Consider the following 144,179-nt stretch of genomic DNA (forward strand, 5'->3'; position numbering starts at 1 on the left):
GTAAAAAGTAGATGTAACAGACGCAGATGTACACATTGTGACAGTATTACTGAAAGTGATACATTTACGAGTACAAATACAGGGAAAACTTTTAAAATATTTTTCGGTGGAAACTGTACGTCTAGTGACGTTATTTATTTAATCACATGTAAAGGTGTAAAGTACAATATGTCGGTCAAACGCATCAACTTGTGTCGAAACGGATGAACAGTCATAAATTTGATATCAGAAGTATATGTGACCCAAGTTTTTCATCAAATGTTGCTCTTCATTTCAATTCTACTGAACATTCTATGGAAGACTTTTATGCCGGTTGACTTAGTGCGTGATAACATGGATAGACTGCTAAGGAGACATATTGGATTCATAAATTAGATACGTTATAGCCGCACGGTATGAATGCAAAATCACTGTTTAAATTCTCAAAGTAACTTTATTAGAACTGAAATGTCTCGTGTTATGTGTATGATGTTGAAGTTAAGTTTTGCACTTTTATATACTCCCTGTTTTATATAGTTACGTAACCTTTCTGTATAATCTTAACACTACCAAACTTATTCAGCTTTAATTTTTAACATGTTTGTATTCTCAATTTATTGTAAATATAAATATTTTTATGACAACATTTTACGAAAACAACAAATAAGAAAGTAATAAATTTGTTGAGACAGAATAGCTACTGTGAATCCATGGAAAATTTATATAATGGTCTTATGAAGCCATTATCTCTAGTCTTATTTTAGAATTTAATTTCAAAACAGATAATCGGCTACATAAAACAAACACTACAAGAAGTGTCTTTTTTTAAAGAGATACATGGCCGTGTTAGTCAACGCCCACTTTAAGCTAGGAAACGTGCATGCACACAGCACTTTTACAAACGATTGGGTATTTATAAAAGCATTTTAAAGTAAAATTTCATGTTTTTTTTTTTGTAGAACATACATCATAATCTTAGTAGGAAACCTTGAAAAAAACTAAGACTAAAAAGTAGGGCCCGAAAAGTGGGGACGAAATGACCAATTTTGAAATCGTCAAGGGATACAAAATGCCCAAAATGGGGACTGGGGGACGAGTTGACTGTATATCGTTTACGTGAGATCACATCGTATCAAAGTGGCAGAGTTGGCAGGTTTTGTAGTTCCACAGGAGTCTTGCAACGGATTATACTGTCTAGCAATACAGTTCAGAGAAAATATCTTTTTCATTCGAAAACCAGTGGGTGGAATTTGTTCATCCACCAATCAAAATGTTCAGCTTAAATTAGCTGTAGATATTTACAGGAAGTAAAGGTGAAATGACACAATTATAGTTACACTCTGCAGGGAAATGACATATCAACGTATCACGCCTTCCGGGAAAGGAGTATGTTCTCCGGGATAATTTTACAAAAGACTGTGTGTGTCAGAAATCATTCGTACTCAACCTTTGATTCTTGTTGGGAAGTTGGCACTTACTTGCAAAGAACAGGTTTGCACTACTACAGAGTACAGGAACACTGGTTTAGTTAACTATCTGCCGTTACATAACGAGGAGAGAAGACGTAGGGTGGTATGCTGTAAGGATTAAGTGAGCGAAATACCTCGCTGTAACAAAAACAATATAACTGTAAAGACAAATAGGTTTAATGGAAGGTTTTGGGCTCGGTGCAATGTTTACAAATATTTGTCTTGAATTTTACCCATTTTCCCTTTAAATATGACACTTCTCTGTATGATATAAAAGCTCTTTCATGTAGATATGCCAAAACTGATGGCTTTACTTCAACTACCCTTAAATTCTGGCCATTTTCATTATATTAAGCCCTTTTTCGGTCGGTAGAGTGAAAACACATTAAGACCATTGAGTTTGACTGTAAATATAATCATGTTTGTTGAAGCGGTTAGGTATTTTTAGTATAAGTTGAGAGAATTGAGAGAAAATATAATTAAATCTGGATCTAATGATACACAGAGCATTGCAAGATATGTCTTTAAATTTGCGATTTAGGGATTTAACGCCGTTGTTCACAGCAGTATTTCAGTTATGTAAAGGCGGACCCTAACCAGTGTCCCTGGATTCTGTCCTCCGCAAGTTACTGCCAACTTTCTCACATGAATCAGAGGTGCAGGGCGAACGATTTCAGAAACAATGTCAAATCGTCACGGAGAACATGCGCTTCGCATAAGGATCGATCTCAAGATCCTGCGATCCGTACATCTGCGTTCTTCTTATTGAGATAAATGGGCGAGCCAAGGATAGCGAAATTATAAGGATAAACATATCCATCAATGTTCTAGTGGCTTGTCTGATATATTCCCTTAGTTACTGTATTATCAATCATCATTCTTTTATATTTTCTTTACGTCCGCACACTAGGCGGTCTAATTGTCATAACTGTGCATTTTGGAACTTGGTTTATATATGCTTACTCAATTACAATGGGGTAAGGGTAGGTAATTTCAAATATCTATTAAAGTAGGTTTTGATAATTTTCTGACTGATACATATAATGTTAAGCTATAAATAAAATAAAAGTTCTCAAGATAGCTCTTTATATTATCTAGAAAATATAAATTAAAATGAAAAGAACAAAAAATATCAAAATTCACCACTTTTTAACAGTTTTTTTTCTCAATAAATCTCTTAGATGCACGGTAACCCCAACTTTTTTTCTTTCCATTTCGAAGCATTTTTGTGTGTCATTCATGCTGCAAAAATTTTGAAAATCTATACGTTTTTTCCATTGAAAATAAAGTGGGTGGGATGACATTTATGCTTATATAATACTGACATCACCATATACTCATATAATCCCTATAAGATTAAGTAGGATATGTTTTATAAAGTACCAACATTTTTTCAATTTTACAAAATTTCAGAAATGCATAAACAGTGGGTGAAGAAAATACCCTATAAAATTAAAACTAGTTCGGTGACCTATGTTTTTTCTGCTCTTGTTTGTCTTAGAAACTAATGTTCTTCAAGCTCACAGGGTATGAAAAAAATCTTAACGTTAGAAAAAATTCGCTCGTACATCCTTAACTAATATGTCGAGCAAAAACGAGTCATAGTAAATGTATTTATATCCCTTTTCGATGGTATATCTGCTTCGGCCTGCTTTCTTGTATTCTTGAGATGCATTTTACATACTTTTCATGAGCGTTCATTTGAAGTTTGCCACAACATGTATTTACGACGTTTCCATTATTTTATCATATTAGCATTCGCCCTATTATTTTCCATTGAAAATTATGACGTTTAATAAGTATGAACAGCAAAAGGGAATGAGCGAATGTTTCGTCATCGCTGCTTAGTAATAACCGACCAATGTTTTGACGACGTTCAGAACGTTCCTTAGATGACGTCGCAGTTGTTCCGTATGTTGAAATGCCACAAAACGTATGCAATTCATAATGTTATCTTGTTTACAAATGGAAAAGAAATATCATGTAAATATAAGAAATGAAACTTTTTTTTCGATGTTCATGCGAAATGAACGACAGAGTAGGATCGGCAAATTAAACATTAATTTTACCGATCCTATTCTGTCGTTCATTTCGCATGGACACCGGAAAAACACCATTTCATTTCTTAAGTATTATTTACTGCTGGAAAACAACCATATTCAATTAAATGACATAAATTTTCTACAGAAAATTGGCGTGATTATGGGCAGTCCCATGGCACCGTCGTACTCATCCTTGTTCATTGGAAAGATTGAAGAGGACTTTATAAAATCTTTAACTATAATTCCAGAGGTATGACTACGGTTTTCAGACTATATTTTCATGGTGTGGAATGACTCACTAGAAAATTTAAAGATTTATATTGATAAGATCAACAGCTTTCTTCCTTCCATTAAGTTAACATACGCCATTTCGCAGACTTCAGTTACTTTTCTGGATGTTATTGGTTGGTTGAAAGGGTAAATCATTTGAAATCGTCACAGACATTTATTTGAAGAACACAAATGTACACCAGTACTTAGAATATTCTTCATCACATCCGAAGTCATGTAAGCGCGATAATATAATCTGTAATAAGATCCATTGGAAGCAAAGAATGCAAACAAGAAGAATAATCGCAGACTCGATTTGATTGAGTCTGTTCATGAGAGGTGATGAAATGTGCAACACCTCTCCCGCCCCCTAGCACCGGCTTAAGCGGAACTCTATTACACACATGTTGAATGAACTCCATGATCCCAAAGGCCCAGAAAACAATTAACAAGGCTAAAAGATATAGACGTATCTTTTCTAATGATACAAACTTTTATAACATTTTACCTGAATTACGACAATATTTTATTAAGAGGAACTATCCCGCTATTATAGTTGACAATGCGTTCAACAAGGTTTCCACATTGTCACAAACAGATGCGCTAAACCAGAGTGGAAAGAAATGACAGTGTTGTGATACCGTTCACTGTGTGTTACAACCCATCATTGCCGAACATGGGCAGTATATTGCATAAATACTGGGACTTGTTAAAATTATCGAACACCAGCTGTGTCAAAAAGTTGCATTCGTACAAACCAGTTGTTGCGTTCAAACGTCCGCAGAACACAAAATACATATTAGTGAAATCTAAATTTCGGAACACAACAACATCAATTTCAGTTCTGTTATTATTAAAATGTAACAGGCGTAGATGCTCCCATTATTGTAAATTGTAGAGGATTCATTTATTACCAGTTCTGTTGCCGATGAGAAATATGACTTGCGTTGTGATACTGACTGTACATCTAAAAATGTTATTTATCTCATTATATGCAAAAAGTGTCAGAATTAATATATTGGCCAGACAAATCAAAATGTATCGAAACGTATGAATAGCCATCGCTCTGATATTAGAATCTTCTCGGATCAAAATTACTCTTCTCACATTGCAGCGCATTTCATTCAGTTTGTTAATGACGAATTTGGGCGTTTGTGTAAAGAAACTTTTTGGATATGTAAATTAAACAAGAGGGCCATGATGGCCCTAAATCGCTCACCTGTTATCATTGCACTTGAGGACAAGAAGGTCCTCAGAAAAAATATCTAAGTCCAAAGGACAGGAACAACAAAGGGAAGAAATTTTAACCAAAAAGAAAAAAAAAATCTTACAAGGTATAGATATGTCAAAATACACCTAAAAAATGGAGGTACCATCCATGTTGTACCACAGAAAACTGGTCTCGTGTTTTCCCTACGGCCAATAATAAAAAAGTTACTAAAAATAAGCTATTTATAGTAACGTAAAAGGGAAGTAATTAAAAAAAATAATATTGTAAGTGGACAAAAGAAGGATCTACCAAATAAATCTGTTGACATAAATGAAATTTCAGATCAGTATCTTCATTAGTTATGGAGATATAACAATTTTAATTTGAAATAAAGGGAGGCAATTTTACATAAAATCAGTCCATAGTTATCTACCCTGATTGTCTCAGTCCAACTAATAACAATAATGAAATTTCAAATAAGTCCTGTAAGTACTTACTGATATAAATCCATTTTGATTCCAATCAGGGGAGGTAATCAGATATAAAATAACTCTGGAACCTATGATTGGATCTGATTTGTCATGGAATCCAAGATTTATTGTTGTTGAAGATATTTTGGAAGTTTGTATCAAATAGAACCATAAATGAAGTCACTATATGCTGCAAAAGCCAAAATAGCCAATTTTGGACCTTTAAGGGGCCATAACTCTGGAACCCATGATGGAATCTGGCCAGTTGAAGAAAGGAAGCAAGATCTTGTGGTGATACAAGTTGTGTGCAAGTTTGGTTAAAATCAAATCATAAATGAAGCTGCTATTGTGCAGACAAGGTCAAAATAGCTAATTTTGGACCTTTCAGGGGCCATAACTCTGGAACCCATTAAGGGATACGGCCGGTTCAAGAAAGGAACCGAGATCTTATGGTGACACAAGTTTTGTGCAAGTTTGATTAAATTCAAATCATAAATGAAGCTGCTATTGTGCAGACAAGGTCAAAATAGCTAATTTTGGCCCTTTCAGGGGCCATAACTCTGGAATCCATAATGGAATCTGGCCAGTTCAAGAAAGGAACTGAGATCTTATGGTGATACAAGTTGTGTGCAAGTTTGGTTAAAATCAAATCATAAATGAAGCTGCTATTGTGCAGACAAGGTCAAAATAGCTAATTCTGGACCTTTCAGGGGCCATAACTCTGGAACCCATAACGGAATCTGGCCAGTTCAAGAAAGGAACCAAGATCTTATGGTGATACAAGTTGTGTGCAAGTTTGGTAAAAATCAAATCATAAATAAAGCTGCTATTGTGCAGACAAGGTCAAAATAGCTAATTTTGGCCCTTTCAGGGGCCATAACTCTTGAACCCATAACGGGATCTGGCCAGTTCAAGAAAGGAACCGTGATCTTATGGTGATACAAGTTGTGTGCAAGTTTGGTTAAAATAAAATCATAAATGAAACCACTATCGTGCAGACAAGAAATTGGTGACGCACGCACGCACGCACGGACACACGACGGACGACGGGTGACGACAAAAGCTCACCTTGTCACTATGTGACAGGTGAGCTAAAAACATGTAACCAAAGAGACTCAATGCAAAATTATTATACGACATGTCACATGTAGTTCTCTAATCATTCATTCTATTAGTATCGTTTGTTCCTATTCGTTTTTTTTCCTAATTTTCATAGGAACTTTTGTATCATATTGATCCGATGCTTCTTTACATTGTACGTCACGTTATTGCTGATTTATGTTTTAATTTTTTTTTTCTTAATCAAATGTACTTAATGCATATATCAGCCATAACGTTGCGTCTAATATTCTGCTTTCTATTTCCCGCAGTTTTCACATAAAGTAGGCCTGTTATATAGAGAATAATAGGTTAGGGCCATAAATGAGAAAGTTTATCTGGCGAGGTGGAGGAGGTTATCGGGTGAGCCGAAGGCGAACCTGATAACGTCCGGAGCCGAGCCAGATAAACTTTCTCCATCTTAGGCACTAACTTATTATTCTATTTATCTTGTCATTACTTCATTTTCCGATATTTGGCAATTTATTTTACAAAAATAATTGTGCGACAACCGTTTTAATGACGTCATATTCGTAATGACGTCACTTATATAATGACGTAATCACCAACACAGTAATATGGTTACAATTAAAAATCGCATTAATTAACTTCTTTGTTTTTGAATAAAAGCTCATTATTTGACCACTCATTTTCTTAGTTCGGACATTTCCAACACAATGGTGATGGTTCCAATGCAAAATTTCTTATGACAACAATATCGATCATACGGTCACATGATCAACTGACCGTATATCACTGGTCACGTGTCAACTGATGGTATATCAACAAAGATATACGGCACACTGATATCGGGTCGAAAATACTGCAAGTGACAGGATAAAACGTTATATCCGTTGTTTATTATTAAGAAGGCATATAGCCGAAACGTTGGGATATTAGTAAATTGTAAATTGACTGCGTGTTTGGTTATCAACTACATTATTGTATTATTTCAAAATGTAAATGTCTGAAAATATTTTCAACACTGAAAGCGATTGCAGTGAGAAATCAAAATTAGATACAAATCAGGCGTCTACTGCTGTTATGTCCTGGCAATTGAACTTATAAATACAAACAGAATGATATAAAGTATTGCTGATATATATTAATGTGTCAATCTACTACCTTCAAGCAAGTGCTAAACAACTTCTTTGTTTTATTTTTTTCTGCAACGACATTACTTTGCATGAATACTCTTTCAAATCAATCTATGCTGATAAGTTATGTAAAAATAATTTTATTTATTTTATGCTTTTCAATGAAAAACTGAAACTGAAATTTATCAGAAAAATAAAATAAGTGAAAAAAAAAACAGTGAAAATATCATTTTTATTTTTCTCTGGTACGGAACTACATTAAGTCTTGAATGCGAAAGAATATGAATGATGAATAATAGAAATTCCCATGCAAAATATACTTCAGTAAAGATATAGGTGCACATAAATATTTACAGGATCATAAAGATATAGCTTCTACGTTCCATCATTATAGATTCTAAACGAAGTCTGGAAACGTCATAGAACTATTTGACAGTAATACAGAATAGATATCGTGACGTCATTAAATGATGACGTCGTGATGTGATGCACGTGGCGCTGCGCGGGTAAAATGGATACAATTTGTTTAAAACCATTGAAAATACATAAAAAAAAATGTTGGTTTCAATGTAAATATCCTCTATATATTTGCTAAATCATGGTAACCACAAAAGTTTTGCCGTCTTATTATCTTACCGGCTTGTCATTTTTACATCGATAATTGGAATGCATGGTCCCGCACTGTCCCTTTATTTGTATGCCTTTTTCTGTGTAATTTAGACGCAGTATTCACTGTCATAGGTGTTCAGTATTTAGGGAGAGGGTCTCCATATTCAATGACATTTAAAAATTCTCAGAATAATCTTTACAGTCATGAGAAATGTCGGTTCTTTTAATTTTTTTATATCTCATCTCCATTAGCAATTAATGCTACGCTGAGCTAAGCTTTTTACTTATTAGTTCCGGAACAAAATGTTCCAATTCGATATATTGTTGTTTGCTCAAGAAAGATTTCTGTAGCATAATATTCAGGAAATCAACTTCCGTGTCTTTACGAGTTTAGGCGACTGCAAGCACGTGTTAGATTTGGCTGCGACTATGTTGTTGTTTTTTTTTTGTATGTTATAAACAAAGTCTTAGTGCTCATGATAGTATGCAAAATTCATGCAGCACAGAATATATGTGAATAAATTATTTTTAGACTACAGGTAATACTAGATCTATATAACTGAAGGCTTTCTCGGATAACAATAAGCTGACTGGAAACTGGAAATACATAAAAGATTTAGATCTACTTTCCAGATTTTATTTAAATGCTAAGCATTGATGATTTTAACACTGTTAAAATGATAGTTTTCCAAATCTCAGTGTAGCTGTTCGTTAAAGTACCATACAATAGGGTTAGCATTGATACCCTAGAATACATCTGCGGATGTCTCTAAATTGCTTTTTGTGCTTTTAGCATGTGTAAATGTTGAGTTCTGCTCAACCCGGGGCTAGATGGCGTGGACGGTAGCATGCATTCCCACTACCGTCCATGAACAGGCTCAATCAAACCGAGCCTGCAACATTTTCGTTTTTGTCGTGTTGAGCGACCTGTGAAATTTCTACTTTTCTCTACTTATATGGGATGTAGTATCCGTGTCAAGGCGAATTTACCAGAGCTGGATAATAGAGATGTGCAATCTATCAGTTTGGCGTTGACGTGTCAGACAAAAATCTCTTTTAGAATATTAATGACCCTTGTTTTTCATGGCGTTTTTTAGGTTTAGAGCTTATTTATAAATATAAGTGGGGTAATACTACTGGATATGTGTGACAGCTCTCAGAACATTTATTTTATATAGAACATATCCAAAATTTATTTACTACCGTTTCTCCTTATATGACTCTTGGTTGATTTTTGTGATACCTACATTAACACGAATATCTAATCGTATACATGATATTGAGCGTCTAGGTCATCTGCCAGACTTGCCATTCCTAAAGATATATTTGGAACGTACATTCCTAACCTGACATTTTCGAAAGCTGTTAAAGAAAGTAAAATATACTTAGTTTAACTTGAAAAAGTGGTGGTGACTTTTCGTATCGAAAATATAACGTATTAATCAAAGAAGCACACAAGCAGCAGACGCTTGCTATTTTATTAATAAGATCAAGCAAGTATCACTTTCTTCTTTCATTCTGTGGAAACTATTAAAGGCTTAGGAAAAACCGAATAAAGTTATTGATTTTTCTCAAGATTATCTTTTGAATTATTTTAATTTTTTTTAATTTTGTTTGTTTTAGAACACTTTCTACACTTAGGTAGTTTTTTACAGAGGAAAGCGTCACATTTATGTAAAAAAATAAATGCATTTATGTTCTTTTATGAAATAAATGCTCGTTATTTTTAGTAGGATTGTTGTATCTTATATCACGCCTATTCGGCTTCTATTGTTCCGTTATTTACCCATCAAATTTTATTCGTATTTATCATATAGTACACCTTGTTTATGCATTTCACGCACGATTAATTTCGTGTACTTTTATACGTCAATCGTAGACGGCACATTCTTTCTCTTGTCTTCTCTGTAGAGGAGACATTGCAGAAAAAATCTCTGAGATTTTTTGAATTTGAAAACAACGTGGTATATTTCATGAATTGCTGTATTGTGATTCACAAATTGTTAGCGCAGCGTTTATATTTGTTTCTCGTTTCAGATTTAAGGTAGTTCTGCACGTTAGGATCGAAATTTTTTCTACAATGTAGAATTTGATTAAACTCTGATTTTTCAAAACTTCGGAATATACTGAGAAAATTGAGCAAATGAAAAAGATAGGGTCGTGTGCTTGAGTTTTTGCTAGACTGATTTGAAAAATTTCGACCTCACGCAAGTTTTCATAATGGGAGTCTATGGGAAAAACGCAATTTTCAAAACATTTTCGCGAATAGAAATATTTCTACAATGTAGATTTTAATGAAACTTCTCACAGTCATAATTTAATATATGGCCTATAATATGGTGAAATAAAATGTATAGGTCCGTGTGCTTATTTTTGAGATATTTGGCTACGATTAAAGTGAACCGCCTATTTCAAGCTAATTTTAAGACATTATTTTGAATTATTTAACGTGTTATATGTTTTAATATCATATTTTAACTTTAGAAAGAAAGTAACAGTGCCATTTTAATACATTTATTCACAGGTTGCCCTTAATTCATAAACTGATTTTCGTTTCCGTACGCCGAATCCAGGCATTATTCTACGTTTTCCGGATAAGTGACGTTACGCCATCACTTCCGGTTTTTCAAACGTGCAGAACTACCTTAATAGTTTTTTTTTACAGGAAACATTGACATGCCAAGACCGGGTCGTGCCAGGGGACGTAATGAGAGGGTGGACCATGTTGAACGAGTCAACAGAAGGGACCGGCCGCCAGTTCGAGGTCAGGCTAGGAGAATGGAAGTTCAACAGGCTCTAGATAGAGATGAGCGACGAAACAGAAACGGACGACCTGTAAATAGAGAAGAGCGTCACCGAAATAGAATCCCCCATGTCGGTCAGGAAAACGGGAACAACCAGATTCAGGACGGAAATCAGCCCCAACAAAATGGAGACGCTGGTGCGCCTTTTCCACCACCAGACGCACCAATTATCACGTCTACGGAAGTACAGATGGACCAGACTTTAGGTGGTGGCCATGTGGAGCAGCAGCGGGCATTTCTCCCTTACCATGGTGAGTCACCTTTATCTGCGTTTAATTTAGAAACTCAAAGGGGGAATCCTGGGCAGAGCATGCCTGTAGGTCAAAATCCTAGCCGCGAAGCATTATTTTTATATTCACTACAGTCAAATGCAAACAGTCCGTTGTTGAGCACTATTAATGATTGTGTCAGTGCTCAGATTCCCTTGAATATAAAAGAAAAAAAAAAATAGGAAAGAAAATATATTAATCTCGCATTGCTACAAAAATCCTCACCTGAAATACTTGCTAGCCAAGGGGCACAACTCATCTTGTCTGGAGATGGTTTCATTGAAACTCGTCCTAAAAGCTTATCAGAAAAAGTAAAAACCATAGAACAATGGACGGATGCATTTGTTTTTTCCATTGATATTTATTTGGTACAGAAACCACAGGCGTGCTCTGAGCTGCTGTCTTACAAGGCCACTATCCGCCAAGCGGCGTCACGTAGGCATGATTTCGCTTGGCGCGTATACGACGAACAGTTTCGTATGCGTCAGGAGAATTTTTTACAACCATGGTCTAGGCTAAATTCGGATCTTTGACTGAAAGTAATGACGATGCCACTAAATCAGTCAAATAACAGTTTTCAAGCTCTGCAGGCGACAGCCCTTATCTACAAACTTGTAGCAAGTATAATGAAGGTCAGTGCCCGTTTGCCCAACGCTGTAGATACCAGCATGTTTGTTTTGCGTGCGGGGGTGGGCACCCCAGTGTATCATGCTATTCATTTCGTAAGAAACAATTGCGCAACTCCAATTTCCCAAACAAGCCTTCAAAACGATAAATTTTCACTGGGTAAATCTCCTATAAATGTTGTCACACTGCAAAATGAAGGGACATTGCAGACGAACTTTTCAATGGTTTTATGAACGGGTTTCCACTCCATTATCATGGCCCAAGAATTTCGTTTTCAGCTAGAAATTTAAAATCTGCTGACCAAAAAACAGATATTGTCTCTAAAAAGCTCAACAAAGAAATTGAAGCTGGAAGAATGGGCGGCCCCTTTCAAAGCCCTCCTTTTGAAAATTTTAGAATTTCGCCCGTTGATCTAGTGGAAAAAAAAGATAAAGATGACTTTCACTTAATACACCATTTAAGTTTTCCAAAACACGAATCTGTTAACGATTTTATCCCTGTGGAATTGTCATCTGTCCAACATACCCACTTTGACGAGGCCGTGTCTATGCTACAGGAGCTCGGTAAACACGCTCTGTTAGCAAAAACTGATATACAGTCAGCTTTCCGCTTACTACCGATAAGCCAAGAGGATTTTGAGCTTCTCGGTATTGAATTCAGGGGCCAATATTTCTTTGACAGATGTTTACCATTCGGGTCATCGATATCTTGTGCAACATTTGAAAAGTTTTCTTCATTTTTAGAGTGGTCAATTTTAAAACGCTCTGGTTCAAAAAATGTAAAAACATTATCTTGATGATTTTTTGTTCGGAGGGAAACCAAAGTCATTAGAATGCCAAAGTTTACTGGAACAATTTTTCGAGTTGTGTAAAGATTTAAACGTGCCTCTTGCCGAGAATAAAACGGTTTATCCTACAACAGTTCTCATATTTCTTGGACTTGTCCTAGATTCTGACGAAATGGTGATTCGCATCCCCCAAGAAAAGCTAAAAGAGTTAAAAGAAAAATTAAATGCTTTCAAAATCAAAAACTACTTTACGGCGCCTTCAGTCATTAATAGGTAGCCTTTCATTCGCGTGTAAATCAATTCCTGTAGGAAGACCGTTTTTACGTAGGCTTATTGACTTGACCGCTGGAGTTGTACCTGAAAATCACCATCATTTAAGGATATCACAAGACATAAAGGCTGATTTACTCATTTGACAGTCCTTCTTGTCACAGCATAATGGAGTTTCAATCATTCCTGACAAACTTTGGCAAGAAAACCAGGATATTCATCTGTTTACTGACAGTTCAGGCAAAGGCTATGGTATTTTCTTAAATGGCAGTTGGGCTGACGGTGTATGGCCAGAAAGTTGGGTTATTAATGGAATAACTAAAGATATAACAGTACTGGAACTATTTCACTAGCTTCGGTATGTTTGTGGCCTGCTGAACTAGCTAATAAGAAAATTTTATTCAGGTGCGATAATATGTCTGTATGTCACATCATAAACAAAATGACCAGTAAATCTAAACCAGTGATGACATTAGTAAGGAAGTTTGTTTTACAGTGCCTAAAGTATAACATTATGTTTAAATGTAAACATATCTCAGGTGTTCATAACGGCATTGCTGATGCCCTTTCAAGGTTTGATTTTCAGCGCTTCAGCCAATTAGCCCCAGATGCGGCCAGGATTCCGGTACAGGTACCTCCACATCTACTGAAAATTTATGGAAGTTAGCTAGGTCGCTGGCGTCAGAAGGCATCTCCAGTTATACAAAGTTAGCATATGATACAGCTTTACGTTCCTTTACGGAGTTTAGATGTTCATACGGTATATCTCAGTCATGGCCAGTTCCCAAGTGGGTAATTTCATTGTATGTCGCCTGGCTATACATGAAGCTGGTTATACATGAAGGGCTTATCCTTTAAAACGGCGTGCACTTACTTGTCCGGAATAACATATATTCATAAAATGCATGATTGGGACAATCTAACTAGGCTTTAGGCGAAACAAGTCCCTTTCTGATTCACGTTTACCTATAACCATAGAATCTCTTGATCGCATTTGCCAGTCTCTTCCATTTACTTGCCATTCTTGAAGAAATACTTTTTCAAGCTATGTTTCTTGTTGCCTTTTTCGGTTTATTTCGCGTAAGTGAGATTGCGTTTACAACAAAAACGCAATGCAATCGCCCAATAAAAACGTCCGATGTGTGTTTTGAAAAACTTGGTGGTAAAACACTTGTTCATTTACAGTTAATGAATTCAAAAAACAACCAAAACGGACCTCTACAAACGATTACGTTATCATCAATCGATAACAACAAATTATGTCCAGTTTTGGCGATTACTAGATACTTGTCAATAAAACCTACTTGCAATTATTTGTTTTGCCACGCAAATGGACTTCCGGTTACAAGATATCAGTTTGCGTCTGTATTAAAAAGTGTACTAATTATTTAAGTCTTCCTTCTAGCAGGTTGTTGTCACACAGCTTCAGGATTGGCGCTGCGACATACATTGATTCAAAAGGAGTGCCTTATGATATTATTATGAAAAAAGGCAGATGGGCATCAAATGCCTACTCAAATTACATTCGAAAATAATTTATACCGTTTTTCTCTGCTCTCTTATATCTGTTTTCAGTTATTTGGATCGTGGGCTCTTCAATCCCATTTTGGGCTAAAAAAAGGGGCACTTAGAAGATCATCTGTTAACATTGGTCTAGAGGATCGGCACTGTCGCGTGTTCTGGTTAACCCGGAGATGCATGACCTGAAATGAATTATTTCCCTTGATTCATGAACAGCTCAGAGCAAATTGTTACCACACTTTGTTTGTTTCTGTTCGTTTTTAATTTTCTTCTTTTTATAGCTTTACTTTGGGCAAATTTTACTAGAAGTCAAATATTGATTGGCCCTCAACACACTTCGTGCATTTCGGTATGACACATTGTAAGTCTCATTCACTTTTGTGACATATATATATTTCGTCAAACAGAACGTCATCATCATTATTTAAGAGAAGTTGTTGAGCATCTTGGCCTCGATTTCTTAGTAGTTGTTCCTGCCTAACTCTATGTACATGTATTCCCCCCTTACACCGTTTAGTGCAGGTTTAGCTTATTGAATAGTTCTTCTGCACCCTGGCGTTGGCTATTCGGTCTCTATGCACCTTGGCTGGAGACTTTTCCTATCATATTCCATTTCATTATTGTTATAAAAAAAAATCTGAAAAGTAGATCCCTCGGAAGCACCGAAAACAAGGCCAACAGTGAAAATTGCAGTAATGGAAAATGCAACACTGCCCACGCCCCCTAGCTGTCTTACATGTGCCATGATATTTCAATTCTTTTAGGACTTGCTATCTTATATAAATTTAAAAATAAAGTCACGGCCTTATTCCACTGAATAAGATTTTGTTATTTATGTTTAATAGCCAGAAGCGACGGTCATCAGTTACTTGTTCAATTAATTTCAAACTTATAAAGTTGTCAAATTTCTCTGGTTAAGTCTGGCTCTCATCTCTGGTAAGTGTTTGACCGTTGCTTCTTATATTCAATCCCTACTAATAAAATAAGTTTAAAACTTACATTTTATGCTGATTAAGGAATTTTGAATGTTGCTGAATTATCATTAATTATTGCATGTTGTCCAGATGTACACAATACCAATTCAAAATAGCTTAGTTATTAATTAATATTTAGTACATATCAAGTCATGTTTGTGCTTTTTGGAAGAACATATGAGCCGTGCCATGAGAAAACCAACATAGTGGCTTTGCGACCAGCATGGATCCAGACCAGCCTGCGCATCCGCGCAGTCTGGTCAGGATCCATGCTGTTCGCTTTTAAAGTCTATTGGAATTGGAGAAACTGTTAGCGAACAGCATGGATCCTGACCAGACTGCGCGGATGCGCAGGCTGGTCTGGATCCATGCTGGTCGCAAACCCACTATGTTGGTTTTCTCATGGCACGGCTCATATAATCTCATTGTTATCAATAGAAGAAATAAACAATAAACATTAAAACTATTTACAGACCAATCAAATCGAAAGTCTGTATCTTACAAAGATGAAACTGGCCCGAGTAAAAATCATGATTATACTTTTATTCTTTTATGCATCGCTGTATTCGTTAACGTATATGAGCCGTGCCATGAGAAAACCAACATAGTGGGTTTGCGACCAGCATGGATCCAGACCAGCCTGCGCATCCGCGCAGTCTGGTCAGGATCCATGCTGTTCGCTAACAGTTTCTCCAATTTCAATAGGCTTTAAAAGCGAACAGCATGGATCCTGACCAGACTGCGCGGATGCGCAGGCTGGTCTGGATCCATGCTGGTCGCAAACCCACTATGTTGGTTTTCTCATGGCACGGCTCATATTATGTTATCTTGTATTATTTTACCAATAAAATGTATCTTAATGTACAAAACCACTATAATGAAAATTACCTCCACTATACCGTCGTCAGGAAGTGGTTTCTAATATGTTAAAGAGCAGATTTAGATACAAATGAACCACTTACCATCCAAGATGGCCGTTTTCTCCGCACTGATTGACTGTTCTTGCTATGACCTTTGAAGTTGACCTCTGTAACCTCTGACAGCATCCCCACTATTTCGATCAAACATTCTGCGAGCTTTCAACTACCGCAGGTTTAATCAGATTATGCTATTACTTTTTTGATATCTCACAGTATACCATCATTAAATACACTCAACAGACCGTAGATAAACATTATTTATGAAACAGAACGATACCCCCAACGTTAAAGTGTGATTAAAACTGGAATTTGTGTAGTTTTCATTGTATAGTCGGATACTTTTCTTCTTCTTAAACAACACAAGAATATAGATCTGACCATTCGAATCATGAAAATAGAAAGGTATTAAGATATTTTTATCTCTGTAGTTTGTTAAACTTTGGTTATATGATTTGTTATATTATCTATCAACTATGACATGTCGATGTGTCTATTTGTTATGTTATATGTCAATATGTACATACTGTGGATTACATATTAAATTTGGACAAGAGGCAGGCTGTAACTATAAGTGCATAAAGGATTTAAATTGGCAAAAGGTTCCTTCTAGTGCATATGCTATGTTCTGTCATATCTTGCATTTTACAAAAGACTGACATAAAGAAGAATACACACTGGCATTGTGGCTATTTGTAATGAAGGCTGAACACCACTGCATCCAACTGTTCTTTATACCATATAAAATCCACGTACTTTATAACGGTGTTTCATGGCCATCATTCCTATACATTGGCCAGTAGATTAATGAGAAGCAAAAGTAGCCTCCCTTGAATATACACGATCCGGCGACCCGATAGCGTTTATCGATAAACAGTTTTACTAAACTAAGATTTGTTTAGGAAAATGTATTTTTACCGTTATTTAACGGAATTTTATAACCTCGTTTTTTGTCCTTTATTTCAATGTATATTTCATCGATAAAGTACAAAAACATATTGCTTCCATTTCTGTTTGAAGTTGATGACTATCTATGTTTCTATGTATTTCTAAATAGAAATGTGGAAACGATCGGTTATGTCAGGTTTTGAAGAGCTATAAAATACTTTTATAACTTTGTGAAATATTTTCCATTGTCTGAACGTTGTCCGGGTATTTTTATTTTAAAACTGAATAATGACAAATTGCTTCAATTTTAATTTGAAAATGAAGTAATTCGCAATCCTGAGCACGTTTTACACATACGTTTACTTGACGGCTACACGGCAAGGTGTATCAATGTGTTGCATCCGTTCGAGCGTTTTATTTACTTATTTATTTGTTTAAACCTCACTAGTGCCAATTACATATTTTGTTTGATATTATGACTAAAGGTAAAACTTTTTTGAATTGGCAAACTTTAAGTCGAACATTTCCTTACGTCTGTAATCGGATAAGTGGTCTTAAAATGTCCGAAATTAGAATTAATTCTATGTAATTGCTGTACAAACTGTGTACACTGCTGTACTTATCTTGTATTGTTCAGGTGTTCGAACATATTCTGAAACAAACTGCTTAACTTTCTCCTGGATTTCTTTTGTAATTTTCTGCATGAACCTACATCGAACCTATCTCAACTTCTACGCAAAAATGTATAATCAGTAAAAGTACATTAAAGATTTATTATTAATTTGCCAATAAATTATTTGATAAGTAAATATTTATATTATCGTTTAAGCTATAAGAGAATGTACTATATATATATGGTAGAACATCTCTAATTTATGTCTCAGTTGATCACTTTTATTACCGACGTATTTTGAGGTATTAGCATAACCTGAGGTGTTATCTCATCTCCATCAGGTGTATTCGTAAACTGTGCAATTAAGGGTCAATAAAACATCAGATATGTTGTAAACTGATTAATGCCAGCCTCTCGTTAAAACATACTTCTGCAACATTTAATCTTGTAAGATTGCAATAAACATGGTATGTTTAATCTATTGCATTACCAATTTAGCACTTATCTAAATGTTGTATACATATTACCTTATGAATATATCACCGATAAAATTTACTAACATGAAATATAGAAAAATAGTGAATAATTGTACTATTAAGTGCAAGACCGATCCCATCCACCAAGGAAGAAGCAAAAAACGACACTACCACGAGTGGCAAAGCCACGGGTGGCCGTGTCACGTCCACTCCCAACGCGACAAAACAAAATCCAGTCCCACCCTGAAAACATACAATCATTTCCTATACAACATGCAAAGGACTTTGAATAAATTGCTAGATCAAATTTAAATAGATCTGCAGTTGTAGAGATTAAATTATAATGATACTTTATGGTGCATTAACTATACAACATAATTATTGCTTCTGGCTTTTAAAATCACAAAACAGGTTTTCATCATGTCTTCATTAGATAGTACAAATAACATTTGTTTCTTCATTACAGAGGTTATTACTATTTAATTCACAAGCTTTGGTACAGAGGTCAGTCGGGATACTTCGATAGGCATTATAGTGAAATAAAACATGTATTTCATTTTCAACCCAATTCCTACAAAAAGGACAAAGACGCAGGTTTCATAGATATTCTCGTATCTACCCGTTTCTAGTTTTAGAGGTAAACATCACATCTAAACTTGGTAAATGCAGCTTTATATTTAGCTGGAATAAAAGCGCTAATATATCTTTCAGATACAAAGTCATGTTTAAACATTTGATAGGTTCTAAGCTTATTTCTTCCTCTGTCCGACGGATCAGTATCACAGTTAATAGCTTCTTTCCATGATATAATGAGCGTTTGCATTGAACAAGTTACAACCTTGTCACAAATATTTAGAAGTCGTAGTACAGTTTACCAGCATTTCTGACAATTTTGTATCATTAATATGTTTCTTAACTTCAAACTGCTATTTTTTACATCCAAAGTTACTCTTACTATTACAATATAAAAAAAATGTTATGGTAAATTCTACCATTATCCATTTATTAACTCTATGCCAATGTCGTTCAACAGTCTTTCATTGTTTGAGAACTGGAGGCTGCCAAGCAAGTTCTCCATATACAGCATTGTTAGGTGTATAACGACCGACTCCCAAAACAAATCGCATTGCTCGCAACTGTACATCATTGATGCATTGATAAGTTCGCGTTCCCCAAAATCGATGCACCATATGAGATCAATGGCCAGACAGAGATGTCATAAAGCTTAGTAAAACAGTATATGGCATACCGCTAGCAGGCTTATATTTAGCAATCAGTAAACCGAGTGCTCTACCAGCACTTTGTGCAACACATTTGGCTGTAACATTATAATCTAAAAATTAATCATTTAACCTGTAGCCTGAGATTGCCACACATAAAGTTGCAAGAGGTTCTTTAAACTGACTGAGGTCTAAAATGAACAATTTGACTTTTTGAAAAATTAACCACCGTGCTATTTAAATCACACTACGTACTCAAAGTATTCAACCTAAACTGACTCTGCTATCAATACTATATCATCTGCAATAAGATGCATATTTTGTCATTACCAACACAACAACAACAACAACTTTTATTAGCAATAACGACAATTACATGTCTTTGGCTAACGAAAAGTAAAATATAATACATGTAGATATGATTTGCACAACATGCGTAAACAAAAACAAATTACTCTCTCAACAAATATACTTCCTTCAGAAATTTACAAATATTATTCTGAGTTCTCTTTCCGTCAGAAGACATCAATTATCAACTTTTCTTAGATTTGGCCATGATACCTTTGGCAAGTATTTTGAGCGAATATTCATATATCTCGGACAAGTCATATGTACATGGTATCCCGATTCCACTGCATGTAAGTGACAATATGTACATAATCTTTGATTTCTAACTATACCACTATATCCACCAGTTTCAATAGCTAAGCAATGAGAAGACATTCTAAAACAAGTAAACAACTTTCTAAAATAATCGTTATCAATATTATTCAAATATGCCACAAAACTAAACGAAGTTTTAAATCTGGCGTAGTATTCTAGTTTCGGCAAACAAGTAACATTGTAATGCCATTCTTGTAAAAATTGGTCTCGTAGTCGGGGTTTTAACATAAAAAATAATTAACATTCAATTCAGTTTTGTCTCATAGATATCCATATCCTAACTGAGTTAATAGGATTTTAACATGTTTATCCCAAAAATTCACTCCTTGTAGAGTTTATATTGTTCCATTGAGTGTTGAAAATATCTGCCGGATTATTTATAAGTTTTACCCAATACTTCAAGACTTTCTACTTACATAAAATTGAAATAGGATATCTTCCTAACTTTCCAAGGACTGCCATATTTGGCGTTTGTTGTTTACCTTCTAGCTGCTTTTTGCAAAATTTCATATTCGATCAACAAAGTTTGTGTTATATACTTCCCACACTTCTTCACAGTATAACCAATCATTTTACCTTTATTTGCAGATTTTATAGAAACAGCTAAGTCATTTACAAAGAGATTTTAAATCAGAGGGGATAGAGAACAGCATAGTCTAAGACCACACTGTGCATTGAACATATCAGTATATAATCCATTTATTCTAATACATGAAAAAACATTACTATATAGTGATTTCAATGCTATTATCATTTTACCTCCATGTCAATATTTGAATGAATTGGACAGTTTATTCAAGTTCTATCAATAAAACCTTGAGCCTTTTTCAAAGTCTATAACAGCACACAACGCGGACCGTTTCTGTTTCTTTCTGGTTTCAACAATGTCTGTTAAAGAAGACAAATGGTCAACAGTGCTCCTCTCTTTTCGAAAACCATTCTGTTCGTCAACAATTATTTTGTTAATTTCTGCTTATTTAGAAATCCTTTCATTTAAATTGATCAGTAAAGTTCATTAATTGAACAAGACAGTTCAATGCCTTGTCTAAGGCAACACTGTACATAATATCAGTTTATAGTATAGAATACTATTACTATAAAAGAGGATCACGTGGATCTAAAGTACTAGACTTGGGGATAGGAGTAATAATAATCCTACCCAAATCTGATGGTACAACACCGGTATCGAAACATATATTATAAAGCATATGAATAAATGAAACACAACCATCATTATTCAGAACATCCTCTGGTATAGAATCAATACCACAGAATTTTCCTAATTTTGCTTTATTAACAGCATTAAATTAATCATTCTCAATTGTAGAATTATTACCTTGTGAATTCGAAATATTATGTGTCCCATTATTTCTTGATAAAAATAAATTACTAAATTCTTGTTTCCACTTTCTTAAAACTGTATCAATATTATCAGATAATAAACCATAATTATCTATTGGTACTGGTTTTCTCTTATTTTGAGCAATACCCATTTTACCTATGGATTTCCTGAACTCTTGTTGGTTATTTTCAAATGCATATAAAAGTTCTGCTTGGACAGAGACCCAGTACGTCCGTTTACTTCTTTGAACTGTACGATGAAAGGCCTGTTTGTTGTCACGAAAACAGATTTTAGCCGTTTAACAGATGCATTATTACATCGCAACCAGTCTCATTCTGTTTAGTCTAAGAAATCCACAGGTTAGATAGTGTTTAACTCCATTAAGGTTTTCCTTCCACTTTCCATTTTTAGTGTTAACCCCAGATAATATATTTACTGTTTTATGATCTAATTTATCACATACCGGTATTTCTGTTTTAATGATGGAACAAATATCAGAATAGGCTACGTCAGTATCATGTTGATGACGTATACTTTGTTCTAGTTTAACAAATGCATCATGAAGGGATGTAAGAACTGGGCCGGACTTCAAGAAGTTATCTGGAATACATTTAGGTTATATTTTTATATGAAGCACGAGGACCATGTACATATGAATCACTCCTAGTAACATTGTAAACAATAACATCAGACAATCAAACTTCCATGACAAAATGGAATGATCAGGCATAGACGATGGTATGCATCTGTTTCTATAAATTTGAGACACAATTTCTGTACTCTTTATTACTTTTAAATCTTTGAATAGATACAAAAGATGGACTATACAATAGTCTACCACGGAACATCCCTTTATATATACTGCGGTGTAATCATTTTTCAGAGACTGTCTACCATTAAGGAAACACATAGTGCTGTCAACTAAAAATCTATCAGTTTGTCACCAAATGTTAAAATTCCCAGAAATATACAGTGGACCTAAATTTTGACAAGAATACATATTACTAAGTAAAGTATCTTAGGACTCACAAACATCAACATTTCTAGAAGAATTAACTGGTGGTAGGTAGCAAACACATGTATAAAAGGAAATGCCATTTCATTCATGAACAAAGTCTAGCCATTATATACCATCATAAATCTCATCAAAGACATTTATAAATACCTATCACTAAAATCTTCCATTATAAGAAAACCAACGACCTTGTTCGTGCATTTACATGCACTATTTTCCTGTTATTTCCAAACCAGACATATCCTGGCAAAATTTGTACATTATTACCTATTAAATGTTTTTCGGCTATTCCTAAAATGTCAAAATCTAGATGTTTTATACAATCATATCTCAAAGAGAAATTGTCACGGTCTATTTTTGTACTAAAACCGTTCACATTCCAAAGGTCAATGAGAACCTAACTATGTCTGTTTCCTCTGCCACGACCTCTCCAAGCATTGCCACGCTGACCTTGACCTCTTCCTCTCTGACCTTGACCATTACGGGAACTAGTGTTATTGCTGAAAGCACGATTGTTATTATTATGAACAGATTGAGTATCATTGCCACGATTTGTACCATTAGTGTGGGTACCACTATATTTACCATTTATATTATGAAAACCACTGTTTACATTATTATTTTGGTTTCCATCATTTGTACCGTTATTACGGGTACCACTATTCCTAGATTTCTGTACTTGTTCTGTTGAGTTTTACAGACACGGTTTCCTCTGACTGCCAAGTGTTCATCCCTGTTTACTTGTTTTTGTCAACGAAAGTGACTATCAAAATCCCTGGAACTACGGATTCTTATCTATTTAGAATTCTCTTTGCAGATGATACTTTTACATCTTCGACTTTCACGTGATCCTTTATGATCGTGTTAATTTTTTCCACAAAATTTTCATTTACAGTTTCAGGCACTTTTCTGAAGGCTAAATTCAGAGATCTGTTGTCGATGTCTTCAATATGGATAACATAGTTTAAAGAATTTAGCTTCCCTGACATCTAGTTCACTACTAATGTCAGCTCATAGTGTATCAATCCTTTCATCGAGAATTTTATGCACTTTTTCATTTCTGAATTCACTCGTTTATCTATGTTTTGTGCCATTTTTTCAGAGATTTTTTCCCCATCAACTTACGCTCTTATTGAGTTTTAAGTAAATCAATGCGTCCAGTGAGGCTCTTAATTACCGGTTTAACTCTGTACAAAAGGGAATCAATTTTCGTGAGAATTGTATTTATACCATTGCCATTGGAGTTTATATCTTGCGTACCCTCTGATTTATTATCTTTCAAAGGTGTCTGACAATACATAGTCCGCCGTGCTTTAGCATATACACGTTCTGTTTCGTTAATATCCGTCATCTTACACGAGCTCATTTCCATGTTGTATGGAGAATGACGTTTCCGAGAGGTTGAAACATGTGTGTCAGGTCTTGTGATGGACTGTGATGCAGATATTATATTATCTTATCTTCCTTACACTGCAGAGCTTCCATCGTTTAGTTTAACAAATATTTCTAGCAATGCTACAAAGTTCTCTGCACAAGAATACGTTCACAGAAAATACAATGCAAATTGACTAGTTTACTTCTGCATGATGATACCTCAGAAATCGCCACTTATCGACCGTTGTAAACACCTTGGCCTCCTCATCCTAAACGTCCTGACCACTAAACGAGCACTTCTCATTTAGCGACTATTTCCTCTTTGTAAAACGTGCATTTACGTTACATTTGCGTTAAATAAGCTCAAAATAGTCTATCTGGAAGACCTCTATCTATTTTTCTTGGTCATTTACCATCTGCCGCCAAAAAACCCGCACGCTTATCGGTGCAACGTGAATAAATGACGGTAAAATGAAGATATTTCGGTTTATTTTATGTTTTTCGGTGGTTTATCGAAATATAACGGTGAATTATATCCGGATAATCTCACTGGCCACTCAGTGAAAATTATCAAATCTGATACCCGGATTAACGTCAAAAAGTTTACCGAGCGTACTGAAAGCCGGAAACAATATGACGATGACGTTGTTAAAATGACGTCATCTTTGCGATGCTTCCTGATAAAGTTTCCCGCAAATTTCGACATTTTATTGAAATAAACACAACAAAAGTAGAGTTTTAGACATAAAATAAACAGAAAAATTGTTGGTATCGATGTAATATCACGGTAATTTCACTCGTGAACACCAAAAGTTTTTATTTTCACTCGTGGCTGCGCCACTCGTGAAAATATCACTTTTGGTGCCCACTCGGTGAAATTATAACGTGATATTACACCGAAACCAACAATTATCCTCTATATCTAGCAAAGTCCACATATTTTTCCCTATTTAAATACAATTATTTGAGTTTGTTACAGTAGCTTAAAAATGTGTTATATTTTTCTGCTTTAATTTATTTGTTTTCCACTGTTTATTTCGACCGGATTAATGCCCGTTGGCAGATTTTCAGAGACTTATTTTTCCAGACAGAACTATAGAAAAAAACACAACGAAAAAATGGTGTTAACACTACAGTTTGTTAAATACAACCCGCTGAATTTACCACTTTTCGCTTCTTTCAATATTTCTTTTCTTACGCCACCATTTTTATCTAGCATGCGATATGAACATGCCGATTTCGACAGAATGGTACACACACATACTGAAACGCGGTAGAGTACACTACTGAGAAAAGGTACGAGGAAGGGAAGAAAGATAAGCATTATTCAAATTTGGACTACTTGTGACTACACCTGCGGAGGCTTACATTTGATGTGGTAGAGATCAGCCTATAAGAAATAAAATGTTTTTTTTCTTCAAGAATTGGCATCCATTCTCTAGACACACCTATTTCACAATAATGTACTTAGTTTCGTTGCAAAATGTTTAGAACATCTAAAGAAATGAACGTTTATTACAGGTCACTCCCATTCAATTTAGCCCTGTGCAAACAGTATCTCAAATTTTATTACATTATTCATGCAATATTGATTTAAGATCCATTTAATTGTTAACATGTTTGTTATTGTCAATCAAAACGTGCTAATTTAAAAAATAAGTAAGATATTTTTAATACAAAATGTTAGAAAAGGCACTTACTAGGTCCTACAATTGACCAAAATAGGGCCACCTGGTCAAAAATTGGGTCCAAATTCCAAAACTACAGCAAATTTAAGCCTTTTCAGTCATTTGTCATCATTTTACCCCTTTTAAAGTAGAAATATTGGCCTTTTCATTGATTTTCGAGGTTTAGTCAGTACCCATTTGGTGCCCCTTTAGACTGTTCTTTATTGCATATAAAATCCATATACTTTTATAACGGTATTTAGACATTTTCTAGAATATCAGATTTTCGGAGACTAATTTTCCCAGAAAGAACTATATCGCTACTATAGAAAAAATAAAAAGAAAAAGGGGTGTTAACTTTTATATAAGAAAACTACAGTTCATTAAATACAACTCGCTGAATTTACTCATTTTCACTTCGAATTCCTTTGACAGTACCCTCGTATCCATAACATGCATGAGAGTGAAAGTCAAAAGAAAACAGATTACCTCACATGTTGGTTTCAACAGCATTACTTGTGCAGGTATAAAATATATAAAAAATATCGCAAGGAAATTACACTTTTCTATACATGTAAAATGTAACTACCAAGGGATATATTGAATACGGGAAGCACTTAAAGTGAAAAAAAAATCAAATTGTAGAAAAACTCAGAAGTATTGATTTCTGTTATTCCTAGCGATTGAACTTTATATTCAAACGTTTGGTTTTTGTAACGGGATTTTCACTCTTTCTCATTGCTTCTTTATTGTTCTGCAAAATACATAACACTAATATGTATAGAAATAAACTTAATAAGTACAGGGAAATCGGGTATAATTAAGTTTATAGCAAAATCTTTCCAGAAAAGTTTTTATAGAAAAGCTTATATTGCGTTTTGTTTTGTTTTCTATATTTTTATGGTGTTATGGGGAAAACATTAGATGCACCAAGATGCTTTGAAAGAGGCAATATATAGTGCGGAATGATTTAAGGTAGTCAAAGTAATATGTTTTCTTCATTTGTCAGAAAGTGGGAAGACAAATTATTGTCATAACCAAATGTATCAAAAGGACTCGACCGTCTCGGTAGCCTAGTGGTAGAGCGTCCGCTTCGAGTGCGGGAGTTCGTGGGTTCTATCCACGGCCGCGTCATATCAAAGACGTAAAATGGTACTAGAAGCTTCCTAGCTTGGCGCTCAGCATTAAGAGGGTAGTGCTAGGACTGGTCAGCCCGGTGTCAGTATAATGTGACTGGGCGGGGTATCATGTTACGTGTCTACGGCGTAATATTCCAGTGAGGCAGCACTATAATATAAAGTTGGGCAATGTGCTCACTGCTAAAAGTAGACACCGTCGTTTATATAACTGAAAATTTGTTGAAAAGGACGTTAAACCCGAACACACATACACATCAAAAGGACTCGATAAATATCACTTTGATACCTTTTAGTAAGTTTTATTGTATTGTATGATTTGGTAAACTCTATCTCATTTCTAGGAGGCATTTATCTCAGAATGACAAAAAGCGATTTCATTGGCTGAAAGACCCGTTGTCACGGTGAACAGAGTTTTCTAGTATTAAAGAGTATTGGAAACTTACCGGGCATAGTGATAGGTTTTATGAATGGACAGATGCTTGTTAAGAAATATTGGATAGCAAGTGTTTGTAAGTAGCTTGTATTTAGCGTTTTATATGAATAAATTATTTGGAAATAATAATTTGTACATAAAATATACAGGCTTGATATACAGAAATGCTAAAGAAATTCAGGGGATAAAATGAAACTACTACAAACTGAATTTCTACAAATTGTTTTTACCATACAATCATGAAAATAAAACATTGTCTTATTGGAGTTACTACTTTTCGATTATCATTTAATACTAGTCGAGTCAAGCCAAGTATTGTATTAACGTCTTATCACATGTACAACATATTAAAAATCATTATTAAAATAGAACTATGAGTCTAACAACTGGGAGTAAGTGCAACTTCAGAATGTACTCTAAACGTTTTCAGTCAGTCAATGCAATATATGCATTAATTTCATATTATCGTTGCTACGTTTGATTTCACAGTTAATAGTACATTTCTCGATTAAAGTAAATCAATCCAAACTGAATATTTTATGTGTTACTTGTTTGAAATTCAATTTGAATTCAACCTGTTTTCTTTCATCAAAGCAGAAATCTTTACAGTTATATGCCGATAAAGTCTCACGTAAGAAAGTCTTGCCAGAGACATTTCCGAATATATTAGAATTCAAACAAATGCATCAAATGAATTAATCGAAATCTGTTTAAAGAACTTTTTAAATATGCAAAAGGTAAGTGTGTGTATTCGGTCGGAAAGTATTTCATTTTAGTTAAACGATTTTAATTTGAATATAATAAATTACAAGAAATGGTAACAGATATATGTAGCACATAGAATGTTATATATATTGAGATTTCATTAATGTACGGATACGCGTGCGTGAATATCTTTATTGACAAGTGTTGTTTCGATTAATTGAAAATAGCTGATCTTTTGTTGCTACTACCATTTTGGAATGATCCACGCATGCGTTTTGAAATATGTAATTTTCCATCAACCTTGGAAGCTGGAGATATATTTTTTATCACTGTCCATTGAATGTGTAAGATTTCTAATTCTAGCACATTTTCTAAAACGACAATAATTTTAGACTTAGAAATCTCTAAGTCGTTAATTTCTTCGTTGCTTCATGGTATCAAATTATAAATTTTTAGTGTCACATCTAAATGTTTGTTGTTAATTTCCCTGAGACTATGAAAATATTCAATAAACTCTCGAAAAGCTTGTAAGCACATGATCTTTCTATGTATATATCATTATTTTTGTATTTTATAAAATTAATCTGATTTTTTTCAATGATTATATAAGCTGCAAATTTCAATAAAAATAAATAAAAACTTGCAAAGTAAAATGAGCTGTCGTATGCACTTCTTAAATTTGAACCTATGGTTAAATATTGTTATATCAATAATATTGTAATGTTTTATTAATTCTGTTACCATTCGTTGTTGTTATAAATTTAAGTACGTCGGTATAAACGTTTCAATGACGTTTTCACGATAGAATAAATTAATTTTACTGCTTAACTTGTTTTTGCTTAATGTAATCCGACAAGAGACAACATTGTTTGGCATGAGAGATATTGTTCCTGATCTACAAATATCTTGCATACATATTGCTTTTCCGACGATATGTTAGCGTTTAGACTAACCCTTACCCGGCTAAATTTTATTATGAACTTGTCCATCTTTCAATTTGGACAGTACCATTAACTATTAAAAGGGGTGCTTACCAAAAAGATACTGACTGAATGGCGAACAGTGCAGACCATGATCAGACTCTTAAATAATTTTCAAAATATCGCTAACAACAACGCAGAAAAGATTCCTACTGGGTTAGTAACGCAGTAAAACTTCATGTGAAATAGAAAGCACAGTCAGTCACAGATTGTATCTCGCTTTATTATACACTTACTGGATAGCTTGTTGGTCAGTAGTCAAAACTATTGCCCGAAGTCCAAATGACGGACGGCAAATACATTTGTCTATTGACCGACAAGCCATTCAGTAAATTTTTTGTTACATCACATCAGAAATTAATATTCGCTGTTTCATTTTATTTATTTTTTTACTTAAGAACCAAAAATGTGTTGAATATAGACCGGGTCATGTAGCACAAACTGTGGACTGGCGGTACGGTGTCATGTAAAATCATATGAGCCGTGCCATGAGAAAATCAACATAGTGGGTTTGCGACCAGCATGGATCCAGACCAGCCTGCGCAGTCTGGTCAGGATTCATGCTGTTCGCTAACAGTTTCTCCAATTCCAATAGGGTTTAAAAGCGAACAGCATGGATCCTGACCAGACTGCGCGGATGCGCAGGCTGGTCTGGATCCATGCTGGTCGCAAAACCATTATGTTGGTTTTCGCATGGCGCGGCTCAATTATTGATTTATACTTGTTATTCTTCAAAAGTAGTGTAATCTCTAAATGTTTAATTTTGATGTTCCTGGTTGAAGGCACCCTTATTTCAGATTCCATTCCGCAAGACTAGCCTCTAGATTGATATAAAATATATTTTTGTAGTATAAATCTATTTCATATACAGTAAGGCAATTCTGTTCTTGAACTTTTCTTTTTGGATTAGTATTAAGATGTGGCTTGACAAATGATACATACTGACTAAATTATCTAAACGGACAAGAACGTACACACAGCCTATGGTAAAAATGATAAAGTCTCGGAGCCAGTCTACATTTGACATGCATGTTCTAAACTCAACTGAATGAAAACATTAAAGTACGTAAGTACATAAGTATCAATTTAGACTTAATTCTTAAAGTTGGAACATAGTCGTTGAAATAATACGTTACCACAAAAACACTATTGTTGCATAGGAATTTAGGATATTTAGCAATAACAATATTTAAAGCTTTCCCACCATCCATGGTAAAATATTTGTCTAATTAATTCTTACCAGAAAGACATGATTTGATTTTTGAATGAACTTTAATTAAAAAGTAATATATCTCATCCAGTGATTTGTCCAGATGCGTATTAATATTTCACTCGTGCTGTGCATTCGTGATATAATTCCTTCGCATCTAAACTCCAAACAATGATTTTATTCAAGAGCAAATCACTAAATGAGATGTACTATTTCGATTCTAATATTTTTAAGTAGACTCTATAACTGAGACGACGTCCATCAAATATAATTTTATATTTGCCTTTTTTTGTTGATTCCTTTTCCTTTGCCGTTTTACTCTACGACGTAATAATTGTGACGTCAGAACAGTGAATTGTTGTAAAATAACACACAAATTCCAGCTTTCTTTGTTAAATAGGAAAATGAATCAAGTGGTGTTAGAATCATTGATTACAATTATTCATAATTCATTCAAAAGTCTACTCGTCTGCGATGTGTGTTTTAAAATTTGTACCGAAAGTGCCTAAGAGAAAGGCCTTGTGTATTGTTCTTTTTTCTTTGGGACAAGGGTAGGCCCTAACGTGACTATTGTACAAAATACCCACAGCATTAATAAATCAGGCTATTCTTTGTTATGTGTTATCCGCTTTCTTGATAATATTTTTGCGACATTTTTTAATATCAGATTTTCAAAGACAAATTCCCATCATGATTTATACCTTTTCTTCAGATAATGTAAAAGGAAAGGTTTTAAATAAGTAAGTTACGCTTCATTATATACAACCCTTTTCCTTTCTGTAACAGTCACTTTTCGGGGCCTAAAATTCTAGCATGTGAAAGGAGCATGCAAATTTCGACAGAATGCTACAAATACGTTCTAAAACCCAACAGACTAAAGGGAAACACGATGCTATTGAAAATGGCTGGAAGAACGACCCAATTTATGATTTTATTTGAGGCCGCTCAGGATAGACATGCAACACAATCCTTGTTGTTACTGGAAACTGACTAGTTTCAGTTTATATGTTTTGAGAAATCCCCCGGACTTTGACCAGAGTACAAAGTACGGCTACATTTGCATGTACATCTCCGTGTCCGTTGTAAAGGTCTGATGCAAGGACATGCACCCGATTGTTAAATTGAATGAAACACAGTCGATATTCCGTAATTATTGTTTGAATATCTGTCTCACTATGTGGCTAGTTTTGTTTATTTTTGCGCTTTCTACTTTTAGACTAAGTTCTAGAAAGTTATTACATAAAAAGGTCGACGTCGATTCATAAGTCTAACGTTTCCAATTACTAACTTCAACAATTAGCATCGCTCAGACAGGTCATGATAAATTTTCAGTGTTCCGCCTCGTTACCTTGTCTTAGAAAATGAATCGAGGAAACGCTAATTAAGCGGTTAACAACTGACGCTGGTAGCTAAAGAAGTGTTAAACCTCACGCTTGTTATCGTCTTTCAAATAGGAAATGGAAAAGCCACATTTACCTGAAAATAATGACAGTTGTTCCTGTTGTGAACGTCATTAATGAAAGTGTTCTTACGCAGTTAGTTCATGTGTTTCTACGCAGTTATTGTCTTCCTAAATATTCTGACAGAAAACACGTTTAGGAAAAACGAATTCCGCTCAAATGTTAAATGGAAGGTGATGTTATATAGAAATATATATAAAGTATATTTGTAAAATGACTACAGCAATACATAAAGTGTAATAACATACAGCAAAACGTAAAGTATAACAATTTAATCACTAAAGCAAATATATAAAGAGTAATAACATATATATCAGTACGTAAAGTACAGTAACTTATAAATAGTAATATATAAAAGTATTGTGACTACTTAACAAGTATAGCCCGCCCGCGTAGCTAAATAGAGAGAGAGCGTTGATCTACGGATCGTGGGGTCGTGAGTTCGATTCCCGGGCGGGGCGTATGTTCTCCGTCAAGCTTTGATGAATGACATTGTGTCTGAAATCATTTGTCATCCACTTCTGATTCATGTGGGGAAGTTGTCAGTTACTTTCGGAGAACAGGTTTGTACCGGTACAGAATCCAGGAACACTGGTTACGTTAACTGCCCACCGTTACATAACTGAAATACTGTATAATCCGTAAACTGTAGTGACCTATAGCAATATGTTAAGTATAATAACATACAGCAAAACGTAAAATATAATAACGTATAAATTGAATAATACATAAATTCTAACATGGCTCGATTTGATTTCCAGTTAAATAAAGAAGGAAATCGAACTCTGTATATTCTGCGATAAACAACGATTGAAGCGCGAACCGGTAAGAGAGCATTATGACGTCATTTTGCCGCATGGCGTTTGATACATTACTCCTCGGGTAAATGAACTCCAGCAGAATATTTATTAAAAAATGTCAATGAGCATGTCAGAATGAAAACAATCAAGTCATTCTTGTGATTTATCGTCTAATTTACCACGGTTCATCGTTCAGATCCTTCAGTATTTAACCACTCGGGCTAACGCCCCCGTGGTTCAATTCCTACGCATCTGAACTCTGAACCGTGGTAAATTAGACGATAAACCATTCGAAGGCCTTGATTATTTGTTAAGTATAATGACATGTAGCATTACGTAAAGTGTAGTACCAACGCAGTTGTTTTTATCAAACTGTACGAAATCTTTAGAAACACTGAACAATATAAATGCTGCAAAATCATAAATTAACTGGCAATTTAAATAATAAGAACCTTCCCAAAATTAAATATAAGCTGTGTGAATCTCAGTTGTTTTTAACATGTCAGAAAAGTACAAATTATATAAATAAATGCCAAAAAAGTGTATGCAAATTATGAAAAGCCACTGCGCCATGATAATTGCCAAATGTTATATGACAAATATCTAACGCTAAATGCCAATTTCTTAATGCTAAATGCCATAATACGTAATGCTAAATGCTACATACTAAATGCTTTATGTCATACACAAATGTCAAAATGCTAGATGTCATATAATTAATGCGTATTGACAACTGATCATCAAAAACCGTTTAACTTGTGAGTTAATGAAATGTGTCTCTCAAACTAATAAAAATTACCTTTATTTATTGAATGCATGTAATATTTTAACAGTCTAATCTGAGGCAATAAAATGTTCTCCCGCTCCTTGGAATAAGGAAACGAACCTGTTTTTTCTAGAATGTTTTGAAAAACATTTTTAACAGAGACAAAGTTATCTAACGAAGGCAAATGATTATTTAAAGCATGCATTCACCCGCTGTGTATTCAGCTCTTCATTTGAATAAGTATTGAGCAATAAGCATTTGGCATTTATTGTTCCGCATATCGCAATTCAAAGTTAGCATTTATGATTGAACATTACCATTTGACAGTTAATAGTTGACAGTAAGTATTTGGCAATAGCATTTTGTATTATTTAGCATTTATCTTATTGCAGTTAGCTTGTCGCATCAGCCTTCTGTAAGAAAAAAGTAAAAGCCACTTTTACTATGTAGTGAAGTGAAGCACACAATACATGATATATTATGACGGTACATGCAATATCGTTTTATTTTTAGGTACTGCGGGTCTTCTACAACACTGATGTTATACAGAATAGTAGAGCTGGAATAGATTTACTCAGTAGGAAATCCAGTTTTCGTGGAACATATTTCACATTCAGACTCCGAACAGAATAAATTGAGATATTGTAGGGTTTTAAATGGTGAAAAAGAGGTAATACATACATGCAAAACTATTCGTTAAAATCTACATTCGGCATTCTGTGCTAGTTTATACGTGGAAGAATAGGCAACTAAGCAACCCCTCAATCATGGCAACAACAGTATCACCCACTGCTAAGATCAATGCAAGTGCTTCGATTAACAGAACTAATGTCAGTACAGCGGCTGGACAACTAGATCATTTCTACTTCTATCAGGTAAGATTTACGCAATTATACTATTAGATTACATCGTTAATTAACTCTCGGCTTTAACAAGTCTCAGGAAAAATACTTAAGTATTGTACGTATTCGCGTTTACCTTTTGTTACCATCACTAATTTGGTTCCTCATAATTGACGACCGCAGTGTTTGCGGTTAATTAATACAAACAAGTGTTGAAAATTGTGTACTGTTTTACCGAAGTATCTCGCCTATCGTTGCAGATAGAAAGAATGAATAAAACAATCCTGTCTGCATAAGTTCTTACTTTTCGAGTGAATAAGGGATCAAGAATGTTTCAAGCAGACATTTTGTCCGAGTTTGAGTTATTGATGCTGAAAAAGTATTATAATGTTTTTACCGTATTCCCAAAAGATTGCAAGAATGTTGCTTCGTTATTTAAATAGTCTGTGATAAACTTTCAGTTACAGTTATTTTCTTTTTAAATAGAGTTCCTGTTCTTGGGAGATAGATCTGTAAAGACGATTTTCTTAGAACTAATGAAACGGTCCGATGGATGTGATAACGTTATAACGAGAGGAATATCTCAATGTTTTCTCAAACATTTCACTCAAACACGTAACGATTATTGCTAAATAATGATGTCGGAGGGTTTAGCAGACAGTTGTACCGATTTATTTTAGATTAATTTGACAAGGAGTAAAACCAGGGAACTCCAGATAATCGGGATGTCACTTGTTCAGACAATAATTCAGAAATCGTACAGATGTATCTACTAGGTTCTGATTTTCTGAATTGAATAATTTTTGTATATTTATCACATAATATCTTAATGGACTACTTTTCTGTCGGCAGTATAGTCTTTCAGATTTAATGGACATTCACTGTCGATCAAATTAAAAAACTGAAAGGATGAAACTGCAGTTTCTATTTTAGATTTGTTTGCTTATATTTCTCGCCTGACTTTATTTACCATTTTTAGTTTTGAGAAAAATTATCGCAATATTTTTGCAAATCTGATGGGAAAAGGTCCTTTGATTTTGTAGATTCTGAATACGAACTATTTTTAATATGGCTTATCTTTCCATTTTGTCTGCATTTGCCTTTTTACTTTGGAGATTTGAATACTTTGATCGTGCCACTAGATTTTCGGTTCTCGGGTCCTTTTAAAAATGCTTGTTCACAACCTTTGCGCCGAGATGTTAGAATATTGAGTATTAGTATGTCAGATGATCTTATATAACAGGACATAACAGTGCTTTTCGAACAGCATTTTCTTGTTTAACTAATACAGTGCAATACATCGTAGATGACAGAGTTGAATACTTGAAAAGGGACCTTTATATTTCGTTGAACTGACCTTGTTCTGTCTATTCGACAGGGAAGGAAAAGTTGGAAATATCCATACATATAAGTTTGTTCCATACGTTTAAGTTTGTAGATAAAGTGTTTGAAGTCGCAATCATGTTAGAAACTACTGAAATAACAAACCATTTCTCACTAAAAACAAATAAAAATAGAAACAACAACAAAACAAACAAATAAATACACGTGTGCGTGTCTGTGTGTATGTATAGCTAAGCTGCATATGAAAAATAAATATACAGTGTTTATTTTTAGTTTGCTATATCTGAATTTCAACAGTTCTGATTTTCAATAAGTCATTTGCAGCAAATAATAGGGCTATACATCTATACCTTAAAAGTGCTTTGGCCAATTTTAGCGAAAAATGTACCATTTTGTATTCAATTTTATTATATTAATTGTATACAGGAAAACAACCTCGTGACTGCTGATAACCTGGCTTTTTTTTTTCCCTATTTCCTCCGGCATTAAAATATATTACTTTACTTTTCGCCTCCTGGCGGCAAGTGATTCTGCCTTTGCAACCAGTGCAGACCAAGACTAGCCTGCACGTCCTTGCAGGTTGATCATGGTCTGCACTGTTCGCTATTCAGTCTGTAAATTTTTTAAGTGAACATCCCTTCAATTAATAAATGGTACTGACCAAATTGAATGAAAGACCAGTCCATTTTATAAACTTAGCATGGTTAAGTTGTGTCGATGTGACTCTAAACCCGATACAGATAATAACAACAACAAAAAACGTAAGATTTCTTTTCAGAACAAAGCCTACTTTGCATATTCTAAATTTAAATTAGAAATTAGAGAACTGGGCTCTTGATGATGAAATATTTGTTAACTGAAGATCAACCTATTCGCTATTTAAAGCCTTTAATCTTGTTGGACATTCCAAAAGTCTAATATTTGAAGTCGATTTATAAAAGAAATTAAATGATTCTCATCACGCCTTTGTGAACTTGTTCAAAATTAATATTAAGTACCTTCATTAATTAATAAATTTAGATAGAAAGTGGACATGATTTGATGCAAAGTGTTTCAGAAAGTGCATGATAAAATCATGAAACACTGCCCCAGTGTGCACACCATGAAGAATGTCTCTCATACGGAAGTCACGCAATAGAAAGAATCTACAATATAGGCGGAAATTAACTGCAATTTATATTATCTGGCGAAATATAAACTTACTACTGGATTGATCTAAAACTTTGATATCTATTATATGCATGTGATGTTACAATTTTGACATGCCCTTTTAACTCGGACGCGGTTTAATAACCTTTCCATTATATGTCAAGTGCAAATACAATAAAAAAAAAATAAATAACAGTTATAAAACTTGATAAGAATATTCATGGCAAATCTTTTCAGTTATAAACATAATATTTATTTGAATTACCTCATTTTCTGCCAGGCTACAGCATATTTATATGATTATATACTTGATGATTAAACAGTGCAGTTACACAAGGTCAGAATTAGGAAAGAAAAGCATTGCGCATTGTAACGTAACATTTTGCAGATCCTTTAGACAAATAGGTGCTAATATTACAATCTTACATTCCTGGTGTATCCATATTTTTATGTAAACTACGCAGAAAAAAGGTAGACAGTGTTTATAAATGATCTGACGTGTGTTCTAGTACATCCTCTGAAAGACATAACAGTATAGTACTTTAATAGCAAGACTATCAGACAACGATGACATTACAAACGATGAACAGTGGAATTACATTTTCGGAGACAATTAGGTGCTAATATTACAATCTCACATTCCTGGTGTATCCATGATTTTATGTAAACTACGCAGAAAAAAAAGTAGACAGTGTTTATAAATGATCTAACGTGTGTTCTAGTACATCCTCTGAAAGACATAACTCGTGTACGTCTTAATTAAGTGAGTTCATTTCAATCCGATATTTAGATTTAGTTTAGAAAACTGTATAATCTTCCTCGTATTTCATCGACAATGCATGTCATACAATATGTTCTTTTTACAACTGAATATAGTCTCTTTGCCGTTGAATTAAAATTCATTGATTGCAGAATTAATGACTTCGTGCTAGATCAAATGGTGTACCAAACTTTTCACTAACTATGAAAATGCAGCTTATATTCATCTGTAATGAAACTGAGGTTGTTGTTATTTTGTTGTTGTTTTAATGTGTGACAATTCTAGCCTCTTAAATGAATGTTTTATGACACTGAATTGACATTTTACGGATGTTAAGTCAATATGTTGTACATTAATGTGACATTTTAAAACATACAGTTTAAGCGATCGTATTGTCAAAAATGGTTGTAACTAATTTTATTTGCAAAAGTTTGAAATTCAGTCGTAAAATATTGCATGTGATTTTTACTCGGCGATTTACATATCTCCTCCCCCCCCCCCCCCCCCCCGTATAAAGGGCATGCTGTAAGAAGACTAAAGCTTACATTACAAACAATGACATTTGAGCCGTGCCATGGGAAAACCGCGCAGTCTGGTCAGGATCCATGCTGTTCGCTTTAAAAGCCTATTGGAATTGGAGAAACTGTTAGCGAACAGCATGGATCCTGACCAGGCTGGTCTGGATCCATGCTGGTCGCACACCCACTATGTTGGTTTTCCCATGGCACGGCTCATTTGTTAGCTTCAGGGTACATGTATTCGCAAATATATCTGGCACCAGCAAGAGAAAAATATATAATTTTATTTTATTCTGTGTTTCAACGAAATTATACAATTTTAGTCTCCAGCAATGATATTTTTCACAGTGAAATTAACAGATATATTTCACTCGAAATATTCATTGAACAACATATAATGAAAATAACGTGTCGAAATGTTCATTATGAGGTTTATATTGAGTGTATTAAGCTGTTTTTAAGAAAGTGTATTCTTGTTATTGTTTTCTACGGTGGTATGTTTAGGACATGCAATTATCTTTTTTAGGATTAAATTATCTTGACAAAGATAAATAGTATGTAGGCTTCGCCCATATATTAAAGAATTTCCTTGTTTTCCCTTAATTCATGCATGCAACTTTTCTGCGCGAATTTATCAGTCGAACTGAAATTTGTTGCTTTTCTAACATGCAGTATGTATCATTGGTTATGTTCATTTGATTTTGAAGGAATGATGACCAATTATGTGCATTCCTCTCCCAAATGATGTGATAAACTTGTACATGTACTCGTGGGAAGTTTAAATAACAGCGGAAAAGGCGGGACCCTAATTAACAACTTGTCCGTATGTTTTACTGATGACCTAAATGCACACACAAAGGGCCTTAATATATATAAATAAGATGTCTTGTGCTCGAGATAAGATGTTGATCGCACAAGATAATATATTGATCGCTCAAGATAATATGTTGATCGCTCGAGATAAGATGTTGACCGCTCAAGATAATATGTTGATCGCTCAAGATAATATGTTGATCGCTCGAGATAAGATGTTGATCGCTCAAGATAATATGTTGATCGCTCGAGATAAGATGTTGATCGCTCAAGATAAGATGTCGTGCGCACGAAATAAGATGTTGATCGCTCAAGATAAGATGTTGATCGCTCGAGATAATATGTTGATCGCTCAAGATAATATGTTGATCGCTCGAGATAAGATGTTGATCGCTCAAGATAATATGTTGATCGCTCGAGATAATATGTTGCTCGCTCAAGATAATATGTTGATCGCTCAAAATAATATGTTGATCGCTCAAGATAATATGTTGATCGCTCAAGATGATATGTTGATCGCTCGAGATAAGATGTCGTGCGCACGAGATAAGATGTTGATCGCTCAAGATAATATGTTGATCGCTCAAGATAAGATGTTGATCGCTCGAGATAAGATGTTGATCGCTCAAAATAATATGTTGATCGCTCGAGATAAGATGTTGATCGCTCAAGATAAGATGTCGTACGCACGAGATAAGATGTTGATCGCTCAAGATAAGATGTCTAGCGCACGAGATAATTTAATCTTAAAAAAAATAACATATGTCCTAAACATACCACCGTAGTTTTCAGTGTTATGCTCAGACAAATAAAAATGTATCATCATTGAGTTGTATTTAGTCCTGATAGAGGAGAGCGTAGAGTTTTTCCCAGATAATCAGAAATTGCCAATATGCATCGCCTTTCATAAAAAAGATGGTATTTGTTTGCCAGTTGTAATCTTTGGTTTGTGTTTTGGCCAAGTAAAATTACGTCAGTTTGTTTTGCTGTGAATATTACAGATTATTCTGTTATGAAATTGTTATTACTGCTTTGATATTGACAGCATAATAACACAAATGAGTCTACTTTTACCATATAATTAATACTCGGCTCGAGTTCCTGTTGAATTTTTAATGAAGGAAAATTATTACCGTCTCAGTTATACTAATTACTAATGGTATGTAAATTATGTATACAGTAGGGTTAAAATAGGATACTGGTAAAACAGGGTATTATGAACGTTAATCAGATACTAGATAAGGTAAGCTTAAGGTGATTACGCCGTGGCTTGTCTATATGTGTTTTTATTCTGAGCCAAAATCCATATAATATTTACCTTTTCTTGATTGTGAACAAACACTGCGTCGTTATGATATCAATTTATTGTAAATTCTTCTGTCAACCTTATACACAATTGAGCCGCACCATGAGAAAAGCAACATAGTGCATTTGCGACCAGCATGGATCCAGACCAGCTTGCGCATCCGCGCAGTCTGGTCAGGATCCATGCTGTTCGCTTTCAAAGCCTATTGCAATTAGAGAAACCGTTAGCGAACAGCATGGATCCTGACCAGACTGCGCGGATGCGCAGGCAGTTCTGGATCCATGCTGGTCGCAAATGCACTATGTTGCTTTTCTCATGGTGGGGCTCATTTATAATACAAAGAATCGGTTTCAATCTTGCAGTAATAGGATTTTAAAGAAACACGATATGCAATATTGACACACATCATTTTCAAACCTTTTGTTTTAGCAGATCCTCTTCTTAATTTGCTGCGAATCTCTCAACACTTGAAATGTTTTGTTTATTTAGCATTTAATATTTATGACGTTATCAGAATCATCATCTTAAGTAATCGCCTCACTCTAGAAGGGCATACTCGTGATGTTATATGATATGAGCCGTGCCATGATAAAACCAACATAGTAGCTTTGCGACCAGCATGGATCCAGACCAGCCTGCGCTTCCGCGCAGTCTGGTCAGGATCCATGCTGTTCGCTAACAGTTTCTCTAATTGCAATAGGCTTTGAAAGCGAACAGCATGAATCCTGACAAGACTGTGCGGATGCACAGGCTGGTCTGGATCCATGCTGGTCGCAAAGCCACTATGTTGATTTTCTCATGGCACGGCTCATATAATATTGCAAAAAATGAAAGGAAAGATAATACCAATGCAATTGCTGAGAGTGGCAGTAATGAGCTTTGGAGACTCATAAATGCCGGAAATAATATCTGCAGGTACAAGTTTGCAATGAAAATTTATTGACTTAAGAGCAATTAATTCGTTCTGAAAGTCTCATTGAGCTTAGATGGCAGAATTTTTCATTTTAACGTGAAATGTCAAATATCCTACAAAATGTTAATTTCAAACACGGAAACTCATATACATGAGATGTGCTATTGCTGGCAATAGCAAAAACAAACTTAATTTTAGTTATTGTTCCGAAAGACAGAAAAAGAAATACTCTCAAAATAACTACAGAGTAATGCCATTATGTTCTGTACGGTTACAATTATTTTCAAAAATTTAATAATAGTCAGAAGAGAGCGATGGAAAACTCACAGTAAAGTCACCACTAGACCGTTTGCAACGGAAAGTAAGCTGTGTGATATGTGCTATTATGATGCACGGAAGTATCAATTATGCTGTTGAAAATAACTCTACTTCGTGGGTGCTTTCTTGACGCTAAACAAGCGTGTGATCAAGGCAGGGCTGATCCTACTTCAGTATGCTAAAAAATAGGTTTTACTTTATATAATATCAGTGAATAGTTGCAGCTCTGTTAAGATTAACGGTTTCCAATCCGGTGTATTCCCTATTTTACAGGAGACTTAACTAGGCCAGTACATTAGTAGTCTCTACCAATGATTTACTATATTTAAATAGCTTTCATCGTAGTCTTTAATGGAAAAAGAAAAGAATTCGGACATGCGTTTGAAAAATTGGAAGAATCTGTATTCGCGAATCTGATCAGTACATCCACCTTGGAGCAGCATGTCAACAAGTATTCAGAAATACGAAGGAACTGACATTGTACTCAGCCGCCTATATGTTTTGCCAATTATTGAGATAATTGACTTTTGTTATTTTATCACTTAAGTAAACTTCGTCCTAAATATCGTTTTCGCAACAATGGGGTATTGAACACCTGTCTAAATTTCATGTAGAGTGAGTATTCATCCTGTGGACATTTATCCAAATATAAAAGACGTACCGAACTGAATATAATTCGGCAATATCTATGCCCTGTAAATGTTTTGTCTCTCACAAATTTCGAACTTAATGTTTAAATTGTGGTCATATTACGGACATCGCTCGGTATTATTTTGAAGGTGTATTGATACCCGGAGGCATTTTCAATGAGGAAGAAGACGGTGCATATCCATATCGGCGGACTCTTTTGCGAAATCTGCTATATCGGCGGTTTCTTTGCGTCGGTGCCGGTGTAATGAAGTATTTCGACCCCCATAGAATAACGACCCCCGGTCATTATTCTATAGAAAATGTGACTCCTTTCCTGTAAAATATTGACTCCCCTTATAAAAAACTGACTCCCATTGAAAACTCTATAGGAATACGACCCCCGGTCATTATTCTATAGAAAAACTGACCCCTCCAAGTAAAATACTGACTCCCTGAAGATGACTTCCTTCGAATCTCATAGAATAACGACCCCGGTTATTATTCTATAGAAAAAGTGACTCCTTCCATGTAAAATACTCACTGCCGAAATTACTACATTCGAACTCTCATACAATATCGATTCCTGGACATTATTCTATTTAAAAAAGTTACTCTTTCCGTATAAGTGTAAAACACCGGCTCCTAAAAAGACTTTCGACGATAATATCTATTAAAAAGTGATCCCCCACCAAACCTAACGGACAATTTTACTAGATCTACAATTCTAATACACTCCATTGCCAATAGTTAACATTTTGATTGTACTACTACTACTGGTGCCGCTACTTCTATTGCTATTACTACATGTACTTCTTCTTCTACTACTACTACTACTACTACTACTACTAATTCTACTACTACTACTACAACTGCTACTACTGATACTACTATACCTGCTCCCACTAATACGTCTTGTACATCTACCTCTTCTTTTCCTGCTGCTGTTACTGCTGTCACTTATTCCTCCGCTGCTGCTGCTGCTGCTGCTACTGCAACTGCCGCTACCACTGCCTACTACTACTACTACTACTTTCTATTGTTGCCGCTACCGTACTTTACTGCCACTGCTAAGTATTGCAACTTCTATCTTCTATTAATACTAAGTTCTATGCTAGCAGTTTCTTGTGCAGTTTTCTTCTGAAGAATTACTTCATACCGAAGTTTGCAGGGATTATTGACACTGGTGTGTTTTGTGAACGTATTGTGAATTGTTATTTTCCTTAAAAAAATATATACACCAAGATAAAGCGTCTAGAAATAGAATCCCTTTTCCCGTTGCGGAATGCTCTGATTTCTGTGTCAAGTGATGGTATCTGGGGCTAATGGTCAAACGTTAGGACGGACGGACGGACAAGTGCAAATCTATATGCCCCCGTCCCCCGAGTGGGGGCATAAAATGCAGCAATTAGGCCTTAGATACACGAGTTATCACTAAATTTGACCAAATGACCGGGGTCGTTTTTTTTATGGGAGTCAATATTCTTCGTGAGGTTCAGTTTACTTCACGTGGGAGAGTCATAGTACTATGATCTGGAGGTCATAATACTATGACCGGGGGGGGGTCACTTTTTCTACAGAATAATGACCGGAGGGTCATTATTCTATGGTGGTCGAAATACTTCATTACACCGGCTTTTCTTTGCTATAAACAATGTCCAGGTCGGTAGAGGAGGCAAATAGTCGAGCTGCCATCCTTTATAATAGGTATGATGCTCAAAATTAAGTAGAGCACGGAACATTAGATTGTCTTTACACTGTATTGTAGCGTTTACTTCTTAATTATCAGCGATTTTGCTTGCAAACTCGATGAAATTAGTTGATGGTGTACTGACATGGGACACTAGCCCGGCTTTTTCCACAGTATTTAACGAGTTTTTGCATTGATATCATACATTTCAAACGCACTATTTGTATTCAGTTTTCAATATTCATCCAAAATATACTGACAAATAGGCCGAAATGTAAATGGGATTATTCAAAACCCATTACTTTCGGCTTTGTCGGGGCATTATGATATTAATTTATTGTAAATTCTGTCAACCTTATACACACTTGAGCTGCACCATGAGAAAAGCAACATAGTGCATTTGCGACCAGCATGGATCCAGACCAGCTTGCGCTTCCGCGCAGTCTGGCCAGGATCCATGCTGTTCGCTTTCAAAGCCTATTGCAATTAGAGAAACCGTTAGCGAACAGCATGGATCCTGACCAAACTGCGCGAATGCGCAGGCTGTTCTGGATCCATGCTGGTCGCAAATGCACTATGTTGGTTTTCTCATGGTGCGGCTCATTTATATAACAAAGAATCGTTTTCTGTCTTGCAGTAATAGGATTTTAAAGAAACACGATATGCAATATTGACACACATCCTTTTCAAACCTTTTGTTTTAGCAGATTCTCTTCTTAATTTGCAGTGAATCTCTCAACACTTGAAATGTTTTGTTTATTTAGCATTTAATATTTATTACGTTATCAGATTCATCATCTTAAGTAATCGCTTGACTCTAGAAGGGCATACTCATGATGTTATATGATATAATATTGCAAAGAAATGAAAGGAAAGATAATACCAATGCAGTTGCTTAGAGTGGCAGTAATGAGCTTTGGAAACTCATAAATGTCAGAAGTAATATCTGCAGGTACAAGTTTGAAATGAAAATTTATTGACTTAAGAGCAATTAATTCGTTTTGAAAGTCTCACTGAGCTTAAATGGCAGAAATTTTCATTTTAACGTGAAATGTCAAATATCCTACAAAATGTTAATTTCAAACACGGAAACACATATACATGAGATGTGCTATTGCTGGCAATAGCAAAAATAAACTAAATTTTAGTTATTGTTCCGAAAGACAGAAAAAGAAATACTCTCAAAATAACTACAGAGTAATGCCATTATGTTCTGTACGTTTACAATTATTATCAAAGATTTGATAATAGTCAGAAGAGGAACCTCACAATAAAGTCACCACTAGACCGTTTGCAACGGAAAGTAAGCTGTGTGACATGTGCTATTATGATGCACGAAAGTATCAATTATGCTGTTGAAAATAACTCTACTTCGTGAGTGCTTTCTTGACGCTAAACAAGCGTGTGATCAAGGCAGGGTCGATCCTACTTCAGTATGCTGAGAAATAGACTTCACTTTGTAAAATATCAGTGAACAGTTGCAGCTCTGTTAAGATTAACGGTTTCCAATCCTGTGTTTTCCCTATTTTACAGGAGATTAGTACATAAGTAGTTTCTACCAATGATTTGCTATATGAAATAAATTCCGTCGTAGTCTTTAATGAAAAGAAAAAAAAAATTTTACATGCGTTTGAAAAATTGGAAGAAGCTGTATTCGCGAATCTGATCAGTACATTCACCTTGGAGCAGCATGTCAACAAGTATTCAGAAATACGAAGGAACTGACATTGTATTCAGCCACTTATGTGTTTTGCCAATGATTGAGATAATTGACTTTTGTTATTTTAACACTTACGTAAACTTCTAGATATCGTTTTTGCAACAATGGGGTATTGAACACCTATCTAAACAAAAACGGGCACCCCCCACCCAGTTCAGTGGGACTTAGTACACCGGATATGGCTATGGCTATGGAATCAACAAATAGGGAGCTTATAACTTGTTTAAAAAGTATTGACAGTAAATTGTCAGCTGTGGATAAGCGACTCAAGTCACTGGAATCACTATAGGGTAAGGTTGATAAACTTGATCAGGAAATGAAAAAACTTTGGACTTCATGACAATCAAAAGAGGAGTGACGAGCGTTTGCAGAAGGTGGAGAGTATGGCGGAAAGCACAGAATTTAACCTCGGACTTGTGAATGATAAGGTTGTTACGTTGGAAAAAGAGAGGGTCGCTATGAGGGACGATCTAGCGTATTTACAGTCGCAGTCAATGCGCAATAACCTCATATTCGGAAATATTTTTGAGGCCCCGACAGAGACACCGGCTGAGACGGAGGAGACATTACGGGGATTTATGGAAGCAGAATTAAACATTGCCAAGGAGCTAGTCGAAAAGATACAATTTGAGCGAGTGCATCGTGTTGGTACAAAGAAGAGTCAAATGGACAGGAGAAATATTGTTGCTAAGTTTTCGCTGTTTAAGGAACGGGAAATGGTACGGAAACAGTGGAAAAATCTCCAAGGTACAAACTTTTTTATGCATGAACAATTTCCTAAGGAGGTTAATGATAAGCGAAGGAAACTGCTACCGCAGCTGAAGGAAGCAAAACGGGCGGGTAAGAAAGCGTGGCTGTCGTTTGACACATTATACATAGATGGGAAGCCAGTGAGGCCAGAGACATAGGGATTCGGCGAGGGTGAGCTTAAGGTCATATCTTGGAACATTAATGGGCTTACGAGTGCTAAGAAACATTCTCCAGACTTTGTTAAGCTAATTTCTGACAATGATATCATATTCTTATATGAAACATTGGCTGATAAAGACAGTGATTTGGAATTATCCGATAATACTGCACATAATTTTTATAGAAAATTTCAGAATCGTAATGCCAGGCGTTGTAGCGGGGGAATTGTAGTGTATTATAAAACTCATTTAACACCAGGAATTGAAATGGTTAGGACCCATCATGACACTATATTTTGGTTAAAACTTGATCGTAATTTTTTTCATTTTGAAAAAGATGTGTACATTTGTGGAGTTTATTTATGGGGTGAAGATTCACCTGCCTATACCATTGCTAATGTAGACCTATTTGATGTTTTACAAAATGATATACATGATTTTGAAGATTTAGGGTCTCTGTACCTAGTAAGTGATTGGAATAGTAGAGTAGGGAAGAAAAATGACTTTATAACTTGTGATTCGTATATCAGTCATATTGATGATGATGACTATGTTCCCGATACATACCTGTACCGGGCCTCACTTGATAATGTGTGTAACAATTTTGGAATTAAATTACTTGATCTCTGTCGGTCTAGTGGTTTCCTTATTTGTAACGGTCGCATTGGCCGTGATTTTAATTGTGGTATGTATACATATGCTAGCAAAAATGGTGCGTCCGTGATTGACCTACTGTTGGCGAGGGATAAAGATTTTTCTCTATTGTGTGATTTTTGTATAGATTCTTTCAGTGAATACAGTGACCATGCGTCTATTTTGTTCGCATTGAGATGTAATGTTTATGATATATTTTATCTGACCATTGTGCTGTATGTTTTAGCCTTATGTCACAAACCTCATTCAATCAGAATACTAGAAATGTAGGGGTTAGAGAATCGGTCAAATATAAATTTAGATGGGACAATAATAAGCGGGATGATTACCTAAAGTGTCTAAATACTGAGTCAGTCAAAGGTGAATTAATTTCATTGATATATAAACTTGATAACGCCAACAGCAGCAAACAAATAGATGATAACTTAAATGGTTTTGTAACTGTTTTAGATGACGTTTGTTCTCCTTATTTTAAACATACCATTAACAAGAATATTCTAGCTCACAGTGATCGACCGCTGAAAACCGAAAATATTTGGTTTGACGATGAGTGCAAACAGAAAAGAAATCATTTTTTTGAATGTTTGAATATGTACCGCAGTGACGATTGTGAAATTAACAGAGCCAATATGTGTAAAGCTAGATCGGAATTTAAACATACTATTAGAAATAAACGTTATGATTACAGGAAAGGGTATACAGACAAACTTTTAGAAGCTAGACAGGGAAATGCTAAATTATACTGGAAACTACTTAAAGATGTTTCAAATGTAAGTTACCTATAAAACTTGTCAGCCGTTGATTTTGCGAGATACTTTAAATCAATAAATGATCCTGAAGGCCATTTTTACCAGGCAGACGAAGACATTCTATTTTTCAATGAAAGGTTTTTAAATACAGAGACCCAAATAATGTTTAATGAGTTAGATAAAAGCATTGATCAGTTGGAATTAAACAAAGCTATAGGGCAATTAAAAAATAATTCCAGTGGTGGTCCTGATTTAATGTTAAACGAATTTTTTAAACAGGGTATACTATTTTTGCAACCGTATTTATTGAAATTGTTTAACAAATGCATTGAACTTGGTTACTTTCCAGAGTCATGGAGTGAAGGATATCTTATACCTATTTTTAAAAGTGGCGATAAATCTGACCCTAATAACTACCGTGGAATAACTCTATTAAGCTCGCTAGGCAAGATATTTTCTAGAATTTTGAATAATAGACTAAGTAGTTGGGCAGAAAATTACAATGTATACATTGAAGCGCAAGCAGGTTTTAGAGCTGGAATGGGAACAATTGACACTTTTTTTTATTCTGAATGGCCTCATTACTCACTGTATAAATAATGGAGAAAAACTTTATTGTGCCTTTGTAGATTTTAAAAAAGCCTTTGATTTTGTTGTAAGAGATATTCTTTGGTACAAGTTAATTAAATATGGAGTTAAAGGAAAGATTTTAAGTGTAATCAAATCTATGTATAACTGTGTGAAGTCAAAAGTCAAATTAATGAATACACTTAGTGATGATTTCTCATGTCATTTAGGTGTTAGACAAGGGGAATGCTTATCTCCCTTTTTATTTAGTATGTATCTAAATGAAATTGAAGAAACTTTCTTTCTCAAAGGTGTGGAGAGCTTTGAAATTGGTACTTTAAAACTGTGCGTCTTGTTGTTTGCCGACGACATTGTTTTGTTTTCAAAGTCAGCCGAAGGTCTTCAAAGGTCTCTAGATGTTTTAGCAGAATATTGTAATAGATGGAAACTTACTGTAAATATACAGAAAACTAAGGTGCTGATTTTTAGTAGAAACGGGAGACGTCCCGCTGGTCAAAATTTTTATTATAATGGGTCACAGTTGGAAATAGTAAACACATTTAAATATCTAGGTGTAGTTTTTACGTCTGGTGGAGCATTTAACGAAACCGACAAAACTTTATGTGGACAGGCACTAAAGGCAATTTTCCAAATGAATAAATATCTGTATAAGTTCACGGCCATCCCTCCAAAACATATTCTTGAGCTCTTTGATAAGCTAATTCTACCGATAGTAAATTACTCGTCTGAAGTTTGGGGTTTTAACAAGGGTATTAATGTTGAAAGAATATCTTTAAGCTTTTATAAAAAAGTGTTAGGGGTTAAAGTTTCTACACAGAACAATTTCGTTTATGGAGAGTTAGGTCGGCTCCCATTGTTTATACAAAGACAGATACATATTATTAAATTTTGGTTGAAATTATGTCACTGTGACGACTCTAGGTACACTAAAATCGTTTATAATCTACTTAAATTAGAATCTGAATCGCACCCAGATAAGCCCACATGGGTCACCAAAGTCAAATCCCTGTTATCAAGACTTGGCTTTTATCAAGTATGGCTGAACCAAGGCGTTGGAAACCCAAATATGTTTTTAGATTTATTTAAACAACGAGTACGCGATGTATATTACCAAGACTGGAACGCTAGCTTGCAAGAATCAAGTAGGGCACTATTTTATCGAAATATAGCTTCCTTTGAATTTCAATCATACCTTTCTTACGTTAATGTAGAAAAATATAGAATTGCTTTGTCTAAACTAAGAGTGTCATCACATCGATTAGAAGTAGAATGTGGCAGGTGGAAAAAGCCAGTGAGCACTCCGTATAATGAAAGAAAATGTCCTTGTTGTTATAAGCTAGAGGATAAATATCACTTTGTATGTGAATGTCCTTTATACAATGAATTACGTAAAGTATATATAGATAAGTACTATCGTGTCAGACCAAGTTTTTACAAATTTATTGAGCTTTTATCAACTGATAACGTAAACTCCATGAGAAAACTGGCAGCATATACCTTTAAAGCCTTTGAAAAGAGAAGAAATCTGTAATTCATGTCCGTTTTTGTTTTTGTTAAAATGAATCTTTCCAATATAGTCTATTACTGCCTAGAAGCAACAGTCTCTCCCGCTTATTTATTCACTTGTTTGCTTATATAAGCGTTTAAAAATTGTGTATACTGTTTTGTTTAGTTATAGGGATATATGTTAATAATTATCTGCATGTATATGAGATATTATATGTACATTGTATGTTCATGGGCCATAAATGGCTTACAACGAAATAAAGATATATATAATATATATGATGATGTGCCTGGGGTTAAAAGCGAGGTCAGGTATAAACGGAACGAAAATTATAAAGAAACTTTTCGTGCGGGGATTATTTCAAAATTACCAGATTTAAATAGATTGACAAATTGTATAGTTATTAAAAGCAGAGATTCAGTGAACAATATTTTGTCTGAATTTACAAACGTTGTAAGAGACGTCGCGGATCCATTATTCTCAAAGTCATTTAACTATAACAGTAATAATTCAGCATGTTTCACGGATAAACCTATTATTAATCATGCAGAATAGTTCGATAATGATTGTATAAAGGCTAGAAAAAGATATCTAGAGGCACTTAACGTATTTAATAGACTTAAATCTAGTTATAGTAGAGAACAGTTTTGTACATTTAAAAAAGTTTATAAAGATTTATGTAACAAAAACGTAAGTGTGCAGAAAATAAAAAACTGATTGAAATCGGTAACTTAAAACACGCAAATCCTAAACAGTTTTGGAAATATTTTAAACGTAAAAGCAATAATAAAAATAACATTTCTGTGGAGGAATTTAAACAATATTTCTCGCAGATAGCCAATGGTATTACTCAAATTGTAGACCCAGAAGCAGAAGAGTTCTGTAATGAACATGATTTTAATAGTTCGAATGCCGATTTCGATCAGTTAAATCAGCGTATAACTGTAAAAGAAATTATGGATTCTGTTTAATGTCTAAAAAGAGATATGGCCATGGGCAGTGATTGTATTATGAATGAGTATCTTATTGAAAGTATTGATATTTTATCTGCACATGTATGCGATATTTTTAATGCTATTTTAGATTCGGGTTATTTTCCCGATAAATGGACGGAAGGAGTTATCGTTCCTTTACATAAAAAAGGCGATCTTAATGATGTTAACAATTATCGAGGTATTACTTTAGTAAGTTGTTTTTCTAAGTTATTTACCACTGTTTTAAATAAACGGATAGTTGATTTTTGTGAAAACAATAATATCATATCGGATGCTCAGTTTGGGTTTAGAAAAGGTCGTTCTACGACTGATGCTTTGTTTGTATTACTTAATATTGTTCAACATTACTTAATTGAAAATAAAAGGTTATATTGTGTATATGTGGATATGAAAAAATGTTTTGATACTATATATAGAAGTGCCTTATGGATGAAGCTTTATAAAAACGGGATTCAGGATAAATTGTTAAGAGTAGTAAGGGATATGTATCACAAGGTTAAGTCATGTGTAAGGAATTGTAGTAATTACTCAGAGTATTTTGAATATGCTGTAGGTTTAAAACAAGGGGAGAAAATGTCTCCGATTTTATTATCTCTCTTTGTTGAAGATTTGGAGTTGTTTTTACAAGATAATGTTGATTCTGGATTAGTTATTGACGATATTGTATTAATTTTATTATTATTTGCTGATGCCATGGTAGTTTTAGGAAAATCACCGGAAGAATTACAAACCAATTTAAACCTACTATATAATTATTGCAGTAAATGGGGATTAGAGGTTAACATTGATAAAACTAAAATTATGGTATTTAGGAAAAGGGGAGGATTACTATAGAATGAACATTGGACTTATAATGTGAAAGAATAGAAGTTATAAATGATTTTAATTATCTAGGAACTGTTTTTAATTATATTGGTAGTTTTTCATTAAATCAAGAATATCTTACTGGAAAGGCGCTTAAAGCTATGAGTGTATTATTAATAAACTGTAAAAAGATTAAGATATCCCCTAAAAAATTATGTCAATTGTTTGATGCATTTGTTGGTTCGATTTTAAATTATTCTGCGGGAATTTGGGGTTATACGAAGTCAAAAGAAATAGAAAGAATCCATTTGAAGTTTTGTAAACAGTCATTGAATGTTAGAAGTAGTAAATGTTCTGTTGGAGTTTATGGAGAATTAGGGAGATACCCATTATATATAACTCGATATGTACGTATTATAAAGTACTGGTTTAAATTGTTAACTACAGATAACATTATCTTAAATCGTGTATATGCACAGTCGTTGGAATATTGTAACAAAGGCTATAGGAACTGGGTGACTAATGTTAAAGTACTATTATGTAACTATGGATTTTCTTATGTATGGGACAATCCCATATCGGTTGATAAAAACTTTGTATATATTTTCAAGCAACGGGTGATAGACTGTTTTATTCAAGGTTGGTTTGTAAATAAGGAATCTAGCAGTGTGTTAGATATGTATAAAAATTGTAAAAATACTTTTGATTACGCTATATATTTAGATATTCTACCAAGTTCATTGCGGTTTTATATCACTCGATTGAGAATCGCTGCACACTCACTTAGAATTCAGACAGGCAGATATTCCAGAAATAGAATACATAGAAACGAAAGATATTGTCAATGCTGTTACTCTGTAGATTTAGAAGATGAATTTCACTTTATTATCATATGCCCGTGCTATTTAGAATTACGCAAGAAATATATTGCAAAATACTATTATGTTAGACCAAGTATGTATAAATTCTTGGATTTAATTCAGTCTGAAAATAAAATGGTACTTTATAGATTAGCATTATATTGTAAAACACACTGTGTAAGAGAAATTCTATTTTGAATACTATTGCAAATTAGTTACATACTGTTCATCCTCAATTGTTCTTCTCTTTTGTTTATTGCTACTGACATATAACTTGTCAAATACATTAACTAGTCATTGATCATGTGATGGTTTGAATTTGTAAATATGCAATGTATGTACTGTCGACGATGTACTTTGTACAAGTCATAATAAACTATATGTTCTGTTCTGTTCTAAAAATCCACAAAGAGTAAGTATTCATCCTGTGGACATTTATCCAAAAATATAAAAGACGTACCGAACTGAATATAATTCGGCAATATCTATGCCCTGTAAATGTTTTTTTCTCTCACAAATTTCCAATTTAATGTCTAAAGTGTGGTCATATTACGGACAATCAAGTATATCGCTCGGTATTATTTTGAAGGTGTATTGATACCCGGAGGCATTTTCAATGAGGAAGAATATTCAGAATTTTAGAGAATCCAAAAGAAATCATTATGGTATGATATTTCATAGAAATTTGTAGGTGATATCTTAACCTTGCAAGTTTTGGATCATAAAATTGCTCACGCAGGACGTAAAATAAGAACAAATTTTATGTTTTAACACAGTGGTACTATAATATTTACAAGGATCGCTATCAACCTTTATGTCTTTTTAGCTCACCTGAGCAATGCTCAGGTGAGTTTTTCTGATCGCGCGATGTCCGGCGTCTGTCGTCTGTCTGTCTGTCGACTGTCGTCTGTCAACATTAGCTTGTGTATGCGATAGAGGCTGTATTTTTCAACTGATCTTCACGATATTTGGTCAGAATGATTACCTTGATGAATTCTAGGCCGAGTTTGAAAATGGGTCATCTGGAGTCAAAAACTAGGTCACTAGGTCAAATCAAAGAAAAACCTTGTGTATGCGATAGAGGCTGTATTTTTCAATTAATCTTCATGAATTTTGGTCAGAATGATTATCTTGATGAAATCTAGGCCGAGTTTGAAAATGGGTCATCTGGGGTCAAAAATTAGTCATAAAAATAGAAAAAAAATGAAAATAACAGAACAGAACAGAGCTTTGATTTTTCACCAAACTTTTTATGAGAACAATACGAATCAACATAAATTACATAATTTCCGACTGAAAGCTGAATGTCTTTGTAATATTGCAACATTCGACGACAGGAGAAAAACTACTTCAAAGAATAATTTTCTTATGAAATAGTGTAATTTGCAAGTTAGGCGCTCATTGAAAGCTGGTGAGAGGGGGGAGAGAATGTGTACATTTATTTAAACATAAGACACAGCATGGTTTCTACGATATGCAAAGAAAGGGTGAAATTAACAGACGCGCAATATCATGTCTATTTTAGAAATGAAATCCAAGCTTTTTAAAAAAAAGGCATGCTTCCAATGAGTTTGCACGGTACGTAGTATTATTTCTTTAGACATTGTCACGGTTTTGTTCGTGGAAAGTATGTAAAATAGACACCTTTACAGCTAAAGACTTTAGTTTACACGATAAATTTGATTTCATGATTGAATTGTATAGTATGTACAAACACATATCTGAATGGCATATTTGATTTATGTATAACATTGCTTATACAAGTAACTTAGACACTATAAATAAGTAGACAGGGTGGGTCGGAGCTAATTGTTTAAAAAAATGAGTTCGGATCTCTAATATACTCATACACCAATGCTGATAAGAAAAATCAGAAACTTGGTTCATAATTAAATAGATTCTTTCTTTCTTTGATTTCTATGAAGGCCAGTTAATAAAACATGCGTGTGCGTGTTTTAGTAACATGATTGTCTTTTAAGTTTGTTAAATTGCTCGGGGTTTTCTTTGCCGTTGCCTGTCAAATACAGTATGGCTTAGTTTATTACTTTATTTTATCAAGTTTTAAAGAGTAAACTTCTAGGCATGAAAGTTAAACATAAGTACCGATATCATACTTTTTTGCACAACAAAATCATTCAGGATTTATTCATTTGTGTTTGATTTACCCCTCAAGACATGGTTCCTATGATTCTGTCAACTTACATATGGTAAAAAATTAACTTTTAACAAACCGATAATAAAATGAAGTACCAGTAGGTAAATAATAGTGCAGATAATACAGTTTTGCTTGTATCAAAATGTCACAATAGAACCACTTTTGTAATACAGAACACCTGGTAGGATTAGTAAAGGTGTAATTATATTGATCTCTATTTCCTATGCCTAATCAATGCAATCATTCTGACCCAATTTCATGAAGATCAATTGAAAAATACAGCATCTATCGCATACACAAGGTTTTTCTTTGATTTGACCTAGTGACCCACTTTTTGACCCAAGATGACCCATTTTCAATCTCGGCCTATATTTCATTAAGGTTATTATTTTGACTTAATTTCAGGAAGATCAATCGAAAAATAAGCCTCTATCGCATATACAAGCTTTTCCTTTGATTTGTCCTAGTGACCTAGTTTTTGACCCCAGATGACCCATTTTCAAACTCGGCCTAGATTTTATCAAGGTTATCATTCTGACCAAAATTCATGAAGCATGGTCAGCTTTTAACGAGAATTTGCAAGAATTCTCTTCCTTAATTGTTGACTGTCTCAAAGCAATTCCCTTCAAATTGGATTGCCTCCCTTACATTAGCTAAAGTAGTGTCATTCATATTATTTGCCATGGATTTTGCATTGATCTAAAAAAATTATTTTAAATTATGTAATACACGGAAATAAAGCTCGCATGTTGCTCCATAGAAAGCAACAAGTAGCCAGTTTTTGATATAAATAATGTTGTTTTATAGATTTATATAGACATATTATTCTTGTAAAGATATAAAACCATTATGTTAGCTTATGATATTGCGAAATTCGTGTTGTCATGTAACAGAAAATGAAAACATTAAAGAATATATATTTTCTTTTCTTTTGAAACTTTGAATCCCGCTAACATTGAAATCCGACAATTATTTCATAAACGAGCTTTCCCCAAAAACATGTATAATTTAGTTTTCCTCGAAAAAAACGAAACTTGTGTGAAAATGTATTCCGATTTTGTCTGATTGTTCTTGTCCATATAATGTGTCTTAAACAGTTTTCATTTTCCACTCAATTATGTAATTGCAAGGGAAGTAAACTAATAGATCTCTACTTATAAGTAGTAGCCCAAGGCAAGAGTTGTCATTCTTTGTGGATCACAACTTTAAATTAAAAATTAAAAATTCTGTTATTGATATTAACAAAACTATCATAAACTTCACATTTGTGAAATCATTTTTGGTTATTTCAAGGACTTGGAAATCAATTTCTAGACTTTATTTAATTACTATCATTGAAAATTTTAGGGTCTATCTCTACATTGATAAAATATTGGTCAAGTTTGAATATGGGTCATCTGGGGTCAAAAATTAGGTCACTAGGTCAAATCAAAGAAATACTTTGTGTATGCAATAGGGGCTGTATTTTTCAATTAATCTTCATGAAATTAAGTCAGAATAATAGCATTGATGAAATCTAGGTCAAGTTTGAATATGGGTCATCTTGGGTTAAAAAGTAGGTCACTAGGTCAGATCAAAGAAAAAACTTGCGTACGCGATAGAGGCTGTATTTTTCAATTGATCTTCATGAATTTAGTCAAAATGATTGCCTTGATAAAATCTACATTGAGTTTGATTATGGGTCATCTGGGGTCAGAAAATAAGTCACTAGGTTAAATCAAAGAAAACCCTTGTGTATGCGATAGAGGCTGTATTTTTCAACTGATCTTCATGAAATTTTGTCAAAATGATAGCCTTGATGAAATCTGGGTCAGGTTTGAATATGGGTCAGCTGGGTTTTAAAACTAGATCACTAGGTCAAATAATGGAAAAACCTTGTGTATGCAATAGGGGCTGCATTTTACACTGGATTTCATAATATTTGGTCAGAATGATAGCCATGATGAAATCTAGGTCAAGTTCGAATATGGGTCATCTGGGATCAAAAACTAGGTCACTAGTTCAAATCAAAGAAAATACTTATTTATGCTCAAGATTTTTGCTCCAATTTTAATGATAATTGGTCAGAATATTTTTTTCCATGAAATCACTAGGTCAAACATGTTTACACTGTTATGGTGTGTTATGGTGTGTTTCTCAGGTGAGCAACCTAGGGCCATCTTGGCCCTCTTCTTAAGACAAACATACCAGACTGAATTTTGCATATGGTACACGCCATACGATATATAGAGCTCATTGCTGCATGCGTATTTTCAATCTCCTAGAATTTCTAAGTGGTGTCTTCTAAAACGTTTTCATTTTTACAGCGGCTAAGCCAGAAATGTATTGACAAAACATGCACGTGGATATAAAATATAATTGAATTATGAACAAATGCTTTTGTTTGAAGTAGTTTTCAGGTCTTACCAAAATTTAATCAATACGTACGTAACAGTGCATTTTATGAACCCGTTTGTACACGGTGTAGCTAAATGACTCTCACTATTTCAAGATTTTATTTTTGTTTTTACAAGCATGGATTAATCTGTTGCATAAATGAACGTACCTTTTTAGCCGCAAATTAGTTCCATCCTGATTGTGCATTTGTTGTTATTTCTCCCTTCTATGTAGAATTTGTGCAATTCCAATGCTATAGATTGTCTACATTTTGCGAACGGCGATTAGATTACCAAGCGTCTTCAATACCCTATAGACCAATTTCAGTACAGCTGGTCAGACAGATGTCATGTGAAAATTATCTTAATGTATTAATTTCTGCTCTTAACGCCTTTCTCATTTTTGATCTTTCGGAACACGACATTCTCTTTCAATGCATTTTAAGATTTACAGTAAATCTAAAAGAATCATTGTAAAATAGCTTTTAATTATTGGTCAAATGCAGAATTTGTTTCGTTAAAGAATAGAGATCGAAAATGTTTTTCATTGCACCAAAATGACTGATAGTTGCAAAAACAAAATGTCCACGAGTTCACACAAACACAATTTTATATTGTTCATGCTTAATTTATTCTTTTTAAATTTCAAATACATTAAGAAATTCTGCTGTTATTAGCAACAGAATCTAATTATCTAGTCGCACAATTTTAATAATACCCGCCAACTTTCAGAAAATGAATTTATTAAAAAATGTCAAATGATAGTGCTTTACCTCTATACCTAATAATACTTTTACCAATTTTAGCAAAAATGTACCCGTTTGTCTCAAGTTATTAGATATACTAACTTTGAAAATAATATCAGTTGTGTGGACACATTATTTATTGCATATAAGTCAACCGTCGTCGATATGGCTTCGAAACCTTATTCTCCACTCAAGGATTTCATCCAGCATGTCGACCTTTATTTGAAAACATGCTGGGTGAGTACAGGGCACATAATTATCATAAAAATAATCTTCCTCAAGCCTCAAACGATATAGCTTAAACTGTGTTAATGTTACTCAAAACCCAATAAAAACAACAACAACGAAAGTAAAACTTAGAAAACGTTTTATGACAAAATTTACTTTATATATCCCAAAACCTCAGAGTAATAAACAATATGAGAATAGGAAGAGCACGAGCATTAAACTCATAATGATGAACTATTTGTTAACTGAATTAACGTTTTTACTTTTTCAAGTCGTTAAAAAACGTTGTCACAGTGTGTAATTTATGTAGAATGTCTCTAAAACGCAGAAGAAATAAATAATTGTAAAACGTGTCAGTCATGCAGTACAAAATATACTATAAAATGCGTAGGTCACACAGAAGAAATAACCTGTAAAACAGGATGAATTAAATTGTATTTAATAAATTTTACTATTGTACTTTATTAATTCATATGGCAAAATATAGACTTATTATTTGATCGAGTTAATATTTTGATATTTATTATAGTTCATTGATATTTTAATATTTGCATGTCATATTACGTATATAATCTAAAATAATCAATGCAATTGCAAAACATAATTTGAAGAGAAAGACATTTCGCATTCGTGGACTAACATTTCGCAGATCTTTAAAAGAAGAAAGCCTATTATTTTTTTACCATGAGACTATCAAGCAATAATGGCATTACAAGCGTGAACAGTGGATTATTTTTCTATGACCAGTAGGGGCTAATATTACAATCTGATATTCCAGTAGTCTCCATATTTTCATCATGTTTAACCCTTACCCTGTGCAGTCTGGTCAAGATCCATGCTGTTAGCTAACAGTAACTCTAATTGCAATAGGCTTTGAAAACGAACGGCATGGATCCTGACCAGACTGCGCGGATGCGCAGGCTGGTCAGGATCCATGCTGTTCGCAAAGCCACTATGTTGGTTTTCTCAAGGCGCGGATCAAATGTTGGCACTTTTATTGGTACTTTTTCAAGTAGTTATGCTCAGACAAAAATGTATTACAATTGTGCTGAGGCTTAACCTTTAGTCTGCTGGCGGAAAGTGATTCTGCCTTTGCGACCAGTGCAGACCAAGATCAGCCGTGCAGGCTGATCATGGTCTGCACTGTTCGCTATTCAGTCAGTAAATTTGCAGTAAACACCCCTAGAATAATAAATGGTTTTGCCCAAATTGAGTGATGGGCCAGTCCATTTCAGAAATTTAACAGGCTAAGGGTTAAACACGCTAGCGACGAGATCGTAGAGATTTTTCCATATACGAGTAATCAGAAAGTGGCAATATGCGTCGCTTTTCAAAAATTTTTATTTGTTTGCCATTTGTAATCTTGTTTGTTTTTTTTTGTTTTTTTTGCCACGTAAAAATACGTCAATTAGTTTTGCTGTGAATCTTATTTACTATAAGTAGACACGAGAGAATATTGCGTTATGAAATAGTTATTATTGCTTTGATATTAATAAGATAATATCACACATGAGTTTACCTCAACCATATAACTAATTCTCATGACGCGCGTTCCTTTTGAATTTTTAATGACGAAAAATTATTATGGTCGCAATGCAGTTATACTTATCAATATGTATGCTTTATATACAGTAGGGTCAAGATAGGATACTAGTAGAACGTTAATTAGATACCAGATAAAGTACGGCGAGTTACGCAGTGGCTTGTCTAAATATGTGTATCTTCTCTTGAGACAAAACCCATACAATGCTTATTTCTTCTTGATTGTGAACAAATATTGCATTGTTTATATTTTCGTTGTAAATACTGACAATCCTATACACAATTATAAAGCTTCTGTCTAGTTTTTTTTTCGGAATTCTCTTGCAGTAATATAATTTTACAGAAACAAAATATGCGATACTGACGCATACCATATCAATTTTAAAAGTTCGTCTGTAATTCGATATTCTCTTCAAAATAAATTGAATTTATAGCTCTTTTCGAAACGTTTGGGATCTTTATAAAAGCTTATAAAACTTATAAAGGGCTTGCAGCAATTCATTTTTTTGGAAATGAATGTACTGGGGTAAAGCATTTAAATTTTCACCATTAACAGGAGATATCATGCAGGACACAATCACAATCTGCACTGTTCGCTATTCAGTCATTATCGTTTTGGTAAGCACCTCTTTTACACAATGGAATTGTCTAAATTGAAAGATGGACAAGTTCATTATAGAAATTTAGCAGGGTAAGGGTTAAAGAATGGCAAAATATGGCTCAGATAGAGTTTGTATTTGTACTTTGTTTAAAGATAAATATTGTATTCAATTTTAATGCATCTATTTCAAATAATTTTGATAAAAAATGAAATATAAACTTGATAAAACACCTTTTGAATAGTCAGCTGGGTTCTTTAACGTGTCAAGTGTGGAACACTGAAGCCTTCTTTCCTGGGAAGAACGAGTACAGCATTTCTGAAATTTTTAGTGCCTTTTCCGGAAGTCAAATCCGAACCACTGGAGTAACAGTCAAGTATGTTACCACTAGACATCCGTACCATACTGTAATGTTTTAATAATGAATTCCCTGCAGACTATTTATGAATATCAAAATAATGGTACAGAATTTCAAATAGGGATATTTTAATGGCCATTATAGTGCCACTGGTAACATTTCGCATAGAACTGTAATGGATTTCAATGTTCATTGTGAGCATTTTACTAAATTCCTTTTAGGTATTGGTACGTGTATGATCAAAGATTGACTTAAAATCATTACCTGCTAAAGATGACATGAATGTCTACCTAGAAATATGCCAGATTACTCTGCACTAAGCTAGACTACGGGCAATTCCAGCATGCAGTCTGTTACTTCTAGTAAGTCTGTAGCACATGGTGACTCCTACTACAATTAAACTTCCATTTATATTTAAGGAGTATTCAAGTTTTTTTCATAACTGAGCTATTTCAACTGTTGAATTCATTCTGTAAATTAAGATAAAAATAAGTCGGGTTTCTAGGACAGCGAGTTTCGCCGGGCTATTACTGGATCACTATGATCAAATGTGCTCTGAAACTTTAACCAGAAAATAATGTCAATGAAGTACCCTTCATTCAGTTCAAGTAGTCCTTAACGCTCTTACAAGTGACGAAGAATCCGCATTACAGTTATTTGTAATCTTGAAATTCCTGTTTTTTAACCAGGTTTTCGTTGAAAACCTGAGTTATTAGATTGGGGTAGATGTCGGTCGGGCGGGCGGGCGGCGGCGGCGGCGTCAAACTGGTGTTTCCGGTCAATAACTTTTGTTTCGGTAAAGATATTTGAATCAAACTTGGTATGTATGTAGCTTATATCAAGACAAAGGCTGGGATTGATTTTGGGGTTTCTGGGGTCAAGGTCAATGTCACTGTTACTTAAAATACAAAAAGGGTTTCCGGTCAATAACTTTTGTTTCGGTAAAGATATTTGAATAAAACTTGGTATGTATGTAGCTTATATCAAGACAAAGGCTGGGATTGATTTTGGGGTGTCTGAGGTCAAGGTCAAGGTCACTGTTACTTAAAATAGAAAAAGGGTTTCCAGTCAATAACTTAACTTAGGAATGAGCTATCATGATGAAACTTGGTGTATAGAAAACTTATATAAAGTTGTAGCTTGGGATTGATTTTGGGGTTTCTGGGATCAAGGTCAAGGTCATTGTTACTAAAAATAGTGTTAGGGTTAGGTTAGGGTTAGGGTTAGCATATCTTTTACATGCATGGAGGGATTTTGATGAAAGTTGGCACAATTGTTCACCATCATGAGACGGAGTGTCATGCGCAAGAACCAGGTCCCTAGGTCTAAGGTCAAGGTCACACTTAGAGGTCAAAGGATACAAGAATGAAAACTTTGTCCGGAGCATATCTTCTTCATGCATAAGAGGGATTTTGATGTAACTTGGCACAATTATACACCATCATGAGACGAAGTGTCTTGCGCAGTTCCCTTCTTTAGAATAACTTCCCTTTGTTGTTATTATAAATAGCTTATATTGTAACTTTTTCATTACTAGACGTAGGGAAAAATCGAGACCCCTTTTTGTAGTACAACATGCATGTTACATCCAATTTTGAGGTGTATTTTGACCAATCTCTACCTGGTAAGGATGTTTGTGTGGACTTACAATTTTTTTTTTGTATTTTTTTTTTTTTTTTTTTTTTTTTTAAGATTAACTTCCCTTAGTTGTTACTATAACTAACTTATATTGTAACGTTTTTATAATTGACCGTAGGGAAAAACCAAGACCACTTTTCTGTGGTACAACATAGTTGTTACTTTCTAATTTTAGGTGTATTTTAATGTATCTCTACCTGGTAAGGATTTTTTTTGTGGACTTAGAAATATAAAAGAATTACAATGATTACTAAACAACCACAAAATTAAAATTACATCTGCAAATACAGGTGCTAGAGTAAAGAAATTTGCTGTGACGGGCGTATATTGTGACATTCTGGCACTCCTGTTTATTCTTATGAAAAGTGTTGAAAACCTGGTTTCGTAGCATTGCCGCGTTTCTTGTCTTTATTTGTGTATTTATGTATATAGACATCTCAAAATGAGAGTAACGTCTGAATGTTAATAAGACATTGAAACGATATCTAACAGTACATAATCTTAAAGAGTGACCATACGACCATGATTGTTTTATTTCGCGAAGTATCTCATTTTAAATTTAACCGGAACTGCAAGATTTACTGCCAATTGAAAATTTATACGCCTTTATGATAGTTCCGCTTCTATAACTGTTTTCCCGCCACATATTGGTTGAAAGATATATTGTAAATATTTTGTTTAAGCAAGCTCTGTTCCTAATTTGCAATGTTTCCCTCCATAAGTGAAATGTTTTGTTTATATGGCATACCATTATTTTATTATCAGCATCAGCATCTTTAGTGTTCGTCTCACTGTAGAAAGTATATATATATATATAAAGTAAATATTATCGCAATGTTAAGAAGAAAGTCTTTAAATTATCGTGAATTTAATTTCCTGGTAATTGATCACAAAATAAGTAGATAAATAGAGTAAGTCATTCGACCGGTTTCACACGTAAATGATTTATATACTTTTATGTATATAGTAATTGACTATTTATATTTATATATATAAAATACAATTCAAAGAGAACATCGCTTCAATTGCTGAAGTTGGCAGTGCTAAGCCTTTGTAACTCATAAATAAATGCCGATCGAAATATCTGCAGAATACAAGTTTGAAATGAAATTAAATGAGGAAACATTTATTGACCCGTAAGCAATTTATTCGTTCTGAAAATCTCATTTCTCAGAACTGTATGTCACTGAATATAATGATAAGGAGAAAGTTTCATTTGAACGTGCAATGCTTTATATCTTACAAAATATTAAGTTCAATCACGGGAAATCATAACATGTCATGATTTAAAAGTACTAAAATTGAGCCCTCAAAACACACGTACGCACCCACCCACGCACGCACAAAGCGCTTTGCTAAGGTATAATTATGTCTCCCACCACACAGTGGTGTGGGAGACATATTGATTTACTCCTCTGTGTGTGTGTGTGTGTGGGGGGGGTGTGTGTGTGTGTGTGTGTGCGTGTGTGTGTCTGTCTGTCTGTCTGTCACAAATCTTGTCCGCACTCTAAGTCGAACATTTCTCATCCGATCTTCATCAAACTTGAATAAAATGTGTTTGCCAATAAGTCTTCGGCCATATTCGATAACTAGTCAAATCGGCCTAGGCACTTCGGAATTATGGCCCTTGGAACTTGTTTTTGATAACCAAAGCACTCGAAGTCTGATAAGGCAGTTGAGGTCTTGGTGCATGGTTGACTCATATTCTACTATTTAGATGATTAGGCAGTTGTGGGAGACATGCGCTTTTCTCAAAAGCAGCTCTAGTTTACTATGAAAATAAACTGTTCGACGGAGATGTGCTAATGCTGACAGTAGCTAAATTATTTAGAAGAGTGCTGCAATATATTCTCATATATCTTTTGAAATGAATATTAGATACTATAGTTATCGTTTTGAAAGGCAGAAAAAGAAGAAATACTGTCCGAATAACTACAGAGTAATTTTCACCTTGTCCTGTTCATTAAAGACACGATTGACAGTTTCCTACATGTATATAAGCAAACATTTTCCTACGGACAGAATTTCTTTAAACTTTGTGTACTGACTGATTGATCTTGAATTATCTGCCCTTGCAAATAGATTTTTCAGTATTTTCCGACTTTCAAGGGCAGGCAATTCATAACCAAGGCTTGGTACCTATGATTTGCTTTATTTTATATTTCTGTTTTTGATTTGATTCTCTGTCAGTAAACACAGTTTAAAAAAGAAATTCTGCCCGTAAGAGAATTTTGCCCCATGTCAATATATGCACTGTGGCAATTGTCCTTGACTATGACAAAAAGATACCTCCATGTCTTGGTCTTTCCCATGGACCGAATTTCTTTAAACTTTTTTATATTGAATGCAAATGATAACTAAAACTGAAATAAAAGTTTCCTTGCTTTAATCTTGAATTATCTGCCTTTGAAAATTGGATTTTTTAGTATCTTCTGATTTTCAAGGGCAGATAATTCAAGATCAAGCACCGGTACCTATGATTTTTAATACATATTTCCGTTTTAAACTTGATTCTCAGCACACAAAGTTTAAAGAAATTCAAAAGAAAGTTTTTGCCTTATATACATATAGAAAACTGTCAGATGTGTCATTAAATCATTTGAACAGAGCTAACTACAGTTAGAAAAAGTGATGGAAAACTCAAAACAAAAATTCATCACAACACGGTTTACAACTGAAAGCAAGCTGTATGATGTGTTCTTTAATGATACACGAAAGTATCCATCATGCTGTTGAAATAACTCTCACTCACTTTACTTCACGGGTGCTTTGTTGACGCTAAACAAACGTTTGATAAAGACGGGGTCGATCTATTTCAGTCTACCGAGAAAAGACTTCACTTTTCCAATTGTATAATATCAGAGAACAGCTGCTGCTCTGTTAAGATTAACGGTTTCCAATCCTATTTATTCTCTATTTTACAGTGGACTCAACAAGGCCAGTATGTTTGTCATCGTATGTATTTGATTTCTATCAACGATTTGCTCTATAACATATGTTTCGTCGTAGTCTTAAATGAAAAACAGAATATCAACACGCGCTTGCAAGGAAGTAGAGAAATTCGTGAATCTGATCAGTACATCCATCTTGGAGAAGCATGTCAACAAGTACACAGGAAATGATATAGGAAATGATATAGTAATCATAAAACATTTGTTTCCACACCTCATGTTTTTATTTCGATGTAAATGAGATGTGGAACCAAAATTTGTAGTCCTGTTTGACGCCATATAACATATACTGCGTTGGTGCGCCGTAAAACCCAAATAAATAAATAAATAAATAAATAAAACTTCTGTTATTTTAATATATATTTGTGATAGACTGGTATTTTTCATAAATAACACATAAACAAGTTAAATGTCCGATATTTACAAAATACTCAGTAAATTCTGTTTACTTTGGGATTTAAATATATGAGCCGCACCATGGGAAAACCAACATAGTGCGTTTTGCGACCAGCATCCGCGCAGTCTGGTCAGGATCCATGCTGTTCGCTTTTAAAGGCTATTGCAATTAGAGAAACCGTTAGCGAACAGCATGAATTCTGACCAGATTGCGCGGATGCGTTATGTAGGTTTTCTCCTGGCGCTTGATCCTATGTTGAATCTAAATGGAAGAATCGTTTATGAATCAGTGAAGTATTTAATAGCTTTCTTACAATTCATTGATGGTTGGTATTTCCCACGTATGCCATGGACATTCAGTCAAATATACAATACGTACCAAAGTGAACGTACTTCTGTAATCTCTCTGCTCAATAGTGTTCACATAGATATCAAACTGAATGTCTAGGTCGTATGACTAACAATATAGCATATCACTCGCTATAATTTTGAACGTGCGGCGTCAAAAACGTTCATTAACGGCGTTATTATTATTATTTTTTTTTTTTTCATTTTAACTGCAGCTAAACCAGAAACGTATATTGAAAAACATGCAAGTACATATAACATATAATTTGAACTATAAACAAATGCTTCTGTTTGAAATAGTTTTCAGATCTTACCAAATATTAATAAATACGTAACAATGTACCGTATGACTTCGTTTGTGTAAGGTATAGTTTAATGACGCTCCTTAATTATTTCAAGATCTTATTTTAGTTTTGACAAACTCGGATTAATCTGGCACTAAAATGAACGCACCTTTTTCAGCCGGAAATTAATTCCATTGTTAATGTGCATTTGTTGCTGTTTCTGACTTGTATTAAGAATTCGTGTAATTACAATGCTATACAGTTACTACATTTTGTGAACCGCAATTTGATTTATCAATCGTCTTCAGTACCCAGTAGATCAATTTCAGTACAATTGATCAGACAGAAGTCATGGGAAAATTATCTTAATGTATTCATTTCTGCTTTTAACGCCTTTCCGCATTTTTTAACCTTTTCGGGTGTTATACCACATTCTCCGTTACGGTATATTTAGATTTGCAGGAAATCAAAAAAGAATCATAGTAAAACAACTTTTAGTAATTGTTCAAATGTACAATTCTTCATTGCACCGAATGGCTGGTAGATGCAGTTATATATATATATACACGTAACCTGTATATTGAAAACTTATCTTTATATTGAATACTCACCCGTATATCAAAATTATACCTGTATACTAAACAGGTTAATATCATCTGATCTGAATAAATACGAACTTTTGATTCTCTATGGTTTGGATTCTTTAGAGTAACTTAATTAAATCTGTCCTGCATTGATTGAAATTGATAGAGTCGTTGTCGTCATGGCAATACTGGATAAATCTTCTGGGTGAAAATTTATAACAGTTCTTAAATTTTCCATTTTGAAAAGAAAACATAACACATATATACATTTGTCATAAATTTATTAGTGCCCAGGTTTTGAAAAAAGGTATATTTTACGGCTGGTGATAAAGAATGCCTATACTAAATTTGAATCAGTTTTAGTAATGTTGAGGTTGAAAATGTAAAGTAACTATTGTATTTGTGATGCAGGTCTGTGTACACTAAATTCAGAAGATTTAGTGAATTTGCCAGTAAAGCGTTACAAACGCTTTTCAATTTTCAGTGTGAAAATTAATAAAAACAACCGATTCTCATAATTTCCATAACATAAAGTCTATTAGCTATCTTGTTCCCAAGTTTCCATATGAAATATAGCATAAACTTCCCTATACCTAAAAACATCCATTTTTTTTGTTGTGCATCTGTAGGCCAGTGCCTTTAAGTCCGTTTATAAGATTAAGTTGATACATATAAAACACCATTACGACAGTTTATGCAGCACTTAGGTACACAGTATCTCTGCATCTGTTTGATTGAACAAGTCCATTCATTAGTCTTTTATGGTTGTCGCAGTTAATGTAATGTATTTTATGTCCCATAAAACTATTAATTAATTTGCAAAGTTATTTTAGGGACCGCAGTACTAGCTGTTACAATGCAATATCGGTCAGCACACCACTGCTCAATATTCATTTGTTTATACTAGGCATCATCACCTTTCGGTACAGAAAAGCAGCGAAACATTCTTAGATAGGATTGTGCAATATTTACTTTTTTCCTTTGGCATCGTGTCTGTTGATTTATAACGTAATAAACCCCAGGTATTAATCAACTAATGTTATCAATTAAATTTACTTCATACAAGCTGCAAATGAGCAATTGCAGGTTGACACTGTTACGTAAAATGTCCATTAGAGTCAGTCATAAAGTTATAGAAGTCTACAGAAGCATTGACTGCAGATCCAGATCCACATCTCTGTTCTTTATATTTCACTGAATATGTACCCCAAAAAATCTTACAAGTAAATTAAGCTATTCTGTTCGCTTTTTCTTAAATGAAACATAATTTTCTTGTCATAGAGAACCGTTCGTAGTTAAAGTTTGACACTACTCTCAGATTGCCTGTAAAGTAAGGAGTTAATTCCAGTGATTTCCTTTTCAGTTTTAACTATTTTAAGTGCAACAAATTTGGATATGAGGGCTGATTGAGAATATAGCGATTAGTTAATTAACGCTTAACCTGCTATATTTCTATAATGGACTGGTCCATCTTCTAAATTGGGCAGTACCATTTATCATTTGAAGGGGTGTTTACTGAAAATTTACTGACTGGATAGCGAACAGTGCAGACCATGATCAGACTGCACGGATGTGCAGGCTGATCTTGGTCTGCACTGGTCGCAAAGGCAGAATTCTTTGCCGCCAGCAGGCTAAGGATTAAAGTAAACTTTTCGAAATATTGCACAACTGCTGTAATTCATTGTTGTTGAGGCTACATAATGTCAATTGAAATTTATGCAGAATTACGAATGCTACTGGATATGCAAACAATTGAAATGCTAAAGTTTGGCATACCTGATGAAGGAAAAGTAATATTATTAACGTCTAGATTACTTTTGATTCACTGTATTCTAATGAACACATGTGACCTGCATGAAACCATGTGACACATGTCATTGACACAGAACAACAAGTTCAATCGTTTATCATAAAAAAAGTAAATAGGAAATTTCAACGAAACAATTGAAGTATATGACGTTGAAGAATAACGCAATATCCACATTTAGATAGAATAATTGATTTTCCAATCATTACGGAATTAAAAATTTGATAGGTATTATCCGGTTAGAGAAACTTGTTTTTGCATAAGCTTAGCCGAAACTTTAATAAATGCGTATATAATGAAACTTTTGTTCATTAAACTGTATTTAATTACGTATTTCACGCATCATAACCTGGTTAGAAAGATTTCATAAACAGTAATACTTTTCGTAATTCCCAAGATATGTGAGTATTTATCTATTCAGTTTAATCATTTACTACCTGATGATCAGATGGTTTCTATTCGAAATTTATTGAAAAAGCTAAACCTAGGTGCTAAACACGAACTCTTAATTAAAGAATTTAGTTGGTAACACGTGGCTTTTACTCGAATCAGTAGAATATTTTCTAGTGGCCATAATTACAGGATTAAACCCGTGATAACGCACATATTTATGCTTTGCCAAAGTATTTATGACGTTATGAAGTTACTAAACAAGGTGAAAGTCACATGGAAACTTTGCAGAACTTGGTGATATGAATATGTTTTCTTTGACAGCTGCTTTTACATAATTCTGGGTCAACCGTTTACATAATTCTGGGTCAACTGTTTACATACTTCTGTTTTTATGTTATATCAAAAACACATACTTTACTTTCAGTATAATTGTCCCAATTAATCTTTTGAAAATGGACATCGTTTATCTGCAGAAATGCATTGTCACTGATGCTAGTATTATATTTATTGCATGATAACTTCTAGTATGTCGCAAAATTACTATATTAAAATACAATTATATAAATTCAGGTAGAAAATCACAGAAATTAGATAGTTATTGAAGTTAAGGATAGTCAGATCGTTTCACAGATAAGGGTATAGCCAGACGGTATCAATTCAAGTAATTTCCCATTAGATTTAACGTCTAGCTATTTTCAAACAAATATTCCATGGCCTGATAGACGCGTTTCTATGACAATTTGCCACATAATCTACCTTTCGATCAAATAAAAATTTCAGCAGTGTTCAAATATGCTGTTTCAAAACACAAATAGGAAATGAGATAGCACACCATTGACGCGTTATATAATAAACGCGAAGACAGACAAATTAGAAATCTTTTTATTACATGGGTAATTTAATTTACTTTGCAGAAAATATCAGCCTTTGCACCTTTAACTTATGATAACACTTTTTAGACTATGTTGAAAATGACTTAGTAAATAAAAAATAGTCTATCAATAACTTTTAGCCAGACCTAACTAAAGATGTTTTTAGAACAGAACAGAACAGATTATTGTTGTTTTTATTGTTGTTGTTATTGTTTTTTTTTTCATAACAAATATTCTTTGCAGAACATGAGACCCTGTCATCTAAACATGGAGAACCATTTTAATCAAACAGTACTGAAAAGATTTTTTTATAATATACAGTAATGATAACCGAGTCCCATTCGCGAAAATTGTCGAAACATACGAGTGAGTTGACTGCTTGTATCAGCAGGTGCTACTTCTGATCTGGAGAAATAAAAGTGAACAAACAAACATGAAAAAGTTTACAAAAAAATATTCGCAAAGGAATATAGAGTTTGATTTCTAAGATTTCATTTCAAAATTTATCATTGTGTGCATGTAATTATAAATATTATTGCAGTAATGTTCGCCTTTTCAGAAACGATATGAGCCGCGCCATGAGAAAACCAACATAGTGCATTTGCAACTAGCATGGATCCAGACCAGCCTGCGCATCCGCGCAGTCTGGTCAGGATCCATGCTGTTTGCTTTCAAAGCCTATTGCAATGAGAGAAACCATTAGCGAACAGCATGGATCCTGACCAGACTGCGCGGATGCGCAGGCTGGTCTGGATCCATGCTGGTCGTAAACGCACTATGTTGGTTTTCTCATGGCGCGGCTCATATGAGGAGCATGCAATTGGTTCCCAGCACGGTAGCTATGTCACCGTGAAACACTTTGGCAAGTGTATAAATTGCATGTAGTATTCATTAAGAACATTAATCCAAGTCCTGTTTTTTTTTTTCTTCTCGAAAAAAAATTGAGAAAAAGTGCTTAAAAATTACAAATATCGCCTTTCAAAATAAAAGTGTCAATGAACTGTAATTTATTCTTATCGAAGCTGGATGGTAGAGTTCGGCCTAGAAAGAAGAATTAAGACCGAAAATATCGGCAATTCCTGCTTTAATGATTTTTTTTCACATATTACCAGCGCTTTCTGACGCCATTTAAATCAACAACAAAATAAAGGAAAAGAAAAGAAAATAACATATTAACAATAACTAAATATTAACACCACTAAATGAAAAATGATGAAATATTCAGTTAACAAAGATGAAATACTAAGCAAACAGATTTTTGCAATGTTTCCGATATTGCAGCATGTACAAGTGTTTAAGTACATTTTCGACAGAATGATCAATGAATCAAAATATATTGTCATTAAGAAATGTCTCTAAGTGTTTACCGGATATTAAATGTCATTTCCATTTAAGTCAAACAAAACAAGATGTGATTTACAGGTGAGGCAACAAAATGTCAACAAACCTTACGTAAACATAATAACATATGTGATATCATGTTACAGATGTTTTTCCTAACAAGTTTTCTCTTCGTTTTCTGAATTTGTAAGTATATAACAAATATTAATTTTCGAGGCGGAGCTTTGTTTCATGTGTTGGCAGTCTACTCGCTCAGATTTCTCAAGGCCACAGTATAGCGTATCTGTGTGAACATAACATCAGTATAGCGTACCCATATGAACATGACATCAGTATATAGCGTACCTTTGTGAACATGACATCAGCAAAGCATACCTATGTAAACATGGCATCAGTATAGCATACATATATGAATATGACATCAGAATAACGACCTTTGTGAACACGAAATCGGTATAGCGTACCTATGTGAACATGACATCAGTATAGCGTACCTTTGTGAACACGAAATCAGTATAGCGTACCTAGGAGGTGAACATGACATTAGCATAGCATACCTATGTGAACATGACATCAGTATAGCATACATATGTGAACATGACATCAGTATAGTATACATATGTGAACATGACATCAGTATAACGTACCTTTGTGAACACGAAATCAGTATAGCGTACCTAGAAGGTGAACATGACATCAGCATAGCATACCTATGTGAACATGACATCAGTATAGCATACATATGTGAACATGACATCAGTATAGCATACATATGTGAACATGACATCAGTATAACGTACCTTAGTGAACACGAAATCAGTATAGCGTACCTAGGTGAACATAACATCAGTATAGCATACCTATGTGAAGATAAGAATAAAGTCATCATGTTCGAGCACGAGTAGAGAAATATTAATTAAACTAAATATCATGCACAACTACAAAAAAAACTTGGACGTCATTATTGAACACCTTAATTGTATTTATATGCTCGTATCATGTGTAAATCCGGGGCTAGAGGGCGCGGACGGTAACATGCATTTCCGCAACATTTGTATCTTCGTCGTTTTTTTTTTCTTTTTGGCGACCTATGATATTTCTTTTTTAATTTTGAGACATGTTAAAAACCAAGCACACGTCTTTACTCAATTGTTCACAAGGAGTGTCCTACAAAACTCACAAGTGATTGACAAATTCTTAATATTAGGAACGCATACCAAAAAAAGTTTATGCAGATGAATATAGAAGGAAGGCAGAAACTATAAGAAAATCGATCAAAGCTGTTTCTGGCCATAAACTAAGACCGCTTAATAACTGTTAATGGAATTTTTAAGACGCAATTTAAGAAGTCTACAGGCTGGTGCCAGAGAACAAGTGTTTTGATACCACGAACATAACTGAAGGAAAATCTGCCATTTTGTAATCAGCCAGTACGTTATTACTCGGCGATACTAGAATAGTGTGTTTGTAATAAATGCTTACGTATTTGTTTAACCCTTAACCTGCTATATTTCTATAATGGACTGGTCCATCTTTCAATTTGGACAGTACCACTTATTACTCAAAGGGGTTTTCACTGAAAATTTACTGACTGAATAGCGAACAGTGCATACCATGATCAGACTGCACGGATGTGCAGGCTGATCTTGGTCTGCACTGTTCGCAAAGGCAGAATCATCTGCCGCCAGCAGGCTAAGAGTTAAAGACGTTAACACATTGACAGAATTATAGATAATACAAATTCAGTGTAATTTCGCCGCGGATCTGATAATCAAGACATTAGTTCTTACCAATTTGTTTCTAACCGCTACAGACAGGAGTTGTTTTTGCAACATTGTTGCAAAGTACAAATCATATTTTTGTACAAGTTTTTGTAATGCTCTTTGTCTTTGATCTTGAACAAAGCTAACACCAAAAGAATGTGGGCAGCCGCTTTGTAATAAAGTAGTCGTGCGTAACATATATAATTTACTGTGATAAAGAAATTGCTTGGCCCTTATGGTGATAAGTCTGAGTAGTGTAAAAGGAAACAATTTCCGTCGTGTTAGTTGTATTTCATTATTGGATTGTCACGGTGATTATTGACACATTAGTCTGAGGAAAGTACGACTGTAGCGATAATGGAAGGCTTATATTAAGTCTGTAGAGGAGTGTGAAAAACTTTTATAGTCTTTCAAACACTGTATTTGTTCAGGGCTTTATCGAAGCTGGACTCCAAAATCACGATAATATGATACATGAGACACTCTCCGTCCAATATGAGACCACATTTACAGCTTGCAACTTTTAATCAGATTGATTTTGATAGAGCTTTAGAAATTAAGGTAATGGACCGGAAGTTAACAAACCTTTAAGCGCATCTCCTCCTAAAGATCTGGTGGTAGTTTGAGAGTCGATAATCTTTATACAACTTTGTATACATTCTTTATTATCAAGGTAAACAAAATGTTCAATATTACATAAATGACAGAAAATAATATAGCGCAGATGTTTTTTTCTGAGCTATTTTTTTTTCTTCGCGAAGAGAAATATTAAGCAAAATTAACAACGTCTTGAGAGCACATTAACCATCTAGTTTCGTACTCAAGAGTACTTTAATTAGTTCTGGTTGCTTCAAACTTAGTACGTCCGTATGTTAACTCATTAGATAAAGGTAGAAATTCTATCAGTATCTTGTTATATTCAATCGAGTGCGATAGAATGAGCATTTTGCGGCATACCAAGACATACGTGTATATACAATTTTGTGCTGATCAAGTGTGTCTCTTTTGTAAGGTGGTGTTCTTCTATTGAACTTAATATTACACATAACGGTATGATAGTAATATTTATGTGAATTTAAGTTCTATTTAACCCTAACATTAATGACGTTTTGCCTTTTTTATCACATTCTCGAAACATGTTGGTATATAATTATTGTTAACGGTTCTTGTTGTAGTAGTAGAATGATTTAACATGAGTTAAAGCAAAAGTATTTGATAACTTGCAGCATGTACAGAATACAGCAGTTCGAATTATCACTAAGACGTTTCGTCAATCATATTTGAGCCGTGCCATGAGAAAACCAATATAGTGGCATCCGCGCAGTTTGGTCAGGATCCATGCTGTTCGTTAACAGTTTCTCAAATCGCAATAGGCTTTGAAAGCGAACAGCATGGATCCTGACGAGACTGGTCTGGATCCATGCTGGTCGCAAACGCACTATGTTGGTTTTCTCATGGCACGGCTCATTTCATCCGCCATGAAGGAGTTAACAGAGACTTACAGACTTCATTAAGGGCAGCAGTAAAATTTTCAAACCTTAGGATATGATGTGATGATTAAGTTTGCTTTTCTGACATGCAACACATATGTGTCGTAGCTTAATTATATATTGATAAGAATTATTGACTAACCATCTTTTAGGCAGGTATAATTGGCCTGTTTCATTCGTTGAGTGTCATGAGTACGATGTTTTGACGATGTCAAAATCTTGTAATCTTAATAACTACCAGTTCTCGTACACAAAATTTGTAGAAAATGCTTAGCATTTCGGTAAAAACTAAAAGGAAGTCATGCAAATATAATCTCTATCAATTAAGTAGAGAGAAAAAATAGTTCTTATCAGTATACAATAGCCAGAGATTTTACCTCGTATTATGATACATAATGACTACAATAGATAGAATGATTTAACCCTTACCCTGCTAAATTTCTATAATGGACTGGTTCATCTTTCAATTTGGACAGTACCACTTATTATTCAAAGCGGTTTTCACCGAAAATTTACTGACTGAATAGCGAACAGTGCAGACCATGATCAGACTGCACGGACGTGCAGGCTGATCTTGGTCTGCACTGGTCGCAAAGGCAGAATCATCTGCCGCCAGCAGGCTAAGGGTTAAGCAGCCTTCCGCATAATGTCTTCATATACTGTTAGAATCATATCATTGTTTGGTACATAAGAACAAACAGTTCTTCACGTGTAAGAGTCAGTGACAGTGTGACACTTCTATTTTTATTTGTGTTTGTGCTTAGCGTCTTTACAACATTTTGTTCAATCGTATTAACGCCTGACTTCTGCTGTTTTTTCTCTTTAACAATAATACGAAGTTATTACGTTTACAAAATCCCGCGACATTACAATTAAAATGATATATGAGAGAAAACCTACAGAATTGATCGTGTTTACATTACACCTTATTAGATTTCAGTATGAAATCAAGAACTGTTTTGTATTGTTCCTGAACGAATATAGCAAGAAGCAGCAAACGCTTTACAAATTGCTGAACAAATAAGTACTAAAACCGAGGTAGTTATAAGTAAAACATGGTGCCATTAATAACTTAGATTAAACTTATTTTGTTAATTATATTTTCAGACTGAGGAAGTTGTATTCTTGTCTATTTTGTTATTCTGTATCGTGCTGGGAAACTCTATCGTTCTTCTGGCTCTTGGTTTGTCGAAGCGCCGACATTCAAGGATGCATTTCTTTATAATGCATCTTGCTTTAGCAGGTAATAGCCTTTTCTTTGCATTTTATTTGACTATAGTTTAAAGTATTTGGTTTTTGTTACTTCGTCATAAGTGTGTCCCTTATTACATTAAAATGAAACTTACATGTCGGTAAAACACATTCTGTTACTAGTACTTCTTGCAAAAGGTTATTAGGAAACGGAGAATCTACGTTAATATGTACAATGAGACGAAGTAAGCATTAAGCACATTTTCTCTTAATTCACATTTATTTATGAAAGAAAGATTATAAAACTATATTTAAAGAATATGATTTCTGATGCGTTCTTGTATTCTTTACGCTCCTGAAAAGCCTATATTATCGTTATAATGCCTTTTCACATTGTCATACATATCATTGGACTGGTACAAGGAATGTCACAATGATAAAATTCTAGACATACTATGAACCAAGTGTGTCCGACTCGCACTCAGATGGCAATGTTTCTATTATAATGACGTTATCACACCTAAATGCTTACGATGTTTCTAGTCTAACATCCGAGTTTACTGAGTCTTTCTTATGACAACATACTTTAAATGCCAAGTTGCAGCAGTAAAACGTTTTCCGTATATTGACTCAGTGTAATCATTTTTTTGTTCTTTGAGGTTATGGCGCTAATTTGATTTAATTGTATAACATAGTTCGGATCTACTGTGTAAATTTGCACATTGTCACATTGAAGTACATCTCATGAACATATCTTGGGGCATCCGCGGCCAAGTGGTTAAGGTCGTTGTCTTCGACTCACTTGCTCTTCATCTCTTCGGGTTTAAAACATTACGTTAGGGTAGAATTCGATATGGTCTCTATGAGAAAGCGCATCCGGCTGACTCACGGAAGGGTCGTTCTTCTATTTAGGTTTTCGCTCGTGCCTGAAATAATGGCGGGGAGGTTCCTGTAGTCTTCTTCCACAATCGAAAGCTGGGAAGCCGCCATATTACCTATAAAATAACGATGTCAAACAAATACATAGTCTCGATGGACAGTATCTCTTTTATATTGCTTGATTGCGCATACACTTCCAATGTCCTTAGAGATTTGCTAACCCTTATTTTCATCATGCTAAACACGACTGATTCTGCCTTTGCGACCAGTGTACATCATGATCAGCCTCCACATCCGTGCAGTCTAGTCATGATTTGCATTGTTCGCCATTCAGTCAGTATTTTATTTTGGTAATCGCCCCTTTTAACAGTTAATGTACTGTCCAAATTGAAATATTGACGCGTACATCATAACAATTTAGCAGGGTAAAGGTAAAGTAAAAGAAGCTAATCGTATCGTTTTATTGCAGATCTGTCGGTAGGTTTAGTTACTGTGTTGGGTGACCTCGTGTGGAAGATTACAGTGAAATGGTATGCTGGGGATGTCATGTGTAAACTGCTCAAGTTTGCTCAGGTGTGCAATGATATTTCAAACTGAATTATGTTTTGATAACAATACTAGTAAACATAACTGAGAAAATGAAAATTTTATTTATTACATATTTGTATTATATTAGAATATCCATAAATATGACAACCTGTATATTGAAAATAAACTTGGGTGCCAAATTTTGCACCAATTTTCCGGCGAGCCAGTCAATAACTGATTAATTACATTATATCAGGGGCCGTATTCATAAAGCATCTTAAGTATAAGTATAAGAAATTGATTATTTACTTAAGTATTACTTAGGTAAGAAATTTATTTTATTTAACTAGAGCTATATTTGTTTTTCATAAAGCAACTTAATATGTAATTCTTGGCTTTTATTGTGGACGAAAACATAAAAGAAAACAACATTAATTTCAGACAGGTACAACATGCACAATTATGATTAAAGTGCTTTTATCTGAAAAACAACACTTTAATCGTACTCACGACGCCATTTTGTTTTCAAAACTTATACTTAAGATGCTTTATGAATACGGCCCCAGAAATAGATTTCATCATTTTATTCTCTAAGATATGCCGTTAGCTAAGCAAATACAATGTTGAATGTACACTAGTTATATAGAACAAAGTATAGACCGTCAAATTCATTTAATGAAAATAGTTTTATTTGTATTTGTATTGTATGAAGGTGTTTCAATACAAATTGCTAATTATTTTTATAGGTAGACATTTTTCATTAAAATATCCCGCTCCCTGTCCTTAAAACATTACTATTCGCAAATTTGTTTTGTCTCCTGCCGGCCCTCCGATAAAAAGACAGTTGCTTGTCATTCTGTATAAAAATTGAACTCGCAATGTTTAATCTCCTTATTTCTAAGGCACACAAGTTCTCATTATAGGCTTTTGTTATGTTCGCCTCTACATACATGCTGGTGGCTCTCAGTATTGACAGATACGACGCCATTGCTAGACCTCTGTCCTTTTCAACAACTTGTAAGTTACAACTTTTGAGAAACATTTTTTAAACCATGTAACATTTTAGTATTAAGATGTAATGGACCTTAGGTCTGATTTATCTAACTGAGCCACACCATAAGAAAACCAACATAGTGCGTTTGTGACCAGCATGGATCCAGACCAGCCTGCGCATCAATGCAGGCTGGTCAGTTTCCATGTTGTTCGCTTTCAAAGCCTATTGCAATTAGAGAAACCTTTATCAAACAGCACGGATCCTGACCAGACTGAGCGGATGCGTAGGCTGCTCTGGATCCATGCTGGTCGCAAACGCATTATGTTGGTTTTCTCGTGGTGCGGCTCAAATATCAGTTACTATTAGTTCAACTTTTTAACATTAATGATACAAGTTCTGTAGAAACATCAGTTCAGATAACTATACGGTATATTTTGATAATCCATATACCTTAATTATCAACATAAAATGTTTCGTCATTGAACAAAAATGATAACTTAAAAATCTATTTATTTAATAATAGTATTAAAATATAAATTTCGGCCAAAGGATAATTTGTGCCTACATTATTTCAAAACCTTATTATGTTCTCATTAGGGACACGGTGTAAAGTCCTTGTTGGAGTGGCCTGGGGACTCTCAGCTCTATTTGCCATACCAATGTTAGTTTTCTCGGGTGTTTCTGACGGTTCATATGAATGTTGGTTGGCATTTCCTGAAAACTATCACTGGATAGTAAGTATACGTCACAGAATGTCTACTAGTACAACCTCAGTTCGCCAGAACATTGTTTATAGCCAACATATACCAGTACAATTTCACTGACATATCTGTATTTGTGTAGTTTACATTCGTTCAAAGTTTCATTACACTCAATGCAAATACAACACTCGATCCTCGGACGGGCTGCATGTTCTCCGTGATGATTTGATAAAAGACATTGTGTCTGAAATCATTCGTCCTCAAGTTCAGATTCATGTGGGGAAGTTGGCAGTTACTTGCGGAGAACAGGTTTATAATGGTACAGAATCCAGGAACACTGGTTAAACCGAACAAATAAACAAACAAAACTTTTACGGAGCGAAACACAACATTTGGTGGTCTAGTGGATAAGGTGTCGGCCGCTCAATCAAGGGTCGTGGGGTTGAGCCCCACTGGGGTCACGACCATGACTTCTAATATGACACCAGTACTGGTTTTTCCAGGAAGTGGACTCTAGAGTGGTTCCAATAAGCTTGAAAATTTCATCACAGTCGAGCTAAAACAAGTTAGTATAAACTAACTAAACTTTGTTTCGGACAAAACTGTGATGGATATGAACATTTTGTAACCATGTAAATAATAAGACAATTGCCTGACTTTGTTACGACATACGTTATATATGTGTTTTCCTCTATGATAGTTATGGGACATGTAGTGAACTACATGTTATGTAGTTCACAGATAGCAGTGGTATCAGAAGTGTTAAATTTGCCTTGTTCAAAATAATTTAATCATACTTCACTGTTTTTAGTATAATTACTAAACCATGTGAATGTATATGCTACAGAAAAAGCAATTCCAACTTCAAATGTGTTTTACTAAAAAAACTGGTTTAATTATTACGGCAAAATGATAAAGGTCTGGAAGCAAAGGCGGACAAAATACACTTTCCCAGTGTAGTCGGAACGGTCCAGATAAATTTCGAAGTTCTAGTGTGTTTGCGTAAATAAAAAAACGAGATGACATTATTTCATTGTTGAGTGTATTTTAGATAAAATCAGACTTTTTTCATGTATACATAGCTTCTAATGTTTACGAGTTGTTATCTAAAGTTGAAAGTTGGATGTTTATTCTGCGAACCGGTTTTCCTTTTTTCGATTCTTGAAATGTATGGATGTCTTGTTTAATTGAGTGAAAACCAGAAGTATACCAATATGGATCTGAATTGACTGAATCTAATATGAAACAGAATTTTTATTGGTACATTTTATATGCCGTTACATTGTAGACAGGTAGTGCGAATTTGTCAGAGGTCTATAGAAACAAACGTTTTTTTTTAAATGCTATCATTAAGATATGAGCTATACAGACAAGTTGAGTGTTGCCGGCAGTCTAGTGTCATTTGTAATATCTTAGCGGTATCGAATTAATAATGAATTCGGAATTTCTTCATGAAGATACTTTAATAAGTAACACGACATAACGAGTCAATACTGGTTTGATGGACAAAAATATAGTTCTAGCACCATTGTAAAGAAATAACCTCCCCAATTCATAATTACAACGCCAATATCATTACTTCTGTATACTATTTCTTATGTACTTCCGTCAGTGACGTTTTGCAAATATAAGAAAGCTTACATGATCGCTTACTTGCTTACATTTATTCCAGATATATTTTGTTGCTGTGATGACAGCTGTATTAATATTGCCCGCCTTAATTATTGCTGGATGCTACACCCTCATTATTGTGATCATATGGAAAAACAGCCATCTTCTAGAATCTACACGGCCTAAACAAGTGTACACTGCAGAGAAAAAATTCTTAGTATCATCTTCACACGAGATTTCAGCAAAAAATGGTAAGATACCAAAGAAAAAGTTTCATGACGTTTGCTCTATTAAGTATACACACATTTGGTTCCTGTTAATTGTACACATGAAGCCCCAAACAATAGAAAGTCTTCGTCTACAAAGCAGCATGTTTAGTAGCACAGGATGAGGCCGCTCCATATAGTAGTTTCTGCATGCAATCGAGGTCATTGGTTGGGGACTTTTTAAAACTTGCATTCAGCCTACGAACAGAGAAGATATAGTCATTTGTTTACAGTCCATGCAATGAACTGGGCATAGTTACATTTTTTCCCCTCTTTATATGGGTGTTGTAACGCAATCGTGCCATAAATGTAAGGCGGAGGAGCAGCGGTCTTATATCAGCTTCTCAATTTGTCTATGTAGACAGACTCCCATTAAATATAGTAAGATTTTAATGGAAGACCTGTCAAATGGTAAACTGACGATTAATGTAAGAGGCATTTTAACACGTTTCAATTTATACAGGTTGCACACCGACGGGATCTCCGAAGTCAAACAGAATAAAAAGTGGAAATATTGGAGGCCGAAGTTCTAAAGGCATTATACCACAGGCAAAAATCCGCACTATCAAAATGACATTTACGATTGTGACAGGTAAAGAGGCGTTTTTTTTTTGGTGTTGGTGATTTAAAGAGATTGCTATATTCCTTCAAAGCACAAGAGCAATATAGACTTCGTTTGAAAAGATATATGATAAAACTGTGACTGAGTGAGTTAAATAAGTCATTCGTGCCTTTTTATGTCACTGTTTTTTTATGCAAACTTTCGGATGTGAGGCAGCAAATATCATTTTAGTGGGTGTATACAGTCTTCTCCAGAACATATCATAAATATTTTACGGTTGTGGACCCGTAATGGCGATTGGTAATTTCCGTGCGATTAACCCTTACCTTGCTAAATTTATATAATGGACTGGCCCATCATTCAAGTTGGGGAGTACCACTTATTATTCAGAGGGGTGTTCACTGAAAAATTACTGACTGAATAGCGAACAGTGCAGACCGTGTTCAGACTTGCAGGCTGATCTTGGTCTGCACTGGTCGCAAAGGCAGAATCACTTGCCGCCAGCAGGCTAAGGGTTAGATACACCTGTATGCCGTTTCGGTATTCTTTGGGCGATCATATATATTCTTTCCATTTATACCGGAGAATGCTAAAATCGTATATGGAGAGTACGTGACAGTGTTCACGTAACTGAACGTAAATTTACCATCCATTACCTTAAAGTAACATGCATCCTGGTCTGCATACCAAAATAATAAAAAAAACTAGATAAATAGGCTTAAACATATATAAAACTGAATTCAGTATTTTAGAGTAATTTTAAAATAGTGCTTAATTTCTGCTGTTTTACATCTGATAAGCATAACATAGATCGAGTTTTTTTACATACAAGTACTGAACGATTATGTTTTGAAAGAATGTCATAAAGACACACGTTGTTAGATTTGATCATGTAAGATAGTGCATTGTAGACATTGTAAATAAGTGCTTAAAAGTTTGTGTTGCATATATCTAGAACATTTCACCTGGAGTCCTGAAGCCATGTGCAGTGACAAGATATAGGGGCACCTGCGTCGTATGGACGCGCATCAAAGTATCAGCTGGATCGCCAGGTTCTCTACTTGAGCTATAATTATTTACTGGAGACAGTTTTTCCTATTCTATATTTCAGCGATTGTTATCTGCTGGAGCCAATTTTTCATATAACCTATTTCAGCATTCATTATCTGCTGGAACCAATTTTTAGTTTTCTATATTCCCGTGTTTATTATCTGCTGGAGCCAATTTTTCATATTACCTATTTCAGCGTTCATTATCTGCTGGAACCAATTTCTAGTTTTCTATATTCCCGTGTTTATTATCTGCTGGAGCCAGTTTTTCATATTACCTATTTCAGCGTTCATTATCTGCTGGAACCAATTTCTAGTTTTCTATATTCCCGTGTTTATTATCTGCTGGAGCCAATTTTTCATATTACCTATTTCATCGTTCATTATCTGCTGGAACCAATTTCTAGTTTTCTATATTCCCGTGTTTATTATCTGCTGGAGCCAATTTTTCATAATAACTATTTCAGCGTTCATTATCTGCTGGAATCAATTTTTAGTTTTCTATATTCCAGCGTTTGTTATCTGCTGGAGACAATTTTTCATATTACCTATTTCAGCGTTCATTATCTGCTGAAGCCAATTTTTCATAATACCTATTTCAGCGTTCATTATCTGCTGGAATCATTTTTTTTTAGTTTTCTATATTCCAGCATTTGTTATCTGCTGGAGCCAACTTTTCATTTTACCTATTTCAGCGTTCATTATAGGCTGGAATCAATTTTTAGTTTTCTATATTCCAGCGTTTGTTATCTGCTGGAGACAATTTTTCATATTACCTATTCCAGCGTTTGTTATCTGCTGGAGCCAATTTTTCATAATGCCTATTTCAGCGTTCATTATCTGCTGGAATCAATTTTTAGTTTTCTATATTCCAGCGTTTGTTATCTACTGGGGACTTTTTTTTCATATTACCTATTTCAGCGTTCATTATCTGCTGGAATCAATTTTTAGTTTTCTATATTCCAGCGTTTGTTATCTGCTGGAGACAATTTTTTCATATTACCTATTTCAGCGTTCATTATCTGCTGGAATCAATTTTTAGTTTTCTATATTCCAGCGTTTGTTATCTACTGGGGACATTTTTTTCATATTACCTATTTCAGCGTTCATTATCTGCTGGAATCTATTTTTAGTTTTCTATATTCCAGCGTTGGTTATCTGCTGGAGACAATTTTTTCATATTACCTATTTCAACGTTGATTATGTGCTGGAATGAATTTTTATTTTTCTATATTCCAGCGTTTGTTATCTGCTGGAGACAATTTTTTCATATTACCTATTTCAGCGTTCTTTACCTATTGGATACCTTATTCTGTATTCTTTATTTTAGCGTTCGTTATCAGCTGGAGTGTTGATTTCATATTTTCTATTTCAGCGTTCATTATCTTCTGGAGCCCATTGTTCAGATTATCTTTTTCAGCGGTTTTTATTTGCTGGAGCCCAAATTACATATTTTTATGTTTCAGCGTTCATTATCTGCATGGAGCGAATATTTCATAATAATTTTATTACCGGGTATGTATTGAACGTTCATTATCTGCTTCATACCCTTTTCTTAATCTTTGTTCTAGCGTTCGTTATCTGCTGGAGCCCATATTTTATATTCAACCTACTGAGCCTGCTTGGATATGTTCCACGTACTCAACAAATGGTTGCTGTATCAACATTTTTCCAAAGTTTAGCTCCTCTTAACAGTGCCGCTAATCCTATCATATATGGTATATTTAGCACTAGGATATGTCGATATCTCAGGTAAATATACGTACTTTTTTATATTAAGTCAACAAACATACAACACTTAACTCAATTTGTAATATCTATTATCAAAGTCTATCTGAAACATGATTCAATCTTTTAAAATATTGAACGTGTATATTTTTGTATTTAATGTTATGATTTCTTAAATGTCTATTGTATTTGTTCTAAAAACGCATTCATGGAAATATGAAATTATCGCGTGTATGACAAATTGTATTTTGCATTTATTAGAGATTTCTCAATGTTTATTACTATGTATTATTGTCACGAGTGGTGCACCTGTAGTATAAAACTATAATAAATGTTTATAAATGGCTTATACCAGGAGGAGGGATACTAGAAAGTCTAGTTTCTCCATGGAAACAAAACGTACGCTCGTAAGGAAAGATGGTATATCAGAAATAATATAACATATTTAACACCCCTTCACACACATATATCTAAGAACAAAGCTCTAACTCCACACTATGGTAATGCTTACTTGCATCAGGCATGTATACTGTATATAACAACTGTCGCATGTTAAAATATGGACTGTCTAGTATTCAGAAAAGAATTGACTGTTTCCACTTTGTCCATCTGTCTAATTTGATTTAATAAGTTAAGTGGGACATCCTTGGTTTGCTCTGGAAGTAGGCTATAGATACCAGTAAATGCGGTTACTCTGAGTCGCGGAGGAATTGTGTTCAGATAATTGGTACGTGCGTTCCGTTTGTAGTCCGACATTAAACAACGAGGACCTGTATTTGTTGGCATATATTGTATCTATGAATGTTCTCAAAGCATATTCAATTAACTTCTGTTTCACTATCACGTTTTCACTAACACAGATTTCAAATGCAAGCTCATATAACAACCGTATTTTGCTATACGTCTTTTATTTTAATTGAATGTTTCATCACCTGCTATTTAATTGTCTTTTACTTTGTATTTCTGTTTTTTTTTAAAAAAACACAGTATTCTGTGAAGTCATGTAATTTTGTATTTTTGGGGTTTTTGTAAACTTTTTGGGGTTTATTGGGTCGTAGAGTTGATAGATTTCAACATTGGAGGATAAAAAAGAATTGACTGTTTTATCTGTTCGACGATATAGTATTCTGCGGATTGAGTGCAAACTCAAAATGCTTGAAAATTTGGTCTTTAACGAATATCAATGATTTCACAGTATTCAATGTTTTGAATGGTATTTGTTAACATAGCTCAGCAAAGTAGTACCATACATATTGAAATTCTTTATAAATAATTAAGTAAACTTGACAATGTGGTTAAATGAAGTTAAAGTGAAATCCTATTAGAATTATTTCACCAGTTTTTCATTATTATAATCAAAATGAAATAGGAAAAGTTCCGTTTATTGGATTAAAGGCGCGTGTTAATTCATCGCTAACAACCATACAATTTAACATTTACCATGTTCTTTAAGTGAACGTCAATGTTATTTAATTGATAGGATTCACATATTCCACATGTAAATAATCTTATAATTGTATTCTTTACTACTTCTTTGTTATTCATAGAGCTATGATCATAATCATTTATGGGCAGAACGTTGGTCTACGGATCGCGGGGTTGCGAGTTCGATCCTCGGGCGGGGCGTATGTTCTCTGTGACTATTTGATAAACGAAATTGTGTCTGAAATCATTAGTCCTCCACCTCTGATTCATGTGGTGAAGTTGGCAGTTACTTGCGGAGAATAGGTTTGTACTGGTACAGAATCCAGGAACACTGGTTAGGTTAACTGTCCGCCGTTACATGACTGAAATACTGTTGAAAAACGGCGTTAAACCCAAACCAAACAAACAAATGTTCATTTATGAAAAAGGGTTGATAACCATTTTTAAGTAACAAATTAATCGTCCTGTGTTTGCACATAGGTACGTTTCTTATCCAATCGTTCCTAATTTCTTATGGAGGCAGTTGTTTGTTTTTCCTTATGCGTCTAATGTGCTTACATTTTTATTGAAGTTAAAACGTTTATTTTACAGACAATTAAGAATATTCCGTTGCATTTCAACACTTTTTTGTTGTCAAGAAGGTCCAACTCCAAGAAGCTCCGGATTCTCAGAGGTCTCCAACTACACCGACGCATGCGGGGATTACATCAGAAGATCACCGCGAAATTTTGGTGAATATCCACGAAGATCTCCAAGAAATTCCGAGGACTTCCTGTGTAAGTCTCCGAGGACAATGAACAACAGTGATTCTTATTCGTTAAAGGCATCACATTATGTCGCGACTGGCGAATATTCTAATAAGCGTCCATCACGGACAGGAAACAACATTGAGATGTGTGACTTTATACTCATTGCTGTGAAAAAGGATAATAAATTACCGTAATATCTATGTCTTGTAAATACGTAAAACGAGGGTCATTATACAATACCTACATATCATTAAATGCTGACCGATTAATTGGTTTTCTCATATCTCGACGTCGTTTATAGCAGTCTAAACGCAACACATTGCATTCAGTACTTACGTCTAATGTATCATTTTCCGCAAAGGCATATCTAGAGCAAAAATAAGCTTATTAGTAAATTAGCACGTTTTGGCATATATTCTGTCAGTAAGCGCCATGTTCTTACATTTATAAAATTTAATGTAAATATAATGTTTTACAATAATATTGTAATGACTAAACAAAAATGACATCATATCATCAAGAATTCGGTGCATATTTGTTGTGTGCATATTTTTAGGCAGTTAGCATAACAGACATTAGAAAATATAAATGTTAACGTCTTCAAAGTTCTATTGTCGCCACTTGACATACTGTAACCGTACAGGTAATATTACATCTTAATTGGCTGAAATAAAAGCTTTTCGTTAACAGTTTACCGAAATATTACAATCTTTTATCTTCTTCTGGCCAATAAACTACAATCATTGGTATCAAATCAATAGCAGCTTGTTCGTGGCTAGCAGCGAATATCACGCGGATGGGTAGGTTCGAAGCATGTTCGCGGCATGTTCACATCTTTTTGACCATTTCATAAGTGACAAGAGCGCTCAGTAAGTTAAACATTTAGTTGTTGTAGCTCTACCCTAATACGGACTTCATCGACAGATTATATCCGTTCACCGTCACTGACAAACCATTAATCTTAAATTTACAATGACCCTCGTATTTTTGTTTATTGCCTTATATTCGCAGTCATTATTGATATTAAGAAAACAGTACAGAGCTTAAAAGTTTTTTCTTGTAAGTATTTCAATGTTTTGATGTTATTTGATTAAACTATTTGAACTCGTTTCTTCAGTTGATGTTATCATTTGTTGGTACAAAAAATATCTAACCTTGTCATAAACAAAGAAATATATCAGTTGCTTTAAAAACATACTTTGCACGACCTTACTGGTCAGCTTGGATCCACGTGGGCTTTTTAATACAGCTTTCTTATAAAATACAGTACATAAAATATCAATATGAATATAAATAATGAAAGAAATAGGAGGACCACAATCTCTCCGACACGAAACCTTACCGAGATGAATGAAGGGATGTGTAAATGCTTAACATGTATACAACAATACACATAGTGAAAAAATAAACATCAAACACGAAACAGGCGAGAATGAACAGAGTTTTGAATCGCCTGGAACGGTCAGCTGCATAAAGCACACCAAAGACGTTTAATCTGATAAATCCATTACGACAATCTGAAAATATATACACGCATGTAGTGAATGCCTTTGCAGAGATAAGGATTTCTATTATGTCACGGCGAAATTAGCAGGAAGGCAAATGTTCACAACAAATAAGTCCACTGGGCTTGAAGGTGTCGTCTGTCTTTAACGTAACGTTTACCAATTAGAAAGCATAATGCCAACCTTTTAAAAGGCTGAGCAAAAAATAACAACAAAACAACAGAACACAAAAAGGCGGCCTGTCTCAAATTAGCCGGGTCATAACCTTGTTTTATTAAATGTGTTACAATTCTATCAAATACATATTAAAACTGAACATAACAACAGAACACAAAAAGGCGGCCTGTCTCAAATTAGCCGGGTCATAACCTTGTTTTATTAAATGTGTTACAATTCTATCAAATACATATTAAAACTGAACATGGCTCGGAATCTTTTGAAGTTTGTAAAACAATATCTCCATTAAAGTCTGGTTCTGATGTGCTATGTCGCAGAAATATTCAATGAAAGTGATATGATATAGTCTATTAAGTAGTAAAAGAATATCTTTTGAAAGCAGAGAGCGCAGACAAACAAATTAACAACAGACTGATTACTCGCTTTGAATAAGTCTGTTTGTGAAGGGAAATGACATGTTCAACACCTCTCGTGCGCCTAGCATCGGCATAAGCGGGATTCTATAAATAGAAACTGAATTTTCTTTATAATCTCAAAGGACCAGAAATAAACAACACTGGGCCGAATCCATAGCAACTAGAATATATTACTGTTCGCTGATTTGGCAACGGAATAAAAGTTAAATGTACCAACGTTTTTTTTAATTCAGTGAAAACGGTATTTTGGAAAGGACACATGAAAAGTAAAAACTGTGTAGGAGTATGGAAACAAGACCCAATACGCATTTGTCGAGTCTATGTGGACACGGGAATATCCAAAACATCCATCACTTGCTTCCTACGCAAGTTGTCTGTATTGCAGAAATCCTAAAAAACTTACGATGATACTTTCTTATAATCAAATACCTATTTTCTGCAAGCGTTGCTATTGTCACAAAAATAGAACATTTTAAAAATAACTTCCAAGTGAAATTTCATTGTTCGCAAATATTTACAAATGATACTTCTAGCCTTTCAAATGAGTTGATTTATTGCTGAGCTGAACAAATTAGTTTCTCAATACTGGTAATTTACCGGAAGAGGGTATAATGTTCCAGTATTAACACAGGCTAGAAAAAAGAAATATATCTTTTTCTTATAACTGGTGGCGTTAAATAACATCGAATCATGACGAATGCTATTATTTACAGAATTCAATTCAGTGTTGTCATATTTTTTGGTTGTTTTGGGATTATGGAATGTACTCATTTTAACTGTAATAGAGTTCCGCTTAAGCCGGTGGTAGGGGGTGTGAGGGGTGTTGCACTCTCATTACCACTCATGAACAGATTCAATTAAACCGAGTCTGCTATTTTTTATTTTATTTTTTTGCTGGTTGGATTTCATGCTTCCAAAAGATATCTTACAGATCAGCTCACGCGGAAAACCCATTCTACTCGATCCTCGGAGGATGGCCAAAACGAGTACCAATGTTCCGACTCGAAGTTTCTTCGAATCGGCCATTTTTCGTCAAGGAATTTCGCTATCTGACTCCGAGGATTTATGCGAAGTCACTCGAAGGAAATCCTCGAAGTGACTCGAGACCAAATCCAATTAGCGGAATACACACCTGTATTGTTTTCTTTTGTTTCTGAGTCACTTGACGGAATTCCTTCGAGTGACTCCGAGAATAATAAATAATTACCTATACACATTTACATGGGCCTTCGAGTAACTTCGAGGACAAATTTCAGACTACTCGGAGCAGGGTGATTATATTTTACAAAGTGATACGCGAAATAACACAGTATTTGTAAATAAAAATAACACTGTAGTATTTTTATCTTTAAGTTACTTTAAAATTAACCAAATTTTTCTGTTCAGAATGGATACGGCAGTAGTTTTTTTTATATTATTTATAATTCCTTCCAAATGAATAAAAGAAAGACTATTTTCATCATGGCAAATAATCATTTTCCAATAATTTTCATTAATTTTTAAAGGCCACTTTTCTTTAACGGCCGTTATCTAAACGTTTATCTAGTTTTATATAGTTTCTAATTTAGTCCACTTAACATCAGTTTATTTCTCAATTTAATTTGCACTGTCAGAAACTATTTCCATAAAATATTTAACAAGTCAATATTCTTTAACGGCAGTTATCTGAAAGTTTTTTAGTATATTTTTATAGTTTTGTTTTGTATAATTCTTAATAGTTAAGAATTTACTTTTCTAGCTGGTGTATTTTTAAAGTTTATCTTGTTATAAATTATTCCTAAGTTAGTGCATTTTTCATAACATGTACATAAGTTTACTTCTAAATCTAATTAGCATGTATTTCTATATCATACTAAACAATTTACTTTTAGCGGGTGTTATTTTAAAGATTTTCTAGTAATAAATTATTCTTAATTTAATGCATAAAATTATTACACGACATTTTCTCTAAATATAATTCCCAAAGATAAAAAATTAACAAATCTCTTTCCTTTAACGGCGGTGATTTAAAAGTCTGTTTAATTTCGTTATAATTAATAATTTAGCTTTTTATGCATGATATATTTCTTAATCTAATTCGCATGGTCAGAACCTATACACACTAGTTTCATACAATTAAAAGAACAAGCTAAATATATATAAAAATCCGTCCAAGTAAGGAAATACTGCCTCGAAGTTTCGTCAGATCATCTCGCAGCACTCGAAATGACCGATTTATTGTTTATTACAGACTCGGAGTCGCGCGGAGTGGCCATAAAATACCGGAAATCATTATAGTGTTACCTGTATAATTTCGACTCGGAGTTCCGTCAGGTAATTTCTCGGAGTGACTCGACGAAATTCCGCTAAAGTAATAAAACTATAACAGTCAGTACTCCGAGTCAGAATTAGACAGTACTCGAAGGAATTCCTCGCTATGCAAGATTTTTCCTTTGAGGAAAAACGGAAAGTGGGTTTTCCGCGTGAGCTGATCTGTACATATTTTATTTTTTATATTCCATCATAAGTTTTGTAATGTATTAAAGTTTGGATTCAATATGGTCTATAAGAAGATCCTGTATAGGAAAGGACACAACTGAGGAAAATACCAGCAAACCAGAGAACATTCCTAAGACCACTTGAACTTGAAGATTGAATACTGCTTAAGCCGGTGCTAGGGGGCGTGGGCAGTGTTGCATTTTCCATAACCGCTCATGAACAGACTCAATCAAACCGAGTCTGCAATTTTCACTGTTTGCATTGTTTTCGGTGCTTCCGAGGGATCTACTTTCCAGATTTTATTTACTTCACAACAGCGGGTGTTAAGTGCTGTGTGGCGGCCGTAAAAAGTCACCCCGAGTTCATCTCAGTGTTTTTATATTTTCTGGTCCTTCGGGATCATTGACTTCAACTCATTTAGATTTGAAGATTGAATACTGCTTATTTAGATTTGAAGATTGAATACTGCTTAAGCCGGTGCTAGGGGGCGTGGGCAGTGTTACATTTTCCATTACTGCTCATGAACAGACTCAATCAAACCGAGTCTGCAATTTTCACTGTTTGCATTGTTTTCGGTGCTTCCGAGGGATCTACTTTCCAGATTTTAAACAAGAGGTATTCTGATATATCAATATATTGAATCCAATATTTTAATTATTTAGCATTATTTTTTTGGCAAAACCTTTGTTAGAAAGCAATATTCGAAGAAACATTTATCAAAATGGCGGATATCCTGAAAAAAACAAACAACAAAAACGCTCGCACATCCTTAAATAATCGATTGTGAAAATGTCAAAAAGAATTAAGAATGAGTATTTCTGATGTAAATGCCAGACGCATTAGACAAATTGGATCTTCGCAAGAGTGAAAATATTTCTTTTTAGTGAAAGGAAGTAACTTCATTTAAATTTATGAAAAAATGTATTAATAAAATAATAATCATACTTTATGGATAATTTAGCTTTGCAAACTGTATGATAATGTTTTTATAATTATCTATTTCTTTTAAATATTCAATTTTCAAAATAAATGCAGAAGAAAATAGGTTATTATTGCATTTTTTGGCCTGTGTGACGACTGTTGGATATGAAAATAGTAATATACGGATAATGTGTTGAAAATGCTTTTTACCAGGAGTAATTAAGTAATCATATAACTTTAAAGACTACCGCACACGGCTTAATAAATCTGTATTTATTTAGCATAATTTATGTTTTGAATTAATGCAAAATTTCTAGTATAACAAGAAAACAATGTTTTTTCTGTAAATCAATTTAAACATCTGAAAAATTCTAAAATTCTCGCGGGGAATTTCATTTAATTTAGTCTGCCTTGTCTAACTTATTGAAGATATTCTATTATATATAGTAAGTAGCTGTTTAATTCCCGAGGTTCCTTTTATTTAGGTTACTGACGGTCCCAACACGGTGTCCCTATTTTCAGCCTTTTCAGTTTTGTGTTTTACGTTATGTATATTGTCTTGTTTTTGTTTAGGTTATTTTCTTCATTTTATGCCCACCCCCACCAACACCAACAACTCGCCAACGTTTGTCCCCTTACCACTTTTCATATAGCTCAAATAATTAAAATGGATTTGTTCATGGATATTTAAAACACCTTTCCGTTACAGTTTCTAAGTTTGGTTGGCCAACTTTGCGATGTGTCACTCTGGTCCTGTTTGCTCTAATCAATGCTTCCAAAGAGTCTTATATCTTACCTTTCAACTCATGTTATGAAGTTTAATTTTGGTCTTTCGGCTGGCTACCTGACCTTCGGCTAAAAATCTGATAATAAAAGTGCAACCAGTGTTATTTGATATTAACAAAACTATTTCATGTCTATATTTCGTTTTTTAATCGTTAAGCAAAGTATTATAATAGCGAGTTTCTGTCTCAGCCTTTGATAATAAAAACAGTGTTTGCTAAGTGATTATTCCGTTGTCATAGTAATGTGCTGTACGTTCAATGTTTATTGACAATTTGCTATTCTGATAACTTCAAATAACCATTAGATATTGGCTGGTTAACGGGTTCCTTTTTGTTAATTACCATTTTCTCTTATATTTGAAAGCAGTTTATATGAGCTTTTAATATGTGTTGGCATGTTTAATCCATATTATTAAAATATTAAAGATTCGAAGAAGGAACTGCCTGTTTGATAGCGACCACAAAGAACGGAATAGAACGAGAACTGTCGAGCAGCTTCGACAGCTGATTCACCTGGCAAATCGAAAGCCAAATCTATTAACGAGTTTTATTGTGACTTTGCTTTGCATGTTCAGATGGCATGTTGCATTCACTAGGGCTTCGTGAATTACTATATAAAACGCTGTTAACGAATCTTACATGTGAAGTGCACATACTCTAAAACGGCAATTTATTTCATATTCAAATCGCGAGCATTTCTTTCATTAAAACAATAGAAATGCTTTAAAAACGGTAATTTATTTCATATTCAAATCGCGAGCATTTCTTTAATTAAAACAATGGAAATGCATTCTATCTACTAAAATGCCTGCTTGTTATGTTTTTCGGTATCCTAAAAAATGAAAATATAACCGAGCTACTGAATAATTATTTAACAGCTAATTTAGAAGGACAGAACAAAAGCACTTTACAACGAGTCTAAGAGCCAATAATTTTACTGCCCTAATTTTCTACTTACTTTGAAGATAAGTAATCATTCCATTATCAGAAAAATTACTTTTATCAAGACAAATTTCAAAAGTCGCTTCGTTTTGAACACATTGGTACATCGTTACATATATTTTACCGATGTTGCTCACTACATACCTGGAGCGGTGTTCTGCGCATGTCCGGAAGTGATCATCTATCGAAGCGCACGACAAAAATAAACAGATTATAATATGTATAAAATACTGACTAAAGGTTAGGGTTAGGATTACCATAGTTACAATATATATATATATATATATATATATATATATATATATATATATATATATATATATATATATAATATGTATACCGGACTATGTAATCTATCACAAGCACTCAAGGTCTTTTTTCAGTCACAGACATATTTACGGCCTATGAACGAAATGGAGAAGGTACCAATGATCCATAAATAGTAACCATGTTCTAAGAATTCAAACGGAAACAGTAATGTAAACGATTAACTGACATTTATTTATTGGAGCACATATTACAGTTGTACAATATAATGATATGCTATCATCTCCACTAGACAGAAAACGTGATGTAGAAATAGAAATTGGAAATTTCTTTAAATGTTTTATTTTATGACAAAAGTGGTATTGATAACCGCGTTTGATATTTTTATAGATGTCGGGGTATGTCTTGCACTTTAGTTTATATTATGCTAAATTTTCGACTTTTGATCCCATTTCCTCCAGGATTTTATTTGTAAAAGTAAATATTTTCTTTTATATAGTATATTTAAAGAAGCAGGAACGGTCAGTGACTTTTAATCAATTACCTGTCACCGATGTGAGTTCGAAACTCTGCTTCGATTCTAGGATTAAATCATCCAACAGACTTACTGAAGGCCGGCGGGTCTAAAATGCCCACTCATGCATGAAATAATGTCTGCATGGGCACTAGGGTCTTCTTCCACTATGAAAAGCTTGAAAGTGGTCACACATATTTGTCAGTTTGATGTTTTAGCCAACACACACAAAAACACAAATAAAAGCCAATACAGCTTGTGTATCTAAGCTGTGCATCGTCCCGTTGTCAATGGGAGAAAGGTGAGTTTACGGAGTACAGTGTTCGCGTATGGTGGCTGTATAAATTCCGCTCTTACTTTGACTCAGAATGTTTGGGGTTGTTACCCTACCCAACCAATTCTCCTATAACTGTTGTTAGCTTGTTTGCTGCGCTCTATGATATATATTCTTACAGATTTATTTAGCTGATCATTATATACAGGAATCAACACGAATGGTCGTAAATAATCTGGCGGTGAGAATCTGTCAACTGCATAACACATCTGTATTCTGCATTATAGTTATTTAGAATTACACGTGTTGTCTGCTGCTGGATAAATAATCTGACTTTGATATTTTGTTTTAATCTCTATTTGTGTTACTTTTTTGTTATCTCAGCAAAGTTTACGCTGGACATCGTATGTCTTAAGTAGGGAGGAGGCACAATTTCATAAGATTAACAGCTTTAGCAAATGGGTCGGAATCTCAATCTGACTAAAGTACTTGATCTTCTAAACGAAGATCTGAGAACGACCCATTCACATTCGTCTTCTGTATATTTTAGATTTCCAGTATTGCTATTTTTATTTTATCCAATCAGACGACTTGTTCGAATGTCAAAGAGTAAGAAAAATGTGCAGTCATTCCAGGGCTCGAACCCGGGACCCCTCACTTACAAAGCAAGTGGCCTACCGACTGAGCTAACCGGCTGATACATTATGACATAAAAATTGTAAATATCAAAAGTCAAGGCTACAGGTAGATTTGCAAGATGTTGTAAGTTAGGCTCTGATTGGCTAGAGAAAGGATCGTCAGAACGAGGCAATGAATAGGTCGTTCTCAGATCCTATGCGTAGCGTAATAGGATATGTACTTTAGTCAGATTGGTCGGAATCTAGTCTACTCGTCGCAAAGAATTCATGCACTTTCAAAATAAAGGTTTGAGTTTATATCATCGAGTGAAGTACTGGGGACTATTTCATAAAAGTTCATACGATTCATCCTATTAAGTAAATTCTATCCTAATTATGGTCTTTTAAAACACATTTATTTCTTAGGATATAATTTTTATTCTTTTAAAAAGTTGTCAAGCCAAAGTTCTAAAAATAGCCGAATATTTAAAGTGGATCTCCTTAATAAAATGATGCTAGTGAAACATTTTTTATTTCCTCATAAGTTCCAACTTCGTGAAACTGGCTCCTGATGTATAAGCTTTATTTCTCGTAAATTATATCCAGTGCCCATTTTTTACTAAAGTATTTTATCTTTATAATTGTATTTATTTCAAATGAAAGAAATTATCATCTAATGTATTTAACTTTTAAATCTTAAATAGAAAAAGAATAACATTGTACGCATAGCTACATTTGAAATGTTGTTTGTTACTGGTGGTACACATTAATTTCGTACAATGTTGTTTAAACACACACAAAAAAAACCCAATTATGTCTACATATAATGTCTGTAGCAATTGTTCGTATATCATTAAGCAATATGTTTGCCCAAATGATAGAGTGTCATTGACCAGGAAAGATCACATAAAAAAGCAATTTAAAGATATCTATATGGTGCAAGAATGCTTCAGTATATCATCTTTTAATTAACACAATGTTTCCGCTTGTATTACAGCCAATGTTGAGATGAATAACGTACAATAATGTTATTTAGTGTCTGGTCCCGTCACGTGGTTATGGATGATAATTATCGGGCGCGATAAGAATAACAATACTCCCTTATTTCAAACAGCTGTCAGTCTTTTAGACTATTCATGCTACTTTATGCTTTTTTGTAATACTACTTGTCACAGGAAGAATTCAGTCAGTAGACCATTCGTCCTGTAGTCGATGGGTCCAGGGGTTGAACCCTAGAATAAATAGTACAATTTTTCTCATCCTGTGACATTTGTGGTGTCGCAGAACGTGGAACAGTAGCACACTTGCTTAGTCAGCCTAACGGCACTTGCAATCTGGTATTACTTACTGCTCATGTTTTCGCAACCTCTGACATACTGACATACTCATTTTGACTTACTGGAAATGAAAACCGTGCACGAACATTCGACCCGACGTTAGGACGTAAATAACTGCCGTAAAAGCATTTACACCAGACGTAAGAACAATCAAGCTATCGTCTGCAGTGAGGAATATTGCCCTTCAGAGATTAAGTACAGCAAGGGAGATACAATAAAGCAATGAGAGGTAATGAAATGTGCAACACACTTCACGTCAGAAGTGAAATTCTATTTTGATAATTATATATTGAATATAAGAACTAACTTAAATTCAAACATAGCACAACGTTGCTTGTAGCATTGACATTATAATAATATGGATTGAAAAACGAACATTGAAAGAACATTGAAAACTGTAGATAAAATGGTCTACATGTACATCAATTGTTATTTTACAGCAAATAATTATTGTGCAACAAAACAGTAATGGGGTAAGTAAACAAAGAATTTTTCACGTATCTTGATCGGATGTGAATAATTACAGTGTAATACAGATAAATACAGCACTTGTTAAACATTTTCGTATTGTTGTTGCTGTGACATTGTGTTTAAACACTGTCCTTTCTTTGTAAGACAGCAGTAAAGCAAAGTAACATGGCCATGTAAATAGCTACCAACTAAACATGTTTTCTCCTACTATCGGGTGTCCCTCCACATAGTAATGTATTGTGTAGTCTAATAAAGCGTATTGTCAAATTAAGTCTATAAAGTGCTTACAAGGTGGCGCCAAACCAGTTACAGCTATCTCGTTTCATTTACATACAAGGTCCGATCTTATTCAAACAGCAATATAGATCTACTTGGTTTTAAGTTTCATAGTTCAAAATACAGTTGAATTGAATTATGTTTAGGTTTCATTTTTTTTTATAATTTTTTGTACAATCGAGTATTAAGTTACAATAGAGAATAACTCAGTTTGGTGATTTTAAAATGAGGCATCATTTTAAATCATGTACATAATCTACAGCAAATAGTCGCATGTAGCTGCGGGATAACCTTTGTATAACAGGAATTCGAACAACTGTTTTATCATTGCATGTTCATAGGAGGCAATTATTATGTTACATTTGTATGTTTTCTGTATCTCTCTGATATCAGCAGGCATAAAAGAGCTTTTTCTTGTCTCGATGTAAACAAGATGAGAACAAAAATATTTAGTTGTTTCTCCAATTTCAATTCATTTAATTTAGGCGGCATTGTGGTACAGGAACAATAGTGAGAAACGTAACCAATTGAATGTAATACAATTCTGAAACTGAGCTAAAATGCCCGTTGGCTCGACAACTTTGCCAATTAAATTTATTAGTAAACAAGCATATTTTCGTTCAGTAACCATTGTGAAAACACATTTGTGATCGTTTTTGAACTGCCTTTGTTCTTTATCATCTTGAGAGTAAAGGTTCTTGTCCTGAGGCATTACAACAGGCTGTAGTTCTTAAAACACAAAGTATTGACGTCTGTTTGGTACATAGTATACCTATTTGCGTTTTATATCTTATATTCAGTTAGTAAAAAGAAAATGACAATGCCAATGTACAAGGACTAACAATAAATCAAGAAGTCATAAATCGAAGTCTCAACAACAAAGATTAACTAATGTTATTTACGACCTATAATGACCAGTTTCATTTAAGGAGCCAAAGATTACAATAGGTAATAATGCAAGGTCGCAATTACTTCAACTTACGACCCATTTTAGAAATTTGGAGAATTATCTTCTGGTAGAAAAGTCGTATCAACCTTATAATATTGCATACCAAATGCTATTTAATAGAAATCTAAATATATAGTAATGTGGGCGTGTAGGCGGCACGTACCGTTTTAGTTATAATGAGTGTCAAAACATAGTTTATTGCTTACAGAAATCCATTCAATAGAAATATGACAAGTGGTACTGGCATTATCTAAAACAGCTACTGAGTCGTAAACCAAACTAAAGAATAAATTCGTCGGGGAATCTATAAAACAATAGTCTTTACAATTTTCTAAACAGCAGCATTTTTAATATACGACCTTTTCCTTCTGAGACGACGCTAGAATATGTCAGGCGAGGACAACTATTCATAAAATGAAAAAAAAATATTTCTTTTAATACTTTACATAGGTATGTCACCGCAGCTAGAGACCTGTTACGTTGAGTGGGCGAATTAATGGCATATTGGAATTATTTCCTGGTTAAGGACAGCACTTACTTTAAACAGACGATAAAACATCTTAGAATGTTTTGCTTATAATTAATGTCTAAATTCAATGATATAAACTTTGTACTGATTCACACGTTGCTTCTTTTGTGAGATAATTTATATGCTTTACATTGTATGTATTTACATTCTAAATTATATGCACACACATTAGGACATTGTACGTTTCATCTGGAGTTATATAACAAGAGCTGTAAAATAATCTTACAGCCACATTAACACATGGTGCAAAATTAATAATGTGTTATTGCATTCGGAAAAAAGAAACGAAATGTGTGCTTCTAAGTACAAATTATAAAAATGAAACAAGCAAGGAATCTTGAAATGTTTATCAATGAAACGATAATTGAAATGTAACAAGTCAAAATATTCTTGGAATCTGTATAGATAAAACTTTAATGTGTCATACACAGGTTTGCAATGTTGTGATTATAATTACCTCAAAAGTTGCTCTTTTAAGAAGAATTTCGCACTTTTTGACCGATGAAATGATGTTATATTAATGATGAATATATTATGTCAACCATGAACTATTGCAGTACTGTATGGGGGCTTGCTTGTAAATCAGATACTGATAGAATATATAACATACAAAAAGGGCAATTTGTGTAAACTAATTAGTATCACAAGAAAAAAAGAAAATAAACAATGCCAGTAATATGTTGCGTAAATATACATGATTATGAACACCGGTATTTAGTGTAAATGTTTTATAAGTATGTACCGCTGTTTTCTATGAAGTGTCAATATTTTTTTTTTCAAAGATGAGACGAAATTTAAATGTTGAGAAAAACCAAAGAAACATACTTGCACTGAACAGACCACTAGTGTATGTAAAAACAACAAGAACAACTCCAAAATACGTCTTTAATGTCTCTAGAAATCAGATGTCTGATGCATGCCAGAGGCGTATGAATTATCTAAATGCAGCATAATTGTGGCGGTTTCCGCAGGAAACAAATATCCATGATTTGAAAGAAAATTCAAATAATTATGATCATTTGTCTGCTGGAATGCAGAACTAGAACATTGTATGCTCAGTGCATTTAAGGATTGGTACGAAACATGCATTGAGATGTTACTTTCAATATTTGAATCATTGACAAACATTGTATTTAAATTTTGACCATGTATCTGCCAGAATATAGAAGTAGAATTTTGTGTGTTTAACACCCGTATCAAGATGCACACGAATGTTTCTGCCTTTGCGACAAGTGTAGATCTTGATCAGCCTGCACATCCGTGCATTCTGATCTAGATCTTCACTGTTCGCCATTCAGTCACTTTTTACAATTAATGGTAATGTCGAAATGAAAGATGGACAAGTTCATTATTGAAATTTACCAGGGTAAGGGTTCAAATAAAAGAGAATATGACATTATTTCGGCAATTAACAAGCAGTGTTTTTTTTACAGAATCAAATGTTTGATAGTTGAAATCGTATTTAGAAACAATTAAGACTAGTAAAATCTTGAACCTTTGAAATAATACTATCATGAACATGCCATGTTCGGTAACTTGTTTAAAAGATTAAGAATAGTACGCATCTGACTCACAGAACCAAGACTTTATACTTTGTTCAGCACGACATTTATGTTGTGTTAGTGTACTGTTAAATTTTACAGCTTTATCATTTCAGCCCGGGTGGTTCCAATACTCCCGCTTTAGAAGTTTTGGGTTTTGTTTAATTTCACCTTCGGTATGGTGCCTGCTTTTTATTTTTGTCTTTTGGCAGTTTATATGATATGCAGGCTCCATAACCACAGATCCCCTCTCTAAATTCCAGTCCATTGTTTTCTCGTTTAGGGTAGCCCATTGTTTTATCTGGGAACCATACGCCGCTTTTCATGGAAATTGCACTCTGTGCATCTTTGAAGGTTCCATGTGCACCGTCGTATGAACACATCTGCGGATGTCTCTAAATTACATTCTGTTAATTATAACATGTGTAAATGTTGAGTTCTGCTCAACCCGGGGCTAGAGGGCGTGGACGGTAGCTTGCATTTCCACTACCGTTTATGAACAGGCTCAATCAAACCGAGTCTGCAACATTTTCGTTTGTATCGTGTTGGGCGACCTGGGGTTTTCCACTTTTTATTTTGTAAAAAATAATTCAGGCAAGGATCAATCTCCAAAAGAAATACTAGTAGTCATGTTCAAACTGCAGAAAGCTTATTAATAAGACGATCAAAAATATTGAAACTGTACAAAACGTAAAATTATCAATATTCAAACTGCGTAAAAGTTAAAACTATAAACATTCAAAATGCATAAAACTTAAAACTATCAATACGCTAACCGTAAAAAACTTAGGACTATCAATATTGAAACTGCACAAAATGTAAAATTATCAATTTTCAAACTGCGTAAAACTTAAAACTATCAAAATTCAAACTGCGTAAAATTTAAAACTATCAATATTCAAACTGCAAAAAACTTAGATTTATCACTATTGAAACTGCACAAAAGTTATAACTATCTATATTCGGTACTGAATACTGCAAATGATAATTGCAAAGAGGATACTGTAATTTAGCTACTAAGAACTGAAGAAGATTTAGAAAAAAAGCTGATTTTTGTTAAGACTCCCGATTTGAAAAGAAGTACGTATTATGTAATAGCATGTGCATCTATCCATCTGTCATATTTCGAACCCGGGCTATAACTCAGTATCAATGTATTGACGTATACTCGACTTCCCCACTGTGTTCCTTTGTTTGTTCGTTTTGTCCTCATGTGTTGGCGTTTGTGTGTGTGTGTGTGTGTGTGTGTGTGTGTGTGTGTTTGTGGTGCGCACGTCTGCGTGCTGTAGGTTTCGTTTTGGGGAGGCTGCGTTTTTGGTACGTGGCATTCCCTGTTTGATATTTGTCTTTGTTTTTTAAAAGGTAGGTGGAGATGAGACGATGTGCATAGCCCATGTACCAGGTCGGTTTTCTTATCCAGTACATTAGTTTAAACGCGTTCAGCGTATTGACTTCAATTTAAGCATATAGGTTGCGATGAGACGATGTGCAGTGGGCATGAATCAGGTCTTGTGGTTAAAGATCAAGGTCACAGCAAGGTCAAATCTGTCTGCCATATTTTATGTTAATGCAGCTTAATAACCATTCAAGGAATTAACTTTAGACTTGGCATATGATGAGACGCTGTGCAGAGCGCATGAATTTGCATATCATATGTTTATGTCACAAACAGTCCAAATCTGTCCTTGGAGCACATCTTCAAAATTATTCAGGTATTGATTTTAATTTGTAATATAAGTATGTGGTGCTGAGTTGATTTGAGTAGTACGACAATCCACATTACTCAGCACACTGATTCCCAAACCATTTTCACCACCACCCCCACGCCCCGCAAAAAAGAGAAAAAAACTTATTTTCTTGTGCATTAGTATTCGAGGGCATGAACGTGATTGATAGGTCCTAAACTGAGTTGGAATGTAAAATCTGCCCTTTTATCTTGTGTACGGGGTACAAATTTAAAACTGTTCAAGGTATTGACGTTAAACTTGAAAAAAATATATATGTGGGTAGTGATAAAACGATTCGAGGAAAGCATGCAATAATAAACATTTTCTCTACTACCTCCTAAATCACACACACTTTCTCATCCTTTGATCTAGAACTACGTGTATTCCGGCGCGTATTGTCGTGATTTGCTTCTGTAATATATTGCAATTGATCGAGAGAGAAGCATTTCTGCATCCTTTAACTCCGAGAAAATCACGATCACGAATTTGATAAGTAATTATTATATAAATGGAAGCTATTATCAAATAAGGGTTTTAGCTCGGGAAATAATTAGGGATTATATTAATAACGTTATGTAGACATAGTATAGATATCAATGAATGACACAAATAATAATCCTTCCCTGTATTAACCTGTACACCTGTATCACACCAGTTAATGGGAATAATAAAGTAATTGTATTGTTAAAAACATAGTGAGAAGTCATTTCATTGTAATTTCAAATTTCATGGTAAATGCTGAACAGTTCTTTCTTGTTTTATATAAGATGTGTGATATGGTAGAAATAACATTATTCTAAATTTCAGCTTAAATAGTGGATCTGAATTTATTTTATTAGATTCAATTCAATTCAATTCAATTCAATTTATTTTATTATTTGTAACGTAAACATATACTGTTTCTAGTTACATACAGGAAAACATATAAACATAATTATAGTGACAAGTTTACACATAGAACATCATAAATATCGTAAACCTTCAAAAATATGCTGAAGCTAACAATACGTGAGGTTGAAACTCAAAATATTTAATTATATATTGATGTAAGTAATTAAGCATTTCTTGAATTGGAATAACATAACATGGAACAAGATATATGATTGACAATATTGTGAACTAAGAAATAATCATTGTATAGGTATCCTTATTGGTTATTGTAATATTATATAAAGACAATATCGTACATAATACTAAGAAACTATGCAACAGCTAGTACATTCGACTGACGTAATAAGAAGGCATGATATACAAACTTTCCAAGTTTCAAGAGCGCTGAATGTTGTGTAGTGCTCATAAATTCAGTAAATTTCAAAACACTTGGTCTTACATAGAAATATGGTTTGATATACATCTTTCTGATATCTCTGTAAAAAGGACAAATTATTATAAAATGATATTCATCTTCAATATCACCAGTATGACAAAAGTTACAAATACGTAAATTGCGGTCTATTCTATCAGCACCATAACGTCCAGATTCAATACGTAATTGATGGGAAGATAATCTCAATCTTGACGTAGCAATTCTATATTTATTAGGTAATAGATCTTAATATTTTTCAAAATCAAAAACACATTTAAAAGTTCTATATGCAAACAAAGAACGACTGTTGGAAAGGCTATTGTTCCAATTTTGAACAAAAACGTCGATTATTCGTTGTTTAAACTGTAAGTGGAAAGATTTCAAGTTATAATATAATGGATTATTCCAAATATATGAAAAACCATAGGTATCTAACAGCATCTTAACATTACTAGCCCAATTTTTAACTCCTCTATTACAACCATCCAACATTGATTCATATAAATACTTAACAATAATGTTTTTAGAATGAATAATTTTGCACTAATATTTAATTATGCGTACATATCTATTAATAAATAGCGGATACCTTCCCAGTTCCCCATATACACCCATATTGCAAGATGATGTTTTAACATGTAACAATAGTTTGCAAAACTTAAGATGTATTCGTTCAATCTCTTTAGATTTACCAAAACCCCAGACTTCGCATGCATAGTTTAGTGTAGAGCCAACAAAGGCGTCAAATAACTGACATAGAGTTTTAGGTTTTAAGGAAAATTTACTTGTATTCGCTAACAAAACATTTAAAGCTTTTAATCCTTTCCCTGCTAGCGTTTCTTGATTTAATAAAAACGTACCAGTGTAATTAAATACGGTCCCCAAATAATTGAAGTTATCGACAGTTTCTAAGGGCATATTATTATACGTCCATTGTTCGGTTAATTTCAATGGACCCCTCTTCCTAAATACAACAATCTTACTTTTGTCTGGATTGACTTGTAGATTCCAATTTTTACAATACACATTTAAAAGATCTAAACTTCGTTGGAGATCAGATGGAGTTTTACCAAGGATAACCATATCGTCAGCAAACAGCATCAAAATAAATGATATGTCATCCAAGGTTAAACCACTGTTAACACCCTCAAGTAAATATAACTCTAAATCCTCAAGGAAGAGTGAAAATAATAGAGGAGAAATTACCTCCCCTTGTTTAAGGCCCATTGAACATTAAAAAAAATCTGAGTATGACTTACAACCTCTTATACAAGCTTTCACCTTGGAATACATATCACGGATAATTCTTAAAGTGTTACCAGTAATACCTAACTGATGTAGTTTGTACCATAAACCATTGCGATAGATACTGTCAAATGCCTTACTAAAATCAATAAATGCACATGCTAATCGTCCATTTTCACTAAGAACTTTACTAATTATAGCATTCAATACAAAAATTGCGTCAACAGTTGAACACCCTTTTCTGAAACCAAACTGCGCATCACTAATTATATTATTACTTTCAATCCAATTGCTTATTCTTTTGTTTAAAACACCTGTGAATATTTTAGAGAAACAACTAACTAAGGTAATACCCCTATAATTATTAACATCTGAAGGATCATTCTTCTTAAATAATGGCACAATAATACCTTCCATCCAACTGTCTGGGAAAAAGCCACTGCCTAAAATACCGTTAAATATGTCACCAAGATGAGACAACAAAATGTCGCAAGATTCAATAAAATATTCATTCAATAACTGGTCACCAGCAAACGACTTATTCCTTTTTAGATTACTTATCACCGCCTGTATCTCGGACGCAGTAACTGGCATATCTAATTCATCATATACACAGTCATTACCTCCAAAGTCTTGATTATCGCAGAATTGCTCAACATCAATATTTCTATCGTTAGGCAACTGTGCATTTAGACCCGAAAAAAATTTGTAAAATTCATCTATACTAATACTGTTGTTTATATTAGACGTATTTTTACGTGAAAAATGTTTCCAGAATTCTCTCGGATTGCAATGGCGTAATCTTTCAATATTTCTCATTTTATTTAATTCATATCTCCGTTTCTTAGTCTTAATAAGATTTTTATAAGTAGTTTTATAAGTACACATTTCTATCCTATTGGCATCGTTTTTACACATATTATATTTATTAACAGACGACACATAAATCTGTTTTGCATTTAAACACTCGTTGTCAAACCATTCAGCTTTTTTACATAAAGAATCACTCGGCCTTGGCCTGTTTGAAACTACTACATGTTTGCAAAATAATGGTTCAGCAACACATTTTATAATATTTGTAAAATTGACAATACATAAATTTGCTTCATTTCTACATGTAAAGTTAACATCTCGAGTAATATCATTCAAAGCAGGCAATTTTGAAATCAAACCACGTCTTAAACTATCACGTAGGTCATCATTCCATTTTATTTGAGTTCGGCTGTACGGAGCGTCATTACAATTATTCGCATTATTACATAAAATTGAAAAGGAAATGTGCGCGTGATCTGACCAGACAGAAAACGGTTCAATTTCAAAATTGTTTATACAACAAAAATCACAATCTCTTAAAAGCAAGTAATCAATAACGCTCGCTCCCATTGTACTAGCATAAGTATAATTGCCGACGTTGTAGTCACTACCTAATCGGCCGTTGGCGATACGGAATGAATTAGCTTTACACAAATCAAGCAGTTTTAATCCTTGGTTATTATGTACAGTATCCATCGAAACTCGACCTAAAGGCATATCTGGACCGTATGTATCATCGTCTATATAATCAATTAATCTATCATGTAAAATGTAATCCTTTCTGTCCCCGTTACCTACTCGAGCATTCCAATCGCCAGTTAACAATACAATACCGCGTGATTCGTACATATGTATGTCATTTTGTAATAAGGTAAATAGGTCATCTGTAATAAAATTGTAGGCAGGTGAATTTTCAACCCATATATATACACCTGCAATAAAAACATCGTCTTTCATATTGAAAAACGTTTTATCAGCTTTGAGCCATATGATTGTATCATGATGATTTTGAACAATTTTAATTCCTTTCTTAACTGAATCTTTTATATAAATCACAACGCCACCACTACAACGCTTAGCTCTCCTATTTTGAAATTTCCTATAAAAGTTATAACACTTATAACCACTTACATCAAATTTAGATGTGCTGTGGGCCCATGATTCAAGCAGGAATACAATGTCATATTTTGATATTTTATCTACAAATTCACTATCTTCCAACTTAGATCGGTTCAGTCCATTAATGTTCCACGATAGAACCGATAGTCCAGCCTCACCGCACCGCTACTCACGGCCATCACGCACTGGCGCCCCGTTCACATAGAGCGTGTCATAACTCAACCAGGCTGACCTACCCTCCCGTTTCGCCGCCTTAAGTTTGGGGATGAGTGCCTTTCTGCGCGCGACGATCTCAGGTGGGAATTGCTCGTGCAAAAAGAAGTTGGTACCTGCAAGTTCCTTTTTCTGGCGCCTCACTATTTCTCTGTCTTTAAACAATGTAAATTATTCAATTATTTTGCGATGTAATGCGCTACTACTCGAACGCTGGCCCATGCGATGTACCCGTTCAAAACTCATCTTGCTAACCAAATCCTGTGCTAATTTAAGGTGATCTACCATGAACTGACGAAGTTTGCACTCGGTTTGCTCGAGGGTTTCATGCTCATCTTCCGTTATATTAGCAAAATTAGACTTTTAAAAACATTTTCTGATGTCATACAATAATCAAGTATTTGACATTTTGTTTGCATTGAGTAAAGTCCTTCCCGCAACAATCCAGGTGTAATTGGGGATTAAATATTGATCAACGACTTGATAGGTAGGGCTATCTGCAAGAGGGGATACATTGAAATTAAATAAATACTTTAAGAAAATCTTAAACAACATGTTTCAAAATGATCAGATCAACACTTGGAGTCTGTTCAGCGTATGTGTAATAGAGTTCCGCTTAAGCCGGTGCTAAGGGGCGTGAGAGATGCTGCACATTTCATTACCTCTCATGAACAGACTCAATCAAACCGAGTCTGCTATTCGTCTTGATTGCATTCTTTGCTTTCAAAGGATCTTTTCACAGATTCTATTATGTATTATATCCCGTCTAAAATGTTATATTTAAACAACCAAAGATAATTTAAATTTTCAATTGAGTTAATTTAAAATTTTAGGTACTATCTTTATGTTATGATTTTCTTTAGTATTTTTTTACATCCTGATTGTTCTCATAAATACTTGACTACACTTATTTTTGTAATTAAATAACGGTGACTACCGTTAACTTTTATTAAAATGCCGTATTCAATATTTTTATTATTTTATTTATTCCAGTCTCATCCATATACATTATAAACAAATATACATGTATACAGCCATTCTATAAGAATTATTTGAGACTATACAGCTCATAAAACAATATCATTATTTGTATATACAAATATTAAAATATACAGCAGCATTCGTACAAATATTAAAAAAGAAAGCATTTAGGAAACCTTTCCAGTGTACAAAATATACTAAAATTAGTTCTTAAAAGGAGTATTACTATCTATTTAATTTTACTTTTCATTTCAATATGTCTTAAAATAACTTAGACTATATGACGAATTGTTATCTTTGTGCAATTAACACCGACATTGGTAATACAACAATACTGTATTCAATTTGACCGCTGGTCCCCTCGTCACGTACAAGTTTGATAATATCATATGTACAATATCATATGCGGAAATACTATAGTATGAACATGCAGCAAATACGCCAGGTATTGATAGATTTTCTCTCGTTCTAAGTCGTGTTTATTGCTGGATACGAGTTCAAATCCCCAAAAGACCACCCTGCAAACTAGAAAGACAATTAAATCATCTGATCAAATTCAAATCACATGAGCAAATGCATTGAAGGTGCTCGAGACGTACGGTATTTGGAAATTCTGTAGTAAAATTTAAAAATCGTCTGTTTGTTGACAGAATTTGACAGTTTCCAAATCGTCATTTCTTCATTTGTTCTCATCTGAAACTTTATTCATTTACCATGTAAAGCTCTGCTGAAATCCACCTTCAGTTATTATAAATGCAATTACCATGCATAGAAGTGAAACTTGTATACAGCAAAGAAGTATAAAGTACACAGAATGGCAACTGGCTGTAATCTCGCGTGATCTCGTGTCAGAGCGTGAATCGGCGTTATCTTAGTAAAAACAAACATCGGCGAACATGAAGTTACAATTTATACCTTTAAAACTACATTTAGAATACATGTTAGCTTCTAAAACAACATTAGTTTAATGTGAAATAGTCTTAAGACACAAAGTACACGTTTCTTGCCATCAAAAGAAGCGTGGTCATACGGTGATAATTATTATACCGATAAATAATTGCATTCGCAAACAAAATGGCGCGTGGAGAAAGCGCCACTTCCGGTAAACGAGATCTCATTCCGTTATCACGAGATGTTGGCGAGATTTGCTCTATATGCCTTTCAAGTTATTTTTAATGCTCTTTGTTTACAGGTATATTTTTGGATATCGATACTCATCTACGGCTACCTTGAAATTATTGAGTTGTCTTCATTTTCCCCAGACATTTGTTTCGGCTCCAATTGTGATCTTGCAATTTGTTCAGATTGTGAAATTTGATGCAGTTATCTAACCATAATCAAATGAAAACAGTTCAACATGGTACTCTCTCACATTTGTTAGTTCAGCGTGCAAATTATTAGATTTACTGAATACTCTGCAGAAATCAATTTGTAAGATCACCGTGTGGTGAGACTCTAAACAGGGTGTATATTGCCGTTTTCAATATTGAGCTTCGAATGAACGGAATTTTTAAGCGAGTTAGTGAAAATTTACCATTTACTTCTCCAATTTGTAATTACTGGAAATAAAAGCGGTAACTGTTCTGTGATATCACCTGCACTATATGAAATAATCTTTCTGAAGTTTTATATTAATTTCAGTTTTCAAAGTTATTAATAAAATTATGACAATTTTAAGGAGAGGTTTTCTTGCTTGTACACTGAATGATTAAAATTGAAAATATTCTGTAAAGAGTATGAGCAAAATATACATAGATAGTGATAAAACATATCTAGAATGCTAATTTAACAGTGTTTTTTCTTACACGCGCAAATTGTTACAAGAACATCTAAATATCTGTGTAAGTCTTATTTAGGTACATGTAAGTAGATATGGAAGATAATATCTTTTCGTATGAAATGGCTAAAATTGTCGTATTGCCTACCCATCATTTACTTGAAATAGTTCCTTTCCATTCAAATTATTCGCTATTTGAGTCACAAACATTTGTTAAATGAACCTCTCCGTGATTCTGCAAATACCAGAAATAAGTTTTCTATGCTACTTTACAATGGTGATAGTAAGAACATTTTGAAATATTAAGCTTTCTTGTATCATACTAATATGCAGAAAATTCTTGCTAAAAAGCATTGAAACACCTTTTGTTGATTAACAGCTTTAGGTTTACAAGTTGTTTTGTTCGGTAAGCTTCTTTTGAACCAAGCAACAACGTCTTCATAGGCATGCCCATTTCACAGACGTTAGCTTAACGAGTTATTTTCAATTGTGACCTTTAATTATTTCAGTTAATGTGAAAATTAGAACAAAAATATTTTCATGGAATTTGAGTGTTTGACAGAGGTAATTTTGCATTTTTTTGTTTTGATTTAAAGCCACACCGACGCAATTTAATAGAAAACGTTGAAACTCCACAGGTCGCTCAACACGACAAAAACGAAATGTTGCAGGTTCGGTTTGATTGAGTCTGTTCACGGACGGTAGTGGAAATGCATGCTACCGTCCACGCCCTCTAGCCCCGGGTTGAGCAGAAGTCATACTTTGAGCTTTAGGTAGTGGACGAAGACCATAGGTGTCTCCCTCGAATTGTTTTAGTTGGTGGGCTTCGGGGTAGAAAAACGACCTTCCGTAAGCTAGACTGATGGCTGCCTAACATGAAGAACATCTATACCATAGTCGAAGTTTCGACCCATATCGGTGAGGGGCATGTGATTTGCAGCAGCCCGCCTTGCCAATAATATGCAGGTACATATGAATGTTGCATAAAATATTTATTTCACATCAAATGAAACCTTTGCTAACTTTTATTATTCCGTGTGCTACAACAATTTGTAGATTTCGTTTTTGTTTTGATTGTATTGCGAAAACAGAAAGGCCAACCACTTCAAAGTCTTCCTGGTTTCTGCAAGCGAAGGGATAGGCAGCGTTATACAAATGTAACTTTTCCTTGGTTTTATTAAAAAATATAAAGATATTCTTGATTAATTGCTAGGTAGATTTTAATTGTTTAGATACATTGTTATAGAACCTTCTGAAGCAATGCTTTTATGATAATACATAAGCATATGAATTAGATTTACGCACTAAAGTTATAAATTGGCCTTTATGATCATAAGTTTGCTTTGTCATTTAAATTAAGCCACACCCTAAGAACGAACTACACTAGGCTAAGAACAAGACTGTATAACTAGCAGTTAACAACCTTTCAATCTCAGGTACACGTATGAAAAAGCGTGTTAACTCAAGGTAAGTGAAAAAGTGTCACATTTGCAAGCAAACATCTTACGATACAAACAAACTTCAATAAAATTAGAATAAGGAAGATGTCTGGATGTACTTTTTGTAAACAATAATATGCTACTTTGCTTTTTCACAAAGGAAATCAATTTTTGTGCATACCGTATTTAACAAATAATAGAATCAATATCTTTGTAGCACTCTTTCTAATAGTAGAAGTGTCGTCATGACGTTTCAGTGACGCAAAATAACAAAATTTCACTTTGTTTTATCGTTTGTAGCGTAACGGTATGTTCCTACCGTAAATCGATTTATTTTGAATCGAGATATATACTAAAAGAAACGGAGATAAACAATAAATAATAAATGCAGTATTGATAGTTGTCATTAAGAGCGCGAGAGTCATCTAGCATGGGGGTGCCAGATGGTTTTTGATGGCATGGGTAAAATCACAGGAAATGCCCGTCCGATGTGCATGAAGGGTTTTTCGGCACTGGTAAAATCAACTGAAACACCAGTTCTGTGTGCAAGGAAGTTCTCATATGATCTATGATTTGTCGGTGTGACGTAAGACCCAACAAAAACGGACAAAAATATAATTTGCTTTGTACAACGATGATGCCGTTTTCTATTCCCCATTGACAGTCTACATTTCGTTTTTACATTAATCTTACGGTCTAATGAACATATCATCGACGAGGATTCAAATTGTCTGCAATGTAGCCAGTTTCAGGATTTAGACTTACTGTAAAATATTATGGTACAATGTTTTGAAATTATATTGCAAAGCGAGAATTTTGTTGACAATACTAGTGTTATCTAGTGAGTATTGTAAAAAGGACCCACTTATTTTGTATCTTAGTTTCAATTTGTCAATTTAGAATTGGGAAGCTTTCCGTTCAGCCGTTGTATTTCACTAAATGTGAATACATTATTCTGCAAGCAATATTGAACAGCAGTAAAAAGTTGTGTTCTTTAATAGCAAGTGTTTTTGAAGAAAATACAAAAACGGATTGTGCTAGTGTTCGTTCTCCATTGTAGTTTCTGATGTAGATTTGTCTAAGATTTCAGAGAGTCTCCTTATTGTAAAAATATACTATCATTAACTCTATGCATGCTGCTTACACAGCTGGTCGCCATAACAATTTTCCCATTAGTATCAAGTCTGTTTCAAAATTTCTATGTCAGCCGGCAAGAAACACGTTTCCGTTATATAATCTACAGCTATAGTAACTTTATACAGATTTCTAGCTTTCATGAAATTGTTTCCTGTGGCGATGGTATTTTTTGCACTATTTTCCGGACAAAAAATTCTTTCCCTTCAAATGCAAAGCTTAGATAACCTTTTTTTTAGCGACTTGCTTTTATGTATCATATGAATTATCCATTTTTCAGCGGCTCGGCGTTTTGTGGGGCGACATTCGGCGGGGCGACGTTTAATGGGAAGACATTCGGCGGGGCAACGTTTGTCGGGGCGCCATAACGACGTTTGTCGTTGTATCGCTGCGACAGAACAAAATAACGACATAGCACAAGTCAGCCACCATAGTTAATAGAATGTTTGAACATCCTGACATGTTTTGAACAACATTGCTGCTAATTTTCAATTCATCGTCAAATATGTTGAGGTTGTAATTTTACCAGTAATTTCCTCCACGTGGGTCAATTCTAGAGTTTTTCTAGAATGTGAATCCTCTTGAAAATATTTACGATATCTTAAGTCCAGGGAAAAGGAAAATAACTTGTTTGACATACAAGTTGTGCTCTGCCATAAATGGTTATATGAAAATTTACCTATAAGCTTTCGTAAATTCCCTAATAACTGTATTTGTAAGAAAAAATATGCCTATACAGTATACAAATTACAATGCGATCAAGGTACTTTAAAAGTTATGTCTGTATACGTTTCTATAAACACTCATCTAGAGAAGGTGACGAAAGAAATGGGTCACACAAGTGTTATTGTAGTAAAATTATAGAAACACTATTAAAACCGTCGTTTCATTAAGCTATAAAATCATATAAATGATCGCAGCGTAGGACTATACATGCAGATTACTTCAGCAAAAGGCCATCGTCCTAAAAAATTAAATCGAACAAATATTTCTTTATATCTTCGTAAGACAAACGGAAGACAATACTTCAAATCTTCAAGCATTATCTTCAAGTCAAGTAAGGACTTTTATGGCCTACTAGCCTTAGGCTTATTTGTCTATGGAAAGTGTAGTTCAGTGCTGTAAAACACACTGTAACAAGAGGTATCTTTAAAAAGATACATGGTCGCATTAGTCAATCCACACTTCAAGCTATAAAACGTGCATGCACTCTGCACTTTTACATACGATAGGGTATTTATAAAACCAAAATAAAATATAGTTTTTAAAGTAAAACTTTCATGCGTTTTATGTAGAACATATTTTACAGGACACATATTTTACATAATAATGATATAAATCATAATCTAGGCTACTTTGGCAAAAAATAAGACTAAAAAGGAGATACCGAGCAGAGTGGTAGAGCAAGGGATTTAGGTTTATGACGTTTTACAAGCTATTTTCACAAAGCCTTGCAACGGATTATACTGGCTAACAATACAGCTCAGAGCATCTGCAAACCCCTTTAGAAAATATTATCTGTAAGTTTTCATCCACCAATCGAAAAATGCAGTTTTAATCAGGTGTTAAATGACTTTCATCGAAGATATAAACAGGAAGCGGATTCAATACCGGCCTCCGGAAAAGGCACATTTATGGGTATTCTTTTTCAGAAATGATACATTTAAAATTGAACAGTGTTATAACAGTATAAATTTCATTTCTTAAAGGGACTAAACCACACATTTTAGAAGATAATCAAATTCTTTCAAAATTCGCATCCGCGCAGTCTGGTCAGGATCCTTGCTGTTTGCTAACGGTTTCTCTAATTGCAATAGGCTTTGAAAGCGAACAGCATGGATCCTGACCAGACTGCACGGATGCGCAGGCTGGTCTGGATCCATGCTAGTCGCAAATGCACTATGTTGGTTTTCCCATGGCGCGGCTCATATGATGAAATTGCTCATGAGTTGGATATAATTCGTGGATCAGTTCATTGTATTCTTATGGAACGTTGGTAAATGCGAAAGATCGCGGCCAGGAGGGTGCCAAACATGCTGTCAGAAAGTGAAAGAAACAACGTGTGATAATTGCCCGTAAACTCTTGAAAAGTATAGCGAGGAAGGTGATAAAATGTTACACTGAACTGTCGCAATCGATAAGACATGGATACGGGCGTTCGAACCCGAATTGAAACACCAAAGTAGTGAATGGCATACGAAAATCTCGACAAGGCCGGTACATTTCCGTAGAAGTCAAAATGGTGCCAAAATATTAATGAATTTTGCGTATTGATCACACATAGGTTACGTACCGGTGAGACTATGAATAAAATGCTATAGGAAGTATATTAGAACAATACTTCGTCCAGCATTATGCCGAAAGCTACAAGAACTTATTGACTGCAAGCCACTAATTTTACATGACAAAGCGCCATCCTACACATAAAGTAAACGCTGTCAATGAGCTACTGGAGTCACAGTCATATCAGTGGGAAGTTCTTGATCACCCCTGTACTCTCTCGACCTGTCATTCAATCCAAGGCAGATTACTTTGAGAGATTATAAAAAATAAGTTATTTATTATACAATTATAAAATAATATTTTGAGGCGGTGATCAGTTTTTTATTTTTGACTGACCCTCGTAACCAAAAACAAAATGTTCAGAAGTATTAAACCGTTGTAATGCTTTTGAAATAGGGCACACATTTACATTCGTCCTGCCAATATTTACATATATCTAACTTCTGTTTTAGCCCATTTTATCATTTTCAGTGTCATATATACATTCTATTCCAAACTTGAAATGAACATGTTGAAATTCACCGAAAGTATGGATGAGTAGCTTTAAGTCCTGCACACATCTCCACACGACCACATCTGCGGATGTCTCTAAATTAGTTTTTGTACTTGTAGATGTTGAGTTCAGCTCTATCCTGGGCTAGAGAACGTGTACGGTAGCATGCATTTCCACTACCGCCCATGAACAGACTCAATCAAACCGAACCTGCAACATTTTCATTTTTGTGGTGTGGAGTGACCTGTGGAGTTTACACTTTTTTTCTATTTTGCAAGAGCATCTTGTAGTATGCGCATCGCATGTATTTTTTATTACAAAATGCATTGTTTGAAAATATCTATCAAGCCTATTCAAATTGTAGCCATACTATTAATGATTGTTTTCTCTTGATACTTCTGCAGTCCTATTGATATCGTCAAGTGGTAAATTAAGTGTATACAATTTTAAGGACCTTCATGACAGTTCTTACTTGCAAAGTAGTTTTTAAAATCACATAATCACATGTAATTTAAAATTTTACGGCAATGTACTGGACTTTGGTGATAATAACAAGATAAATGTTTATCTATTTTTAGCTTAGCGACCCCTGAAAGGGACCAAGTAGAATTATTGGAACAAACTCAGTACGTTACAAGGATGCAACAGACCAAATTAATTGAATGTCTTTTCAGTGATGAATATTTTTTATTTTAGCCGTGACGGACCATCAAAAGGAAACCGCTTGTATATTGTGTGTATATTGGGGGAACACTATAGGGATTCCGCGGACAAACTTTGGGAAAGATCCACCGAATGGGTCAGAAGAAATCGTTTATATTTGTTTAGAGTCTATCCTTAGAAAGATTAAACGGAGCAAAGGGGACCCATTTGAAATGAATTTTACAATAGACTTTTCAAGGGTTGATGATGATCCATCATTTCCCACAAATTTTAATGACAATTCGAGAATACCTTTTTAAATCTTTTCTTCTACTAGTATTAATAGCTCTGTAGGGACAAAGCGAAGCCATCTAAACAAACTTGAGACAGGTCTGTCCACGGATGTGTTTGATCAAGCTACGTGATCAAGTGCTATCATGTGGTTCATGAGAAGTTGAAAGCTACAACTTAGTGGCAGATGACAGAAAAAAGCACCATCACACTGGTGCTAGTAAGGTAACAAGAAATATGAAAATTTAAATGCAGTCAGCATCTTTAAGCTGTATCAGATAGTTCAAAACCTTCTACATCACAATCTTTTTAATGTTCATACAGACGCACGTCTGCATGGTCTATTGCTATGCCACGTACTTAGTACGATCATACTCTACCGCGATAATGTCCTTTAAACATCTTCAACCTGTTTTCTTTTCTAACTTGAAACGTCTGCTTTCGTGACGCGGAAATCACGATTTTACGTCACTATTTCGTAACTATTTCTAATCATATTCAACCTGTCTATTACCACCATGATTGTCATTTTCTTGAAAACTATTATTGTGCCCTTAACTTTCCGTTTTCATTATAATTCATATCTTTTTCTCTAATATAGTGTAAGTCTTCTGGTAATTAATTGGGTGTTCTGTAACTATTCATGACGGTTTTGTTGGAATATTCTTAACGACGTCTGCATATGTGGGGAAATCAATTTCCTTGTTTGAATTTTCAAATATGAAGTTTTTTTTTTGGTTTGGATTGCTAATGTCTATCGTTTTTGTTTTTGTTCTTTTTTAACCTTGAACTGTGTATACGCTTTTTTCCGATTGCTTTTGTTTGGAAAAATAGAATATGTAATAATTTCATCTCTGAGTTTTGTTGGTCAAGTCTGTATCGGTCTTTCTGTCTTCTTATTTGTTTCTAAGATCTGAAACGATACTGCTTAAGTTCAGTTGTAAATTCCGAGAACTTACGATGTATTGGTGATGACACTTCCTCTTAAAGCTGCAACTGAACCTGCCTAGAAAGGAAATGAAATTTTATATTTATTAAAAATGCTATTAATTTCGCTTTCATCACGTTGTAGGAACGTATTTAAAATGTAACAGTCGTTTGCTAGTGTTCAGAACGGAGGATTTCAGCTTGATCGCATTTAGCGGATTAATTTCCCTTTGAAACTTTGGTCATTTAATAGCGTTGCTCTTTTGTACAATATTTTACATTACATAATGTCCGATTCTGACCAATGTGTGAGATGCTTTATCACATCAATATACAAGTCATGAGGTAGATTCATTAAATCAAGAATGCAGCAAAGCTAATGTCCAGGTATTTGTGACAGGTAGGTTACATAGTTACACTGTTTGATCTTAATGTAAAGATCTGCAATGTTTGCTCAAATCTGTTTCAGGTATGTTTTATCCTGGCCTAGGTGTTATGCTCTGGACATATGCGCAGGCGAATTATGCATATAATAGCCGTCCCTATGGTGTGGAAAGATCTTCCGTGACTGCCAACATTGGCGTTTAACAAAGGATTTGAACAGAGATCCGCTGGACTAACAGACTACAATCCATTCATAACATTTAATAACTACACTGCTATAGAAATTATTTTGACTTACGGTGATGACGGTAAATTACTGCTGCTTAAGTGAACACTTCAATTCACCGTAAAAACGTGTAACACAGTGTTAATACGGCCGAGAGTCAAAAGAAAACTGTCTCTGTGTAGTAAGAATGTGCAAGTGCAACGTCACTAATTGTTAATTGTGCACGTTTTATTTATTTATTTTTTTGGTGGTGGGGGGTGGGGGGGGGGGGGGGGGCACCAATCGTTATCTTGTATATTTTTGCTTCCAGCACAGATATTTCATTTGAAATTTTTTCAGACTGCTTTCTACGGCAGTTGTATTAAAAGGTATCAATATTCGAAATAAAATCTATGAAAAGATCTTTTAGAATAATAGCAGACTCAGTTTAACTGTGTCTGTTCATGAAAGGTAATGAAACGTGCGAGACACCATAATCCAAATGGACCAGAAAATATAACAATACTGCGTCCAAATACGTGGAGAGGTTTTACAACCGTTACACGGCACTCAAAGTCTGCTGTTGTGATAGTTAGTAAATTCTGTGAAAAGATCCTTTGGATGTATAGGACGAACAAACCCTTTGGAAGCATAGGTCGAACCCAAGGAACAAAATAACAAACCCGTGTGAAAACATTTCTATATAGGACTTTGAAAACCTTGGTTCAATTTTCTGTCGCTATTTTATTCAAACTCGGCTGGTCGCGGACATATATATGCCAACAAGAACACATACTCCTCGTTTAAATAAGTCAACAGTGTTTTTGTAAATAATAAAATATAGACTGGCCCTGTTTATAGATTATTTAGGTCTACAGACATGCGTTATGTATTGTATTTTGCCATTATTTTTTAGCATGGATTCCCTTCAGTTTGGAACACGTTTGTTTATTTCATGAGGAATAATTGCTGCATTTTTTAGTAAAACTTTAGAAAATTTATGCACAATATTCATTATCATTAACTGAAAATTCAAACGAAATGTCATTGAATTGCTCAAAATATCCTGAATTATTATCATTCTTTCTATTATTTGTATTATTTATATATTATACACATTTTGTATTTCTGTTATTTATACATAGTATAACTGCGTGGTAAATATATCAATTTGAAAAGAGTACTATTCAGACATCTCACATTTAACAAATGAACCATTACAACATCATATACATGTATAAATGTTTGTAAAATAGGTTTCACACTCAATAAACCAATAGCTTAAATATGTTGACCATTTAACAAGTAACTGATATGGCATTACATAGGGTTGTGCATTCAGAAATATAATCACATTTAGTCAAGTTATTAAGAACGTATATTTGATGAGTTTATTTATTGAAATGTTACTTTTATATTTAAATATAAACTTTACTGAAACATGGATATAGTGAATCTACCAAACACAGCCATTATCAATATCTAATGAGTAAGTTTTTTTTCAAACCCGAAAAATCGGTTACGTTTAAAAGAATCAGTGATATAATATACCAGACTGTGATTTGTTTTAATATTCAGAGTAACATTTAGACTATATTTACACATGTGAATTAACAAAAGGTAAAGTAAAGTTTCTTGTTTAACGTGGATAGTCGACGAAAGTCTCCACCTGTGATGAAAGGAACAACGTATTTCCAGCCAAGCCCACGGCAGGCGTCATATTTACCTCCCCAATATCCAGTCTTGGCCGATACTGCTGGAAACACTGTAGGGATAATACACGTTTTTTTGTGTATAAACGTCTGCAGAAGCCCGCGGGATTGTTTCGGTCCCGGTCACAAACATATCCCAAGGGCTTCTGCAGACGTTAATACACAAAACAAACGTGTATTGTCGCTATTCTTGCATAAAAAATATTTTACGACGATTTATGTATTGTTTTCATATGTGATGACTTGACGATTCCGGTACATTTTTTATTTACCATTCCTGTTGTTCTTGGAAACGGTAAACATGTTTTAAATAAATAAATATTATCCGTATCCAGGGCCCGGAAATAAACAACACTATCAAAAGCACATCCTGAAGGTTTTTAAGTGATTTTTTATCTCTCATTATTACAAACATAAAATTACCAATAATTGTTCATATCATTTCACAATTTGGTGGACTCGATCACAATTTCAAGAATAATAACTTTGCATTCGAGTTATATTGAGTACGGACTCGCAGTTGGAGTACGGATAAGTACGAACGTAGTGTCAAGTTTCCAAGCTGTTTATATAAATTCTTCGAGAAATTAGATAAAAACATACCGACTGATACTTACCAAAATCATAAATATAATACTTAAAAACGAACAATAGCACAAGTTACACGCGATACTTATTTATTCACAGTTATTTACAATAACTGAACAGACGCTTTGTAAAGGGATTTAACTCTAAGAGAAGCTTGTGCGTACATTGATGGGGGCAGTACGTTTGGAGTTGGAAACAGATACAGCTAAACATACTTTGGATTACATTGTATCTATAATACTACAAGATGAGGTTGTTAAAGGAAGAAACAAGACGCAGATGCCAAATATCAGTGTGCGTAAAAATACATACATATATCCCTGGCAAAGCATTTCAAAAATAAAAATCATGTATTAACAGCACGTGAATTGCCTTGTTTGCACACGATCTTTCTCCCGTTTATACGTGGGCGGGTCCAGTGAAAAAAAGTAGTTTTTATGCAAGAATATCAATTTAAGTATACCATCCAGTAGTGAACACTAGTCGGGATATCAGCCACGACAGGGATTTGAACCCGGACCGCTGGAGTCCAACCTGCTAACCACTGCGCCGCTGACTCCATCCCCCCCCCCCCCCCCCCCCCCCCCCCCCCCCGAGCCCCTCCTTGAGAAAGTTAAATAAGGAAATAAGAACTATATACCAATAATTAAGCTGTTCTTTGTTTCAGTTAACGCCGTCGTAGGCCTATTTTCCACAAAATATCCATACATTTGCTTCGAAAGAAAAACGAGAAAAGAAAAAGGGGTTCTGAATAGTATGTAGTGGAACTATGCAAGTCAACTGAAGTCAGCTACAATCATATTGCCGCATTTCAGAAAGCAGTCCGCTGAATAAACACCCGGCTATCTTTTTCAAGTAAACAACTGAAAACATGTAAATATAAGCATAAAAAAGTCTTATTTAGTCTAAAATACATTCTACAAGTGCAATAATGCCATTTGGTCCGAGCTTTACGCGCAAATGCGAACATTTAGGATTTATGTATTAGGGATTTTTTTTCGACTACACCATGGAAGCACATATTTTACCGAATTACTGCTGTATAACATCATTATATGTGCTTCTTCCCGTACTATTAATGACTAAATAAACAAGCCATAATTTGTTTTTATGGTTAGTATTAGTTGGTAAATATCTGGCACAAATTAAATTTGTTAAATCTACGAATCTACGTGAATAATGACGTCTGTGTACAATATGAATCATTCTTGATATCCCTTTTGTCTTTTCTGTCCGGTTCTATGACTTGTCCGGTCCTCGGTTGTTTCCCCTTAATATCTCCTAGTACATGTGTTCGAATGTACCCATTCTATTTCATTCTAAGATATTATAAGTTTTTGATGAACCAACATCGGAAAATATTATACCTCTTCAGTCATAATTATACGACAAACTACACTTATTATCTCAATGTACTACTTGGATTAGGAATGTGGTATGTGACAATCCTTAATGCAGTTATTCTTGTATTTGTCTCCCCAGTGTATTTTGTCATCTTCCTCTGTATTTAGACAAAAGTGGTATTTCAAAATATAAGTAATTTTGAATGTAATATTCAAAATACTGTTTGTCTGTATACTTTATTATATGCTCCGGTATTTATTTATTTATTTATTTATTTACTTATTTATTTGACTTAAAAACACAAACCCTTTTTGTGTTGGACGTGTGTTCTTAAACTGGAATATGTCGTCAAAATTCACATTTAACAGAAATACTACCACCAACAGCTGACCGTATCAAATTAAAAGTATATTCAGGCGAAACTTAGTTAATGATATATTTTCAAACTATTTGATTTTAGAGAAGCCACTACCAGACGTTTAATTCATCGGCTCTGTTTAAAGACATTTTCTCCAGACAGGCATTTTAAAAATGTTACGATAGCTACTTCAATATATACTGTTTCAGTACCAGTGGTCATTATGTATGCCACCATGTCCGATTTGAAAATATAATTAGGATAAGTGCAGGACCAATTTCGAATTTGCTTTCAAATGTGAGAACCAAGCAACCGAGGACCTAAAATTAATTTCGTTACAAATTGATTTGATTGTATTAAATTTCAACTTCAGTACAGAATATTTAAACATAATTGATACAAGTGAGTATATAAAAGCAAGTCACAAATTTGTACTTTTCCCAATTAAAGGTTATTGTCTGGGAGTGTTGATTGTTGAAAAACACTAAAAGTACAACACAGGGATAGTTGTTTTGCAATTAATGTAAATATCCTTGTTTTAGCATTACCAGTGGCGCGATATAGCGTCAAAACAGATTCCTTGATAATTGTCTCTTCTGTTCCTTGGAGGATTCTTGCACTCAAGTGTGATATAATTGTTTTCGTCAGGAAATTAAAGACGGTCATACAGAAATAAATACCATAAGTAAGGATTCTAAAACATGTCGTCTTGCATGAATAGTCAGCAATCACTACTATATATATACTTTTAGGTGAACGCCTTTTTCTATAAAATGACATATTCAACAGGGTTGTACATTTAATTTAACAAACCTTAAAGTATTAATGATGAAAATAAAAAAAAGACTCACATGAAATTAAAACCAAGCACCTGCTGTTATCGCATATCAAACAATTATCAAACAATTCAAGACAATGCCATGAAGTTTATAAAATACAGTGTCTTGAGATTGTTTTTGAATGTATCAAGTGATGTACTTTTGCGTAATGTTAACGGCAGTTTGTTCCGCAGTTTCGGACCAATAGTACAAAAATTTCTGTCACTTGTTGTATAGAACAACATGTTGTATGGAAGAACATAACGACATTCAGAATTTTCTGACGATCTCAAACCTTGTCTACTAGGAACATACTCTGTAAGCTGTTCTGTTAAATACATAGGTGACCTGCCAATGTGACAGCTATACATGAAAGACAGTATCTTCAATCCTAGTTTTCACTGGCATTTCGTCAAGAAATGCACCAAAATATCAAGTTGTTCTTTCGCGTTTGATATCATCACCAGCAATGTTAATCAAATTTGAAACAAAAAAAACAACATTTGTTTAACTGGGGTCTACTAACAAACCTGATAAATTCAGTTTTTGAAGTGTTTACCTTCAGTTTGTTTCTTTTCATCTAGTCATTGATTGTAATTGCGCACCGTTTGATGTATCTGATCGCTTGTGATTCTACGGAAGCCTATGTGGAAAGAAAGCTTTAGCTGCTATATGGTCATCAGCAAATCGTAGACTGATATGGATTTGGGAATGACATCAAAAAGAGTTCCAGCAGAGGTGAGATACAGCCACGGACACACTGCATTCAAGTTGGTGGTCTTATAAATATGCATTGTTAACATTAACCTTACAAATACGAGGCCTTAAGTAGGAGTATACCCATTGAAGATCTGTTTAAAATACGCCATACCGTGCGTTAAGGACATATAGCCAAATGTCGTGGTCGGCAGTGTCATATGCCGCACTTATGTAAATTACATTACTTCCTGTTTCTCCAGACCACTTTGTACTTAAAAAATTTAAGTTTCTTGGTTAATTATTGTCCATCTTTTCTCAATAACTATAACAGCTAAGGCTTTGCATACTTGTTTATCATAATTATATGACTATGTAGGCCAGGACCCATAACTCTATCCTGCATTTTGTCAGAATTAGGGTCCTTTTTGTACTATGACTTTTTTCAGACGAGCGATGGCGCTCGTCGGCCGGGCTCTTGTTTATTTTTGCTCTCATTCAATTCTTACTCAGTATCTCAACTTCAGCCCAATATGCCGCTTCATCAAACATTTCAGTGCAGTCTACCTCACTCACTTGATGTTCCACTCAATAACTCACCTCACTACATTCCAGTACTTCTGGTGATACTACATACTTCAGTTTACTCCACTCCACTGGATGTCAGGGTTATGTTTAAAGAATTTGTCACTAAATTCATTTGTCTAATAGTATCTCTATATTATATTAAGAATTTAAGCATGGTATACTTACTGGATGATGATAACCTGTATTTTGTGATAAGATCCTAGATGAATTTAAAGAATATATATGTTTTAGGCATTTAGGAATTTGTCCCTGATACACTGATACAGTCTGTCTGTTTCCAAGGGCTAAAGGCATGTGTGTGTATATTATGTGTAATATCTACATATTGTTCTTTTTAGTAGATGGAGATTTTACTGTGAATTGTATAAAATCCCTTTAAAAGTTTTTAGTGATAGAATATTAATATGAAACTATTTTAAAGTATAATTCTGTAATGTTTATACTCCAAGTCTCTCATATTTCTTTTAAGAAAGGTTTGCATGAATATTTTAAATATAATGTAACTGTATTATATTTGTATACATGCAGAGTGGGACTATAATAAACATATCTTATCTTATCTTATCTTATCTTATCTTATCTTACCACTTTGAAGATACCCAATCGAAGCAGCGCAGATTTACAGGAGTGATATTTCCTATATGCAGACTGGTTCTAGGCAAAAGACTGTTTTGATTTACATATTTGTTTAATCTGTAAAGAACACCTTTCTCAATAAGTTTTGACAGAAATGATGTTACTTTCAGGACGGTAGTGGGGCAGCTCTAGTTCAAGACCTGCTTTGTAGCAAAGGTCTGACAACAGTTTGTTTGTATTTCCCAGAAACAACATCTTGCTTTAATGTGAGATTCGCCAATTTAGTGATACTAGGGAGTAGTTCATGTACATGTTACTTCAGAATACGAGTTGGCAAAATATATAGCTCTGAAGACGTAGTATTTAATTCACTGATAAGCCAGTTTGAGCCAATTCAGCAATTTGTCTAAATATTGTACATCCCTTACTTTAGGTTCAAAGTTTGGCATTCACTAAGGGATTGACGTGTTGTTTTTTTTTAGATTTTTGCCATAAAAAAGACAGCAAACTTTTCAGCCAATGAATTATTACACTGATATCAGTGTATCTGTTAACAATTTAATTATTTGCAGACTGCTAGAAAATCGAATAAATGAGGACTCGTGGTGCTGTACTGGTGGCGATAAGCTAGATTTTTGTTAAATAAATCTCCACAACGTGGTAAGTATGAGTGTGTTTGTTTTGTACATATTGATTCTGCAATTGTATACCTTTAATGCATTCTGTAAGTCAACATATCTCTAAAGAACGGAAGAATGAAAGCAAAATGTGTCCATATTCACAAATGGATGTTTTAATCTGTATTGCTATTCCTTGAATAAGAGACTGTTGCTCTAAATGTAGGAATATGTTAATTATTCTGATGTATCCGATCTTTATATCACGATGAATAGTTTAGTTACATACTATATACTAACATATATGTGGTAACATATGATATGGCATATCAAACTTTGAATTGTGCTGGTATTTAAGATGATCCTAGACCCATAATTATTTATTCGGATTTACTTGTACTACAAAATAAGTCTTAAAAGTAAAACTATCATCCTTTTTTTTGTTACGCGTTACTAAAATGAGACAATTCTGAAATGAAAGTGGATTTTGTTTTCAAATAATGATTTTGATGTCATTTATTTACATAAGGAAAACACGATTCAATACTTTATCATTTCTTTCTATCCCTAATGTAAAATTACTGTATAAATGAAAATGTTTTCGTGATATCAAAAAGGATAAGGTTTCACGTTGTCAATAATACATCAAGCTTTCACTTCCATCAGTTATTTCACTTTCATCAGTTATTTAAGATATATTATACATTTGAGGAAAATAAAGATTCCTATCACACGTGACACTTATCACACTTATACGACCAATATAATGAAAATACATCATATATGATAATTAAAACGATGTTGGTTATATTTTATTACTATGTTTTGTTAAATAATGCATTTTAGTGTATTTGCAGCTTACGTTAACTCATCGACAAATAAGACACTTTCAGATCCTGCCTATGGAGTAACAAATCAAATTTCTTGACATTTTCATTTAGCATTAACAGTTTGAACTGCCAAAACCGGAAATTCTATTCCTAAAAAGTTGATTGCTGTTTGTCAAATTTGGCATGTGAGAATGTGAGAATAGAGGAAAAGTATTTACTCCAGTGCATAATCAGAGTAATAGTACTTATAAATATGAATGAATATATGATTTTGACGAAACAAACTGAATCTACGATGAAAATCTATTTTTCTCATAGCATTTAATAATATATCACCCATAGCTGAATGACAGAAGCAGACTATTGGTTACATTATCGTGTGCCATCAATCTTCAAGTAATTTGGATATAAGCCAATTTCAACGTGCTGTTGTCCTTTAAACAAAGCTGTCAGTATTTGTTATATGAACTATATACATGTATATATCGCAATGGGCACGACTAAACAAACATTGAAAAAGAAATTATTCATTAATAAATTTGAAAGTATTTAAAAGTGTTTGAATGCATTGCTTAGAATGAGCCTCTGGAAATTGGTCTAAACGTCATTACCACCATTATTCTGCAAGTAAATTACATAATTTTAAAGCGGTATGCCTCCAGATTGTTCGACAAAAAAATATTTTTTTTAGATATCTTGAAATAAATGCTATATTTCTTAAGAAGGCTTTGAAACTTAATTACTGACAAACTTTATGTTACGGAAACACATGAAAATTTGCTGTTTTTACTACTTTTTACGATGAAAATCGAAAAGCGTTTGTCACGCTTTTACTCCAGGTAAGCTGTCTCGATTATAAATATCTATATTTGGAAGTCATTATTCCCTACTTCAGCTATAGCGCTATTGGTTACGACGACGGGAAAATGTCTTTATTGCCGCGGCGGTCCGGGGTTCGATTTCCGACGCGGTCATCTTTTTTTCTTAATTTGGAACTTTTAAAATATTTTAGAAACAAAAATTCATATTCTAATGTTCATAATATGACCAAACTTCAATTTGAAAGAAAGATTATTTTTAGCCAAATCTGGAGGCATGCTGCTTTTAATGAATTAGTGCGATTACAGTGAATTCAGAAAAGTTACGAAATTGTTCGTGTTCCGGTTGAGTTTCTGAATCAAATCCATAGTTTACACACTGAAACGTTGATATGCTTTTGCCAATATTCATTTGATATATTCTCCCTGCTATTCATATCATGTAAAATAACTTCATGTTAGTGGCATTTTCTGTATCAAATGCTTTTATGGTATAATTTTTAAACATTTTGTTAAATTGTCTGAATGTTAGCGGATGTAGTCAAGGTAACAATGATATTAGTGCACACACGTACTCTCAATGAGAATGTTTGAGACAGCAAGCACCTAATTTTCGTTAGCTCAAAGACACTAATTACCTATCTTTATTCATTTTATGTAGTCGTATAAGTGTACACAATTATGGCGTCTTACAGTTAACCTTTACCCTGCTATATTTCTATAATGGACTGGTCCATCATTCAATTTGGGCAATGCCGTTTTATTATTTGAAGGTATGTTTACTGAAAATTGAATGAATAGCGAACAGGGCAGACCAAGATCAGACTGCAAATGGATGTGCAGCCTGATCTTTATCTGTACTGTTCGCAAAGGCAGAATCACTTGCTGCCAGCAGGCTAATCAATCATTTCATCATTGCAAAGAAACGTAGTGTGTTCTACTCTAAATTCACATAAAAACTTACACTCTGTTCTTTTTGATGTTGGCACTACATCCTCTTTTACAAACTGTTTAATAAGTTGATTTATGCCATCTCTATGGGTTACGAATGTGCAAGAACAAGTCTGAAAAAGGCAGACAACCAGTATATCTGGAAATAAGGCCCACCTTTATATATAATTACTGTTATCATTTCATATGATCTCTTTTTACAATGCAACGATTTCTAGAACAAGAATCTTCTAATTCGAAGCAAGTCCAAGAACAAACGAATGTGTTTGTGAAAATCAAATATCGTATTTTGGTGCTCGATACCTGACACTGTTGACATTTAATCGATCGTCTGACTGTGCGAGGTTGTAATTCCTTTTGATAAATGCGTGATGAATGTCTTTGGTATTTAAATATCACCAAAAATACTTAATGCATCAAACAAATGACGTTTTAATTCCCATTGTCTTCAAAACATATGTCGTGCATTGTTTAAGACCAATTTGTTTCTGTAACACTTTGCAAATGGGACCTAATATTTAAATTAAGTCTGGTGTAATGTTTGAACATTAAATTCACATAGCATGCTATGGATTAGTGTGTATTTGTTGTTATCTGTGCTTCCAATGCGTCTTCAAAATAGTTATAAGCCATCTGACAGCAGTCTGTAAGTGCCATTTGTCGATTATACTACATCTCCCTATACTTGGACCCAATGCTGTAAAATGTTCTTGTTCTTTATTATAAACTGAAACTGAATAATTTGATATATATTTGTATACAATGATATGTTCAATGGCGTTGTACATAATAATACATGTAATAATTAAAACAATATTAATAATGACACTAATAATAACAACAGCCTTATTGTAACAAACAGTCATGACCGCACCACTCCCCTTGAGGTCATTTTACCCCTATAGCGAATACCGGTGCTTAAAGCAACACATGGTACGTCCAGATGAGCTGCATATAGAGGTTCACCCGTCCCCCACCCCCCGGTTAATGGTGCCATCGAATATTATTTAGGAGAGAAATACTACACACTACCCTACCCATAAAGCCTTACCAACAAGTGCGTTTAAGTAAACAAACCTTGGAGATATAAATGTTGAAATGTAAAACTTTAAACAAAAATTTGAGAACTACCACCTGCTGTTTTCGCATAATAAACAGTTTTCAAAAAAAAAATTAAAACAATGCCGCGAAGTCTCTGAAATACAGTGTCTTAATTTTTGTTTGAATGTGTCAAGTGATTTGCGTAGTTCTAACGGCAGTTTATTCTAAAGTTTTGGACCAATAGTACAGAAACTTCTATCATTGAATGTTTTGCACTAAAAAACACCTTTTGGTAATGAGAGATTCAGCAATTTAGTGATACTAGAGAGAAATTCATCTACTGTGATTTCAGAATACGTGTTGGCAAAATATCTAACTCTGAAGACGTAGTATTCAATTCATTGATGGGATTTTTCACTTCATATTGAGTCAGTTCAGTAAATGTGTTTAAATTTTGTAAATCCTTTACTTGGGGTTAAAAGTTTTGGTATTCACTTAGGGATTGGCGTATTTTTGAGATTTTTGCCATGAAAAAGTTAGTAAATTTTTCGGCCAGTGAATTATTAGACTCTCCTTAAGGCAGTGGGTTTTCAGATTTGGAACCAGTTAGTTCAGATACCAATCTATACAGAGTCTTGGAATCACCTTTAGCGTTCTCTATCTTTTCTCTGGGTGTGTTTCTCTTTTGACGTTTGATTTCAAAATTGTATTTATTTCTTACTTGTTTATACGACTCAAACTGATCTGTTTTATCATAACGCCTCCATGTACGCCCGGACTTCCTAGCTTGTTGCTTTAGATGTTGCAATTTTTTATTGAACCATGGTTTGTGTGCTCTCTGAATTATAGTTTTTTCTTTAAGGTGACATCCTCTATTTAACTCTTTAACAAACTTGTCTATATTCTGTGAATGAACGTTTATTGCACGTAGGTCGCTGGAAAATTCTGATTCGTTCAAATTTTTAAAGTTTCTAAATTGACACGCTCCTACTAGTAATAGTCTCTTTTTAATATCTAAGAGAACCTTTACAACACAGTGATCGGATGTAAATGGTCCAGGTTCACATTTCTCTACATGAACACCATTAAGTGACTCAGTTATGACTAGATCCAAGCTATGTCCTCCTGTATGGGTACTAAAATCAACGTGTTGTTCCAGGCCCATAGCTACTAGGGAGTCATTGAAGTTTGAAATACAACTGTTGTCATCGTTTATATGCAAGTTGAAATCTCCTATTATAAGTAAATTGTCATAATGTGGTAAAATATTTTCGATGAAATAAAAAAATCAGCAAAGAACTGGTTACCAGTCGATACAGCCGGGGGTCTGTACACACCCACTATGTGTATGATTAAATTTTTGAAAACGAGTTTCCAAATACCATATTCAAAGCTTCGAACAGTTCCGTGAGTTACCCTTCGCATATTGATCGTGTTTCTACAAGTGATCGCAACACCACCGCTTTTTTTTTTTAAAAAATTCTATTAGTTAAGGCTTAATTTATATCCATTCTAGCTCAAGTCAGAAGTTTCAAACTGATGCTGTTTCTCGTCCGAGTACCAAATTTCAGTCAAAAGAGTGAAATCTGTTCTCTCATCCCTGAGAGACACAGTCATCTTTGTTCACAACAGATCTACAGTTCTGAGTAATGCAAGATACCTGTTCGCGTATAATTTAATGCTGAGTGCATTTCTTAGGGTATATCAAATTTTTAAAGTTGACACCATTTTCCTTAGGTATTACTTTACATTTACCACCTCGTTTACTTCTATGCGTTTTCTTTTTACATGATAAATTGTGTAAGTTTACAATCCTATGCCACAGGGTCTAGTTTTCCTAATCCGCTATTGTTCGATACCCAATAATTGATCTCTAGTGTAGGTATACTTTACAGGTGAACGACAGGTAATGTCTGATGTAAATTCATGAAGAAAATTATCAAAAATTTCACTGGATGCAATCCGCTGAATCACTGAAGCTAGAGCAACATAGAAGCACATACAGATGCAAAGTACATTCATATCCATTACATCCAGTTTCAGCACAATCTAAAAACAAATAACAGAGTTATTATGGAAAGATTCAAGAGCAAAGAAAACACGTCTGCCTCATACGGGACGGTGTATTATTCAGTTCTTATTATAATGTAACACAATCAAATAGTACGCATTAGCCAGACCTACAGGTCGAGACCAGTGTTGCAACGTTTTATTTCTACTAATAAACCGAGCTTGGTATTGTGTTGTTTAAATATTTAAGCAACATTCTGGTTGAGACACTTAGGTTGAAACAGGTAATAGTATTGTGTGATACTCTAGACACTCACTGTACACATGAATTTTTACTTACGCAGTTGCTGTTTTACACACTTACTTTCTTACTATATTATATGTCTCGCCAAAAATATACTCGTTCCTACCATAATGTATATATTGTGTATTCTTGAACACACAAGGCTTGTATCCTTTATAACATATATTTGATAATCACTCGTTTGCATATCATATAATTTCTATAATACTCCGTGTATTTTAACCGTGATGTTAGTCAGTTAGTTTATCAGTGGTAAAAAAAAAGATGCAAAACTGAAAGGACATAGGGAAAATAATATGCGGCATAGAAAGGGCGTGACATTTTTCTTTCAAAGAAATTCTGTTTACAATGTTCGCTTAGTTTGACATGACATTTTCTGTCATATGGCGAATACCTATGAAAGGCTTGTGCTCATTGTTGTATCTCTTATGTATCTTTGTAGAGTTGTGAACTAACAAAGTAAGCTCTAGATCCGTAATTACGATATCAGAGAAATGTTTTGTAAAAATAATTGGGACTCATGACCTTGTGACTCTAACGACTTCGCAGTAAAAGTATTTTACCTGTCTTGTTGCCCATATCACATTGTTCCCATTAGTGCTGCATCGAATGTGTGTGTTCGTTTGACATATTTATAGAACGTTATCAATAGGATATTTCCACCTTGACAATACCTTATTGATCATTTAGTAAACAAATGGGATATTCGTCTGACAGATCTTCCGCAAATTTATGTGACATATCAAATAATATGTACAAATCCGGTTAGAATCATTAGGTATCTCGCTATCGTTAATTCCTATTAACAAACGGCGCTGATGTTGATGGCCCTGATATTGGCAATTATTTAAGATATGATCTGTGAATGGAGATATCTTGCACTGAAAGAGGTCTGCTTTAAATTTCTGAAACATGTGTGTAACTTAAGATAACAATTGCCACATTATGTTCCTACACAAAATATGTTTCATAAATATATCCCTTAAATTAAGGATATAAAAATATATTTTTTAATAATTAATGTATTCGAATATGGCAAACCGAATATATAAAAATAAAACAATCAGTATGTAACCAACTACTATTTACAGGAACGTTCTGCTATAGAGAGGTTGCTGATTTCTTTATATTTCCAATGCTTTATAAAGTACTGTGACATTAATGGTTATTCTGAACTTCTGCCTCCAGATGAAACATTTAAAGGTCCAATACTAAGGAAAGTGAACATTTTAATTTCTTTTAAAAAGCACAGAAACTATTTCATTTTATTGGAAAATGAAAGTTGGTATGTAGAAATTCGAAATAAATCGCAGTATATGTACAATTATTTTTCTATGAAGTATGAAGAAAGTTAAAAAGACCTGGGGGTCATTCTGTCGATTCATTGAAATTTCAACATAATACACATACATTTCTTTCAGTTCCAAAGACCTTCTGTAAATTTTGACCTGCCAATCTTCATTATTTAGTGTCTTGCAGAAGTCTATGCACTGGCTATGAAAAAAATTGCCAACTCACTTTCCCTTAGTAATGGACCTTTAATATATTGATTTAGGGAATAAAATGAACACCTGAGCATGCCGACACTGGAATAAAATATGTGACTTCATAAAACCTATCGAACAAAGGAAGAACACCTTACAAAAAAAAGCAATGCATATTGCAATGACGTTGGAGCGATCTCAAAGTTGGGACCGGGATGAGCAACTGGGGGCGGGCCAGCTAAATCTACCCATATTTTCCTGCAAATTTCGGATAAAAACCAAATAAAAACAAAATGGCAAAAGCAGAAAACAACAAAAAAGCTCTTCCTCTTATCGACAGCAGACATAATCACATCAAATTCTTATTTTATTTTTATTTTTTGGATTTAACGTCGCACCGACACATGATAGGTCATATGGCGACTTTCCAGCTTTAATGGCGGAGGAAGACCCCAGGTGCCCCTCCGTGTATTATTTCATCACGAGCGGGCGCCCGGGTAGAACCACCGACCTTCCGTAAGCCAGCTGGATGGCTTTCTCACATGAAGAATTCATCGCCCCGAGTGAGGCTCGAACCCACATACATCAAATTCTTATCAGTATATATAAATCTTGTCTCAAATTGGGTTTTTGAATTTATCTACTGTTATGTTTGGGTGGACGGATAGCTCAGTGGTTTGCACACTGGCCCTCCAATCCTGAGGTCGGGGGTTCGATCCCCGGTAGTTACTCGGGAATTTTCAGAAATGCTTTTCAGTGTTTCCCACCCAACTAGAGGTGCACTGGTCAGCAACCCAGGCAATCCTTGCGTGTATCAGTGCTATACACTGGGCACGTTAAAGAACCAGGCTGTCTATGAGCAACGAGCTATGCTAAGTTAGCCGGACAAGCCTGTATCTGATTTCTGATCTCTCTGTCGTGGGGGCTTTGTCTCACTCTGTCCCTCTGGTCAGATCGCTCTGTGTCTGTACTAGTAGAGGATGAATTATGCGCCCTGTGTAGCTGCATTTAAACTATGTAAAGCGCCTTTGAACGTGAAATTGATCATGAAAAGGGCGCTATATAAATCTGGTATAATAATAATAATAATAATAATAATAATAATAATAATGCCTGATAAAAATCAGTTTTGGGGTAAAAAGCTTGGAAGAAAATCATGCTGGCCAAAACATTGGTGAACCCGTCCCCACAGGCTTCCCATGCTCCACTGCTTATTTCTTGTCATTTGAAAATGTTAACCTGAAAAAAGAAAACTATTTATTTCAATATGCCACAAGTTCGCCCACTCAAATCAGAAAAGTATCATCGGTTACAATGTACATCTAGCTAATTACTTTCAGGTAACATAAACTGTAAGAATGATAAAATATTTTCAATCAGATATATTAGGTCACATAATCGTGATATTTTTCTTTTCAGGATTAAACTGGAAATGTAATGTTTTGTTGCACTATACTTATGTAAGTTATTGAAAAATGTGAACTTTATATTTGATGCATTTGATGAATAAATGTCCACACCTGATAGATATGGTCTTCTTATGTATGTTAACTGGTTGCAAACTCACCACAAACTGATTATGCAGTGGTCATTATTTTACTTTTAATTAATACCGGACATAAAATACGTATGGGCAAAGTGTATCATAAAATGTTTTCACTAATTTGAGTTATAAGAATTGAACACTTTCTTCAATGAGTAACAACCAGTACCCTAACACGTCTTTTGTCTACATATTGTATTACAAACGTTTTGGAACTCTGTTACTGCAAACTAGTTCTAGTGTGATGTACTCCAGGGAAATTACACTGCCGTTTAGTTCTAGCGTGGAGACTACACTGCCGCCTAGTTCTAGCGTGGTGGACTCCAGGGAAACTTAACTGTCGGCAAGTGCTAGCGTGATGGACTCCAGGGAAACTACACTGCCGACTAGATCTAGTGTGATGGACTCCAGGAAAACTACACTGCCGACTAGTTCTAGCGTCGAAACTACACTTCCGACTAGTTCTAGCGTGGAAAGTACACTGCCGACTAGTTATAGCGTGGTGGACTCCAGGGAAACTATACTGTCGGCTAGTTCTAGCGTGATGGGCACCTAAGCAACTACACTGTCGACTAGTTCTAGCGTGATGGGCTCCTAAGAAACTACACTGTCGACTAGTTCTAGCGTGATGGGATCCTAAGAAACTACACTGTCGACTAGTTCTAGCGTGATGGGCTCCTAAGAAACTACACTGTCGACTAGTTCTAGCGTGATGGGATCCTAAGAAACTACACTGTCGACTAGTTCTAGCGTGATGGGCTCCTAAGAAACTACACTGTCGACTAGTTCTAGCGTGATGGGCTCCTAAGAAACTACACTGCCGACTAGATCTAGTGTGATTGACTTCAGGGAAACTACACTGCCGACTAGTTCTAGCGTGATGGGGTCCTAAGAAACTACACTGCCGACTAGATCGAGTGTGATGGACTCCAGGGAAACTATACTGTCGGCTAGTTCTAGCGTGATGGGCTCCTAAGAAACTACACTGTCGACTAGTTCTAGCGTAATGGACTTGAGGGAAACTACACTGTCGGCTAGTTCTAGCGTGACAGACTCCAGGGACACTACCCTACCGACTAGTTCTAGCTTGATGAAAACTACACTGTCGGCTAGTTTTAGCGTGATGGACTCCAAGGAAACTACACTGTCGACCGGTCCTAGCGTATTGGACATCAGGAAAACTACAAAATTTTCCTCCATGAATTTGTTCGAAAAAATGTTTTGTCGACGTAGAAGAGTTACGTTGACATTGTTGTAATAAGCAAAATTGTTAGATGTGCTTAGTAAATTTTTCACGAAAACAAACAAGTTATGTCTTGAAGTTTACTCCTAGGAAAACTAAGATTCATAAAGTAAACTTATGCATGTCTAAATGAGCGGGTATTTAAGACAAAAGTAAAAATTCGTCAGAACAATAATATAATATCAATGATTAGGTATGTCTAAGAAATTCGACATCGCAAAAATGATATACAATGTATATCAAATTATTTTCAAATGTTCAAATATATCGTACTGTTAGATTCAATAAATCTATTACAGCATTTTTCACAATTGAAATGTATTATTTAACTTTGTAGATCTATGAACATTTTGAATTTTGAAGGTATTTTAACTATATCATGAAATGTGTAATTTTCATATGAACATTTCGAAAGAGATCATGTACACAAGTTTTACAAGACTTTATTGTATTTTTTTCTAGATTAAGACATCTCGAATGCATGTACGAATTTGGAAACAAATTGAATCTTTTTGCATAAATGTACAAAATAAATTCCATTTACAGGTTATTTATGTTGTATTTTATATTTCAAAAAAGGATTTCCAGAGATATTTTATTGAAACCAAATATATTTTACGTGTTCATTAAGATCAAACAAACATGTACTATAATTATGATTATATACACCTTATAATTGCTTGCTTTGATTGCCTAGATTTTTATTGACTTTACTTTGTAATGATTGGAGCTCGGCATTTACAAGTGATAATGTTACTTACGCAATGACCATTTTTGAAACAACATATATAGTCTTGTGTAACTGTGATCTCAGCGAAAGAAGTTCGCATTAAACAGCTACAGATGCATGGATTGAAAATTTAGCGTTATTGTATTTTCATGGTAAAGATTTTAACACTTTAAAAAGAAACAAAAGTAATAGAACATTTAATCGTTTAGAGAATGGAGGAAAATCCTCAAGCTGTGTAATCAAATGATAAAAGAATCCTTTTAGACCAACCTTAGAAAGTTGCAAATCTGACTCTATGACTTTGAGGAAATGTCTCAAGGATTTTAGTTAGCCGTCCAAGAAGGGAATATCTTCAAGTATATTGATTTGAATATTGATGACGAAATTTGTTGTGACAAGCTTAAGAATTGCAGAAAAGTGTATCTCCTTTTACACTATAATTGCATCTGAACATTTGTATTAATAAGAACGTTACCAAGGATCTACTTTGCGATGATTGGCTCTCTAGCTATGTTTGGAGTGCTATGTGCTTCCGGAGATTCTACCCTTGTCTTTTATCTTATGTTGGTAAAAGTCTTATTTAAGTATATTTTTCATGCTGAAAAGGGGGCCAAACCAGAAAGTCATTTCTTTTGGCACTGTGCCTGAAAATGTAGTGTGTACTGTGTTTGACTATATTAAGTGTCAATAGAGTCACGTGTTTAGATGATACACAGTCGCGTTTTACTTGTGACTCTGTCTTTATCATAGCTGGACAACATACATACATTAATTTTTACATTATATAAGGTGTTTTTTCTTGTGTCAGCCTCTTCCTTCGGACTCCGACGATACGAAATGTAATACGGCCAACTCGACATGACACAAAAGCCAAGATTATAGTACAAGCATAAAATACCCTATTTATTGGTTGCTTTCCAGTAAGTAAGAATGCTAAAATTTTAAAGTTATATTAGACCAGAATTCATATTTCAAACTAAGAACAATTACTTCGTAGTATCTAAGGAAACATACATTACTATGTCTGTGTGTATAAACAGAATAATGTGTAAGGTTAGAAATAGTGCACACCGAAAACAAGCTACGCACGGTACAAATGTTAACTACAAGTAAAAAAAAGTTTAGAAGTTTGTACAAATGACTGTATCGTACGACATTTTTTTCTGGATGCAGCTCAACAAATGCAGTTATTTTATATATTTAGTCAAGCTACTAGGTGAAGCTTTTCTACATTTAATGTTAGTATTTTGTGAAAGATATTCATTAGATATCTTTCATATCCATTACGTGAAGTTTTTATAAATCAAAAGATGATTGAGGTCAGCAATATTGCAGTACATTTTAAAAATCCTTCACAGAATAACTGTATTATTTTGGGAATCATAAATGATTTGGATCGAAATATAGCGAAATTCGAGTATCTACTTCGGCTTTACAGTTACAAATTGACAGTGACATTTACACTGTGAGGAATCACATGGTCAAAATAATCTCTAAACCAAAGTAAATTTACGAATAGTATGCTTTAATATTGAGGCAAATTTTGCAACATAGATGTAATTCTGTAACTACATAGTTTTCAATCACAGTCATGTTCTGATTATTTGGAACATATACAGGAACTGCGACTTATTTTCGTAAGTGTTTGTAATAACCAGACATCTATCATTGTTGTAAACTACAAAATTATTTAACAACTTTCGTTAGCTATATGTTAGGCTATGTTTAAAGTTCATATCTTATCATTGTAAGAAATTTATTCATGTTCTTCAAAATATCATTAGAGATTATTTTGATAGTGATTCCCCACACTATATGAACGCTAAGCCATTGTTTTTAATTTTTTAACGTTTTATTTCAATGATGTATTAATGCATTTAGTTAAGTTTAGGTCACACCTTGCTTCTACAGAGTAAGGTAAGTATTTAACCTGGGAATAGAGATTGACGAAAAAACCCAACTAAATTGACTTTACAGATTGTGAAAACACACTTACTTAAGTAAGGCCTTAAATTGCCCACCTGTTACCTTGTAGTATAGCAGTAATATACTTGTATCATCTGCATGAATTTCAGGACGTTAATGGGGGGATGTAATTCAATAAGTTATGGTAGATCTTTGTAGTAACAGTATCGTGGAAATTTCTTACCCATATTTCATATTTATGTTATGTAAATTTATTTGTACGTACTACCAAAAGTGAACAAATTCAATCTAAAAACAGATTATGGATAACTTACTTAACATGAAACACCTTTCCGATATCAGATGATATATTGTAGCAGTCCTTGATCCTTAAAATTGATATTTTTTTACTTCAAGTCATCGACTATCAGTCCTTTCTTGTTATATTTACAAGTAGTGTGATCTAATGATTTACATGCATAAAATATCAATGCGAAATACGACACGTGCAAGAGTAACATGTTTACGACACGTCCGGGTTCAGTGTCAACATAGTTAAGTTTTCGGTATACATTTTCAAACAATTATGTATGTGTTTGAATTTTCTCTGACATGATATATTTTTTCTTTTATAAACTTTTAACAAATAGTTTAGAAAAAAAAATGCACTCACTAGCACAAAGTATGGCCCAGATGCTTTCACCTTCCGGGAAATACATAAAGCTTTTCCCTGAGTCACGTTTAAAGGTAATCTAAATCAGCATAAGTAATAACTTATAAGTAATTGTATATGGGTAAGCATTGCAGATATTAGCACGTCTGATAGTGAGCTGTATCACGGTGAAACCACTTTGCTACATAATTCAAAACATACCGCTTGGTTTAACAGCACGTTTTAAAGACACATGTAATTTACAATGATTAGTATATTTAGTATATTTCCTTTTAGCTGAAAAAGACAAATTATTTTATTATGCCTTTTATAACTACTGTTGATAATATTGGAAAGAATGAATGTGTATAAGCTATTTATAATATAAGGCCAGTATATACATTTCTGCATTAAAGATTTTATTCTTTTGGGCCCTGTTTTGCGACAATTATTTTCAATACAAAACTTTACGTCTTTGTCCTGTCCTTTTGTAAAATCTATAATGTTATCAATCTGAAATAAACCAGATGTCTATTTTAAATATGACGTTATTGCTCAAACGAGATACAGATTATTGAATATGGCATTATTGCTCAGGCGAGATACAGATTATATTGTGCACTGTCAAATCTGAAAGAAATCACATCATTTAACATATAAGGCAAATACCAATCGTGAGCATGTCTCATATATTTTCTTAATATTTGGCAGTAAGAGGGTATGGCTTGATATAACTAAATCAAATGATACGGAATTCTGAACAATATCATACTGTGCCATATCCCTGCCTTCATGCAATGGCTCATTACCAAGCACTCATTCTTGACATGATATAATACTGAAGTAAAAACAAAAGCAGTATAGTGACCGGGATCTCATTCTGGTGTATATGTTATGTGTTGATCTTGACAATTTGCTACGAAGCGTTACACTGTTTGATAATAGTTTCTTACGTTAATTTATCATCCAGTCTTTTATAATATTTTAATAATATCCAAATTAATCCTCTCGAAAAAGTCTGCAAAAGTTCGCTTTCTTTCTGCCCCAATTCATTGTTCCCTAAGTTTCGTTCCTACCTAAATAATCATACTGATATTAATTGATAACAAATACATCTGGTCATTAGATCATAAAGTGTGCTATATCCTACATTCTAACACTTTTAAGATTTTCCTTTATATAAACAAAGAAGGATTTTTATCGTGTATTGTCTTGTCGATCAGAACACGTTTCGCAAAATGACATACTTTTGGCTATTCCGGCTTTCTCCCTCGTATTTTAAACTGCATTTTATTCCAGATTAGTATCCCTTCCTGGTATAATTCGAACGTGTTAGAATGGAAATAGATTTTAGTTTTACGTGTTTTGTTGGCAAATAAAACAAGTTTTTACTTTCAGGTACGCCATAATTAATTACTCACGCCTTCGACCTTCGTGATTAGATTCTCTAAGCATGACAAAAAATTTGAAATAAATGAAGGCATAAGTGTACATCAAAGAAGACAAATTTAACATTACATATACACCAATCGACCATTTCGTCGTTAGAGAATCAGGACAAATTACATGCACATAGTCATAAAAAGATGAAATTGATTGACTTTTTGTTCTCTTTTGTAGCACACATCATAACCTAAAAAGGAAAGACGAAAAATTATTTAATAAATATCATAAAGTTAATCAATGAAATGGTCATTGATTTCATATTGGCTGTACTACTTGTCCTTCGACAATCATTACAATAGTCAACATTGAAATAACAATGTAAACATGAAATCACTTAATCAATAACATCATGATATCTTCAAAACAGAATTGGCCGGAATGAAATTTAGAATACTTTAATAATAAATATCTTTTGTAATAATTGTCTCTGACTTAACTATATCTAAAGTAGAAATATCATTGTTACTTATACAAATATCATTTATTGATCTAATCAGTGCAATAACAGCTTCTGTCAGTTGTCGACGAATTACAGAAAACATATTTCAGGCTAAGTTCTATTTAAGACAGATTCTTTTCAAGTTATCAATAACGATAATATATAGAGTTCATGGTGCTACAAGATGATGACTATCATAGAAATATTAAACCTTACCCTGCTAAATTTCTATAATGAACTTGCCCATCTTTCACTTTGGATAGTACCATTAACTGTTGAAAGAAGTGCTTACCAAAAATATACTGACTGAATCTGCGAACAGTGCAGATTTTGATCAGACTGCACAGATATGTGATTACACTGGTCGTAAAGGCAGAATCAATCGGGTCTAGCATGATAATGGTTAAAAATTTAATTACACCATCGAAATCTTTCCTTTATCAAAACTACATGTATATGTAATTTTGTAAAATTAGATTGAACAACCGCATATTAACCCTGGAAATGTTTTTACACGCTTTGAAATGTCTTTACGTAACAGATCAGATATAGCACGGTCAGGCTAAAGAGTCGGTAAAAATAATTCAAGCAGTAGGTCATGTTTACATGTTCAGTTTGATCCTGATAAATTGTTGTAATGTGTATCATATGGCTATAATAGGTTTTCATTAAGGTAGTTCTGCATGTTTGGATGAAATTTTTTTCTAAAATGTAGAATTTGATTAAACTCTGAATTTTCAAAACTTCAGAATATACCTAGAAAATTCAGCAAATAAAAAGATAGGATCGTGTTCTTGATTTTTTTGCTAGACTGATTTGAAAAATTTGGACCTCACGCAATATTTCATAATGGGAGTCTATGGGAAAATCATTACTTTCATTATGGGAAAATCATTACTTTCATAACATTTTCGCGAATAGAAATTTTTCTATAATGTAGATTTTGCTGAAACCTCTCACAGCTGTAAATAAACAAATGGCCTATAATTTGGTGAAATAAAATGTATAGGTCCGTATGCTTATTTTTGAGATATCGGACCATGATTAAAGCGAACCGGACATTTCACGCTAAATTTAAGACATTATTTTGATTATTTTAACGTGTCATATGTTTTAATATCATATCTTGACTTTATAAATATAGCAACAGTGCCATTGTAATAAATTTACTTACAGATTTCCATTCATTCGTAACATGATTTTCATTTCCGTACGCCGAATCAAGGCTTTATTCTATGTTTTCCGGATAAATGACGTTACGCCATCAGTTCCGGTTTATCAAACGCCCAGAACTACCTTTATCAGCAAAGTTTTGATCGGAACCAAAAGAAATCGTGTCAATTAGTATGTATTTAGTGTTTTGATGTTAGTATATTTTACCCTTACCTTTTATCTTTTGTAATTTTCCTTGTCTTTAAAAGAAAGCTATTTTCTGCTGACAAGAAATAATACGTATGGATAAGTAAATGGCATTGCCATAGGCAATTGAGTTACCTTTGTAAACCACGAGATGTGAATATTAAGATCTGCATGCTTTGCATTACAAATGGTTTTGACAGATGTGCATTTAGTAGACAGGAAGGCTGCTTATAAATGTATAGCATTTTTATTATTTGGTAAAAACAGAAAAGCATTTTTAAAAATAGATTATTATTCAATTATTTTGGGACGCTTCGTAGTTTTTCTTCTCAGTGTTCTACAGTTGAACGCTTTGCTTTTCGTTGTGTTTGACGGGACTCAAAACTATGTTAATGCTAAAGATAATGTGAGAAAATATGCAGTCAGTTACATGTTAAGCAAGAGAAAGGGAAACAGAAAATATAAGCATGACCTCTGAATATTGTTGCGAAGAAAATAGAAAGCACTGTCTACCAGTCTGTTTAGAAACACATGCTGTGTAAGAATATTCAATTTAAAGGGCTAAATTTTGCTACAGCGTTTGATTAAGTCAAAATATACACGTAGACATTTTATATAGAACAAATAAAGACTACGAGACCGCCTACATTGAAATAAAGTATGACATAATTTGTTTCTTTATTGGCACCTTTAAACGTCATGAAAACAGAAATCTAGACAAAAAAGCTATGAAAACAATTTAAAATGCTTATCAGGCTTCAGCAGTGTCAGATAACATTGTGGTGATATAATTAATCAATTATAAATGCAGCCATGGCTTCTTTTACCGTCAGAATAGTGAGATATTACAGCTTAAGATTAAAAAATAGGGCGCAGTTCGTACCAAAAAGAAACAGGTGACTGATTTAAGACTGTGACATACCTCATGTTTCAACTGTGCCCCTAAAGTGACATGAGACACATTCCTTTTCATTCTGAACATTTTTATATCGTAATGACGTAATGTTATTTCGTAATTACAAAATGTATTTCAGAAAAAAAGAAATATTTGATGTCAAATATTATTTGATAAGAACGTAATATTATTTCGTAAAAACGAAATACTATTTCGTATAAACGTACTCTTATTTCGTAATTACGAAATGTATTTCGTAAAACGCAAGATTATTTCGTAAAAATATAATATTATTTCGTTAAAACGCAAAAATATCATTACACTTCAGTCTACAAACTTGTATTACGTATTTACGAAAAAATATTACGGTTCTACAAAATAATTTTCGTAGTAACGAAATAATGTTACGTTTTTATGAAATAGTATTACGTTTTTACGAAAACAAACCTTCTTTTTCAACGAAATAATATAATGTTTTTACGAATTACATTTCGTTTTTATGAAATAAGATTACGTTATTACGAAATAACATTACGCTTTTATGAAATAGTATATCGTTGTTACGAAATATTTTACGTTTTTTATGGAACAGTAGTAGTTTTTGCGAAATAATTTTACGTTTTTACAAAATAGTATATTACCTTTTTATTAAATAGGTTCGTATTTCGTGATCTCGAAATGATATTACGTCATTACGAAATAAAAATCGATATTACAGATAAAAATAAATGTGTCTCATGGCACTTTAGGGGCATCGTAAGATTCCATGGTATAGCGTTTTTTTCCATATTTTTCAAACGAGGTTTTATTATGGCATAAACGCAATATCTGTTTTTATAAAAGGTATATATCACACTTGGCATTGTGCAATTTCTCATTGATATAAGTTTCAAGACATATAGCTTGAAATGTTTCAAGGTATTTGTTTCCAAAGCGTAAATATACTGTTTTTGTTTCCTACAATGTAAAATCCTTGAAATATATTATGAGTGAAATATGGCTTGTTTCGATATAAGATATCTACATATGTTTTAAACACTTCATCTATGTAAAAGTATTTGAAAGTGTAGAGCGGTATTTTACCATTTATCTTTTAAAAAGTCTATATCTATATTTGGTTCTTTTTGTTCTGGGTTTGGATAATTTAAAAAGCAGATTTGTAAATACGTAATCGTTCGTATTTTTGTACAATCTGTTGTAGAGCACTATAAAACGTAAATATATACACGACGGTATGCTATATAGATGAAGTATGGCGATAAATATCAAACATTTGCATAATATATTTTATTCGTTATCTAAAATTGTAAAGTGTTCTGTGTTGAAATGAGATAACTGGAGGAAACATGCAAAATGGTATTCACAACGTCCTCGTTTTACGTACTAAAATGTGATCAATATTTTTGATACATTTACTTACTTTTGTAGACGTGCCTGTTAAACATATTACGTTCATTAAACATCTAGCAAGCCTGCTTCAAAACTAAATCAGCACGCTTGCAACTTCTAAACAAAATAGCAGAAACAGAACTCGCCTCATATTCTTACTTTCGTCGTAATCGTCCATTGTTTTGTTAAATCAGAATCTGCACAAAAATATCGTTATTGCTGCGTTATTAATTGCTTAAAATGGGGGAAATGGCGTTACAATGCAAGCGCGAGTCCCGCGGCATTTAGATTTAAAGCTCTGATTATATTATTTATAAGGCAGTTATTAGATTGTGTCGCCAATCCAAGTTTCACATACAAATGGTTCAGTTATACATTGAATGGATCCCTTAATTTCTGAATTGATAGAAAACGAAGTAATGGTTACTATCTGCTTCAAACATAAAGATATTTTACTTTATTTATTGACACAACGTAATGCGTGTAATGTAACGTGATATGAACTTTCAGCTTCATGCAGAAATTTGTTCAATGTTTTTATGATTACTTTGTATCCTTCAGGGATAGTATCTGTATAAATAGTGAGATTTTAATGACATCATCTAAGGTATAAGGTTTTTATACTGTATATGGTTACACAACTGTTAACCTTGATAGGTTTTTTTCGAAAAGCTGTACTTTGATGCTAATAATAATAAAGATTCCGTTTATTAATCTATTTACTCATTAGTGGGGGAAACTGAACAAAATTCTAGTCATGTTGATGAGACCATAAACTGATGCTTTATTTGATTTGCAATATATATTTTTCCCGCATGCTTCTTAGTCTGTCTTCAGCAAAACAGTATGACATCGTTTCGAATATCATTTTGGAGTCAAAGGCAAAGCTCATGCATAAATGTGACCGATATCCAACTGTTTGCCTTACAACTCCTATGTAATTACTCCTTGTTGTACGATATTGAACAACTATGGAAATGTGATATCTTAGTCGTTAACCTTCATTTGAATACCCAAAACTTCCACTGTAAAAAGGAGCAAAATGTTAAACAGCTTGACAGTGCACTTTGCTAGTTTTTCTAA

The 144,179-nt window shown here is 34.1% G+C and overlaps 1 protein-coding gene across 4 annotated transcripts; it reads left to right on the plus strand.

The window, feature by feature from the left end:
• The first annotated feature begins 27,168 nt into the window (after positions 1-27,168).
• LOC123538826 (cardioacceleratory peptide receptor-like) lies at positions 27,169-86,892 on the plus strand. Of its 4 annotated transcripts, none has more exons than XM_045323219.2 (11): positions 27,169-27,319; positions 33,678-34,039; positions 75,207-75,342; positions 76,639-76,742; positions 77,621-77,714; positions 78,289-78,425; positions 80,065-80,254; positions 80,733-80,861; positions 83,452-83,632; positions 83,964-84,028; positions 85,625-85,763. In XM_045323219.2, exons 2-11 carry the CDS (start codon positions 33,932-33,934, stop codon positions 85,630-85,632), a joined length of 1,152 nt encoding a protein of 383 aa, XP_045179154.1. In that variant the 5' UTR covers positions 27,169-27,319; positions 33,678-33,931; the 3' UTR covers positions 85,633-85,763. The 4 variants fall into 4 exon arrangements, with proteins under 4 accessions (XP_045179154.1, XP_045179155.1, XP_045179152.2 ...); XM_045323220.2 differs by having other exon boundaries at positions 83,964-84,007; XM_045323217.2 differs by lacking the exon at positions 83,964-84,028 and having other exon boundaries at positions 85,625-86,892.
• The last annotated feature ends 57,287 nt before the right edge of the window (positions 86,893-144,179 follow it).

Source organism: Mercenaria mercenaria, chromosome 18 (genome assembly GCF_021730395.1).
Source record: "Mercenaria mercenaria strain notata chromosome 18, MADL_Memer_1, whole genome shotgun sequence".
NCBI classification, from domain to species: domain Eukaryota; kingdom Metazoa; phylum Mollusca; class Bivalvia; order Venerida; family Veneridae; genus Mercenaria; species Mercenaria mercenaria.

Coding starts and splice junctions, on each gene's coding strand:
- LOC123538826 (XM_045323217.2), top strand. CDS start 33,932: ATGGCAACAACAGTATCACCCACTGCTAAGATCAATGCAAGTGCTTCG. Junction 78,426..80,064: donor CTGAAAACTATCACTGGATA/GTAAGTATACGT, acceptor CATTTATTCCAG/ATATATTTTGTTGCTGTGAT. Junction 83,633..85,624: donor AGGATATGTCGATATCTCAG/GTAAATATACGT, acceptor TTTATTTTACAG/ACAATTAAGAATATTCCGTT.